General features: G+C 42.0%; 1 protein-coding gene across 3 annotated transcripts; it reads left to right on the top strand.

The window, feature by feature from the left end:
- Positions 1-1,869: 1,869 nt before the first annotated feature.
- LOC147684138 (cytochrome P450 2J4-like) lies at positions 1,870-91,251 on the top strand. Of its 3 annotated transcripts, none has more exons than XM_086944953.1 (10): positions 1,870-2,040; positions 10,632-10,794; positions 20,942-21,095; positions 28,275-28,276; positions 28,894-29,048; positions 41,160-41,336; positions 45,580-45,721; positions 55,669-55,856; positions 64,399-64,540; positions 91,073-91,251. In XM_086944953.1, the coding sequence occupies exons 1-10, from the start codon at positions 1,870-1,872 to the stop codon at positions 91,249-91,251; spliced, it is 1,473 nt and encodes a 490-aa protein (XP_086801079.1). The 3 variants fall into 3 exon arrangements, with proteins under 3 accessions (XP_086801079.1, XP_086801078.1, XP_086801077.1); XM_086944952.1 differs by lacking the exon at positions 28,275-28,276 and adding an exon at positions 25,826-25,827; XM_086944951.1 differs by lacking the exon at positions 28,275-28,276 and having other exon boundaries at positions 20,942-21,091; positions 28,888-29,048.
- Positions 91,252-121,896: the final 30,645 nt, after the last annotated feature.

The following is a 121,896-nucleotide window of genomic DNA, read 5'->3' as shown; positions in this document are numbered from 1 at the left end:
AGAGAGAGAAGAGAGAGAGAAGGGAGAGAGAGAGGAGAGAGAGTACTGAGAGTGAGAGGCAGTGGAGAGACAGTGAAAATAGAGACAGTGGCGAGAGAGAGACAGTGGAGAGAGAGAGACAGTGGAGAGAGAGTGGAAAGAGAGTAGAGAGAGAATGGAGAGAGAGTAGAGAGAGTGAGAGAGTGGAGAGACAGTGGAGAGAGAGAGACAGTGGAAGGAGAGACAGTAGGGGGAGAGACAGTGGAGAGAGAGACAGTGGAGATAGAGTGGACAGAGTTGAGAGAGAGAATGGAGAGAGAGAGATAGAATGGAGAGAGAGTAGAGACTGACTGACTCAGAGTCTGAATACTGACTGATGGAGATACTGACTGGCTGAGAAACTAACAGAGAGAGAGAGACTGACTGACTGACTGACTGACAGACTGACAGAAAGATAGAGAGACTGACAGAGAGAGACCGAATGACTGACAGACTGACAGAGAGAGAGAGAGACTGACTGACAAACAGACTGACTGACTGAGAGAGACTGAATGACAGAGAGAGACTGACTGAAAGAGAGAGAGAGAGAGCGAGACTGTGATGGAATTGGGGTCACAGTGAGTATGAAGCTATGCAATGCCTCTTAAGGTTGCTATTGTCTACTAATAAAAATGTATTATCAAAATGTGCTCCTTGTAGTTACATCTGCTTTTGAAATACTGCATTGTCGCTTTGTCTAATGTTTTAAAACGGAAACGAGAAGGAGCAGTGGATGCACTTTTGTCAAAACTGAATGATGAGTGGGCCCGATGTTGTATATCATGACAGGAGTCTGCATCAGGAAACCCACCTAAAATTGGGCAAACTTCCCTGGCGTACTGATGGCAGGGACCCGGTGATGAATGGACCACAACTTATGATAGCCTTCTGGCAGACTAAGCCCAACCTTTAACTCCACCATCCAGTGTTACTTATAACGGCTGTATTGGTGACAGTGGCGTAACAATCGCCCCGCATCCCCTGCAGTATGGCGGGTCACTGGCCTGAGAGCTCTAGACTGGCACGGAGGATGGGAGGGGGGCCCCCTCTTTTGTAGTTTGCAGGGGGCCCCCTCAAATTTCGTTACGCCACTGCCTCCCTGGCAAGTTCATATTCTGCCCGGGGCCACACAAATCCTACCACAGACCCTGGGACCAGCTGTGTGCATAGGATCAAAAATCTCCAGACATCATGTACAGAAAGAGAATACAATTGGTGTCATGTTATTTTTCACGTCCACGTGCGTGTGAGCGGCTTAATTCGCCGACTCAGAAAGTTCTCAAGAACTTTTGATTGACTTTTACTGAACTGAGAGTTTTCACAAAGGGAGGAAAATTTATACCAAAGCTGCTGGGCAAAAACTAGATTGTCAGCCAGACAAATGCATACGAACTCCCAAAATGAAGAGCTGCCAATGACACATGGTAATTACATCGGGGCTGCAATTATTAGTAAAAGTGCATGCCAGTGTGCCAAGGAAAAGTACACGAGACACATTGCTCAAGAAGAAAATATAGGGCACGATTTAATGTACACAGCTTTTCTGACTGATTTACTGCTTACAGCCGGCTCTCATAGGCTGCCCTGGAGGAATAGAGGAGGATGAACTGAAAGTGGGACAAAGAGGCACTAGAGTGGTTTGAGGAGAGGTTGGGGTGAGGTGGGGCGACCAATACTTTCAGGAGTCATCACAGAACAGGTGAGCCGGAAGTTCAGTGAAAAGAGAGACAGTGAGGGAAAGAAAAAGGACGAGGAAGAAATCAACGCTACCAAAAAGAAACAGCAGAGAGAGGTGGAATAGAAGGGAAAGATCAGTCTGTTTTGAACACCAGGTGAAAGAAGGAGGGCACCATGCTGTCCCTCAGCGCAGTGTTACTGGCTCTGGTGGTGGCTGTAATCACCGCACAGTATTTCAAGCTTCAGTGGTCGAGGAGAAGGTACCCTCCTGGGCCGACCCCGCTCCCCATCATCGGCAACCTGTGGACACTGGGATTTGAGCTTCGCCATGAGACCCTCACAAAGGTAAGACCAGCTGGGAATGGCAGGTGTGGGGTATTTAACTCCTTAGCTGCATCGAACGTTCAGCACCCAGTGCTGAACTTTCAAATAACAAGCGGTCTCCCGTCGGCCAACGGTCGTTCGCAGCACTGGGGAGGTAGCGTTGCTGTCGGCCATTGGCCAACGGCAGCGCTTAAGGGGTTAAGGGTGTTGCCAGGGTAGAGCTCTAGCCTCAGGGCGACCGCACCGCACTGGCTGCTGTTGTGGGAGGACACAGCCGAAGCACTGTGACTGAAGGCTGGTGGTTGGAGTTCAGTATAACAGGCTGGTGTGCTGCATATTTCTTGGCCGAACTGAGGGTCAGATTTACGTCCCACCAATTTGCAAGTCGCAAGATAGGATTAGTACATGGGGTACACATTTTATGCGGTCACAAACGGTTCTAAAACTAATTTCCACCCACAAAAAACGTTAGTACATCTGGCCCTGAGACTCTGATGGTGAAGCCAGAGTGCTTTTGTCAATTCCCTCCCAATAGCAGCTGCCATTTCTCCAGATCTTCACTCGTACTATATGACTGCGAATGCAGGCAGCAATGGGACTCTGTAAAAAAGGAAACAATAACAGCCCTCTAGCGAACATCTCACTTGTGGAGGAGTTGCATCAGGACCAGGCTGGGCAGGGGCAGCATCATTGGGTCTTGGGGAGGCAGCTTAGGTTCAATGAGCAGGTCTACAGAGCAGTTCCAGCACCTGCTGAGGCTTTGCAGTTCTTTGAGATGAGTTAGGACCATTTATCAGCAAACAGGGCACTGTTCCTGCTTATCCTCTGTTTGAATCTACAGCATACTGCCTTCCTCAGGAGAATGGCTCAACGGGACGTATTTAAAAACAAGACAATTAAAAACAGCAATGTAAATCACAATTGGGAAGGGGAAAAAAGGGAAGAGAGACCACAACATAATAATAAGGTGAGAAAAACTATAATGTTGAAAGTAGTTGAGAAGCACTACAATTCATAATTATATCATGACCATAACACACAGGGTAAGCACTGGGCACGTAAGTAAGAGAGCGTGTGGGCGGCGCAGTGATACAGTGGTGTGAAGGACAGCGTGAACGGTGGAAAATAAAGTTAAAGTGGCCAAAATTGCAAGTTATGTACAGTGTTTATATATACACGAGATATTCAGGTAAATAGATTTACCACAACAATGCCTGAGTTCTAGGCTGGATAGTCAACGGCGTTTCAACCTGAATGATTGCAGGTCATCATCAGGACAATGGTCATGCAGTTTGGGGTTGTGCTCTGAGGGGAAGAGAAAGGACGGATAGATACGTAATTGAGTGGTCCCAGGAAGAGGGGACACAGGATTGGAAAGGTACAATAACTGAGCTTAGCAGAAATTACCCATCAAAGAGTGAAAGGATCCAGGGTTATTCAGGGTCAGCGGGGCATCAAATGAGCCTGTGGATGCTGCAGAAGAAGGAAACAGGCGGTGTATCTAGTAAACCGCAGGTGTGGGGAAAGGGAACAAGAAACTGGCATCTGTATTATTGATATATAATTACCAGAAAGCATCCTGGTGGGTACAATGGAAGTAAGAGGGAAGCCATGTGATTCTAGGTAGACCACAACCGGTAATTGGGCAATTAGGATGAATCTGAAAGGAAAAGGCAGGAGGAAGAAGTCAAAACAGTGCCACGGTACGGCCTGTTGTGTACGCAAAGGAGGCAAGGACGGGTAACATCCAACCCGGTTAGGGCAGTTGGGGCAGTGAAGTTGCAGTACTTACTCGTCAGGTAGAAAATCCGGTGGTCGGATGGCATGAGGGCCGCGTGGGTATAGTAGATGCTGTAGCGGAGGAATGAAGCCTCTGCGATGCGAGAGGGGCTGGAGCGAATAAAGCGTCCGGGGGCGCGGATTCGAATGTGGCGAGGGAGGAAGAAATGGAGCTAGGTCACGTGACAAGCATCACGTGAGGTGAACCACTTGACAGGGGAATGGAAAGAGTAGGGAAAGGGCCCCCTGGGGTCCACGGGGTGTCACTTTACGGAGATTGTGTGTTATGCGATCAGGGTTCAAGGCTGCATCACAATTATAATTGCACAAGTGAAAATGTTTCAAAAAATAAATGATAATAATAACAATGTGATTGCACAACAGTTATAGTGTCTCGTACTTAGTGAAGGACAAGTGAACATGATAGTAACGGGATGCATAAACAATTCAACAATTTAAAATGGGTGCAGCTTTAAGGTATGTACATAATAGCATGGAGCTTATCAATGCAGTGAGGGTTAAATTGTATACACGTTAATACTTCAAATCATACAATTACAGATGAAAGAGTCAGCAGTCAGGTGACAAAACAAAGGGTTATAAGCAAGAATCAATATCACAATGGATTGAAAAACGCGGTGCAGAGCGGGCAAGGTCAAATTGGTAATGTTGTGTATACAGAATCATAATTAGGGTACACGTAGGATGGCCTAACGGGAGTACAGGGAAACCAGTGGATAGGAAGGTATCACAATGGGTTCCAGTCTGGATGGTGGTAATGGGACTGAGTACAGAAAGTCACAGACAGGGGTGAGATGTTCATGGCCCTGTGATAATTGTGTTCCATTCATCAAGGGTGTTGAGACCATTCTCAATGGAATTGCGACGAGCGCTCCATCTGCATTCACATTTGTTCAATAACAGCTGCAGGTTGCCACCCCTGAGTGGAAGTTTGGGGTGGTCAATCACTAACCAGGTCAAGTCATTTTCAGAGTGTTTTATTCTCTCTGTAGTGGCTGACCAACGGAGCTGTTTTAACAGTCCTCTAATGCAGCTTTGGTGTTGGAGAATACGTTGTTCAACCATCTGGGTGGTTTGGCCTATGCATAAGAGGTTACACAGGCATCGTATTGTGTCATTGACATTAGATGTGCGGCAGTTGGTACAATTGTTACGTTTGTACGTCTGTCCTGCAGTAATGAATTCCTTTGTGTTGTAGGTGAAGTTACACGTCGTACAAGATTGCCATTTATAGTGACCGACGGTCGGGGTAGCCCACACAATGAGGTCACTGTTTGAGTTCTTCTTTCTGGTGTGGGCCAGGTGATTGCATGGACCAGTTTATCTGCTAAGTTGTTGCATCTTTTGTTGGAAAACTGGGGAGGTTCTCTAAAGGGTTCATGTGTACGCTATATTGACCAGTTTCTTTTTATGACCTTGCTGACCAAGTTGCTGGAAGGGCTGTATGTAGAGACAAATGGGATGTGTGAGTTAGTCTGTTTGGGTGTGGGAGAGAGTAGGATTTCCCTGTGGCAGTACCATGCCCTTTTCGATGCACGGATACAATCCGTTTAGGGTAGCCTCTGGTGATCAATTTTTGTAAAAGGATAGCCGCTTCTTTAAAGTAATCCTTGCACCATCTACAGTTTCTGTGGATCCGGAGAAATTGACTGTAGGGCAAGCCATCCCTGAGGCCTTTGGGGTGATAACTTGAGTACATAAGGAGAGTGTTGCGCTCTGTTGATTTGCGGTAAAGTGCAGTCCCAATGATTCCATTCTCCGCATGCAGGGTGAGGTCGAGGAAGGAAAGATCATTAGTCCTGACATCAGATGTAAATTTGAGGTGGTTTTGGCAATTATTGAGCCAAATTTTGCTAATTTTTCATGTGTGCCAGAGTAAGAGGATATTGTCAATGTAGCATCGCCATAGGTTGATGTTGATGAGAAAAGGTTTGTGTATGGAGAGAAAGAGGGTGGTTTCAAGTTGATGGACATAGAGGATAGCAAAATTGGGGCCAAAACAAGCCCCCATGGCTACACCTTTTATTTGTAGAAAGAATATATCTTTGTACAGAAAGTAGTTTTTTGCAAGAGCAATGAAAAGTAGATCAATGATGAAATCCGTGGGGATGCAAACTGGTCTGGGGCGCGAGACAAGAATATGTGAGATTACTGAGAGGCCTTCATTGTGGGGTATGTTGGTGTATAATGCCTCGATATCTAAGCCTATCATGAGGTCATTGTTAATGTCAAAAGGAGTGTCTTCAATGATGTTGATGAGATGTGTACTGTCTCTCACAAAGGTGTCTGTAAGTTGGACAAATTCTTTGAGAAAATGATCGATGTATTTACCTAGGGGTTCCAGGATGGATCCACAACCAGATACTATCGGTCTTTCAGGTGGGTTGGTTTTGTTTTTGTGAACCTTGGGTAGAAAATACATAACAGGCGTGCAGGGGTATGAATTGTTAAGGTAAGTGTGTTCTTTCTTCGCGATGATGGAATAATCTAGGGTCTGTGTGGTGATAGATTGTATTTGCTGCCGGATTTCATAGATGGAGTTTTATGTTAAGGGACGATAGTGAGGTGTTTTCCAACTGCGTAGGATCTTGTTGTCATAATTCTCTATTTCCATGATCACTATACCGCCACCCTTGTCTGCGGGTTTGATAACTGAGTGTTGCTTCTCACGTAGATGATCTAAGGCCTGTTTCTCTTTATTGGATATGTTATATGGGACAAATTCTGAACGGGATTGTAATTCCTTCACTTAGTGTAAAACGTATCTCTCAAAAGCCAGTATTTCTGGCGGCATCATCGATGTGGGAGGAAGAAAGGTCGAAGCAGGGTGGAACTGTCTTTCATACGGGATATCAGAGTTAGGTTTGTCAGAAAAGAATTGTTTGAGGCCGATGCGTCAGAAAAAATGAAGTAGATCCTCTTGCAATTTAAAGACTTTGCTGTGTTTTGTAGGGACAAAGGAAAAGCCCTTGCTGAGATTTGAAATCTCCTCATATGAAAGAGTATGCCTAGAAAGATTGAAAATAAGAATGGGAGAGCCGTTGGTTATTTCGTGTTCGGTTAGCCTGTTCAAGATGTTTTCAGTGACGGGCCGTAGATCTGTGCCTGGCTGCTGATGTCCAATATCCACGGTAGGGTATTCGATGACCTCAGTATTGGCTGTGGTATGGACCACCATGGCTTATTGTATGGCAGTGGGAGGAGAAATCATTGCGGGCCCAATTGGTAGAATTTGCAACGTGTTTGTCGCTCGCCCACGTACTGGTATTGGTGGTTGGGTCTTCTCTGACCACAACCATGGTTCCCTCCTACAAAAAGGTTGGGTATTAAGGGTAGAGGTTGTGGTCTGTTCTGTGGTCGGTCAGTGCTTCGACCTTCTCCAGAGTCTGAGTCCTCTATTGATGCATTGGAAGAGTCAGAGAAGGTGATGGGTTTATTGTTCCTGTATCTGCCCAAACTCCTATTACCCATTTTGATACCTTCCTAGCCACTGGCTTCCATGTACTCCCATTAGGCCATCCTACACGTACCCTAATTATGATACTGTATACACAACATTACCAATTTGACCTAGCCCGCTCTGCACTGCGTTATGAATCCATTGTGATATTGTTGTGGTCAATCTATTTACCTGAATATATTGTGTATATATAAACACAGTACATAACTTGCAATTTTGATCACTGCGCCACCCACACTCTCTCTCACTTGCATGCCCAGTGCTTACCCTGTGTGTTATGGTCATGATATAATTATGTATTGTAGTGCTTCTCAGCTACTTTCAAAATTAAATTTTTTCTCACCCTACCATTACGTTGTGGTCTCTCTTCCCTTTTTTCCCCTCCCCAATTGTGATTTACATTGCTGTTTTCAATTGTCTTGTTTTTAAATTTGTCCGGTTGAGACATTGTTTTTTGCTATAAACTGCGCCTAGTCTCATCTGTGTTAATGGGCCTCACTCCTGTTATTGTGCCTTCCTCAGGAGGGCAACCCCAAATGCCATACCATATCTAAATCTTTCATCTTTGTGGGTCAAAAGAGGATCTCTAGCTAAAAGGGACAGCACATATAAAGAATTAGAGTAAATTTGTGACAGGCCTGTCAGGCTCCGCCTCTGTCTCTTCGGAGCTGTGCTGAAAGACCCACATCTTCCCCCGAAGAACTACCCCAATGTCTGGATGAGAACACAGACCACCACGGCAGTTTCACCGGGGAGGGAAAGGAAGGGGACAGCGGGGAGGGAGATCTGCAATGACAAAGAACAAGCTATTAGAATAAATCCCCCCGTACCCACCTTTCTCTAACACTCCTCTTAATTAAACACAAGGCATTTACTACGTACACTTCCTCATACCTGTAAAGGAAAATAACGAGGACTAGTGCGAGGAGAAGAGACTCGAGGTGGTACCAGGGATTCTGCTTAACTGTATAAGAAACAAAAGAACGTGCATGAAACCCTGCTTCAAATAATATCTACGCTATATGCTCATAACACTCCACACATACCATCTCATGGATGCACACACAGCAGTAACATAATCCCTCGAACTTGATACCCCTCACTCGTTTCTCCTGCTTGGAAGAGAGATAAACAGGGTTGTGGAAAAAACATATAAAGCAAACAGGGTTAATTCTTTCTTAACGTTGTCTGCATAATAGAAGCGGGTATGCCTCTATTTCTGTGTTAAATAGTCAATATGTCTAGTAAATCCGGCTATCGATATAGCCTCAGGGCAACGCAGCACAACTGCACCTTGCAATGAAAAAAGAAGCAATCCCCGGTTCGTCTGAAGAGCTCAAACAGTACCAACTCTCTCAGCCGAGAGAAACACTGGGAGTCCGTAACACACGTTAACTGCATGTTCGAGAGTCTGGAGCTCACGAAGAGCCGTCTGAATGATCCAGGGCACAAGGGAACAAAGATCCGAGGGCTTACCGCATCCACAGCTTACCGCCTACACCTCAGGAATATTCTGAATTATCGGCGCCGCCGATGATTCTAGCGCAATCTTTATTTCCGGGTTTACGACGGGTTCGGCGTCTCTTGCGTGACGCGATTCTCGGCATGCCAGGAATTGTAGTTGTAATCCTGAACCTCGGAGGTCTGCTATTGTTCGGCGGTGCTCAGCAAACGGAGAGGGTGTTGTGGCTCCCTGCCTCTTTGGGGCGAGGTTTGACAAGGCCAACACACCAACTTGTGTTTGTACTGCCCTTTAACGTTTGAAAGGAACCAACCAAATCCATATCCATTCTTCTTGGCATTCTTCTTGGCACATATTTGAGATCCATGGCACCCAGAATCCCACAACTCTACCACAGTCTCTAATTCATTATGATATTGCCATGTTGACTGAGATAGGGCTCGGCCAATGAGTAGCTGTTGATATGCTACATGTGGTGTTGGAAATATTGGAAAACTGGTTGTTGGGTCCAGGCTCATGCAAATGGTCATTCCTTGCTTTGTGTGCTGTTGCCTCAAGGCCTGAGCACGTCTGCGTGGATCTGCTTCCCTTTCATCAAAGGGTTTTCTGATTTGAAGAAAATACACAACAATTTAATCTACAGAGGTGTGTGGAGAGAGCAGGAGAGGATGGAGCAGCAGAGGGACCTGCAGAGGACAAAAGGAAATAGCTACCAATAGTATTCAACGCTGTAACCCACAAGTTAAAATTGTACAGACACATCATGGCTCCCTGCAGGAGCAGGGCCAGGCAGGCCCTAGTGGGCACCCGGCATTTCCCTTGTGGGCCGAAGGGGTGGGGGCTGGTTCTATGCCAGTGGGGGCCGGTTTTGCAGGAGTGATGCAATATATCCCTCCCCTGTAACAAAAGAGGATGATTTTGGGTGAACCTCATCTCCAGTCAAGTCAAGTAATCAGACGGGAGGCAAACTCAGCATTCATGCTGGGAACCTGCCAGGAAAGTCAAGAGATGTGTTCCCAGCTCAGAGAAACTAATTCTGTTGGAAAATAGAGCAACGTGGAGAAGGGCAGCACAGAGTACTGTAATCGAATGTTCAGTGCAAAAGCCTATGGTTTCTAAGAAACAAAGGGGCTTATTTAGAAGCCCCTGCGCCGCCGGAGCTTTACTTTCAATGAAGGAAAAAGTGACTTACTGGCGATGCAAGTGGATTGTAAATAAGCACCTACTGTGCTTATTCACATGGGGATTGCCCCACAGGGCTGTTGCTTTTAATGGTATTCCAGAGGCGCAATGCCCTGCTCCATATTTACAATATGGCGTTAACCACCTCTTTTTGTGGCTTAAGGCTGCTTTGTAAATATACTACTCTTTCATACAGTTTTATGCGTGAATGGGGTGTGGAGCAGGTGTAGCTGTGGTTGTTCCACCACAACACCCATTCCTTTTTTACACTTCCCCAGATTTACATGGAGGTGTAAATCTGAGGCAACAGCAAAAACGAACGCAATGCAAGAGCAGGCGTTAGAATGGAGCATGATTTCCAGCTAACTATAAGTTTAGGATTTTGTCTTAAGTTAGTTCTGTGAATCGGGCCCATGGTAAGTGACTTCACTGACAACATCACAAATGACATTTCAAATTAAACACTTGTGCTCCAAATATCAAGGTTGGTAGTTTTAAATCCACTTCCATGTCTCAGTAATCTTCTACCAGACACTCTATGTCCTTTTATTTAACTTTTGCATGTTGGCATATTCTACCTTTGTGACTTTTTCTGTCTTTCTCATCCTCTGTCTTTACAGTTTTTGTGTTTTTCCCTCTTGCTCTCAGGAAATGTGCAATGAGGAAAAATACTCTGTTACATATAGTGCTTTTGTTTTCCATCCCCAGCTTGCCAAGACCTATGGTAAAACTTTCACTTTGTGGTTGGGAGAGTCACCCGCGATAGTACTGAATGGATGTCATGCAATAAGAAATACATTAGTTACACACTCGGAGGAAATGGCTGGACGTCCTGCAACACCCATTTTTGAAAGACTATCAAGAGGAAGGGGTAAGTAGCTAGTCTGTGAGAATGAGTAGGTTTCTCATCAAATACAGGCGACTACAAGATAAGAAAGTGTTGAAAAAATGGCATAAAAAATATTGGATGAGATACAATGACTGGAAGCATGACATCAGTACTGAACTAGTAACTGTGAATGTAATATCTGCTAAAACCTATTTTAATAATGGTAAGGGAATATCACTGAGTATGTCAGCCTAGATATTGAACGCATAAATGCGAGTTTAATCACTTTGAAAGCCTTTATAAGAAAACAGATATATAAAGGAGATTGCATTTAAATATCTTTTTAGTTGAATACAGCCTGGTTTGTTGTATCCCTGAGTCCTTAGGTCACAAATAGCCTTACAATTATTTCTAAATCATTAGTGTATGTGCCATCTTTATACATGACATTGTTATTATCTATCTATCTATCTATCTATCTATCTATCTATCTATCTATCTATCTATCTATCTATCTATCTATCTATCTATCTATCTATCTATCTATCTATCTATCTATCTATCTATCTATCTATCTATCTATCTGTCTATCTGTCTATCTATCTGTCTATCTATCTGTCTATCTGTCTATCTATCTGTCTATCTATCTATCTATCTATCTATCTATCTATCTATCTATCTATCTATCTATCTATCTAGAAAGTGGGGCCCAAAACTCATTTTTCCCATGGAATTTACATTGGTAAAATTGAACAGTGATACAGAAAAAACAGCTCAGCTGAATTACCCAAAAAATTGTCAGAAAGCGAAATACTTATCCGGAAAGCATGTTTTTTGTGATTTAGTGTAAATACCTCCAGTAGTTTTTGAGAGTGAGGTTTAAAAACTAGATATCTGTTGTTGCAGGACTCTCTCGGGGTTCCCAGAGGATTACCGTGTCACAACCTGCGTTCTGGTTGACTTGTCATGAGAGACACCAGCGGGGCTGAGTGAGGTGGCTGGATGACTGCAATAAACAAAAACATTGTGCCTGCCATTAAAGGATTAGGGGTCTCAGTCCAGAGTCACAAAAATAAAATAACAAATTAGATAAGGAGTCTAGGTGGGGATACATTGACCCTCTAGCCCTTATGGTGACCTCCCAGAGAGACCCTCTCTCCAGGACCACAAAATGGAGAAAAAAAACCTTTGTGGGTTCATCTTGGTCTCAGTTATACATACATGACAAAAGGGAAAGCTTTACCACACAGTACTTACTATGCTTTAACATTAACACTCAATATTCCTCATGCAATGCCTTTATCACACATTGCCTTTACTATGCAACCCTTTACCATACATATGCCTTTATCACACACACCTTTACAACGAAAATGTGAGGATATAGCAGGTTTGTTAAACTGCCAACTTGTCCTCAAAGAAGACACACTCCACTTTCTTTCCGAGTTCTTTGTTTGCAAAGTATAAACTGGCATTTATTTTCAGCAAAAATTCTTGTTGAATGCATTTCAGGCCTCCTGGCCCTTGTTCACAGGCTTAGACAAAACAGAGCACCAGCATTTCCAGGCACTTTTCTCCACACACTGATTGCTTTTATTTCACCTCCAGTGGGGCCTTACATGTGAGTTAACTTTCCTGTGTGCATGATGGAACTTGTAGTGCCTCAGTGCAATTAATACCCTCCAGTGGGTTTGCTTAATTTTCATCTGTTTTTAATAATTATTCTTATCCCTCCAGGGGGCATCAAATCAAGTTGCTCAGTTTAAAATACTATCTGCTATTTCAGCTGCTAGGCATTGAGCAGTTCTGTGCCCCTGTGGCTCCAGTATATATTACTGTATCGGTGCAGCCTTCATGGCAGGTCTGTCGTCATATCTAGTGCCAAAACTTGTCCTCAAAGAAGACGCACTCCACAGCAGATAACTCTTTCCAACTTCTTTATTTACAAAGCATAAACTGGCAGTTTAGGGCCTCCTAGCCCTTTGTTCACAGGCTTAGACAACATGGAGCACCAGCATTCCCAGGCATATTTTTTACACATGCAGATTGCTTGTATTTCCCTCCAGTGGGGCCTCACAGCTGAGTTCACTTTCCAGCAAGCAAGATGGAACTTGTAGTGCCTCAGTACAATTAACAACCTCCAGTGGGTGTGCTTTGTTTTCATCTGTTTTTTCATAATTATTCTAAGCCCTTGACTTGACTATATCTTGTTGGTGATGTTTGACAAATCTTCACAAAATTTTCCAAAAGAAGTGTGCCAGTGATTCTTGTTCCACACAAGAAGATTTGGGGTGATCCGTCTAGCGATGGCCAAAAAATAGTAGAGGTCAAAAAAAGTGTTTTTCCTATTTGTTATTCCCGTAGGAGCTTCAAACGTGACAGCAACCCGAACTGCTGGACGGAATTCACCAAATTTGGCAGGAAGGTAGATTTTGTTTCACAGATCACGCTTTCAGTTATGCGGTGTAATCCCAGCTGATTTGCGACAATTTCGAGATTAATCATGAATGTGCGTGCCAAAAGAAATGCCATGATTGACTGGCCGCAACTTGAGCATTGACTTCAGGCCACCATTTATATCATTGGTTTTATACAGGAACAACAGTCCCTACCAGAGAAGGGATTGGTAGAGGAAATCTTTATATGGAGATGCAATGATATCTATATGTTGCTGTCCAAATAGACAAAATCCTTTCATGTAAAGAATAGAAAAAACACAACATACAATTGGGAACATGAACAACATAAAAAAAGAGAACTCCCGCCATTGGTGAGGCATGCCCCAAAGAATACATCTGTTAGGCCAGCATAAATTACATTAGGGTACTTAGGCACATCACAATAATTAATATGTGTTTGTGTCTGAGTACAAGAGGTCGACGATGTTTGATCCATTTAAAATAATTCTGAGATCATCTTCAGGACAAGGCAAATAGTGCCTGAGAAAAGATGCCTGTTAGGGTCTCAAAGAGGGGGAAAAAGAAAAAGGAAAATGAGAGATTGACAAGGAGATATAGTAATTAGAGAAAAAAAGGGGGTACATGGTAATAAAATGTCAAACTAGTTACGTGTTAAGTATTGGAAAGTGAGTTGATAAGGGCATGCAATATCGTTGAGAAGATCAAACAGTGGTGAAGAAGCATGTAGATAAACATACACAAGAAGGGAGCTAAACTGCAGCAAGTGCGGAGATAAATATGTTATTTACCAAGCAGTTGCGGCAAGACTCCTATGTAAAACAGGAGAGTTCCATTATAGGCGTTTTGGCACATGTGGACACAGTTGCAAATTCAATCAATGTAAGAATGTGCTTTGTTTGCAAAGAACCACATGAATTGGGTGCCTCTGAAGGAAAATGCGGGAGAAATGAGCACATGGTAAAGGGATAAGCATTCAAGGTTGCTTATGAACTGTACGGGTACATACCCATATTATGAAAACGTGCTGTAAGATTATTAAGGAACCTGGGAAAGGATCCGCAGTCCATGTACGGATGAAGGCAAACCTGCTGGTTACCTTGCGCCCAATGAATTTCTGTTCCTCAATATGAAATCACCCAGAGCGCCTATTAATCACACCCTTCCCAAACTTCAAGAGAACATTGAGACCCCTCCTGGACAGCCCATTATCTTTGTATGTGGCTCCCTTTTGGAACCACTTGAACGTTATGTGGACTTCTTTATAAAAGACTACGTACCTAAAACTCATTGTTACGTCAGGGATTGCATGGATCTCATGAATGAAGTTGAACACTATCTTTTTGACCCAGAAGCAGACATCCTGTGCACCCTGGATGTCGAAGCACTCTATACTAATATTTCAAAATGGAAGGCTTGGCGGTAATTGAGAATATACTTAACAATTGAGCACACACTGTCTCCACCTGTTTCATTCTACAGCTACTAACACTAAGCCTTATTCGCAACTTTTTTTGCTTCAATGCCAAAGCCTACCAGCAGGTCAAGGGAACATCAATGGGAGCTATTTTTGCCCCACATTTCGCAATACTGTTGAGAACCAGTTTCTCAACGGTATGAATCTCTTTTGGGAGACAGCCATATAGGGGAGAAAAAAGTAGACGGAGGACGTAATGGACTGTTGGCATTGCGAGGAGTCATTGGGCTGTCGTTGATAAAGAATTTTAAACACATTTTTTGAAAAAAAGCGTAATAACTCAGATCTAGAGACCAAGAAAATCCTGACCCCCATCAACCCATATTAAGACAACATATCCACCTGGAAATGCTATATTGATGATACTTACTTCATTTGGCATGGCGACCAGCTTTCTTTGATGTCGTTTATAGAATGGCTCAATATCAACGGCCATGGACTCATAAGGCAAAATAAATCAACCTCACTGTGTAGGAGATCCACTGAAAGAAACACCATGTTACTCATTGGTAGCAACCACCCACATGCCTTATGGGATTCACTCCCATTCTCACAGTTTCTCCATATTAAGTGAAACTGCTCATTTAAAAAGGATTATTTTCAAGACGCCCATGTCTTGGCTGACAAACATATGCCTATAGGATACCTACGCAAACTAGTACGCAAATCAATCAAAAGAACCTGATACTGCCAACAAGATATTCTCCTTTCACATAAAGCAAAGAAGCACAATCATAATCGTCTCTTGAACTTGATCAAGTAGTTTTTTGCAGTCGAGAATAGAACTTGTCTCTTTAATTTGTTTTCCAGGTCATAAATTCCTTCTGTTATTTTCTGGACCTGTTCCACAGCTGTATCAATCCCAAGCACCATCCAGTGCCTGGAGCTGGTAGTACCAATATAACCAAAGTTATTCAAATATTTGTCATTGTCAGTAGAGACACAGGGGATATTCCTTACCTGCAATCCAACTGGAATGATGTCTGCTTTGACGTATTCAGTGAACCTATGAATCATTAATTGCAGTCTAACCAGGTTTTTTTTTTGCCTCTCTCCAGTTGTTCGGCTAGTGATGTACTAGATGCCTTTGGAGCTTCTGTCTTGCCAGAAAACAGGAGCGGTCCCTCCAACATCTTTTCAATGTAGTTATCTGAATGTAGTGGCGCATGGTTGGTCATGATGTTGTGTCAAAGAGGCGGGGAGGAGAGAGTATCAGGAAGAGAGAGAAAAAAGTAGAAAAAGAAGAACCCACTGGAAGGAGTAATTAATAGGTTTTAGGCCCTTACAATGCAGCAATTGCACTAAACATGTTTTACAATAACAAGGGAAACCAATATATGGTGAGGGAACTTGAGTACAAAGTTTTATACTGGAACAATGGTCCCTATCAGTGAAGGGATTGGTAGAGGAAATCTTTATATAGAAATACAATGATATTTATATAATATCATTTGGGCTTGCTTTTCATGTAGTGGTAGATTGTAGGGACTACAAGTGGGTTTGTGTTCAAGTTTATGCACCAGTTTCTCAAAAGTATGAATCTCTGTTGAGAGACAGCCATATGGGGGAGAAAAAAATAGATGATAATGCACTGTTGGCATTGCTAGGAGTCATTGGGCTGTCGATGAAAAAGAATTGCTAACAGATTTTTTGAAAAAAGTGTAATAACTCAGTTTTCAATACTTGTCACGCGACTAGTTTAAACTGTCAACCAATATTCTTAATATCGGCATGCCTTGCGCACATTTGAATGCATGCTATTTATTTTTTTTCAATTCAGCATGGCAAAAATTAACTTGTTTCCGCCCCTGAAAACATTTTATATCCATGAAAATCCCCCCTATTTTTCCAATTACTATATCTCATTGTCAATCCCTATTCCCCCCTCCTCTTTGAGACCCTATCAGGCATCTTTTCTCGGCCACTATTTGCCTTGGCCTGAAGATGATTCCAGAATTGTTCTAAAGGGATTGAAACATTGTCGGCCTCTTGTACTCTGACACAAACACATATTAATTAATATGATGTGCCTAAGTACCCTAATATAATTTATGCTGGCCTAACTGATGTATTTTTTCTGCCACGCCTCACCATTTGCCTGAGTTCTCTTTTCTTTTAATGCTATAAATGTTCCCACTTGTATGTTGTGTTTTTTCTATTCTTTACATTAACTGATTTTGTGCAGTTGAACAGCAACATATAGACATCGTTGTAAAGATTCTCCTCTAGTAATCCTCTCACTGATAGGGACACCATTGTTCCTGTCTAAAACTTTGTACCCAAGGTCCCGCATCATATATTGGATTTCCTTGTTATTGTAAAACACATTTATCTCATAAGTGCAGTCCCTGGGTTTCAAACCAAATGATAAAATGTGTGCATGTGCCCTAACCCCATTAGAGGAATATCAGGGTGTTTGAGGAACCCCTTATGAATAAAATATGTTGAAAAAAAAGATTTATTTTTACACTTGCAATATTCATGAATCTGCCTCAACCATCAGTGTGGTCCCCCAACGTCACGACAAATTTGCAAATATACGTTGTGATGAATATACAAATGTCACTGAAAAAAATGAAAAAAATATGTTTATATACCCACCCTCTGTTCCATTTAGGCCCTCATACACCCACTTAGCTACCCACTTGGAGGCTAATGCGCCCACTGACAGACCACACATAGACTCATGCACCCACTCACAGAACCACTCAGAGATTCATATACCTACTCACAGACTCAGTCCGACAGTCATGCACCCACCCACAGACCCACTCAGATTCACACACCCACTCACAGACCCACTCAGAGCTAACACACATCTACTCACAGATGTACTCACTCATGCGCTAACTCAGAGAACCACTCATACTCACATGCACTCACTCAGAGACCCATACAGACACTGACACAGTCAGTCACAGACCCCTTGATATTCTAATGCAGTCATTCACAGACCCACTCAGACACTCATATATTCACTCAGACACCAATTGATATACTCATGTGTCCACTCATAGACCCGTTCAGAGACTGAAACACCCACTCACAGACCCTCTCAGGACTTATGCACTCACTCACATACCCCCACAGGCACTCACAAACCCACTCACAGAGCAATACAAGGATTCACACACCCACTCAAACACTCATACAGGCATTAACAGACCCACTCACCGACCCACACCGGTACTCACAGAGCCACTCACAAACAAACACAGGCACTCATTCACCCACCCACAAAGGTATTCACACACCCACTCACAGCCTACACAGTCACTTAAACACCCATTCTCTCTCCCACATCCACATACACAAGCACTCACAGACCAACTCATAAATCCACACAGATACTACCGCACCTACTCTCAAAGGTGACAGGTTACTGTTAGGATTAAAAATGCAAACAAATGTTGAAATTCATTGAAATATTCAAAGGTTGAAGGAATGTTATAGTTAGGAAATAGAAATGCAGAAGCTGTGAAATAGAATTTTTTAAAAAAGCTTGGAATATTTACTGAAAAACCAAAGGTTAAAGGGACGTTATAGTTAGGCTCATATTTTGCTTGTACAAAACCAGTGAAATTCAGCAGTTATAGTTACCTGAGCTAACTATAACTCACCCCCGCAATGCACTGCTATTGACCTCATATATTACATCACTCATGACATGGCTGTGACATCACTCATGACATCTCAAACTACATCACTGATGATATCATCCAGTGAGTATAGGGCAGGCGTCTCCACCTTTTCTGTAGTGAGATCTACTTCTGATCAGTGAAAATCGTAGTGAGCTACTAAAAGTTAAGCTACTGGCGCATTTTTAGGAGACACCTCCCACGCCCTGATAACGATACTGCACCTTGGTGTGCATCCGGCAAGACAAGGAAACACTTCCCACATAGGATCACAAACCAAAGAAAACACTTAAAATCAACCACCCTACACATGCCATAGCTTTCTAACCATGCAGGTAAGTGCTTCAGTTTCACGCATTAGTAAGCGCTACAAAAATGCTGCAACAGAAGGCCTCCCCTTTTTTTCATTTTCAAATAAAGTTAAACAAAGGGAGAAAAGTTATGTTACAAATGAATCACATGATTTCCTTTCATATCTGTGTCTTTGCAGACTATTGGAACAACAACAAATGGCCAATATTTGGAAAGGGGGCAACCTCACTTTCATTGTAAAGCACTTCACTCAGTTTATAATACATGCTTCAACTCTGCAAAGTCCATTTTCAGAAAATGCATAGTTCTCCACTGTTCAGCAACATACTGTCTGCTAAGCCTTGCACATGTGCCGTTTTGAGGGCAATTTGCAGGGAGTTCCGTATACGAGTAATCTACCTTATGGCAAATAAAGTCAAGACATTCCTTCAGCTTCACAGTGGACGTTTTCCTGGAGTAAATGTTTTGTTGGCTACCTGGCCTTCATGTCTTTGCCTTTTGTCCATTATCTCTGAATTTCAGGCTTCCTGCTGTATCCACAGGCAAGTTAGACAAGTAAATATTGATCTCTTTCTGTGCCTGAAATATGCAATATTTCATGTACCTTCAACAAGCCATACTTCTAGCACGAATGATACAATTTCACCCCTGCTCTCTTTTGTAGACTTTTCTCTCAGCTGTGGCCTACCAATGGCTCAACCTGCCTGTGAAAGGGCAGAGCTCCAGCTTTTGGGATTCTTTTGTTCGTAGACCCTGTCCATCCATGCATCCTTAAGACTTGGACTGTGAAGGCTTAAGGCCATCACTGAGACTTCTTTCTGGGCTGGTGTCAGGAAATGTCACTTTCTGTCTTTAATTTGGGCAAATGTTTGGTGTTGTAATTTTTTTAGAGTAAATTTGTCATGGGCTTATCACTGGCCACACTCTGTGTAGAGCATGCCTTGAGATAGCCATGCAGGGAGCGTCCACAAACCCCCCGGCAGGTGGGTATTCTACTTTTCACCTTGTTGTTCCCTGCATTTCATTACATTTCTCTTGCTGGTGGAATTGATTATAGGTCCACCCTCTTTATGAGATGGAGCTGGTAGGAAGGACATTTTTAGAGACTTCCAACATCATTTCAGCCTTGGGATGGTGGATATCATTTCACTGATATAAATACTGAGCTAAGGAAGGGAGATTGAAAGTAATGAAGATTACTTTTTTTAATTTTTTTTTATTTTTGTGTCCTCATATATGCCACCAGAAAATACTTACTCTGAATAGGCGCTCTTCAGGCCACTAACACAAACCTTCCTTTCCAACCCTCGTGTTTGTGGATAGCCCATGAAGATTGCCCAGAGGTAGGGTTGTTACCCGTCCAACTTCCTGTCGTGATGATGCTTGCTACACAGGAAGGACAGGACCACAAGACCTCTGGCATAATCATTGGACTATTAGTTTATTTTTCACTCCAAGCATTCAAGGCCGACCATATATTTACAGACCTTTCTCCCCCGCATAATGTATCAAGTTTACTCACCACCATGATGTTTTTAAGGCAGTCTGCAAATGTCGGAGGGAGTACCGACTTCCACACTTTACAGATCTCTCTTCTAGCGATCACTATTACATAGAAGATAAACTGTGATGAATTGCTATCAAAAACATAATTAGATGGGAGACCCAAAAAAACCAATCTGGGGGTACATAGAATTGGAAGTGCAAGTACATCCTCCAAAAACTTACACACCTGTCCCCAGAAATTACATATATTAGGACATTCAAAAAACATGTGAATATCATTTGCATCCTGAAACTTACATCTGGGACAAGAATATTTAACAACAGACATCTTAGAGAGTTTCGCAGGAGTCCAATAAACCCTATACATAGTGTATAAATGGTTTCGTCTTAAATTAGAAGGTTTGATTATTTTCTGAGACATAGAGAAAGAATCTGTCCACAGTTTCATTAAATTTTCTGAAATCTGGAGCGTTGATATAAATACTGAGCTAAGGAAGGGAGATTGAAAGTAATGAAGATTACTGGTAAATAATTCAAACACTCACACATCTCATATGGGAGACAGCTGTTTGTTGCCTTACACAGCATATTAATTTTCAATTCGATTTATCACACATCGTATTTACTACCGTCTCACTTTTGATTCCATAATGACTGACTATTATGCCACTAGAAGTGAGTGGCATCATATCTTTTAAAATACCTTAACTTGTGCTTTCAATGGCACAAGGTTTACATCACACTACAATGCATTAAAGTGTTATAATGTTTGTAGGTGGAAGCGCATCATATGAAAAAATGCACTTTAAAGAAACATTAACCTGAGTTATTCCTCTCAGGTATTGTTTTTACATCTGGCCAGACATGGAAGCAGCAAAGACGCTTTAGCCTGTTGACTTTGCGGAACCTGGGTCTCGGGAAGAAAAGTCTTGAAGAACGGATACAGGAAGATGCACAAACTCTGGTGGAGACTTTTGCTTCAAATAAAGGTAAGTAGTTTTGTTAAAGCTCTAAGTTGTCCATTTTTACATATTTTTTTCACAACATATTTTATTGAGTTTCGTACCATAAGAAAACCCAAGAGGTCATACATATATCCATAAAGCGTAATAAGACGCATCTTGGCATTATGCATTAAAAGCAGAACCATTCAAACTTTAAACCTGCTGCGATGTAGTATGTCTATGTCTCTCCGATAACATTCTAAGAAGCGTTCCAGATATCCTGGTATCACAGTACTTAGGAAAATGCCTCCCTCACATATATGACCATGCTTCTTTGTATATATTTTGGGCGGTCAGCTCTGGAGGCTTCAGTGTGATCCCTATAAAGTTTGCCTATCTTTTGCCAGATCTTCTTGTGTTTCAATTATTCTGTCTAGTCTGAGTTTTAGAAGTGAATTTGTGTTGAACCTACTTGCACAAATCATACCAATTCTGGATTGCTGGCAACAGCACTGTAGGATATTAAGAATGGTGAAAGTTTCCCTACAAGTCTTCTGTTCATTAACATTTTTGGGGCAGTAGGAATTATTTTGCATATCATTCATCTTCAAATACTTTTTTCTGACATCATTTAGCTGATGTGAACTATTCACAACTATCAGAAATAGCTGAACATTTTTAGAATCTCCATTTTGCATAATTTTCAGCTGTATAGTGAATGGATCTTTTGACATCTTCTTTTAAAGCAACAGCTTCTGGGGCTGGGCAGGGGCGGCTCCTCCGTCATGGAGGGGGAGTGTCACCCCACCGCTGAGTGCCAGCAGATTGAAAAATAAGAAAAACAAAATCATAATAAAACACATTTTATCATCATTTTATTTTTAATATGATCTGCTGGCTACCAGCGAGACGAATCCTTGGGCTAGGCTGGGCCAGCCTGTATAAGCATCTGCAGCAGGGAGGAGTGGTGGGCACAGTGAGACCGCATGTTGGTTTGACATGGCGGGTTGAATTGGTGTCTTAGGATGCCCAAATGGACAGGAGAACTTACATTTCTCTAACCCGATCTGTGCTGCACAGCCGAGTGGCAGTGGTGGCTGTCAATTACTGGGAGTGGTGGGGCAGTCAAATGGCAGGTGGGTGCCAGTGCACAACATTACATCAACAACATTAGCAATAAGCATTATATTATTGTAACTAAAATTTTAATGTAATGCATGTCAGTGATTTTTTGCACATACAGTATGCTACATTACATACATTTAAAATGTTTTAAAAAACAAAAGAAAAGAAAACTCATCTTGCGGCATGTGCGCTCCCGTCCGGTGTCCTTCACTCCTCCAGTGCAGGCTCCCCTAACCAATCCTGGCGCTGCTCTTAACCACCATGAGAGAAGCGCCAGGATTGCATGGAGAAGCTTCCTCAGTACTCAAAAGAGCACTGGAGGCCTCTGCTTGGTCTCAACTCAGGTGCCCAAGACAGCTGGGTTTTAGATGTTTAAAGTGCACATGGCTGGCTGGCCGTCGCAAGACAACTGGCCAAAGCAACATGCACACCTTAAACACAAGTGCCCTGCCCATTACTACTTTCTGCTGCTGCCAGTCATCAACTGCCTGCTCCCATCCTGATGCTTGGCTTGGAATGGGGTTATTGAAACATAAAACTGTATTACCATTTTATTATTCATCTCTGGGGCATGGGGGGCTTTTCAGTAGGAGAGGTGACTCTCCTCCTTAATGGAGAAGCTGCCCCTGCCGGGTGGAGGACACACAGGCTCCCAGGCCTTCTCTGAGTGGCAAACCAGGCTGCTCAGACCAATAATAGTGCTTCTCTTATGCTGGGTAATAGTATTCCCAGCATGCGAGCTGTGTCGGGATTGGCATCTAGGAGCCTGCGCAGTGTGCAGCAGCCTACGGGAACTGAGCATTAGAAGAGGAGCAAGATTGCGTCTGGAATGCTTGCTTTTTATTACTCAGTTTTGGAGGGCAAGTGCTTTAGCCTTAGAAAGTTTGTGGCATTTCCGATTCATGCCTCAGTACATTTCTTTGCACTTTATAGGCATTATCGTATTGATTTTTTCAACTTAATCTATTTGGTCATTATGATCAAATTCTGAACGTTGCAATAAACATAGCACATTAAAAATAAAGTTATTATACAAGAGATAGGCTATATTTTACTACTAAATAGGCAGCCACAAGTGCAGTTATCTTTCAGGCATTAGGATCATGATTTGAATAGTGTGGCAGGTGCAGTGGCTCCAGGTCAAAAAGTTGTCAGAACTACTCTAAACACTTAGGGGCACATTTACAAGCCCCCTGTGCCACCAGTGTGTCACTTTTTGTGACGTACTGGTAGCGCAGGGGGGCCTTCCATATTTACAAGTACAGGAAAAACCACCTTGCGTGACTTTTCCTCTCCTTGTGTAAATACAGCCCCTTCACACTCAGCACTTTGCGTTAAAGGGGCGTTCCATGGGTGTTGGTGTGGGTGTTCCCACGCAACACCCATGGAACAAGAGACCCTAGAGGTGGCGTAGCGAGGCACAACGAGGAGAAATGTTTTCCTTTCTCCTCGTTTTTTCCTCTTTCAATGCATGCTGCATTCTACAGCATACATTGAAAGAGGAAAATTCCTTTAGTGATTGTTTCTGTGCAGGAAGGTGCCTCTTCCTGCACAAAAACAATCTCCCCACGACGCAGGTATCCTTGCACCATAGTACAAGGGTGCCTGCGTCTGCGTATGGCACAAAGATGCAACATATTCTTGTAAACATGTCACATCCCTGTGCTTCAGAAGTGCCGCAGCGTGGTGCAGCCAAAGAGTTTGCCACACTCTGGCACTTCCTTGTAGATCGGCCCCCTACTATTTCTATATTTTACTACAATACAGGCAGTCAGTATTGCATTTACCTTGCAGTTAAAAGGGGCTTGGTTTAAATGGTGCAGCAGGTGCAGTGGCACCGGAGTCCAACGTTTTCATAGCTCACCTAAACACCAAATATTGCAATATTTTACCACTAAACAGGCAGTCACAAGAGCAGTTACTTTACAGGCAATAGGGTCATGATTTGAATGGTGCAGGAGGTGCAGTGGTACTTGGGCCAAATGTTGTCATAACTCATCTAAATACCAAATATTGCTATATTTGACTACTAAACAGGCAGTCACAAATGCAGTTTTCTTGCAGGCACTAGGTCCATGATTTGAATGGTGCATTTTAACCAGTTTCCTGTTGTTGGGAATGGCCCTTTTTGCAGGGTTATCCCCAAACTTTTTGCTTCTTCCTCCCTTATTTTTCCTGACCTGTGGTTGTTGGCATTAGGACTCTGGGCACTTTTCCACTGCTGATCAGTGCTTAAGTAAATATGCTCTCTGTGTAAATTGTTATTGTAATTGGTTATCCATGATTGCCATATTTGTCTCACCAAGAAGTCCCTAGTAAAGTGCACTGAGTGTGCCAGGGCTGGTGATACAAATGCTACTGGTGGGCCTGCAGCACTGATTGTGCCACCCACATGAGTAGCCCTAAAATGGTATCTCAGACCGGCCACCACGGTGCGTGTGTGCAGTCTGTGAACTGCCAAGTCCACCTGGTCAGTGTCCCCACTGACCAGGCCTAACTCTTCCCTTTCTGTGCACATTGGACACCCCTATGGAAGACCCAAGTACCCCCCTGGGCAGGGTGGAGTGTATGTGAAAGGTAGAGCATGTACTAGTGTGAGTGACATGCTCTGGTAGTGAATTACAGCCATTTTCGTTTTCACTATTGTAAGGCTATCTTGCCCATAGGCTATAATGGGGAATGCTGTGTACAGTGGTTTCCTGCATATCTTCCCATAGGAGCAAGAAAGGACATAAATGTCTGGTATCCCTGAACTCAGAATTTAATAACACATCTTTTAGGAAAGGTGGTTTTTAAATCCTGTGTTTGAGAACAACACTTTTAGAAAGTGGCTGTTCTCTTGTCTGACCTTTCTGTGTGTCTTGGCCTGTTTGTGAACTGACTGTCTGGTTTGAGAGTGGCGGGGGCTGGGGAGCCCCAAGGAGGCTGGCTGGGTCAGCCCTAAGCTGAATGACTGCATCTGCATCTTGAGTGGTGGGAGGGGATAGCACCTGGGCCTGAATAGGGCTGTGCCTGCCTACCACAATGCTGGCTCCACCTCCTGCTGGGCGGGAGACGACCCTGCCCCTCTCCCTGAAAGGAAAGGAGAAGCCAGGAAAACAAAGTGCTCAAGGCACACCCTGAACTGGTTCAGACGGGGTTCAGAGCCCTCCTGCACAAAGAGAACAAATACTTTTAGGGGTATAAGTACAGGACCCCTGACTACAGAAAATTAGATCATCCTGGAATCAAGAAGGAACCTCTGCCAAGGAGAAATCTGAAACTGAAGAAGGAAGACTGTCCTGCTGTTGCTCTGCTGGACTGACCTGCTGTTGCTTTGCTGCCAAGGAGAGGGGAAGGACTTTGCTTTGTGATGTGTCCCCTTGCTTGAAGGAATCTCCAAGGGCCTGAGAAGAGCTAGCTCCCTGTTAAGAAGTCCCAGGAACAAAAGGACTTCACCCCCAGCTTCCCTGAACTCTGCTGAGAGAGTTCTGTCCTTCCTAGAGTGCTAGGGCCAGTTGTGGTGCCTCTGGAAGTTGTACCTGTGTTGTGAAGCTGGAAACCAAGCTTTTAAGGAACTTTATGCAAGTTTTATCGAATCCTCCGGCAGAGCGAGAAAATTCCAGCCGCTACAAAGACCGAGATCGTCGCAGCGCCTGTCGCCGCTGCCTGAAGACGTTGCATCCTTCGTTTGCGGGAAGATTTCCGTCGCTGCGGACATCGTCGCAGAGCCTGTCGCTGCTGGGTGAGATCACCGCATCACGTCGCTGTGAGAATCGTCGCAGAGCCATCGCATCGAGAAACTGTGAGTGAAAGATCGCCGCTGAGCCGCGCATCGTCGACCCGGAGATCGTCACAGTCCCTTAAGATCGTTGCATCGTGCCTTTGCGAGCATTTTCCTACGGAACTTCCACACCGGAATCCATACAAGGTATCGCCTCCCTCCCCATACAGACCGGATTCATCGCAACACGCCCGCTAAGTCCAGCGGGTTTGTCACATCACCTCACCAAGGTCTCAGGAGTGACGCATCGCTGGTTTTCCACCGCACCAGCTTCTGTTTTGGAACTTTTGTCACATTGAAAGGTACTGTTGGCAAAACGTGACGCAAACTGTGGATTATTTTAACGCTAACCCTAAGAACTCTTTTGCAACCATATTCTTGAACTGTGTATGTTGGATTTTTGTTGTTTTGGTCTTGTGTAGTTTAGATTAAATACCTTTTTTTCTAAACTGTTGTGGAGTCAGTTTGTGGTGTTTTCACTGTGTTACTGTGAGTGTTGGTGCAAATACTTTGGTAATTATTTTCTTCTTTGCCACAGTTACATGGGTGAAACCACATGTTATCTAGATTCAGCCTATGCATTGCATTCTATCCCACCATTCTCCCATCTCATCCCGTCCTCTCATGCCCCCTCTCGCTCACCTGATTCCCTTCCTATCCCACTGCTTACCTCTCCAGCCCCTATTTCATAGGTACTCACAAGGGCCCTAAAGTATGGTCTGTGGTGTGACAGAGGGCTGCAATGATGCCAGCACGGTGGGCGCTGGTAGGCAGGGGGGTGGAAGGTGCTCATAATGAAATAGGGCATGCAGCAGGACCTGGGGCCAATATTTTTTAATTAAATCTAGAGGCCGCCACCATGAGGCACGTGGCAGGCCCGCTGGGGGGGGGGGGGCATTACTTTATGAAGAATAGCAAAAATAAAGTGCTGCAAAAATGCTGCAAATCTTCGAAACTTGTGCCACAGAATTTCCCTTATTTGTGCTGCAAAATTTGCTAATCTATGCCTTAACACCTTGACAGGCATCCAGTGCAAATGCCATAGCATATAATACTATGAGTTTGTGCCAGTAAGTGAGATTATCATCCTTAAACATCCACCAGAATCGTAGAATGTTCGCATGACAAATCTGATTATCTTTAGGCTGTGTTTGTGGGCATTACAAGGGTCCGGGAGAGAGGGTGGCCATCGGAGGAGCTTGGTGAATGCCCTTGCATATTAATGGGTATTTGCCACTTTTTTGTGCAGGAAGCAGGAGTTATTATAAAACCTTTTTCAGGATGGGAATCAGTGGAAACACCCACAATATTGGTGAGGCTGCAAGGAAGTGATTTAGGAAACAATTAAATATCTAGGGGGAAATCAAAATAATAAAGATAGCATATGAAAATGCCCTTTAGAATGACAGACGCCTGTTAATATTTTTAATGTGTTGTATGTTAATAGCTACACTGGTGAGCATGGTCATTGATTTATGAAAATGCCTGGGGTAGTGGAAGTGACATCACATATCCCTTGATCCTAATGGCATCACATTAAATGACCTCATATGATCATTGACCTTCTTTCAGGAAGGAATGTCACATGACACTAACAGTACAACAACTGAGATTGTTAATTTCCATATTAACTTCTTTATTACGATAACATGATGCAAATAAATGTCTATTTGGGCTTATCACCTATTTTAAGATGCTTACTTGATCTTTGAAAGTTCTGAGGCATAATACATGCCTTGAATTGTAGTGCGCAAATGAAACAAGTATGCAAAACCTCTTCTAGGGGGTTTCTCCCCCACAAGACAATTTTGAAAAGAATGTTGTGAAATACTGCATTTTAAAGCATAAGTTCCACATAAGTTTGCTAAAATGCCATATGCGCTAACAGAGCACTTACTAAATAATTAAGGGGCATATTATCAAGGTAATATAAACAAAACAGGGGAGGAGAGGGTCCTAGGGACAGTTTAATGACCCAACAATACTACTATCCCTACAAACAATTAAACCAACAAAGAGTAGCAAGAAGTCAAATCATGAGCAATCAAAGCTAATTACTATGGGTGAAGGAGAAGCTAAACTCATATTGTGTGCTGATAAAGTCACGCATAGGGTATCCCTTCCTAGTGAAAAGATTCCCATCAGTCACCACTCGAATCCACCCTTCATCATCTGGGATCCTTCACACCATGAAGGTAGAGTAAAATACCCACTGTGGACTGGCAGATGGATGAGAGAGGGCACAGGGATATAGGCGGTAGAGTACGTAGACACACATATATGGGTGAACATCATCACTATAGATTGTAACAATGTGCAACACATTTTTACAGACAGAAGTCGTATGTATACCCTCTGTCTGATTAACAATAAAATATAAACTAAATACACAAGGGGTAGGCCATCATTGTTGACAGCATACATAATATACCTAGATTTAAACAATTTTTACTAACCACGCCGGCCACCAAAGCTCCTGCACCAGCTAAGTGTGCTCTGCATTTTATGATACTAGTAACAAATATTAACATATTTTTCACTCTTGGTGCAATTAAAATCAAGCACAAACTAAGCAATGCAGAGCTTCCCTCGTATTATTGGCTCTGTGTTTGCCACCTTTGAGGCCAGGGTTTGCAAAGGTAGTTCCAGGGATCACAAGAATAAGCCAGGGTTCACAGCTGCTACTCCAGGTGACCTCTAAATGACTTCCATGCATGCACGCACTCCATGAAAATACTGTCAGTCAAATATTCCAAGCAGTACTTATGGAATTCTTCAAGAATTGATATATTTACTGATAACGTAGGCATTAGACCACATGAGTTAAATTCTGACCTATAGTCCAAAGGTTTTGTGAATCAGTTCCTACTTCATGTCTAGGCCTCTATCCCTAATACACATGTAATCACTAGTCACATTCTGTAAACCTTGACTTTCCATCCTGTGTTCTCAGGGATAGCCGTGGATCCTGCACCTATCCTCGTCCATTCAGCTGCCAATGTGATCTCTTCTGTTGTTTTTGGGCATCGCTTCTCTAGCGACGACAAAACCTTCCACCAGTTCATTGAAGGAACTAATTACACAGCAAGATTTCTAGGTTCCTTGTGGGCCAGGGTGAGTACCTTTTGCCTGTAATAAATGTTTTACACCTCAATGTAGTTGCTGTACTTATATCATCTGCTGCAAACCTTGACCCAAGGGATTGAACAAGCAGGTGAAATATATCACAAAAAGTGATATTTATTCTTTCTAAACTGCTTTATCTTTGTTCTGTGGTTGTGGCTTAGCAAGAGAGCCACGGGCCTTAATGCAAACAAGGTAAAGCACCACCAGTGGAGTGCATTGTCCAGGGCCCCAGTGCCACTGAATCTGTTTCACTAACAGCCGCAATGTTTCTCACCTCCTTCAGTAACTCTGTTTACTGTCTGGATGTCTGGAGCTCCTCTAGGAACTTCATCTCCAAAGGAGTGATCCAGCGGTTTACCAACAACAGATAGTCTACTACCATATACTCACCTGGGCCCATCAAACACACAATTGAGTAAAAACGCTGGGTGTCGAGTTTTATGAGTTTCACAATCATTTATGATTAGTCTACATACTTTATTTATCCTTAATTAACCCTTCACAGATCAAAAAGTTATTTCCTCTGGTCGATGAACCATTAGTTGAACTAGTTGATGGTGAAAAAGACATAAGACTAACATACTTATACTATAAAATTTGAAATCCCCACAGGCTCCTTTAGTGTTTTAAATCTTTATCTTAATCTTTTGAGCATGATAACCACTTCAAAGGTACAATACATTCGCCTTTCGCTCATTGGAGAGAAAATTCAATTAATTAAACATCATATATTTATCCAAATTCACGCAATGATCAATACATAGAAAGGGGGAGGACAGAGAGAGAAGATCATTCAAATAACGAGAAAGATATTTTACCAAGAATGGTGTGAAAACCAACCCCCTGGCCAAAAGGCAGGTGAGGGTCCCCTTAGATAGATTCAGGAAACAAAGTCTTAGAGACAGGAATCAGGACAGGATAGTTACTTCTCTAATCTGTCTCTTTAGGAGGGATTTTTCTTTTCAGGAAAGTAATTACTTGATGATATTTTTCATCAAGTCATCTGAGGGTGCTCCTGTTTTAGGATGTCTTGGGTACTCCTCACTTGGCCAATCAACTGTAATCTTACATTCTGTCCATGAATAAGCAGGCACCACATACATCAAACAAACCATCCAAATCCTTCAACAAAACCGTCAAAACTTTCAGAAATCTTTCCACCTGTTTGTACCATTCAACGGGCTTTTCTCTTAAAACAAGGGAAATCATTAGTAAATTCCAAAATATCCTGTCTGCTTAATGGAACATAAACAAATCCACCTTCTGGTACTTCTCTCATCTGACACAATCTTTCTGCCTTTCCTGATTCTTTTAATAAGTATTCGGATGATGTTTGACTTGCTTGTGCTTCCTCCTTTTTCCTTGTCCGACTAGTTCTCCACCTGTCTTGGTCTCGCCATTTTTATAAAAAGGTCAATATTTCCTTTATCTGTATTCATATTTTCGGAATCTTTGTCAGTAATTTCTGCTCTGTATGGTTTCTGCAGTAATTTTGATCTCCCTATTTCCACTCCAATCTCTGAAGCCATCTCTGTAATACTTCTACATATAAACAACAATTCTTCCTCATTGTAATGATTCAATCAGTCTATTCCCACATTTCCAGCCATCATTACTTCCAACCCCACTTTCAGTTAGTAAACATCTAAAATCTTTGGTACTGAACTTCGTCTTTCTATTCCCTGTGCTTATTCCCTGTGCTCACCTTTCCAAATCTTCTGGATTGACCGCAGTCGCACTTCTAGTTCTCATGGGTACCACTGACTCCTTTTCTCTCAAGATTTCTGGTGTAACTCTTCTTGGAGTTTCAATACAGGTTGCCTTATAGGATGGTCCATTAATGAAATGACAGAATCGCATTCACTAATTTGATCATCAGCCACTACTATCTCTTTTCTGGAATTACTTAAAGGAATAGTTTGCGGTTTTGTGCAACTCACTTTATCTCCATGTAATAGAATAACCGGACCTACGGCCACTGGTACTGTTAAAGCCTCAGAACCTAGATTCAATTGATTTATTTTCTGAACTAAATCATCTCTATTTTTATTCAGTGCCTCTCTTTCTTTCTCATGAAGTACCGTATTTACTGAGGTGTCATGCAAAATTTGAGGAACCAAGGGTGTTCCTAATACTGGTGCACTAGGGGTGAATCTATTGGGTCCCTTTTGGTACAAGGAGGATTATTAGTTAACATATTAACATGTCCTCTATCAACTCATCTTCTAATTCAACATATCCTGTCACATTCAGCTGATTTGTTTTCTCCTTACACTTACTTCCAGACGGTTCCTCATCCGTTAATACTGGATATAACCCCTCTGATACCATAGCTCTTCTCCATTGTTTCATCTGACCCTTCGTGTCTCCTGCGAATATCTATGGAAAAACCCTTTATATCTCCCACCTCTGCACTTCTCTCGTTCATATGACTCAGTCTCCCATGCTTCTAAAGCCTCATGCTGAGTCAATCTAGGTCTCGGTTCTAAGTCATTCATTTTCATCCTCAGATTCTGAAGGATTTTCTCATTAAACGTACCATGCTCAGGAAAAGCTAGCCCCCCATCATCTTTTGTGTATTCTATCCAATTTTCTAACCACACACAAGTATGATATCCTCTTTCCATCATCTTTAAGGAAGCAGGTGTTTTCGGTCGTGGAATAGGAATTCCCTGTCTAGTCAACACTGGCTTGTCTTTCTTAAAGAAATTCTTTATTCTTTTTATCAATGACATTATTCTCTTTTCTCAATACATTCTGGATGAACGATATATAAAATTGTATTCTGCAAACCCTGAAAATGTTCTATCTACTCGACTCACACAAGCAGTCAAATCAGAATTAAGCATACTAATTTTTCTTTCAACCAATCCTACTGCGGCTTCTACGTTTTCAACCAATCAGACTCAGGATCATGCTGTTTGTTTAACCATTACTAGTGCGGTATTTTGTGACGTCAGTATTACTCCTCGCTACTGACCCCTCCTTTACAAAGCTGCCTCTGTCTCACGCCCACTGTTCTGACCTATCCCAGCTCGGCTTTCTGTGACATTAGTATAACTCATTCCTACTGACCCCGCCTTTACAAGGGCTGCTTCTTTCACACACCCTTTGTTTCAACCAATCCCAGTACGGCTATCTGTGACGTCAGCACAACTCCGGCAACTGACCCTTCCTTCACGAGGTAATACAAAAAACGTACATCTTAATGCTTTTTATTGAATCCTTCATTATAATGACATAAAAACATTCGCTACTCTCTCAGTTCCACTAAACAAAGGATAGATTCCAACTTATTCTGGGGTCTCAGAATTGCTCTTCTTTTACTGCAAGTAAAAACCTCTATTTACCCTTCATTCAACCTCGGAAGAACCTATTACTTCTTCAGTGTTACCCTTACTAGGAGATATAAGACAAAAGTTTCACCAGCGAACTATCTGATATGAGTCGCACTCAACTTTTATACTAAAATAGTCCGTATTTTAACACTGCCAGCCATGCCTAGCTTCTCAGTGTTATTCCAACAGATAAGTAACCTCACTGCAGTGTGGTTTCTGTCCCACCCGCTGCGCTATTTAATTTCCCGGGAATTTCTGGACAATATGAAACAAGACACTAACTCTTTGTTAAACATAAATCATAAATCAATATTTATCACCAAACTAGTTAATAATAACCATAGCTCTTCTACCAGAAACTGATCCAGCGGTTTACCAACAACAGATACTCAACTACCATATACTCACCTGGGCCCATCAAACACACAATTGAGTACAACTGCTGGGTGTCGAGTTTTATGAGTTTCACAATCACTTATGATTAGTCTACATACTTTATTTATCCTTAATTAACCCTTCACAGATCAAAAAAGTTCTTTCCTCTGGTCGATGAACCATTAGTTGAACTAGTTGATGGTGAAAAAGACATAAGACTAACATACTTATACTATAAAATTTGAAATCCCCACAGGCTCCTTTAGTGTTTTAAATCTTTATCTTAATCTTTTGAGCATGATAACCACTTCAAAGGTGCAACACATTCGCCTTTCGCTCATTGGAGAGAAAATTCAATTAATTAAACATCATATATTTATCCAAATTCACGCAATGATCAATACATAGAAAGGGGGAGGACAGAGAGAGAAGATCATTCAAATAACGAGAAAGATATTTTACCAAGAATGGTGTGAAAACCAACCCCCTGGCCAAAAGGCAGGTGAGGGTCCCCTTAGATAGATTCAGGAAACAAAGTCTTAGAGACAGGAATCAGGACAGGATAGTTACTTCTCTAATCTGTCTCTTTAGGAGGGATTTTTCTTTTCAGGAAAGTAATTACTTGATGATATTTTTCATCACGTCATCTGAGGGTGCTCCTGTTTTAGGATGTCTTGGGTACTCCTCACTTGGCCAATCAACTGTAATCTTACATTCTGTCTATGAATAAGCAGGCACCACATACATCAAACAAACCATCCAAATCCTTCAACAAAACCGTCAAAACTTTCAGAAATCTTTCCACCTGTTTGTACCATTCAACGGGCTTTTCTCTTAACTCAGGGAAATCATTAGTAAATTCCAAAATATCCTGTCTGCTTAATGGAACATGAACAAATCCACCTTCTGGTACTTCTCTCATCTGACACAATCTTTCTGCCTTTCCTGATTCTTTTAATAAGTATTCGGATGATGTTTGACTTGCTTGTGCTTCCTCCTTTTTCCTTGTCCGACTAGTTCTCCACCTGTCTTGGTCTCGCCATTTTTATAAAAAGGTCAATATTTCCTTTATCTGTATTCATATTTTCGGAATCTTTGTCAGTAATTTCTGCTCTGTATGGTTTCTGCAGTAATTTTGATCTCCCTATATCCACTCCAATCTCTGAAGCCATCTCTGTAATACTTCTACATATAAACAACAATTCTTCCTCATTGTAATGATTCAATCAGACTATTCCCACATTTCCAGCCATCATTACTTCCAACCCCACTTTCAGTTAGTAAACATCTAAAATCTTTGGTACTGAACTTCGTCTTTCTATTCCCTGTGCTTATTCCCTGTGCTCACCTTTCCAAATCTTCTGGATTGACCGCAGTCGCACTTCTAGTTCTCATGGGTACCACTGACTCCTTTTCTCTCAAGATTTCTGGTGTAACTCTTCTTGGAGTTTCAATACAGGTTGCCTTATAGGATGGTCCATTAATGAAATGACAGAATCGCATTCACTAATTTGATCATCAGCCACTACTATCTCTTTTCTGGAATTACTTAAAGGAATAGTTTGCGGTTTTGTGCAACTCACTTTATCTCCATGTAATAGAATAACCGGACCTACGGCCACTGGTACTGTTAAAGCCTCAGAACCTAGATTCAATTGATTTATTTTCTGAACTAAATCATCTCTATTTTTATTCAGTGCCTCTCTTTCTTTCTCATGAAGTACCGTATTTACTGAGGTGTCATGCAAAATTTGAGGAACCAAGGGTGTTCCTAATACTGGTGCACTTGGGGTGAATCTATTGGGTCCCTTTTGGTACAAGGAGGATTTTTAGTTAACATATTAACATGTCCTCTATCAACTCATCTTCTAATTCAACATATCCTGTCACATTCAGCTGATTTGTTTTCTCCTTACACTTACTTCCAGACGGTTCCTCATCCGTTAATACTGGATATAACCCCTCTGATACCATAGCTCTTCTCCATTGTTTCATCTGACCCTTCGTGTCTCCTGCGAATATCTATGGAAAAACCCTTTATATCTCCCACCTCTGCACTTCTCTCGTTCATATGACTCAGTCTCCCATGCTTCTAAAGCCTCATGCTGAGTCAATCTAGGTCTCGGTTCTAAGTCATTCATTTTCATCCTCAGATTCTGAAGGATTTTCTCATTAAACGTACCATGCTCAGGAAAAACTAGCCCTCCATCATCTTTTCTGTATTCTATCCAATTTTCTAACCACACACAAGTATGATATCCTCTTTCCATCATCTTAAAGGAATCAGGGGTTTTCAGTCGTGGAATAGGAATTCCCTCTCTAGTCAACACTGGCTTGTCTTTCTTAAAGAAATTCTTTATTCTTTTTATCAATGACATTATTCTCTTTTCCCCATACATTCTGGATGAACGATAAATAAAATTGTATTCTGCAAACCCTGAAAATGTTCTATCTACTCGACTCACACAAGCAGTTAGATCAGAATTAAGCATACAAATTTTTCTTTCAACCAATCCTAGTGCGGCTTCTACCTTTTCAACCAATCAGACTCAGGATCATGCTGTTTGTTTAACTAATACTAGTGCGGTCTTTTGTGACGTCAGTATTACTCCTCACTACTGACCCCTCCTTTACAAAGCTGCCTCTGTCTCACGCCCACTGTTTCGACCTATCCCAGCTCGGCTCTCTGTGACATTAGTATAACTCATTCCTACTGACCCCTCCTTTACAAGGGCTGCTCCTTTCACACACCCTTTGTTTCAACCAATCCCAGCACGCCTATCTGTGATGTCAGCACAACTCCGGCAACTGACCCTCCCTTCACACGATGATACAAAAAACATATTGCTTAATACTTTTCATTGAATCCTTCATTAATAATGACATATAAACATTCGCTACTCTGTCTGTTCCACTAAACAAAGGATAGATTCCAACTTATTTTGGGGTCTCAGAATTGCTCTTCTTTTACTGCGAGTAAAAAACCTCTATTTACCCTTTAGGCCTCTGGGTCTGTGCCTAGGCATATGCTCATGTGCCCTCTGCACAATGAAAAAGGTGTTCGTAGCAGAGGATAAAAGAAGTACAAGCAAATTGTGTTTTGAATTGAAACGTTTTTATTGTTTCATATGTACATAATAATACAAACTTACATAGGTTTGCAAGGATCCAAACCTACCAGCACTCAACCCTCGAGCATCAATCATTCCCTGTTTTAAACCAATAATATCAAAAGAGACACTGTAAACGTCCAATCCAATTTTGCGACGGGAAATTTATGCCAACCATTTCCACATTAATACATCTATTGGTGTTCTATTTTGTTTTACTGTGTTCAAACTCGTAAGGTTAAATTTAGGCTTAACTTGGCTTTCCAAATAGAAATATTCTGACATTTTACATCACTACATTTTCCCACACAGTTACCACTGTGCAGACTCCCAATCTAACAAGTGAAAGAACAAACAAGGAGGACAATCATACAGCACACTGTCCTCAATGTGCAAAGGTGGGTATGTCCCAGTGATGTTTGTAGTAGTGAAGGAGGCAACAAAGTAAAAATCACTGGTTTAATGGTAGATTATAGAAATCAAGACCTCAGCAGTCCTGACCCAGATGATACCACAACTAGTTGACCAGATTCCCTCAAAGAATTCCAGATTTGAGCCAAAGCAGAATGTTTTATAAAAGAAAGGAGGGTACAGAAAATGAGAAAGAATACATAACAACGATGTTCAAACTGACTTAAGACATACCCTGCATGTAGACACTGGATAAGGATGCTACCTGTAAAATACATGGTTAGATTGTTTTTTGTAAGCCCATGCTTCTGAAAGTCAGATGCCTTCTTACACAGGTGTTGCTGTTGGTGGGTGATTTTCTGTGTGTCTGCAGGTATTGCAAGATAGGTGTTAGCATGGAGATCATGTCCACATTAGACTTCCACGCAATAGTCACTGCTCGTAGTACTGATGGAAACTGCAAAAGTTAGGTATTGTTACATGGGTTTTAAATAATCATGTCATACCCCAGTCTACTTGGGTTGTATGTTCCCCATTGTCATCACTATTTTCAAATTAGGCTGGTGCCATGTACTCTGCTATTTTACTTTATTTTGCATGCCCTCCTGAGTGTTTAATTTAAAAGGTATGCTCTGCACTTTAGCTTGGTGTATGCAAGGTAAACAAGTCTGTTTAATGAAGTACACATGCCTGGTATTTTTTGTTAACACAACATGCACTGCTTAGCAAAGTCCTCCATCTCCTGCTGTCCTTGTTTCCTGCCGGGGTGTCTGGTATATTATTTTTGTATGTATAACGACTGCTGACTAATTATACTCTGCTGAGCAATTAGAGGCCTCCTGTTCCTGCTCTGCTAATGTCATGCCAGAGGATCAGTTTTTTGTGTCAGTTGTCTCTTCTGATGCTAATAATTAACCTCAGGGAGAAGTGGTGAAAGATTTTCACTTCCGCATAAGTCCTGGGAATTCAGGTGAGTAGACTGAGGTATGGCAATTCCTAACCCACACTGGGAAAACTCTGCCTGGTCTGTGCCAGTGTGCAGTCAGTCTATTATATATGAAAGACAAAGATAATAAGCAATTAAGACCCCCCAGTAAAGTTGTGCATCCCTCCATGAGGCAGAGGGCGAAAGGGTATATATGGTGGACAAAGATACAATGCTACAAGTCGGCCTAGTATTCCTATTACACACATGCAACTCTGAGCTGACTTGGCCAGATAGACGACTACATGAGGACAAGCTGTTGAATCATTGTGGGTGACTGTGTTGTGCACAAGGAAGGAACCATGAACAAACAGAGAATGCTAATCAGGGACCTAAGGCAAATACAGTTAACCAGAGAGAGTGTATAGGAGAATCTACCATATAAAGACTGAAACAGTCAATCCATCATGAGTGCAATGCAATAGAACTATAAATGCAGCATCACTGCTCACAGAGAGTAAAATGATCGAGCTCTAGACACAATGTAATACTGGCATTTTTGCTGCCTCAGCCGGCCCACAAGGAAACATAGCAACAAGTAACAAACATAAATTAATAGCACATGCCTTAACTTAGGGAAGACGTACCTCAAGACAGCAAAATTCCCATCTGGCTTTAGGAGAGCAGGATGGGCTTTGGACAGAGACAACGGCCAACAAGAAGATAACAAGAGAGCTATTGTCAGCAAAGGAAAGAAAGTGAAACACATACTCAAGGAAATGAGTGGTAGCCTGAGGAAGTCAGATGACACAATAGACTCACTGAGTAGACTGTTTCTCCGAACGTCTAAATAAGAATAGACTTAGCTGAAAGAAGAATCTTGGATGAACAAGGTACTCAACTTCGGTAATGCCTATTGTGCTAAAAACTATATCTTAACCACAGATTCCTCACCCAGACCAGATGTGGAAACATTTTATAGCAATTTTCTTGCGCTACATCAGATGAATTTGTGCAGCTCTGCTTCGGTTCAATCCCACGCCAGATGTGACATGGGTCCTCTATATCTAGACCAACTTCATGGGCTGATGTTGGTTTCTTTCTGATCTCTGGATCTGTAGCCAACATAATACAGAATACCAGAGTCAAGATGGGTATTTTGGAAGGGAGGGCTGATCTAGCAAACTTAAGAAGGCAGAAAATGCAGAAAAGTAACCCTTAACTGTTGCCACAGCAAGGCCTTGTTGGGCCAATTAGAGATAAAACAACGAAACATAGACAACTTTGCATTCAAGGGCTGGTGTTACAGGAGGAACAACAAACCCGAAACCTTTCTCAGCATTGTGCAAAAGCCAATCCAATCCAAAAGTTCTTTATTTTCGGCCATCAAGGCCATAAAAGATGCAATAAAAACATTAAAATCATCCAATCATTACATTGTTACAAGGCAGTATTTTACAAGAAAATATTCACAACCCGTAAAAGCTGTAGATTACATTATATAAGTAAGATCTGTATTTACAGTGTAGTATGCACTGGTAAATCATCCTACAGTTAAAAATTAACTAAGCAATAATTTTCGCCTTGTCAACCACATAGCTAGCAAATACTTTGAGACAGCAAATACGGTACAGCTTGAAGTGCTGGTCTTTAGGATTCAAAAGCAGTTTTGGTAGAAGACATTTGGCTATCAAGATGACACCAACCACTTTGGGAGGAGATTAAAAGCCAGCATCTGTCACAGTTTAACTCCCCGACAGTCTCCACGCATGCAGGTGTAGATTCTGCAGGCTCAGGTGCAGGACCTGGCATTTCAGAATTGTTACTTAAAATCCAACTGTACCAATAAAGAGGGGTTTCAATAAAGAAAAATAGAAACCAAGCAGGAATCTCTTACTGCTCCCAATTTAAAGTTATGACTTACTGCATTTGATGAACTAACCCAATGTTATCCTATGGGAGAGAAAGGCCTTGCAGTAGTGAAAAACAAATTTAAGAGTGTTTCAATACCAGGACATAAAAATATTAAAAGTACATGTTTAATTTTTAAATAAACAGCATTTTGCCATAAGTGCTGTGTCGAGCTAAGCCTATGGGTGACATACATGTATTAAAAAGGAAGGATTAGTACTTGCAGAAGCTTTGTTTTGCCCGGTTGAAATGGTAGTTTACAACTTCACGGACAGGCAAGTGGGAGGTACAATACATGATGCAGGCCCACTAGAGTTACAGCGAACAAATGTTAGACGGAATGCTGATAATGCAAACATTCTCCTCCAGTCAAAAGATCTGGGTTAAATCCCTTGTTCTATTGCCCACTATGCCACCCCAGTTTGGACCCAGCCATATGCAAATCAGTCTTGAGCCTGTGCCTCATGGGAACAGTCCAGACCAAACAGCAAGGCCAGGTCCTCCCTGGACCGGAAACAAGCATCCTGGGACTGGTTTCAGGGTTTGTCACCCTTCTTCAGCCAGGCTAGCTTGAATCCAGTGGCACAGTGAGCAAGGGAACCATGTCTGGGCATACCTATCTCACTTAGGGCGAAAATGTTACAGCAAACAAATGATGAACGGAATGCTGACAATGCAAGCATTCTTCCCCAGTCAAAAGATCTGGGTTAAATTCATCATACTTTTGCCCTCTATGCCACCCCAGTTTGGACCCAGCCATATGCAAACAGTCTTGACCCTGTGCCCCATAGGAACATCCAGACTGAACTGCCAGACCAGGTACTCCCTGGACCGGAAACATGCATCCTGGGACTGGTTTCAGGGTATGTCACCCTTGTTCAGCCAGGCTAGCTTGGATTCAGTGTCACAGTGAGCAAGGGGCCCACGTCTGGGCATACCCATGCCTCTTAGGGCAAAAATGTTACAGCAAGCAAATGATGAACAGAATGCTGACAATGCAAACATTCTTCCCCAGTCAAAAGATCTGGGTTAAATTCATCATACTTTTGCCCTCTACGCCACCCCAGTTTGGACCCAGCCATATGCAAACAGTCTTGACCCTGTGCCCCATAGGAACATCCAGACTGAACTGCCAGACCAGGTACTCCCTGGACCGGAAACATGCATCCTGGGACTGGTTTCAGGGTATGTCACCCTTGTTCAGCCAGGCTAGCTTGGATTCAGTGTCACAGTGAGCAAGGGGCCCACGTCTGGGCATACCCATGCCTCTTAGGGCAAAAATGTTACAGCAAACAAATGATGAACGGAATGCTGACAATGCAAGCATTCTTCCCCAGTCAAAAGATCTGGGTTAAATTCATCATACTTTTGCCCTCTACGCCACCACAGTTTGGACCCAGCCATATGCAAATCAGTCTTGACCCTGTGCCTCATAGGAACAGTCCAGACCGAACTGCCAGGCCAGGTCTTCCCTGGACCGGAATCAAGCATCCTGGGACCCGTTTCATGTTATGTCACCCTTCTTAAGCCAGGCTAGCTTGATTCCAGAGGCACAGCGAGCAAGGGACACACGTCTGGGCATACCCATCCCACTTAGGGCAAAAAGTGTTGCAGCAAACAAATGATGGATGGAATGCTGACGATGCACACATTTCCACTAGTAGCATTTAATTTAACACCGTGGGTACATGCAGTATCACTTTACTAGGGACCTACAAATAAATTAAATGTGCATTTGGGTGTAAGCCAATTTCACCATGTTTAAAGGAGAGGGCGCAAGTATTTTAGCACTGGTTAGCAGTAGTGAAGTGTGCAGAGTCCTAAGGCCAACAAAAACAAATTCAGCAAAAACAGGAGGAGTAAGGCAAAAGGTTTGGGGGAAGACCTCCGTAAGGCTGACAGGTCTAACAGTTCTCAAACTATCGTGCCAAATAATGTGCAAGTTCACACACCCATACAACTGTCTCTGACTTGACATCTTAATTGAGAGATAGAACTGAGCATGTTTTTTCGTTATTTCTTTTTCCAGCTCTTTGATGCTTTCCCGTGGCTTATGGAGCACCTTCCAGGACCTCAACAGACTGTGTTTAGGCTTAACAATTTTCAAAGCCGATTTGTGGAGGAAGAGATTGAAAGTCACAGGAAGAATGGACTTTCTGAGGAGCCTCAAGACTTCATTGATTTCTACCTGACTCAGCTACTTGAAGTAAGTATTGGTGCCTTCACTGGAGTGGATCCTCTTCTGGTCCATACAGGAGGTTTTATCATGGAGATGGAAGAGTAACCTTGAACATTCCATGTGTGGCCCAACATACAAATAATACTCAGTGCACAACTATACAATGCATTCCCTTCCTAGATGCTTTTGGGTCTGCACAATTTATGTTGCATAACTTTGGACTAAAGCTTGCTGATAGTATTGTACCTCTGAAGCCAACTGAGACTCAGTCTCTCTCTGTAATGTTTTTGGGACTCATCTTCAGTTGTGTTTGCAAAGTCATGGCTGGTCTTCCGATTTAACTCCACAGCAGGAGATCCTGTTAGTGAACATGGAAGTCACCCCTCTCGTTCTTCATGGTCACCTATGCTTAAGTCTAGATCTAAGAGCTCCTGAGGGTTTTAATTAAGATTGCTGCTTTGCTGGTCTTTCACTTTGATCTTTTAAATGCAGATACATTCTTGGTAATTCTAATTTGTGGCAGTCACCTAATACATTTTATTCTCCATTGACCCCAGTGGCTGAGGTCCAAATGTGTACTTAACACTATCTTCTGATGTATGATCTAAACCAATGCTGGATCATAGGGGTTTATGCTCAAATGTCAGGCTTCTATGCTTTTGCTTGGCTTTCCCATTGCCAAATTTCTGTTTTCTCTTGGGTCTTGGGAGTGAAGGAACACTTCTCATATTCAGATACTTCAATAGTTACAATTGGGCCAAGGAACTTAGATCCCACTGCACAGCTTGCCTAAGTGTGAGTTGTTCTCAATTACTTTCACAGGAATCTATATATAGACAAATTCTCAATTTACTTGTAGCTATCAGCATGTGATGGACTGATGCTGAATGTGTAAAGTCACCAGGTACCCTGGAAGTGAACATGGAAGTCACCCCTCTCGTTCTTCATGGTCACCTATGCTTAAGTCTAGATCTAAGAGCTCCTGAGGGTTTTAATTAAGATTGCTGCTTTGCTGGTCTTTCACTTTGATCTTTTAAATGCAGATACATTCTTGGTAATTCTAATTTGTGGCAGTCACCTAATACATTTTATTCTCCATTGACCCCAGTGGCTGAGGTCCAAATGTGTACTTAACACTATCTTCTGATGTATGATCTAAACCAATGCTGGATCATAGGGGTTTATGCTCAAATGTCAGGCTTCTATGCTTTTGCTTGGCTTTCCCATTGCCAAATTTCTGTTTTCTCTTGGGTCTTGGGAGTGAAGGAACACTTCTCATATTCAGATACTTCAATAGTTACAATTGGGCCAAGGAACTTAGATCCCACTGCACAGCTTGCCTAAGTATGAGTTGTTCTCAATTACTTTCACAGGAATCTATATATAGACAAATTCTCAATTTACTTGTAGCTATCAGCATGTGATGGACTGATGCTGAATGTGTAAAGTCACCAGGTACCCTGGAAACACTTTCCCATTGGATGGTTGCCATAGGACATTTTGATTTTGTTGGGCATCTAGTTACTGGATTGCATCTTTTCTAATTTGGGGAGGACTTTCTCTATTGCTATTCACTTTGCAATGCCCATGGGACAATAATGTATGGTTATCTATGATGTTGAGGAAATTAGCATTGATTTTTTTAATGGACCGACCTCTGTGTTTTATAGTGGTTATTTATGTGGTTTGTCTGTTTGTGCTGCTGCCGTCTGGTTAATCATGTCTTCCAGAATGCAGTCTGCCTCCGGGTACCATTTCACATTGCTTATTTAAAACATTCCTTGGTGTAACATGTGTTGCAGTTGCTTAGATTTCCAATTCTCCAAAGTGCAAACGTAGTGCAAAAAGAGTATTTGCTTTCTTTTTGTAGCAGTGCAACTGTATGTAATTTGGATTTGTATCTTTTCACTTACACTGCAAATTGTATTTACTTTAGTATATTTTTAAACCATAGAGGGACAGATTTATATCTTGGTAGTATGGATACTTAATCTTAATGGCAACAGAGTATCAATACCGCCAAGGCTGTGATCCGCTCACCCCTTGTTAATGTGGAGGTGCCTGTGGTTTAATTACGGCAGAGAATACTCTGCCTTAGCCTTGATTAAATCCCTCTGATGGCCCATCGGATTAAGGGCCATTGGAGGTTGACCTCTAATTCTACTCACCTAATTTAGATGGAGGTAAAACAGATTTAATTGCCCGACAATGCCACAGAAACGTTGAAGGTAAGGGGCAATGAAAAAAACTACAAAATGCTCCCCTCACCAATATAGAGACTTCCATGGCAAGGGGAGCTTTGTCTTTTTATTTACAAAAAAGAAAATACTGTACTGTGTTGGAATTTTCTTTTGGAAAATAAAAAACAAAGCAGTTTGCCAGACAGCTCCGTCATGCTTGATGCAGATGTGCCTCAAACTGCATGAAGCATTAACAGCGACCACAGTGGGAGGCAGTGCTGTCAAGGCGTTGGAGTACATTTCTCCATCTCCTTCAGTGCCATACCTCTGTCTGCCAAAATATAAATTGGCCCGACGTTTGACGTCTAAGGTTCTCCTGATACACGAGGAATATATACCCTATGAGTTTGTGAAAAAAGAAAGGGCTAACATAGAAAATCAACCGTAAAAAGCCAGCTGTTTATAGTTTTTTACAAAAATGTTAATGCATGGCTCCCTGCCGGAGTGATCTGATAACACTGATAGACTGTGTCCTATTTTGTAAAATGTATAACTGGCCAGAGCTTCCACTCCATACTCCATTACGGCATGCCACGCATTGGCTTGTGCTTGTGCTGAGGAAAGTGAGGACGGACTCCTATTGAGAGCCAGAGAGGTCGGACACCGGACGCCGGAGGTGCCCGCTGCCGTTTGAGTGGAGCATAGCGAGAGCGGGTGGGAGAGCCTGCACTACTAAGGCTCTAACAAGGACCCCGAGCAGCATCCGCAGCCCCCATGGAGCCCTGCTCTTCTTCACTGAGATTGTGTCATCCCATGTCAGCGCCAGCCGCACCACAGTGGTCCCGGCGTTGTCTTTGCGCCGCGGCAGTATGAGGAGAGAGCAGAGAAGCGAGCAGAGAGTCGACCCAGGAGCAGGGGTGGGGGCGCAGAATATCAGAAAGGGACTCGGTCCTCCTGACCACACCCGGCTCCTGCAAATCCCGTAACTCCAGCAACCCCCGCAAACGTATAACACTTGCTGGGCTGACGACGACCAGGGCGAGTGCTGATGCCATTAGACGGCAGAAGAGGAGAGTGGTGAAGCCGGAGCAGGAAAAGAGAGTTACCTGCGGCAGTGTAATAGCTGTAGCAGGAGGCAACTACGGAGGACTCACAGCGACCCACAGCGAACCACAGTGGCATTAGAGGTAAACCGGTTTGGCTCTCTAGCCACCCTGCTTCTTTCCCCCTTTTCCCCAATCCTCCTCCTAATAACCTGACCTTCGTTCCTGCCCTACCGGCACATTCAGCGGCAAGGAGAGGTCTGGGTAGGGGGTAAAGATAATTTACGGTGTATTGTATACATTTCAAAGGAAGGGAGACGGCAACAAGAGACGCTGACCAGTAGCCTCTTTTGAATGGCTTTGTTTTTTTCCTGGAATTCCTATAAGAGAATTGACCAATCTTCTTTAAATCCCTACTAACTCTCCTTAGTCAAAACAGAATGGAATACTTCGGCTTACAACAGACATTAATCAGGTAATCCGTTGTCAAGTTAAAATTGAAGTAATAGTACAGTCCAACCAGTAGCTTCTACTACTTGTCATCTGTCTTTTTCCTCCTAATGGCTTATAATAAATTGCGTTCACGTACGATACATATGAAAAGACTGGACTCACAGCAAACATCATGAAAACGCCCAGGCAAGGCAGCCTATATTGAATTCCTGTCAGAGAATGCTAAAATCTGAACATTTTTCACAAAAACATTTAATATTAGCAAATGCTGTATCAAGTTTGCACCCCAATTCACAAGGAGGTCATTGGTGACCTATGGAGAACCCAGAGGGCTGCATGGTAGATACTAGTTCAAGAATGTAAAATACCTTGTGATCCTAAAGCCAAAGGTTACTATGATCAATAATCAGAATTTAATTACAATTTAGTATGCAAAGAAAAGTGATATATAAACATGAAAGAAAGAGCAAGTTTAGAGCAGGATTAGGTTAGGTTACTCTATAATGTGGTTAGGATTTAAGCAATGGAATGTGAAGTAGAAAGTTGTACACCATCTTTCACTATCATGAACTTGTCTCTTACCACCCGATCCAGGGCTCTGATGATGTCTCCACCATGTTTGACCAGGATAACCTGATACACATTGTAATAGAGCTGTTTGGGGCCAGTATTGAACCCACCACAGCCACCATAAACTGGCTGCTCCTGTACATGATGACTAAACCAGATATCCAAGGTGAGCGAATAAAAAGGTAAAATATGGTCTTAAACTCTTATGGTGTTTGATGTAAAACAAATCATAAATTCAAATACATCTGTACAATGCTTGGAACCCAGCTTTAGATCATGGAGTGAAGGCTTACAACAGCTCATTACAATATTTTCCCAAAGCCACTTCCTGTGTTCATTTAATCACTCAAATCTCGATATCCAAATCCACCACCTGGCGCTATTTAAAGAAACCAAAATCCAAGATGGCCGCCGTGGCACCCATATCCACAGTGACTGTTTTTGCTTGGGATTTGTCCAAATGTAACTAAATGCATCCAAATATGCAGGCGCAGCTGGCACAGGTAACAATGGTAGGTCAGGGCGGGGAGAAGTGGACATGTGACGGGATAGGGAAAGTAAAATAAAAATAAAAATAACACCACTTGCCTTAATTACGGATGACATTACAAACATGATTATGCAGATGAAGGCACAGTGACATTGCAGAAATCGGGATGCTTGCAAAAGCAGAGGATTACAGTCTGCAATTATGAAAAATATCAATTATGATATAACAATGTAATGATTGGAGTCAGGAGCAGTTACCAATATGAGCTGAGTGACGAGTCAAATGTGCAGAGGATTCTCATTTAATACAATTGAAGATAAAGTTTTGATTATACATTCTGGAACAAATAATTAGTCCCAAAAAATAGCTGTCTTGGGATTTGTAGAATACATGTAGGGTCTCATTACGATGTCAGTCGGAAAGCATTCCAACCAACTCATGGCAGAATCCTTTGCGACCGACTTGTGTTCAGGGGGTCCGACCGACTGATTACAATGGTTCCAAACACTGTTCGCTCTGACTCGATTTGACTTCTTTTAGAGCCTGTTTTCTGACCGACAACAAAGGCTCCCATTGAAAAAAGGGGTGGTTGCAGAAAACCTTTCCCTGTGGTGGGCACCTCATGGTGCGTGCAATACTGTTTATGGTTGGAAAGAGGGGTCCCATGGGTACCCCAAGAGCCCCAACCAGAGACCCCACGTTAAGGGGGGCCTGCTTCAGCCCACAAGTCAGTTTCTGACAGCCACTCCATGTCGGACAGATCGATAGGGAAAGGCTGTCCGAATCTGACATCATAATACATTGGTTGGAAACAGGGTCCGTAGACGTGTATGATTGGGCTCCGACCAACTCGGAGTCTTGGAATGCCAGTCGCAACCGAGTCGGACAGACCGACCGGTTATCAACTATCGTAATCGATTCGTTGGAAATGTTTCTGAGTCAGTTGGAAACATGGGTTCCGACTTGAAATGGGAAAATGCAACTGCTGTTCGGAGCCTTTCCGACCAACATTGTAATGAGGCCGTTAGTTGAGAACATGGGCCATAACTCAGTAATGCAAGGACTATGCCAGAGTCAGAGGGGCAGCATGAGCACAACCTAGTGGCACAGCTTTGTAGTCAAGACAGTTTTGAATTCACTTAGGCTCTGTCATTCATGACAAGAACTTTGATCTTCCACTATCACTCCCCATTAGTACAGTGCCTTATTTAACTATTCATTGGCAACAGGAAAACTATCCTCTCAGTTAATCAAAGCCTTCTGAGGCAGTTTATAGGAAAATGGATTGATGTCTTACATAAGAATGATGAAGCGCAGGTATTTTTACTGTGTCAGCTACTGCCATCCTTGATGGTCCTAGATGGGATGCAGATCCAAGTATCGTGTAACAATTATTTTGCTCGACATATCAGCGAATGTCAATCATGCCATAATCACAACATATTTATTTATCCTTCAATGTAAAAGTAGGTAATTAAAGAGCACAAACAATTCTCAAAGATAGAGAATGAGTAATTCAACAGAATAACACTGGGCCCCTTTGTATTGGTTACTTCAGCCCTGCTCAGCAGTTATCATATTTAGATATTTGCATGACAAATGAAAGATACATGAAGCTCAGTCCATCAAAATATAGTTGATGGGAAAAACACAGAGACAGAGAGAGAGAGAGAGAGAGAGAAGAGAGAGAGAGAGAGAGAGAGAGAGAGAGAGAGAGAGAGAGAGAGAGAGAATAATAAAATAAAATAAATATCCATCCTGTACTGGAGGCTGTCCTATTTTTTTATCCAACCTACCCACCTTAGGGAACCCACTCACAATATCCACTAAAATACTACAAGGGTACTAATCATTTTAACTAACCTTTAAAACCTTTCTCTTCACTCAAAATAATCCTGCTGATCTTTGCTGTGTTTTGAGTGTAAGCTATATGTTCTATCTTGACTACAAAAGGCCACACAGTGGTAGTAGATGCCTCTCACCACAAAAGATGTACTAACATGTTATAATACAGGTTGTCCCATGGAACTGTTTTTTGGATTATTATTCCATTTATGCCCTTCTTATTGGACATATAGCTCAATTAAGTCCAATCATAAGTTTCTAGTAAGTGTGAGCGGGAAATCCGTTACGCTCGCGGATTTTGCGGATTTTTGGGAAATCCGCGAATTTTGCGGATTTCCCGCAAAATCCGCAAAAAAAAAATCCGCGAACGTAACAGGTTCAAAAGTTGAACCCCCACTCATGCAACTATTTTACAATGGCGCCAGCAAGCTGCCAGCGCCGTTGTAAAATAGTTGCAAAGTTAGCTTGCACAGGAACCACTAGATAAAACGAAGCAGGTGCTGCTTTATTTTATCTAAGTGCTTCCTGTGCAAGCTAACTTTGTAACTATTTTACAACGGCGCTGGCAGCTTGCTGGCACCATTGTAAAATAGTTACAGCTCACACAGGACTCAAGGGACCCCTGCGCCCTTCGGGACGATTGCATAGTAACACACACATGGACGCTCAAACTAGTTGATGCTCAAATTCAGTGACTCATTCATTAGCCCAAAAACAATCGTGAGCGTCGTCGAGGCTGGACAGGTGTGCCTTCTTCCCAAATCTACCGTGGAAAATCAGCTGTGATGCTGGATAGGCTTTGCATCCTTGACTTTCACGAGCGCAATACCCGTGCTGTTCCTGTGACCAGGAGCTTCTTTCTCTTCATCTGCTGAACTGATCTTTCTCTGACCTTTTATTCACACAAGACGAGGCACATACCCTACTGGGCACATTGTGTTCGCACAGGTTTCTGCAAGTTCACACGCGTTTTGTACAATTTCGCAATTTGCAAAATTGTACAAAACCCTCGCGAACTTGCAGAAACCCGTGTGAACATAAAAAAAAAAATCCGCTAATTCGCGGGAATTCGCGGATTTTGCGGATTGCGAGTTCGCAAATCCACAAAATTCGCGAACGCGAGATTCGTAAAATTCGCCCATGCTTAGTTTCTAGTGAAGTCTGTGGATGTCATGAGACTACAGTTCAGTGTATACTGGGAGTAGTGTTTCTGTATTTACCAATCCTGGTGTCAATTTTCTCTCTGTCCTAGAATTCCTGATTCATATGTGTCAGTAAAGTCCTAGTTTTCAGGATCAGCAATTATTTACTAGTTCAAATATCTATCTTAAAGCATTCATTGACTGTTGCAATAACTTGTGTGCTCCTCGACAACTCACAGCTTACCCCTGTGCTAATCTGTGATCTATGGGCCTGATTACGACTTTGCCAAAGTCGTGCATGGTCCGCCCACCAAATTAGTAGTTCAACTCGTGTCTGGCAGGCAACTCTTTTGCCAGTCCCATGGTGTTGCCCTGAAAAATGGGCACCACAATGGGAACGCAAAAGAGTTCCAGCACGAAAAGGACTTTTAAGTTCATGCCGTGCTGGAACGTGAGGTGTATGCAAACAGGGGGGCACATGATGTGGCCCCCTGAATGATTCACTTTCGAAAGGAACACAGACTGAGCGGCTGCCCGTCTCTTACTGCGGCTACTGACAGACGCAGTCTGCTTAACAAAGTTTACCATGGCAACACCAACTACAAGGTGTCTGCCTTCACCTCAGGGATCTATTCCTCTGGTGTGACCGGTTCAAACTCTGCATGCCGGCACACCATTATAAACTAAGGACATTTACTATCAATTAACGTCCAAGTCAATTGGCCATAATTAATACGGGGTACACCCTCGCTCCGGCTTCCCACTGGTTGCCTAATTCTTCATGCTTACAAATTTATGTCCTGCTCAACGTCTCAAATCGGTGAGATCGGAACATTGTTGACTTTATACAACAATTCACTCCTTTTATTGTTTAAATTACACTCAGCAGTTTCTCTCCTTGTTGTCAATGCAATGTATATAGTTTAAAAGTCACCCTTACTCGCCACATCACGCTTGCTGTCACTTTTTTGTGACCACTTGCACTATTATCTAGGTAAATAAGTTGCAATATTGTTGACAAATGAATACTGCATGTTGAAAAAGCCCTTTTGTGTCCCTGCCTACATTTAAATAGCTGCCCACCATTGCTCCGCCCGGCATTAACTGCTTCTATACGCCTTTTATAGTACAGGCATATATATATTTTTTTTATGAACATTTTTATTATGAAAAAAAATGACACATTTTAGTTGTGGTGATAGTGTCCCTAGTATGTGCTTTGATAAATGCCGAGAGGTAGACATCATCTTCATAGGAAGTGGCTTTGAGAGAGATGAGCATCACGGTGAGATCTGCAGGTAGGGCCTCGAAGGATGACCATTGCTAAACTCTATAGGAAAGATTGGGCACAAGATAAAAAACAGGCTTGGTGTTGTTGGTGTACTGTTTGATCTTCTGTATCTTCTCACTCACTGGAGAAGAGATTGATGGCTTTCCACTTTTCTGTGGTGTGAGAAATAGGTGAGTATGGCTGGGGGTGTATGCAGTGGCTAAGGGTCTTGAAAAGCATTCTACTTGTGGTGGAGGCTACATTAATGGTATTGGTATAATACTTTGCTGTGGTGATGTGCTGAGTGACATCAGTATCATGAAGTCATCAGGAGTTTTGTCTTTCATCCAATTTTTCATGTTTGTGTTTGGATAGTTTATTGTGTTGGCAAGGTTCTTAGAGTACAAGAGCACATTATTCTGTTAATTGGGGCATGAAGGTTCACAAAGGTTTCCAAACAAATGTTAAAGTTGTTTAGTTGGGTGTTCGTGTCTTTTAGTCTTTGAAGAATCTGCAGGTTGGGTCTTCACCTTTGGGTTTACCTTGTTGTGTGTGTATGACACTAAGCAAGGCACTAGGGATGGTCTGTCCAGTACAAGCGTGCCAGTGATTTTCATATGTGGGTACGAGAGCCGATCAAAGATATGTGGATGACAAATCTTGCCCTGTCCAGGGGTATGGGTGCTTTATATTGGACTGTTGGTAAAGACAAGGTCGAGGATGTGCCCTCTGGCATGCGCTGGTTGATTGACATGCTGTACCAAGTTGAGAATATTGATGAGGTTGAGAAGGGTGTCACTTATTCTTTCGAGCATGTGTTTTCAGATGGCTTGAAGTCACCTTAGAGGGTGGTGTGGGCATGTAAGATGGAGATGGTGTGAGTAGATATGAGAATTCATCATAGAAGTCTATATTCTCCCTGGAAGACCATTAGATGAGATAAAAGGCAGCATACTTAGTTGCAGAGAGTGGGAAATTGCATATCAGCACCTGCATGGAGTTATGTGTAAGTTGCTTGCCTAGTGTGCAGGACCAGGAGCACTTATGGATGGCCTGTGAGAAGAAGGACCTCTATGAAGTGTGAGAATGTATGGCTGAACCGTTTTTCTGTGATTCAGATGACATCAAGTTTGTGATAGGTGATGAGGTCTGCGATGACTAGTGCATGTAATACTGCAGAATGAGCATTACCAAGCATGAGTTGGAATATGTGTTCCGTAGTGTGAGGGCTTGTGGCAGTTAGTGGTTTGTGTAGTGGATTGTGTATGTTTTGTGTGAATCAGCCAAGGCCCAAAGTTTCTCAAAAGCCCACAGTACTGTTGCGGAATGCTTGGATTGCCAAAAATATGTAGGCTGTGTAGTTTTCATTTCATCTCTTTCAACAAGCAACACATTTTTCTTGCCCGTTTACGTCACTCTTCCTGTTTCTTTAGCATCTCTTTGTCACTTTTTGTCTGTCTTTCTCATCCTCCAAATTTGCCCATTTGATTCCTTTCTCTGTCTTGTACTGGATCAATGTCTGTTGACACAAACTAGTGCCAATGAGTCCCTCCTGAAACCACCAGCTAAAATTAAACACTGGTGTGAATGTTGTTTGTGTGCTTGGACTGTCTTGGCCTGGGTGTGATTGTGGGCATTGGAAATATAAGGATTTGGCTGATGAAAATATGGTTTTGGGAGAAATGAGTGATGTCATTTCATGGGTAGATTATTGAAGGGGAATAAAATCATCTTACCTGGCTTCTACTTTTGAATATGGTTTTGGTGGGAAACCAGTGATGTCACTTCCTATGTATGTGGATGACAAGAAATGCAGTGGTAACACATCATGTGCAGATTGATGATGGGAAATGCAGTGATGTCACTTCCTGTGAAGATGGATAACGGGAAATTATGTTCTCTTGCCTGGCTCTATCTTTTATAGATGGTTTTGAGTGAAACCAGTGATGTAAATTCATGTACAGATGGATGATTGGACATTATGTCCTCTTGCCTGACTTCTTCTTTTAAATATGGTTTTGGCAGAAAATCAGGGATGTCACTTCCTGTGCAGATGAATGAAGTGCTCTTCTCCAAATACTTCTATTAAAGAGGGTGTTGGCAGGAAACCAGTTATGACACTTCCTGTTTATATAAATGATGTGAAATGCAGTCACTTCTTGTGGAAATGGATGATGGGAAATAAAGCTCTTTTGCTTGTTTTCTTCTTTTAAAGATGGTTTTGGTAGAAACCAGTGCTCTCATTTCCTGTGTAGATGGACGATGAAAATTAAGTTACCTCTCTGGCTTAGGGCTTGATTACGGGTTTGGAGGTCTTTCAGCCTGACTGCCATAGCGGCAGGCCCAGGTAGGCCGATATGTCGACGGTCTTCCGCCCACAGTATTACGATGCTACCATTGTGCTGGCGATCTTGCGGTGGCAGTCTTCCTACAGAAGGGGACCGCCTTGCTAGGATTCTCATTTATTTTTAGGTTTTATGCCTCTGTGCAAATACATATGTATGTATTTTCATGAAATAAGTCTATAAGTCTGTAAATACACACATTTGTATTACACCTATAGAAAACTACCCTTCTCCTACAGCACGAGTCCACAGCCATTGCAACAGTGGACAAATGGACAATTAACTTACGTGTGATTCAGGTGCCAATTTTGTAGGTTTACCTCGTGTCTGCAGCAAAGGGGGACCTGGATGGGAGGCATCATGACAGAAAGAAGAGTGGAAATAGGGGACAAGGTATGTTTTTTCTTAAAATGTTGCATTTCCACCAGGTCAAGTGTGGAGGACTTCCCGACACAGTTGGCATGGCGGTATGGCACATCGTAATTTCATGGGTGGGAACAGGGTCTGTACTCACTCCATCAGCCACTGTCGCCTGTGACCGCCTTCATGGCGGGAAGAGAAATCCTGGAGTAGACAGTAGTCTTTAGTCAACACTGTAATTCAGCTGTCGGGCTGCCTAGTCGGCAGGCGGTGAACCTGACGGCACCGTGACCGCGGTCCCAAGACCACCAAAGTCCTAATCAGGACCTAATTTTCAAAGTAAAGTAAATAAGAGGAGAGGTGAAGTTTTTGGGGGGGGAACCAGTGATGTCACTTTATGTGTAGATGGATGATGGGAAATGAAATCCCCTTGCCTAGCTTCCTCTGTTAAATCTTTTTTTAAAGATGTCACTTCCTGTGCAGATGGATGATGGGAAATGAAGTCCTCTTACCTGGCTTCTGTTCAGAAAATTGAAATGTTATTTCCTTTCTAGATGGACGATGGGAAGAAAGTGATCTCTGTGACTTAATTTTTAAAGCAAAGTAAATATGAAAGCTGAAGCATCGATAAACATTTACAATTATTTCTACATATCATGCCACACCTAAAGGACCTCCACGGGCTCCCCATTCAGAAACAAGCATATTTCAAACTCCTCATTCACACTGTCAAGGCACTACATAAGACTGGCCTAGTATATCACAACCATCCAATCTGCTTCACAAACCTACCAAACACCTCTGCTCTTCTGACCCATACTTGCAGAAATCACACACTGAAAACTAGACCTGGAGGTTGAGCCTTCTCCTGAATCATTCCTAAAGCATGGAACGATCTCCCACTGCACAGAAGAGCCTCCTCCTCACTTCTTGAATTCCAAAAGAAGCTGGATACCTGACTTTTTGATTTGTGCAACAAGTTCTAGTGTTGTGTAGTTCCTATAAAACCTATATAGGATCTGCTCATTTAGACAACATACGCTGCAGGCTTGATGTCTAGACTGATTCCACCCCCACCTGGAATGTTGGCCTTTATACCAGCTAGCTCACAGTGCCTCTAGAAACTCCTCATAACAAGGACAGAATGGTTCTTGGCAACTACCTAATACGACCACCCTGATCACTCAGGACCGTGGAAACAGTGTACTACTTTTCGCTCAGTCACTCGTGCTCACTACATCTCAGAAAATGACACAGAATAAAGGGTATGGACGTTTTCAATAATTGTTTATTGACCAGTCGCCATTCTTGTGTAAAATTGATGTGTTGTAATGATCATTAGACACTAGCAGATATAAATGACTTAAAGCACTAAGAAGGATGGTAGATTTCTACCATTCTGAGATGATCATGAATACAGGCAACTATATAGAATATATGACAATAAAATGCTTACTTCTACGATGCTAGAACTAGATGTACCTAAGTGTACCTAGCATGTATGCAGGTGTTAAGTCATGAATCCCTCGAGGATAAAGTCAACCCCCATTACCTGAAGTGAAAAACTGTGAGACCCTGTCCTGGTCTCAGTTTGGACACCCAGCAAGGGATGTCAGAGCACTGAGAGCTGGAGTATCTGCATGCAGGGTGCTTCAGAGTCTCACGTTAGTGCATCGGCATGAAAGTCCTGATCTCTGTTTGTTTCAGCGGGATATGATGTTTTTATACCCAAAGGTCTCCCCGGGGGTTTTACCTTGCTGTGCCAGTGTCGGACCTAGGATGACATCAGGAATGAACTTTATACATAGTTTTTTTGCACAGGATGAGCCCGGCTGAGTTTCCAAGAATCCTCATGCATAATGTATGATGCTGCTACTGTGGGAATCCCGTGTTCTGTTTGCAGTGTCATATCTAGGTAAAAGGTCAGTCTCCAAGAACCATTATGTGTGTAATGTAGAGGAGAATATTGGTTATGTTACGTGAGCCTATATTGGGGTACCTATATGGAATATTACACTACGTGTGCTTAGACTTACACCTGCTCATCGCCCCTATCCCCTTCCGGGTGATAATGTGCTCTATAATCCACATAACATGAAATACATTTGATTTCCACTGTATTCTTAATTAGCTATCCACTTTAATCTTCATTCAAAAGTCATACATAATGTTCGTGTACAACTATATTTCTTTTCTTGAAATTTGTTTGAAAAAAGTTCAGACTCCCATAGTACAACTAATTGCACCGGAAATTACTTGTACTATTAGAGTCTAAACTTTTTTACCTGTTGAATACAGTTTAAGGTCATAATCACATTCTCACTGGCCATTGGTATTAGGTTAGTTACCTGTTATAATTATAAGTGTGAAGGTGGTCTTGAAAGATCACCAGTATGCACTTGCATTGAATTGCTTCCAACTGCACTGAATTGGATTTTGATTTCAAACCCCCCAAATCTTGTCTAGACAAAGTAAGTCTATAATTGTTATTTACTATGCTGGCCAAATACAATTTTTCATTATACCTGAGGGTATTCATGAAATGTTATTTGTTTATTGTCACTTAGTCTGATTTGTCATTGAATCTCAAGAAGGGCAATGTTTCAGCTTTTATTGAAAACCAAGACAAATTGATTATTTTGTGAAAATATTTCTCCCCAGAAAAAGTGCAGAAGGAGTTGGACGATGTCCTCGGTGATTCTCAGGTCATCCAATATGAAGACCGGAAGAGGCTTCCGTATACCAATGCTGTGATTCATGAGATCCAGCGCTACTGCAACATTCAGGGGATCGGCCTTTTAAGACAGGTTGTAAAGGAGGTCTCACTGCTGGAATATACCATTGGAAAGGTAGGATGTTGGCGATTGAGGCTGTGAAGTAGGCATTGCAGGGTCTTCATCTAACTATGGACATTACCTCACCAAATGTCAGGGCAAGCGGATGTTACATCAAGCACCTTAACCTAAGATACCATTACAGCACTGCCCTTGGTCCCCCCATTAACATCCCGATATTTGCTGTTGAGCGGTTAGTTTAATAGCACGGAGTGGACACTGCAGCTGTTAGAAATCCATGTTTGCTTCTTTTCCTGGTGCTGGCTTCTTGTCTTTTGAGAGATGGAGTAGAAAGAGCAGTGCCTAGAAGTACCAAAGATTAAAATAGGTGCTATCCGATATGACACCTGGCTACCCCATGCATTTGACAAGGTATAGATACACTAGCTGCATGAGACACAATGGTATTGATTGTATGTGTTAGGTTGTCAAGACAAATAATCCATACAAGCAGAAGAAGATATTCACTTTAATGATACATAGCAGCACAAATCTTCCCATTGGTAACTGCTCCAATCTGCACCAGCCAACTGAAATTGAGCTTGGAAAACTCATCAAGAGATGCACTTAAAAAATTCCATTCTTAAAGGGACCCTAAGGAAATCTACCAAGACACAGCCAATAGCACACCTCCCATCCCTACAATTGCAGAAAAACCCTTAGAGTAAAGACTTTAAATGAAGGTACAAATAATAGTTAAATAAATAACTTGAACTGAGGAACCAAGGATGTACAAATGACAACAGGATACTCAAGACAGATCATAATCCCTCAAACACATGAGATATGCCCCTTATCACTTCCAATTGTGACAACAGGTAAGAGAAAGTATATTGAAAGACCGGTTGATTCCTCAGAATCTACTGCCCATTCCCTTTGCACTGCTCCATCCAAAGACCAGTCTGCCAAACCCTCTCTGGAGTTGGAAGATCAAGAGAAACCCAACCACTTGGTAGGGTTGGATTGACAAACACCCTCCTCCGCACTTTCAGCTTTTACCCTTGCAGCGCTGCTTTTACTCCAATATTTGTAATTTTCCACCAAAATGGCATGCCTAAAGATCTTAACAATCTGTGTGCTGCAGTAAACCTTTGAGGAACTTCTTCTGAGGCTTGGAGGTGAAAATATACCCCCTAAAGCTTTTCAGGTCATCATATCTGTGCTTTCCTCAGTCTTGAGTTTCCTTTACTCTTCGGTATAAACCACTCACACAAGAAATCCCATCACACACACTTGTCTTCACTAGAATCCAATTATTGGCAATATATTAGAAGAGTCCCTATTCCTGATTAACACAAACGGGAATACATCTGTGGTGGAATGATTGATGAGTGTTGTGGTGGCTCCATAACCTGTTACAAGATCATTTGTGAGACACTCAAACAAGGCGACAATGCCAATGGAATGATTTCTTTCAATAAACGATTCAACGTCTCCACCATTCCATTCCCTTGAGGGTTATACAAGCTACAGAATGATGCTTGAAGTCAAAAGAAGACAAAAAGGTCTTCATGGAGTGAGATTTAATTTGTATGTCACTGTCTGTCACCAAATATTCAGGAGACCTTCTCTCTGGAATACATCTTTCAAGAAGCTAATGGCAATACCAGTGTTGTGCTTGCTCATGAACTTACATTCTATCAACTTGGAATGATAATTAACTATTACTAGAGCATACATCTTCTTGCAATTTATAAATTTGAGGAGAGGAGTTGGCCTAAGAGATAGGGCGATCGACCTCGAATCTGGGGAACCGGGTTCCCGTCTCGGCAATGACGCTGAACATCTTATGATTCTGGGCAAATGCCTTAATCTACCCTTGCCTAACAATAATTAATATGTCCTCATGTAACACAACTGGTGCTATGTAAAGAGCTCTGATACCCATACCTTCGGGTCAAGTTTGCCTTTATAAAACTCCATTAAAAAAAAAAAAATAATTCCCAACTTCTCCCAAGGCAATTTTAAGGTAGTCAACCACTGGAGACAACGAGGTACTATAGGTGTGTAATTAATTATCAGACACAATCTGCACAGCCAGCTATAAACACCTTCATGTTCCTATCTATTCTAAGCCACCAATAGTCAGTACGAAGCCTTTTATTTGTTCCTGTCAAAACGAACATGCCCAATATGTGCAAACTGTATTAGTCATATACCTAACTCAGCTTGACGAATCAGTACATTAATTCTCAGGACCAGCCCTCCTTCATCTTTGGAACAGGGATTTAGATCACTCTCCACATATATCTCCCTGGGCCAAACCTGACCAATGAACTTCTTCAATAATGTTTGACAGTTGTCCTCATCAGGACAACTTTCCCTTTCTTCTTGAGAGATAATATCCTTGAATAGCAAAAGTCTATGAATTAACTCTACTATACTACACATTCCATATTTGCAATCACATTATCATCTGAAACTGTTTCTAATAGACACCTTGGCAAGAAATACACTCTAAAATTCTTTCCTAAGGGAATGTGTCTACCAGAGAAATAGATTTATACATTTTAGAAAGAATCCTGAATGGTCTCATATCTGCTTGGCAAACATTCTAAAGAGTGTGATCCATGTCTAAAGTGAGGTCTCCTCCACACAAACATGTTGAAAAATGATTTGGGACCTAAACACAAACCAGAGTCTTTCTTTCTTCTAATGGTTTTGTAGTTTCGTTCAGCCTTTTACAAATATCTGAAGGTGAATGCTATAGTATTTTTTTTTACTGTTTGCCATCTGACTCTGAATCTCCTCCACACCAATTGCACTGGCATCTATATCAAAGATATGTCAACCTAATAAGCATGTAATGCAGGACTATTCACAATTTATCATTGCAGGTTTTTAAAAGTATAATTTTCATCCTTCCCCAAGAATTTCTATCACTACTTCGCAGTAATTTCCTTGAAGGTGCTCTTTATAATGTTAAATACTCCGCAAAACCTGAATGATATTTGCAGAGGCCTAGTAAAGATCTTAGCTGGGCTTTGTTTTTAGTGTCTGAGCTATATATTATAGTCTCAACCAAATCTGTGTTTGGTCTGATACCTTCAGCTGAAATGCGATTCCCTGATTATTCCTCATCTTGTAACAAAATTTGACATTTTTCTTCTTAAAGTGTAATACCATGATCTTGTAAAGTATCTAATACTGTGCAACACTTACTAAAGGCTCTGCTTACTATCAGTATAAATGAGGATGTCATTGTTGTAGGCCAACACGTTGATTCCTCCTAAGGTTTAATATACATTTTTGGAGAAAACTGAGGCTGCTGAGGCCAGGCCAAACAACATACAAAGGAATCTACCTGATTCAAATGGGGTACTGAATGATGTCAGACAGAAAGATTACTCACTGAGAATAGCCTGGTGGTAGGCAACTCTCGGATCTTAGGGGCAAACACTTTTGCTTCACCTAGTTTAGCTAACATTTTCTGGATCTTAGAAAAGGGGAAACAGTCTACTAGGATGTTACTATTTAGAGACCTCAGATCCACACACAAAGCCTTATATCACAGTTTTCTTCTTTGCCACAACAATAGGAGAGATCCAATGAGAGGATTGAACTGGCTCAATCACCTTTTCACTGCACAGGTTATGCAGATGTTCTTTTATATGACTCTAAATAATAAGCAAAATGTTCAGCAAACTATGACTAACAGGAATAGCTCTTGGTTTGAGAAGAATTTTGTGTTCATAACCATTCACTTTTCCAGGTTTACCCTGAAATATTGATTTATAGGTGTCAAAAACAAGCTTCAAATATAAAGTTTGAGGGGCATTGTGTCAACATGTGAGATTGAGCAAGCCATACCAGGTCTCAAAACAATACAAATCACCCCTTGGTCCCTCCATAGTGGTATGTACTGACCTCTCTTTGCTACACACATCATGGTGTGTATAACTCTATCCTTATAACTAACACATTCTTTAAAAATAACCCACCAAATCAATTTCAAAACCTCCAAATGCTACAGTAAGAATGCCAGGGGCAACAAGTGTATTTGTTTCCATTCCTTCTCATTCAACTTGTCAGTCACTTATGACAGGATATCCTGAATCTACATGGACATCAATTTCCACATCACCAATTGTTATATTGCAAACTTGATCCATCTCCTTGTCCAACTGTCCTACAAAGTTGGCCATCCTGATAAACAACATTATCTTGCCACTCTGTAAATATGTAAATATATAATGAGACTTTTCTGTGGTGTCCCATTACTCTTTACCAAATACAATCCTCTGCATATTTTTACATGCTCGACAAAAATATCAATCGTCTTGTCTACTAAGTGACAATGATTTGTGACCACAACATGTAGCAAGTTACCTGCGCACTAGCACCAGTCATTACACATTTCTTGCTTTCATAATTTGAATTTCAAAATGCTTAGCTTTGAACACAAGGGCATTCACAGTTCTGCTTCTTGCACCTTTGAACTTCCTTGGATGCTATTATGGAACAGTTCCTCTTGCAATTTCCAATATCTGTTCCAAACTTAGATTCCTGGGGCACAATAGTCTATCTTGTGTTCTTCAATTAAAACAGCTAACTACAGTCTAATCCCTTAAGTAATTATCCAGTATTCTGTTTTAAAGAGGGGAAGCAAGAATTCTCAGCTTTGCTAAGAATCCTTCAATTGACTCATGTTGAACTGGTGTGTTTAAAATCTGTCTCTCCACTATTATACTAGGGTTATCCTTGATGTGTTATTTAAATCTGTTCACTGCTTCCTCAAACTCACCCCAAAACATTTGGGCTGGGGGAACTAGCACAGTTACATGATCAAACATTCTTTGACCCTCTGTTCTAAAACAGTTAGTTATAAAGCAGATATTTTTTCCCTGAAGGGTCAAATGTAGTGCCATCAATGGCAACCATATTCCTGTCAAAGGTCTTGTACCATTGTTTCTACATTAATGCCTGCATGTCTAGTTCTGCTAAAAAAGTGGATGAACGATTTTCATTATGCTTTATGGAATACTCAGAATGAGATGTAGTTTATTTAATAGTGATGACTCTGTACAATACTTTAAACAAGTTTAGATGGATGGTAATGCGTTATCACAAAATAAATGCTTTATACCAACTTGGAAAACATTAAGTCTGTGTGTAAGATCTGGTTACTGAAGGAATGCTGTTGAAAAAGAAATTAAGGAGAGGTCCATCTATCAGGCACCCACTAGCTTTTTCTACAACAAAGTTGCTTTAGGAGAATCAGTAAATACAACGCTCACTCTTAGCTTTGAACAGAGTCAGGAGATGGAGGCGATCCCTAAGAAGAACGCAACCAAACCAGCCAATAATGTGTCCAATTTGTTTCTTTCACCAGCCGCGGTTCGTGCAAGTAACAGCGGTGGGGCGGTGTAAGGGGAATTCCAAGGGACGATGCAGACGGAAAATTAAATAAATAATTAATTTTCCATCTGCATCATCCCTCAAAATTCCCCCTTACATGGCCCCACCGACCCCACTGCTGTTACCTGCTCAGACCACAGCTGTCTTTCACTTACTTTAGCAACAGCTAGTGGTAGAGCTGGCGAAGTAGGAGCTAGCACAGCCACACTTCCTGGCCCATGGGTCTGTCAGGGCTGGACACAGAATCCAAAGCAGCATGAGGAAAGACGCTGTTATGCTTCCATACATGCTGAATGCTTCATAGGGGAGGTGAATATTGTTCAAAACAGCAGCACAGGAAAAGGCACCATATACCACAACAAAACACTGCACTCTCTCTGGCATTCTCCTACTAAATCGACCAGCTGGCAAAACAAATTGACGATGGCCACACCCTTGTTTGACTCACAAAAACTGGGATATATGGGGAACTCAAAAGGATTTGATAAATAGGACTTAATAGGGATTTCCCACGTTAAAGAACTTTAGTGTGCTGGGGGTGAAGCCCTTTGATACTCCTCAAACTCAATACGCTCTGGCAAATTCCGAATATTATCGTTACCTTCAAATCAGACGCTCTCTGCAAACAGCTATTCCTGAGGACTCTGCCATGCCAGACACCTCCCCACTAGAGGACAGACTATTAGATGGCCACCTGCCTGACAAGGCCATCTCCTTAACGTATCAAAAACGTATTATTAAGATCGGCAACCCTCTACAAAAATTGCGAGACAAATGAACTCAGGACTGAATAGAATTAGATGATGAAACCAGGCAAGAGGCGGTCTCCTCTTCTAAGACGGTTGCAATCCCAGTGAGACTCAGGCTGGTGCAATTAAAGATCCTCCACAGAATTTATATAACTGGTCCTGAACTGGTACACATGGGTGGGTTGACAGACGGCTCTTGTAGTACGGGTTGCGCACATATGGGCACATTTATACACATACTATGGCACTGTGAGCAAATCAAAGAATACTGGTGCAAAATCCATACTGTTATGAGTGAAGTGTTGGGGGTAGAACATGGACCAGAAGCACCCCGGTGCCTCCTTAATATCTGGAAACCAACTGACCTCAACTCCCACACTACGAAATGGGTCACGCTTGGTTGCATGATTGCCAAGAGAAATATCGCACAGCTCTGGGCAGCCCTGCACCCGCCCACAGTCAAAGCCTGGAAACAAGATCTAGACTGGTGTATGCTGAGGGAGAAAACAGTCTATGTGGCTCGGGGTTGTCCCCGCAAATGGTCCAAGGTTTGGGCCCCCTGGAACGAATACAGGCGAGATATATGTGTGCCACCCTGCGATGCCAATGATGATGATCCCCCATCCCCGTGAATTCCAATGAACGTTTTTGCTGTATTGTGTATAACCTGATTTTACTGTAACCCCAACTGATTCTGTGTTTTGTACCTTCATGTCGAGACTGTTTAATTAAAAGATTTACCCAAAAAAAAATACCACTGCACTCTCAGTAGAGAATGTGATTTAAATCCATATCTGGCTGTCAAAAGCATGTGAGGGGAGTGCGCACTCCATATTTGAAGGCCCAGGCAATCCTTCAAGCTCAACATATACATGGATTTTGTTGGACCTCAGCATAATAACAGTAGGGAAAGGCTGATAAACAAAAGGCAGCTCACCTTTAACCACAAATGAAGGAATGTTAAACTGTTTTTGATACTGCGTAAGGTGTCCAGTGGGTGCTACTCTTCTGAATCATCCAATCCTTGTATCCAAAATTAGTTTAGGTTGGGAGAAAACAAAACCAGGTAGGCTGCTAAAGATAGTGTTATTGATAAATAAATAGAAGAACAGCACACAAAGTCCCTTTGGCTACTGCTCATGGCTCCACCAGGCAACTGAAATCGAGTTTGGAATCCTCACCAAGAGATGCACATAAAATATTCTACTCTGGAAAGGACTCTAATGAAATCTACAATGAGATAGCCCATATCAGTAGGGTTTAGGGTCTCATGTGCATGCACACTAGCATTGAGGGGCGGCGAGTTAACCCAACACTACATGGTTTATCTGTGTTGCATAGCACAGATGAGAAGAGATGCTTCCATACTTGATGTAGATCTAGAACCGTGATTCTACAGCTGTGGCATTTTGTGCTAAATTTTATATGACTACCTACGTACCACATAATCCACTATTTGCTGGATAATTTCCAGCTTTTCCCCAAAAAATGTTTTCTAGCTTATATGTTCAAAATTTACATAAAAAGAATGCCATGCATGGTGTCCAGTAGTGTCAGACCCTTTCAAGCATAATTTTGGATTACAATACTTGACTACTTATCCACCATCTACTTTGTTATTTGCAGGTTTTTGAAGAAAACCTTTCTAGCTTAATCCCGTCAAAGCATATGAAAAAGACAGCAGTTCATGGTGCTCAGTAGTGGAAGACCATTTTTAAAGGTTAACTGTTCCCCTTTAAGGTGACTGCTTCTATTTAGGTATAACAATTGGTACTAATGAGATGTAACATTTTCAGTGTTAGTGTGTGTCAAATTCAAAAATTGAAAAATAATACTTCCAAAAATGTGCATATTATGATGCATAATTTAGAATTTCATGCTTGACTCTACTGCATTATTATGCTCTTCCATTGCCTCATAATTCTAGTTTCCCTGTGACGTACCAATTTTGTTCCATCTAAGTTCTCTCAAAGTTTAATTATGACGAAAGCTTCAAGGTATCAATTAGAGAGGTAGTTACATGTACATCAGTGTTTCAGTTCCTAGAGTTACACAATCAATGCACTGACTTTTACTCTTTTTACAATTTCCCAGATGTACACTAATGACTACTGATGGGTCTGGGTTTCAGTAAGGGAAGTTATTACTCAACAGAGCTGCTCATATTGCCAAATATGTCTATGGAAGGCAGTGCACTTCTACTACCCTGCTTCCACCTTAGGTCATGTAGGTGGACCAGATAGTTAAAGGAACCTTATTGATAAGTTGTTGATCCAGTTGTGGCCTTTCAGGAAGTGACAGAGTAGTTATGAAAGAAAAGAGATCATGGTGGTTTCACATGGTTACATGAAGAACACATCTGTCTGCTAAGACATCTTGTATGAACAAAATTTTGGACAATATTTTAATGATCATCATTATGATACTTGGTCTGAATTTATTTCTTGCAGGGTACCATTATTATACCTAATCTACCTTCTGCTATGTGTGATCCTGAATTCTGGAAGACACCCAATCAGTTCAATCCAGCAAATTTCCTGGATGAAGAGGGACACTTTGTGACCACGAAAGCCTTCTTACCCTTTTCTGTAGGTATGTAATTCCAAAACAAAAACACCCAGTTCAAAATTCCTCCTATAGGCAGCCACTACTGATTCCTGTTATCTTCTGTTCCATAAATCAGTGATCTGTAATTATTTTTAGAGTAATCAATAGAGGTTGTGTAGATATTGTTAAGGTGAATTTTTCATAAAGGAATGCGTTTGTTGATTTGCTTACAACCTGTGGCACAAATTGACAGATTAGTGCAAAATTTGGAACTTGCTTGGTATGTCTAACTCAGTTTCTAACCTCATATTTTGAGCAGATTGGCCTACAGGGTGAAGTAAAAGTAGCTTTTTCTATCATAAATTACATAGAAATGTTTCCTCTACTTCACTGAATTACACAAAGCGTGACAGAATATTTTTGTGCTATGGTGTAACTCCATGTAGTCGGTCTTGAGATATTTTTGCTACTAAAAGGTGCCTGATGGGATTTCAAGTGTTACTCTTATGTATATCTTGACCGTTAATCTACAGATTATGCACAGATCTTATTCAAGGAGAAACAGAGGTTATAAAGGTAAACAAATGTGGCTGTCCTAAAACTTTTTCTGTTGACCTCTTCTATATGTGCTGATCCAGAGAGGATTCACACAGGGATTCAGATATTCTGGAGATCTGATTGCCTCCCATGTCTGAAAGTTCTATTGAGGCATTAGTACACAATGTAAGGGAACAAGGGGCATACACAAATCCTGCAGTGTAGGTAAAAAATCTGTAGGAGAAACTTGCCATTCTTATCATTACAAAATGCATTTGAAAATCAGAAGTGCTTAAAGTGAAATGTGAATGAACAAGGATGAGGAAATTTAGACATCACTAACGTACTGTGGTGAGTGAGGCATCAAAGTCACAGGTGTGAGAGAGAAAGAAAGGCAAAGTGAGAGAGAGCAAGATATATAAGACAGGGTAACATGGCCTTAAATCTGTAAAAGAAAAGACAGATCCTTCCATGAGTTTAAAGTTAATGTTGATATATTTTACTTTCCTGCACAAAAACAATCCCTAAAGGCATTTTTCATTTTTTTTATGAGTGCTGTCAGTAGAGTCAACAGATTATATTACATCCTTAAGGTACTTAGACAACTAAAAATGGATATGTGACAACTTTTTGTTGAAAAAAGGGCAAGCGCCTCGTAATGAGTCTAAGAAAGCAAGGGTGCCAGAGACGTTTTGCGAGGTCAGAGAGGTGTTTTACCACATTGAAGAGCATCTAAAGACAGTTTTGAGCTATATTCCCTGTAGACTGCGCGCGCAGCCTTTCTAATTTGAGTGCTCAGACACTCTCAGGAAGTGTGCTCATTGCTCCCAGACTTAATAGAGATAGAAGGGAGGTGTAAAAAATCCCCTTTTCTCTTTTCATGGCTGATGCCTCTGGAGGCTGTTGGGAGCAGTTTTTGAGGTTGGCCACAGGTTGTGTGAAATTAACCATATGATTTTGCTTCACACAGCAAAGAGAGGGTGAGAATGTAGAATTACTGCCAGAGCTGCTGACTTTGGAACTGGGAAAAACAGCTTCCAGTGTGATGGTCAGGTAAAATGGTCCAATACTTTTTGGTCCAGGTTGCTATATAAAATTTCAACAACAAAAAAAATCTTTCACAACGTTCTCCGTTCTGTTTAAAAACTCACTTTTAATAAATCCTTCAGCACACAGTCTGATGTGCTAAGGTCAGGGCAAGTAGAATTATGCTGCATGGGTGTGCAAAATTATGCGGTAAGGTAGACAAAATTGTGTGGCAACAATAGACAAATTACGCTGAATAATGTAGTAAATTTTTTGTTTGTATTACTTCATTGTTATGTTATTTTTACACAGGATAAAACTGTCTATTCACAGGTTTTGCCTAATTTCTACCTGTTTATCAACCAAATGCAGAAATATTCAACTGAAAAATGACCAGCTAACATTTGCTATTTTGTGATCGTATTACTATATCATTTTGGCATGTTCACACGTGCTATCACTGTCTGCGCAAATGTTGCACCTCATTAGTACCAATGTAACACCCACATACAACAATTAGCAACAGAAAGGTGACTGGTTAACCTTTGCGAAAGGTCTTCCACTTAGTACCTTTTGATACATTCAAGCTAGAAACAATTTTTGGGGTTTTAAATCTGAAGATTATGCAGTATCTGGTGGATTATGTGGCACATGTGGCAAATCCATAGTTATGCGGAAAGGGTCAGAAAGGTGCATAATTCCGGGTATGTAACTGTTACCACAGATTTTTTACCACGCATACCATTACCACGCATACTTTTACAACGCAGGTCATTTTACAACGATTACCTTTACAACGCATTACACTACAACGCACATACTATTACAACGCATACCATTACAACGTAAGTATAATTATAGGTAAGTTTAGCTTTTTTTAAAAACATTTTTTAGTGGTATTTGGTTATGGGGTACAGGGGTATTTTTAGGTTTTAGGGCTGGGTTTGGGTTTTGGGGTACAGGGGTATTTTTAGGTTTTAGGGCTGGGTTTGGGTTTTGGGGTACAGGTGTATTTTTAGGTTTTAGGGCTGGGTTTGGGTTTTGGGGTACAGGGGTATTTTTAGGTTTTAAGGCTGGGTTTGGGTTTTGGGGTACAGGGGTATTTTTAGGTTTTAGGGCTGGGTTTGGGTTTTGGGGTACAGGGGTATTTTTAGGTTTTAGGGCTGGGTTTGGGTTTTGGGGTACAGGGGTATTTTTAGGTTTTAGGGCTGGGTATGGGTTTTGGGGTACAGGGGTATTTTTAGGTTTTAGGGCTGGGTTTGGGTTTTGAGGTACAGGGGTATTTTTAGGTTTTAGGGCTGGGTTTGGGTTTTGGGGTACAGGGGTATATTTAGGTTTTAGGGCTGGGTTTGGGTTTTGGGGTACAGGGGTATTTTTAGGTTTAGGGCTGGGTTTGGGTTTTGGGGTACAGGGGTATTTTTAGGTTTTAGGGCTGGGTTTGGGTTTTGGGGTACAGGGGTATTTTTAGGTTTTAGGGCTGGGTTTGGGTTTTGGGGTACAGGGGTATTTTTAGGTTTTAGGGCCGGGTTTGGGTTTTGGGGTACAGGGGTATTTTTAGGTTTTAGGGCTGGGTTTGGGTTTTGAGTTACAGGGGTATTTTTAGGTTTTAGGGCTGGCTTTGGGGTACAGGGGTACAGGGGGATTTTTAACATATATTTACAAATATTAAAATTAATTTTAAAAATAAAATTATTTAATAATTAAATAATAAATAATTAAATTAAATAATACAAAAATAATTATTTACATTATATATTGATATTATATACTTACCTATACTTACGTTGTAATGGTATGCGTTGTAATAGTATCTGCGTTGTAGTGTATTGCGTTGTAAAGGTTTCCGTTGTAAAATGACCTGCGTTGTAAAAAATGCATGGTAATGTTATGCGTGCTAAAAGTACGCTTGGTAACATCATATATCCATAATTCCGTGGCCCTGACCACAAGGGTGTGACGGTTCTATCAAGCATAGGATTTGTACTGGAAGGGGACCCTTTGAGTGCCAAAAATATAATTTACAACTTGTCCCACTGTGTGTATGCAGCACAGTGTAACAAACATACAAAGTTTGAAAAACATGGCGACTTTTAAAATTTGCTCCACTGTTATGCCTGACTCAGAGAGCGGTATGTATTTGACTGTCTAACCACTGGCAATCACACGGGGTAGCATTCCAAACCATTGTTCTTTTGGCCAGCAGACCAAGTCAGTTTGGACCCAGCCATATGTAAATCAGTCTTGACTCTGCTTCAATAAGAACAGTCAGGCCCAAACTGCCATGACATTTTTTTCCTGAACCAGAACACAAGCAGCCAAAGACTGCCCTGATTTTGCTAAGAACTCTGTGAAGTGTCCCCAAGGGTTTAGCTCCATGTGGTCTTTTCCTATGAGAGGGTTGGGGAAGAGTCATTCAAACAGAGAATAAAACCGGTCCCAGGCATGCACTGGTAAAACTCAAAACAGAGGCTCAAAACAGAGGCGACAGCGGAGCAGAGGCCAAACATTCATTCAGTGGGTTGTGCGGGACCTTGTCATATGGTAGAAAAGAGGACACAGAGACTGGGTGAAAGCTGATGGGTGAGGTGAAAAGGCAGCAGAAATGAAGTAAAACAGAAGGGTGAGATTAAACAGAGGTGGATAGAATGAGGTTGGATGGCGGAGGTCAACTGTGGAGGCAAGATATTAAGGAGAGAAAGAATTGAGGGGTGAGGTTGCGATGTGAAGTAAAGAGAATAAAGGAAGAGGAGAGGTAACGTTGGAAAATGAACAAGCAGATAGTAAAGTCAGAATGGAAAGATGGGAGAGTAGAGAAAAGGAGGAAAGATAAGTATGGGGATTGGAAAGAAAGAAAAGATAATAGATAGGAAAGGAGAAAAAGAATAGAAAGAGGGAGAGGAAACAAGATATGGGAGTGCGAATGAAAGGGATGATGTGAGTGAAGAGAGAAAAGGAGGCACATATGGAGAGGATGAGCTATGGAAGTGAGACAGAGAAAGGAACCAATGAATAAGCAAGATATGGAGGGAAAAGAAGGAAAGGGGTGTTAAATGTAGAAAGGAAAGAAAAAGGAGGGAAAGGAATAAGGAAGAAAAGGACAATAAAACAACGAAAAAGAAGATAGGTAGACCAAGACGTGACAAACAAGGTCGAAGACAAGAAGAGAAATGAGTAAGCCTGGGTAGTGAACTTCGCTCCGCTTGCAGAATATGCTGAGTTTTCCTCACTCCGTGTTACGCGGAGCTCACAGATTTCTGAAAAACTCTGCTCCGCATATGCGGAGTGGAGCTTTTTTCCTAGCTTGTGTTCTTCAAAGTCAAGTTGGCAAGCGCAAGCGAGGAAAATCTAACTCCCGGCAAAATGTTTCCTTGTTCACAATCCTCAACATCAAGTTGGCGAGCCTGAGTGTTTAAAATGGTGAGATTTCTCAACACATGGGGGTCAGGGTTCTCATTGCGAGTGGTCGCGTATGCTTGTGACCGTGCCCGTTGAGAAAGCTGCCGACTGAGTAAAAATCTACTCGAGCTTAAGAAAGGACAACAGCCGTTTGCTGTGATTGTCAGTGCTGGATGCTTGTCCGTACTGTGCAATGAATTGCGAACTGCACCATGCAAAGCATATGATGCCGTTCGCAATGATTGCACAGTACGGACAAGCATCCAGCACTGAAAATCACAGCGAACTGCATTTTGCTATCGCACTCCACCACCAACTCCACCCAGGGTTAGACATCAGGTGGGTGAGAGAGAAGCATATTCAAGAAGTAGATTTATAGAGTAGGATTGGAATGAGAGCGAACAGGGAGATTAGAAGGATTCTGTGGGAGAGATAATTTTAGAAAGTAGATTGGAGAGAGGAGAAAGGATGAGGGAGAAGTGGAGCAGAGTAGAAATAAAAAAAAGAAAAGTGGGGATGGTAAGGAGGAGCAAGGAGAGAAGAAAAAAACTAAGACAAGGGAGGAAGGAGATAGGGACAAGCATGAGAGATTGAATGGCAGTGGATAGGGATAAGAAAAGGTGCAAGGAGGAGATAAGTGCGACATGGAGGAATCAAATAAAGAGGAACTGTATCAGGGTAAAAGATGCTATGGCATCCATCACCAGAGGTGTGAGGCGCCCACTGAGGCCTTGTAATGGGTGTCTCTTAATACCAACCCAGAGATTCTTCTAAAAAGAAATGAGATAACAAACAATCCAAAAATATTAATCAGAATGCATCAGCATCAATGGGGGGGTCTCCCCGTTTGGAGCTCTCTGGTAGAAAATACAACTTTAGGAACCATGATTACATAAAAAAGCCTGACAGGTATCAGGATACTGATACACATTCCTGTTGTCCCTTTCAGGGTTCATCCAAAAACTCGGAGCGGGAAGGATTGTCAGAACGCAGATCAGAAGAGCGAGTAAAGCCAAGTGAGACACATTGCACTTCAGACTACATTATCAAACAAGAAGATAAACCCAAATCTAAACCTCGGTTTAAAAAGAAGAAAGAAGCTGGTCTTAAAAAAAGAAATGACCAGGATACTGAGGACTCGATTATTGAACAGGGAATGGGCTTTGACTATGCTAGACAGCGCAGCAGAAGTAACAATAGCTAGCGAGAACCTGATTGAATTTCTGGTGACAGCAGGGTTGAATGAACATTTCAGAGTGGAAACACCTGATACAAGGGTAAGTGTCCCACATTGTTTACAGGAAATAATACTCCAAATGGAGGGGGACATACCCAGGAAAGTGAAAGGTGTATTTTGGGAGAACCTAACATATGGATGCAATATCCTGTTGGAGGGAAAATTGGCCACCTGAGTTTGTTAAGAAATGCCTCAAAGGAGAAGACGTAATATTACCAGCCTTTTCTGACCTCATTCCAGAGTCACAAAAATATACATATGTGCAGGAGTGGGCAGTAACACTAGCTCCCGCATTAAACCACAATGCTGTAGGGGATACTGTGTCACCTCACCATGAAATCCCAGTCAAAACTACTCCTAAACCACAGAGGAGTACACAATAAAACATGACACAAAGAAACAAGTCAGGGATATCGCAGATCAACTTGAATACCAAGGTGCGATTGAAAATTGCACCTCTCCCATGAATGATCCTTTGTTTCCCGTAATGAAACACAATATTTCATTCTCTTTAGTTTTACACTACAGTCATTTGAACACAAGCACAAAAACATTTGCCACACAGAAGGCACACAGTGCTGCATTAATGTATAACATTGCTCAGAAGAAATACAAAACAACACTAGATATCTCAAATGGATTCTTTTTCCAAAATATAGTGCCTGCAAGTAGAGATTTGACAGCATTTTCCACCCTAGGCTCTCAATGAAAATTTTGTAGACTGTCCCAAGGGTATAACAGTAGTACTGAGTTGATCTCAGCCAGGGTATCAGAGTTACTTCATAATTGTGATGAGGAGGCATTGTCCTATGTAGATGATGTATATCTGATGGACAATGAATTATTGGATCAGTTGCCCAGGGTGAACAACATAAGTCTGTGGTTCGTCGCTGAGTGCTACAAGTTTAACTTTAAAAAATCAAAATTTGCCCACCTCAATGTCCTATTTTTGGGATATGAGTTACCAAGTGACGGGGAAGTGCCCGGAAGACAATTTGATGTCTAACAATTCCTAAAAATAAGATCTACTGTTTATAAAGTGAACTTGGATTGCTTTCATTTTGTGTTTCTTTCTTAATCAGCTGAATTCAGTATTCTGAATGATTTACACTTGTTCCTTTGGTTAAGCCTGACTGCTCAAAGCCACAGCTTCCCAGGGTTGAGCTAAGGTTCTACAAGCAATTTAGAAAAGGGGGGTGGTGATGAACAGAGTGTCTGAATTGAGCAGACCACTCTTACCCAGTCCAAAGATCAGGGCTTGATCCATCACCGTTATTTATCTCACTGCCCCACCCCGGCTCAGAACCTGGCTATATGCAAATCAGTCTGTCCCTGGCCCAGTGCATCATGGGAACAGGGCAGACTAAACTACCAAGCCAATTCTTCACCAGAAAGGAGACAAGCTACCGGGGACCGGTTTCTGGCATTTCAGCCGTCTTCGGCCCGGCTTGCTTGAATCCTGATGGAGCAGTGAGAAAGGGACTCATGTCTGAGTATACCCTGCCACACCTATAGTGGCCAAAAACGATTTAGAAAAGGGGGGTGGTGATGAACAGAGTGTCTGAATTGAGCAGACCACTCTTACCCAGTCCAAAGATCAGGGCTTGATCCATCACCGTTATTTATCTCACTGCCCCACCCCGGCTCAGAACCTGGCTATATGCAAATCAGTCTGTCCCTGGCCCAGTGCATCATGGGAACAGGGCAGACTAAACTACCAAGCCAATTCTTCACCAGAAAGGAGACAAGCTACCGGGGACCGGTTTCTGGCATTTCAGCCGTCTTCGGCCCGGCTTGCTTGAATCCTGATGGAGCAGTGAGAAAGGGACTCATGTCTGAGTATACCCTGCCACACCTATAGTGGCCAAAAACGATTTAGAAAAGGGGGGTGGTGATGAACAGAGTGTCTGAATTGAGCAGACCACTCTTACCCAGTCCAAAGATCAGGGCTTGATCCATCACCGTTATTTATCTCACTGCCCCACCCCAGCTCAGAACCTGGCTATATGCAAATCAGTCTGTCCCTGGCCCAGTGCATCATGGGAACAGGGCAGACTAAACTACCAAGCCAATTCTTCACCAGAAGGGAGACAAGCTACCGGGGACCGGTTTCTGGCATTTCAGCCGTCTTCGGCCCGGCTTGCTTGAATCCTGATGGAGCAGTGAGAAAGGGACTCATGTCTGAGTATACCCTGCCACACCTATAGTGGCCAAAAACGATTTAGAAAAGGGGGGTGGTGATGAACAGAGTGTCTGAATTGAGCAGACCACTCTTACCCAGTCCAAAGATCAGGGCTTGATCCATCACCGTTATTTATCTCACTGCCCCACCCCGGCTCAGAACCTGGCTATATGCAAATCAGTCTGTCCCTGGCCCAGTGCATCATGGGAACAGGGCAGACTAAACTACCAAGCCAATTCTTCACCAGAAAGGAGACAAGCTACCGGGGACCGGTTTCTGGCATTTCAGCCGTCTTCGGCCCGGCTTGCTTGAATCCTGATGGAGCAGTGAGAAAGGGACTCATGTCTGAGTATACCCTGCCACACCTATAGTGGCCAAAAACGATTTAGAAAAGGGGGGTGGTGATGAACAGAGTGTCTGAATTGAGCAGACCACTCTTACCCAGTCCAAAGATCAGGGCTTGATCCATCACCGTTATTTATCTCACTGCCCCACCCCGGCTCAGAACCTGGCTATATGCAAATCAGTCTGTCCCTGGCCCAGTGCATCATGGGAACAGGGCAGACTAAACTACCAAGCCAATTCTTCACCAGAAAGGAGACAAGCTACCGGGGACCAGTTTCTGGCATTTCAGCCGTCTTCGGCCCGGCTTGCTTGAATCCTGATGGAGCAGTGAGAAAGGGACTCATGTCTGAGTATACCCTGCAAGTTACGGTGGGTTGTTGGGCCCACCAAATCGGGCACTGTGCACTTAGCGCTCCGCGCTTTAATTATACTTCGCACACTTTAAATGTTTAGTTGCTTGTTTTATTCTTGTTCTATTGCAAGCTTATTTGTATTACTCATGTATTATTATCATTTTTCATAATACAAGCGTATTTCAACATTTTATCATTTTTACATACATAACAAATACTTCAGTGCTTTGATATCAATTCAATTACCACACTATACAGTATATACATATTTTACACGTGAGCCCAATGCATTTCGGCGCCGCGATGGTGCCTTCATCAGGGGCGTGTCTGGAAATCAAACATATGAAATGATGTCAGAATCTTAATAGGTGTTCATGGGGTGCGTGTGTCTAAATTCTATCGTTAGGTCATACCTGATGGTTCAAACAATTTATATGCGTCTCAATCCTTTTGTTCAGTGTTCGTCACTGTGGGTGATAATAAATCAAAGTTGATTGTCAACTAATGGCCGCATAAGGGTTTAATAAACTATATCCTGAAGGAACTAATGGGAACATACCTGTATGTGTCGTTATGTGATCGCTGAAAAGAGAAATTCATATGTGTCAGGGTAAAACTAATCCTATTTAACAAGTAGATCTCTCTGATGCTCTAGGTCATGAGACCCTTACCTTGTCTTCACCAAAATCAGATCACTATCTGGTGAAAGAAAACTCAATTACTAATCTGCTTAGGAGCAGTGCGGCGGTATTTTCTAAATACTCGAGATAAACATGTTGCAGGCATACCTGGTTCGCCAAATGTTTCCGCCTTGTATGGGGTTTCGTGTGATGGGCGTTATGCTACGCGGAGTGCCGGTAGAACGCCATATGTAGCTCCGTTTGCTTCGCCGCGGAGCGGAGTTGAGGACATTAAGGAAGGACTGCACCAAAAAGGACGTGGGAGTCCTGTTGATCGATGTGGGCGCCATATTTGAACCTGTCTTTTGCCAGGAAACTCAATGTTCACTGCTATATCGGCAATCTAACACTCTAAATTCATGGTAATTTATTCGATCGCCACGGGTGGACAATCTGTAGAGCCTGTTATTAGAATGTGCACTAGCCTGTTGGAAGAAATTACGATACCAGCAGATTCCTGATGTGTGTTATAATGGGTCTCTGACAGAATGTGATCGATGAGCTGTCAACGAGCAATCGCTATATTAAGAAATTATATTCGTAACAGAGATATGCTAAAACAGACTGACCCAATTCGTATTGTTATATTTACTATGGAGTTATGGGTGAATAAAAGGGAGTGCTCCTTGCGCACACCATTTACTTGAGTATACCCTGCCACACCTATAGTGGCCAAAAACGATTTAGAAAAGGGGGGTGGTGATGAACAGAGTGTCTGAATTGAGCAGACCAGTCTTACCCAGTCCAAAGATCAGGGCTTGATCCATCACCGTTATTTATATCACTGCCCCACCCCGGCTCAGAACCTGGCTATATGCAAATCAGTCTGTCCCTGGCCCAGTGCATCATGGGAACAGGGCAGACTAAACTACCAAGCCAATTCTTCACCAGAAAGGAGACAAGCTACCGGGGACCGGTTTCTGGCATTTCAGCCGTCTTCGGCCCGGCTTACTTGAATCCTGATGGAGCAGTGAGAAAGGGACTCATGTCTGAGTATACCCTGCCACACCTATAGTGGCCAAAAACGATTTAGCAAACCGGGCCGAAGACGGCTGTAATGCCAGAAACCGGTCCCCGGGAGCTTGTTTCCTTCCCAGTGTAAGAATTGGCTTCTGTAGTTTGGTTTGTCCTGTTCCCATCATGCACTGGGACAGGAACAGACTAATTTGCATACAGCCAGGTTCTGAAACTGGGATGGTGCAGTGAGCTAAAAAACGGTGTTGGATCTAGCCCTGATCTTTTGACTGGGTGAGAGCTTTCTGCTTAATTCAGAGACTCTGTCCCTCACCACCCCTTTTTGTAAATATAAGGTTCTACAAGCAAGCCTGACTAGACCCAAGACAGGTTTGTGATCTTAATACAGGGCAAGGGCACACCACAACATATGTATAATAAACCCCTTTCCTTGCAGTCGAGAGGTACCACTGTGGAGATTGTCAGTAGCTTCCCTGCTAAATGTAATACATTCCCCGACATGAAAGAGAAAATAAGGAGGTATTTTGAACACAATAAAAATGCAGCCAGTATGAGGTGCATAGAATTTGATGGAATGCATGAAGTAATACACTTCATGAATAACTGGCAAGGATATCCATGAGGAAAAGATAAATAGAAATTTCCGCAGCAAAAAACAAATTGAATGTGAAAAATAAACACCAGCACAGGGATGTAGAAACAAAAGAACAGTACATGGCACGAAAAAAAAATCCTGAAAAAAATGAGAGACAGAGGCAACTGATACAAGGTATACAATTTCAACAGTTACTACACAGAGAGTGAGACAGAGTGGGTAAACTTTTATTCTGGCTGTTGAGAAAGGGACACCGCTACAACTATTACAGCAATAAGAAATAAGCATGGCACAATAGTGAACACACACAGCAGTATAAATGAGGCATTCTTTGCATTTTATAAACAACTATACAAACAAACACCCTTGTCAGGACACAGATGTAACATAACCAATATTGTACACATGAGGATTGCCATGATTGATGCAAGTGCAGAAAAGCCAACTGGACTACAGGAAATAAAAACTGACATAAAAGAACTAAACACTGCCAAGACTCAGGGGGGGAAATATCCTCCCAGAATACTGATATACTGGACACATGTGGGTATCTTGGTGCAAAGACTGTTAATGGTATACCAGGAAGTTATGGAAAGGGGAGAGCTGCCTAAGTCAATGTATTAGGCTGTATTAGTAGTACTTTGAAACTTGAGATGGATCCATAAAACTGTATGTCTTAAAGACCACTTCTATTCTTAGCATGGACAAGATACTGGGTAAGGTCCATGTGTTGTGGCTAAATGGAATGATCCAGTGCCTGGACCACATGGACCAGAATGGCTTCACACCAGGAGGAGAACTGCACTGAACAGCACATGCTTGGCTAGTGTTATATGAGAGCCAGAAAGCAGTGAGAAAGAAATATCAAAAGTGCTGTTGGACACTTTACTTTACTTTAGCTTTATTTCAATTTAAGATGATAAAACATGAAAGCATAAATTCCTCATACTGATAACTGGAAATGCCATCCAATAAAAGCGCTTTGGCAACCAGGAAAAATGCTGGCACTATAACATCCAATAATACAGCAAAACACATAACAATTAAGCAAACATAAATGTAAAGTGCATACTGGAAATTAAAAACACATTACCATTAATAGGATAAAAACAGAAGTGAAGGCCGGGGGCACACAGTACAAAACATAAATCAGTTACATTAAAGATTGCCTAAGCTGTAAACTGTGTTTAAGGAAGGTGAACCCACCAAGGCAAACCTTGGGGTTTGGGAGGGTCTATAAATAAAGAAGGGTCAGGATGTGTCAGGAAAGTTAGGTAGCTCTCAACAAGTTAGTAACAGAAACATCGTAGCAATTATTAGAACATTGGTTATTACCTAATTGACTCCTAAGCTGCCACAAACTAAACAACCTGCACCTAACAAATAACATAAACAAATTAATTACAACATTCACCAAATTAATCACCAATTTACTGATTAATAATAAACAAGTATTTCATAATTAATGAATTATAGCTTAATTAACATCCCACCCTATACCCCACTCACCAAGAATATCACTTAAAAAATAATTGCACAATTTATATAATTATCAATCAACTAATTAATACTAAACAATGAATTAATAAATAATGATAGTTAACTATTACCTAATTAAATTCCCACCCTATACGCCTACAAACAAAACAGCCCACACCTAAAATATCTCCTGAAAATATACCTGCAAAATTTTAATTAAATAATAAATATTGATTACAAAATAACTATTAATTAATAATACTTAATCAACTTCCAACCCTGTAGCCCTGCAAACCTCATAACCCACCGCAAAACTATAAATTACTATTATTAATAAATACATTTGAAAAAAATGAAAATTAAAAACTATAATTCAAAATTATTAACAACAATTATACAAATAATATATAACATATACAATTAAAATATGTGCTAAAACACATAGGGGCTGATTCTGATGCGGTTAGGAATGGCTCCAACTCTGTCAGAGCCACCCTAACAGCATTGGGCTTGCCCGTTCGGATTCTTTTCTGATGACGCCATTCCGATGGGCTAGGTTGGAAAGGAATCTGACTCAGTTTTCCGGATGGCGTCTGACGGGCTCTAAGAGCCCGTTCGCCATCCGGAATCCCTTCATTACTCCCCCCGCCGGCACTATCCAGCCGAGAGAGTACAATGGCAGTTTCCCACTGCCTTTCTGTGCAGGCCTTTTCGACACAGAAAGGCATTGCAAAACTGTCTTTGGGGGCCCCCAAAGGGGCCCCCATGGGTACAAGGCCGCCGACTGGATGTTGATTCCTGCTCCAGGTGGCAGGCACATTGAGACACCTGCCACGGCGTGTAGGTATGAACTGCACCTCTGCACTTAACTATGCAAGCATGCATACCATTCGGAATGATGCTCCCATTGTTAATTATACGATTGCGACCGAACAGGGTTTGATTGCATCCTACTTGCAGGTCTGGAACCGATGACAAGAGGTCGTTTGGCTCCTGTTCCTGGCCGATGTCGCAGTAACGCTTTCCTTCACAGGTAAACCTAACTACTGCCACTCAATGTGGGGGTACACAACGTCCTCCCTGGAAACCCAGGCCCCAGCCCTGACAGGAAATCCAAAGGAGGGATATAAGATATGGGCCGATTGGGTCAACCAAGTCGTAGAACAGTGCACTCAGAAAGCTAAGCCAATAATCCACCTTGCCAGGAAAAAGGCTGCATGGTTCAATCTCCACCTAATTTCACTGAAAAAAACATGTACAAAAATCGAACGTAAATGGAGGAAAGACTTTGACCCCACCACTAAAGGTCAATATAACTGGCCAATAGACACTACCACAATGAACTCATAAAAGCCCAAGCCAAATATTTTGAGGATAAAATTAACTCAGCCCATAATTCCTCCAGGGAGTTATTTAAGGTTGAGCGATCCCTAATGTCTACGGGTCAGAATAAGGCCCAGCAAACATCCTCTAAAGAGAGATGTGACAAGCTTGCAAGCTTTTTTGAAAACAAAGTAGAAACAATATATAACTCCCTGCAAGGGAACATGGATGTAAACACAACAGTCTATCAATCAGGAATCTGCGCTCTTTTGGTAATGACAGTAGGGCCACATTTAGACCATTTCCTGGCACTTAGTGTGGAAGCCTTGACATCGATCTTATGGAACATCAAGTCCGGATCCCTGCAAGACCCAGATCCTCAACATATCCTCCTGCAGGGAGACTAAACTACAATGACCAGTCCAGCAGAACTTCCATCGCTCTCCCTCACACACGGGATAATGCCCCAAAACTGGAAACATGCCAATAGTTTTACCACTGCTGAAGAAACCTCAACTTGACCCCGCAGAACCCTGGAATTATCGACCAATCTCACTCTTAACCCTGTTAGGTAAAATAGAAGAAAAGCATGTCAATCAGACCTTGTCCAAGTTCCTGGAAGACATTGAGGTGTTTCACCACACCCAGATGGGTTTCAGACCACGACATAGTACAGAGTCTGCCCTGCTGGTGATCACGGAGGAACTCAAGGGTATCCTAGATCAGGGGTGTACAGCGGCAGTCCTGCTTCTCTGTCTTAGCCCAGCCTTTGACACTGTTGATCACAACACCCTGATCCTCAGGTTAAAAGAGGCTGCCATTACAGACATTGCACTGAAATGGTTGCCTAATTCATAGAAGACAGATCCTTCCAGATAATGGAAGGTGAGCATCCGCCCAGAGTCCCACATTATTTAATCTATACATGCTACCTCTGGCTAAGATAGTGCAGAAATGTGGGTTATCTATTGTATCATATGCAGATGATACCCAGCTGGTACTATCAGTGATGGGGTCCCATTATCCCAGCACACCCAACTGTCCCCCTGCATAAAAGAAGTAGTGGAATGGATGAACAGGTGCAGCCTAAAACTGAACGGAGAAAAAAACAGAACTAATTTTCCTGGGAAATAAGTCAGTGCCCAGAAACATCATCTTTTGGCCTCCAGAACTAGGCAAACCACTGGTCCAAAAAAACTCCATTAAAAACTTGGAAATGGGGTTGGACCACAGTCTTTCTATGGAGACACCAGCCAAAAAACTGGCAGCCACCTGTTTTGGAATGCTACGCTCGATCTGGAAAATTTGACTTCTTATCCCAGAACTGGCATGGAGAACCGTGGTTCAGGCATTGGTGATATCACGGCTGGACTACGGCAACTCTCTCTTTCTGGGCTCCCCTAAATATGTATTGAAAAGACTTCAGGTGGTTCAGAATGCCACAGCCAGGAAACTCCTAGGCACCCCCAGACAAGATTCAGTGAAAGCCGCTTTAAAAACACTGCATTGGTTTCCAATTCAAGCCAGAATCAAATTTAAAATCATTATGTATTGCCCACAAAGCTATGAACAAGGGTTTTGCCCTACTAAGAAATGTTGTAGCTCCTTATATTCCGGGTCGATCTCAAAGGAATTGGCACAATAAGTGCTGCAATCCCAGTGGTAGCATCTATTGTACAGGCCCTAGGTATATGGTACACTACTTTACTAGGCACTTATAAGTAACTTAAACATGCCACACGGGTATAAGATAATTTTACAATGATTTAGGCAATGAACACAAGCACTTTAGCACTGGTTAGCAGGCCTAATGCCAGCAAAATCAAATTTAGAAAAATAGGATGGTGAAGGCAATATGTTTAGGGGAAAACCACCTTAAGGTTGACAGATCTAACAGCATGTAATCTAAGTGAGGCAATAGACAATTGGGCAATCCGAACAAATGAGTGCAAACATGCAGAATTGTTATATGGGGAGAATCTACTGGTCTCCTTGACAAACCCAGAAGAATACTTAGCAGTACTACTGAATGAATTAGATGCATCCAGGAAGCAGTCTGGACTGAGGGGCAAAAACTGAAATCAATACTATTTCAAACTGGAGCATGTTAGAAAATGTGGATTATTAGATGGTGTCGTTGTGCGACCACACTGTGTAATAATTCAGTTCAGTTCAGTATTTATTGAGGATTTGGATCTCCAATGAGGTCCACATAACATATATGGAGTGGTGTGGCTCAGTGGAGTGGTGTGGCTCACTGGTTAGAGGCGGCAGACCCAAGAGCAGAGAACGGGCCGGGACCAGGGTTCGATTCCCGACGCGGCAGGGTCTTGGACCAGGATCAGCGGACTCGATAATTCTCGCATCGGTGCCTACTCCAACCAGAGATCACACTCGGCAACTCTGGGCATTAGCTTGCCTCATCTCCACAACGGCCCCTCACAAACGCCGGGGATGCCTGGTTTCACCTTGGAGACTCCCAGGAGGGACTATCTCACAGGGAAAGCCAGGACCGGTTCCCCAGCGGTCTATAGCGCTACGAGGCCTGCGGTGCGGGTAGAAGTGCGCTTTACAAGACACACACAATATATACACAATTATTACATAATAAATATAGTAAAATATAAGCTCAGTTCCTTTCTTAGTCCATCGTAAATGTATCAAAACCCTTTATGACCAGTTCCAAGTTCTCCCTCATATGGCAAAATAAGAATGACCACAAGCAAAGGAATGTAATCAATTGCCCCAAATGCGCGAGATGTAAGTAAAGGTAATCATCATTAAGACATACCAGCAAATAACAATTCCACTAATAAGTCCTTTACCAGAACAAATAGCTCAAGTTTGAATCCATACTATACGATAGCAGTTTAAAAATAGATCCAATTTTAGATAAAGTGCATCACGTAGCAGCTACAAATTTACTAATTAAAACAGAAAAATATTTTTTTAAAAACACCTTACATATTTAAACAATCAATACATTTTCCTTAAACAACAAAACATGAAAGCAAAATATATCCTACTTTTTGTACAAAAACTTATTTAAATAGCAGTATTTACATGTGCAAGTATTTGAATATTATTTGATAATGTGCAATAGCATCTTCTTGATAGGATCAAGTTTATATAAAGTGCCTCATGTAGAAGCAGAAGTCATAACCAAAGAAATACTAGAGAAGAACTAGCACATTTATAACTAACAATGCTTTTGTCCTTAGTAGCAAAGGGTTAGAAGCACAATATATTCCAGTTTTGTACAGGGAACGGCTGAATAGCAGCCATAACATGTGCAAAGATACAATCCAAAAATAGTGCTAAAACTCCATTAACTTAAAAAAAATACAAAGGCCGAAAACTTAAAGGCATGATTATGGAGAGAGCCATGTATCTAAAAAGAAAGCTTGCCTAAGTAAGATGTAATGAGGGCTAACATATATTCATAAACTCCTTTAAAAAATGTGATAGTTTTACACATACTGTTTCATTCTTTGGATAAAAAAGAAATTCACTGGCTGATGTTACATTTTTTATACAGTTTTGTATCAACATTGGTCAAAGCCAACTATGACGTAACAAAACCAATGCTGGGCAAACAAACAAAATATGATCAAGATTCTGAGTGCCCAAATTACATAGGTTGCAATTCTTTCAATTTTTCATGGAGTAGGACCAATTTTAGGTCATATACAGGCAAGAGATTCATGCGGCATAAAGTAGGCCAACATCAACTACCATGTTCTAAGTTCCAAGATAAGTATTTCTGAGGAATTTGCAGAGTGTTTAACATGGCTGTTATCTTTAGCATTTCTTTTGAGCTACAAAATTTGTCATCTCTATGGTAGCTACACATACGACTTGTGATTTTTAAAAAAGATTTAAGTTCTAGAAGTAAGAGGGAAATCACTGACTCCTGTGCACAGAAAACATCCAGTGCCAAGGAAAAGTCACGGCAAAAGGAATATTTATCTATGGTTCCTCCAAAAATTTCTTGACACAGGAAACATCTTAGTGTGTATGAATCACTATTCTTTAACTGATATCCCCAACATAATATCCCGGCTAAACCTTGAGTAAAAGAACTTATCAAGCCAAATTCCAATCAGATAGCAGATATTGGGACAAGTGTATTAAAATTACATAATTTGCATAACGTCTGGGCTTCATTCTTATCTAGGAAACTCCAGTCCTTTACTGGGATAGATTCAATAGCATATAGCAAAGTAGGAGGGATTTCTGCTTTTAAAACAGTAAGCAGGTGTAAAAAGAGTCTCTTTGGTTGGCCAAGGATCAGCAGGTGTAGTTCAGTCTTTGGTGCCGCCGGTCTCTCTGCCAGGTCAAGGGCACAGCAGGGAAGCCTTTCTTCAGTCCTCTCCAGTACAGATGTGACCTGTGGTCTGGGTGCCAGGGCACCACTACACTTTTATGCCTACAACTTTCTATCAGGGATGCAGTGACTGCTGGAAAATGGACTACTAGTTAATGGGCTCCCACCTGATGATGACTTTCTGCAGAGTGTGGCATCTAGCTATTCCAGAGTGCAATATTCTGCCCACTCCCAAGATGGCAAACCCCTTCTCTTCGTGTGTGTGGAGCTTGTTAGCACACCATAGAGGCATGGCTACCTGAGGGCTACATGTCCATGGGAAAACTGACTTGGCAGGTGCTTCCCTCTCTTTGTCCCCGATGCCACCCTGCCTACCAAAACAAAATAGCAGGCCTTCTCATGTATGTCTACCATTTGCCTGTAAAAGGTGGCTTCCCCTTCGAAGCTCACATTTGGGCTCACATCCTGTATGAGTTTTCTCCTAGGGAGAGGTAACACCACTTCCAACGGCAGACTCCTATTGTGTCCTTCGTAGGAGTCCTTCGCAAATCTCCCCAGCGTGCCTTGTGAGCCACAACCGTAAATAACTATTGGAAAACTTGAGCAACAGAGTGGCCACTTTCTAAAGTTACCATTTACTCAAAAGTTACATTACATTCAACTTGGACATCAAGTTGGGTTTAATGTAATGATTTTTTGGATATCTTGAAGAGCCGAATATAGCAGTCCCATTCAGAAGTTAGCACAGCTGAGTTGTCAGCTTTTAACCCTGTACTGGTCAATAGGGCTACTCGTTAACAAAACAAACTTCCCTTTTCCTATGTTATAGATGAAAAAGATCAATGGCTTCAAAGCCCCAACGACTACACCGCTAGGGTTGGATACAACTACAAACTTTTTTTCAAGGTCTAATCTTACCAGGGTACCAAATTTACATAGCAATTTGTATACAGTGCCCCATGGTTCACAACAACACAAATTCAAAGGAATGTAATTTTAACCTATTTTATTGGTCAGCAAATTGTTACATCACAAATAGTTCACACAATATATTAAAAACAAATTATTCCTTTATTTAAAATACACATTATACATAATAAACCTAAGAAAAAACTGTTGACGCGGCGTTTCGGTTTTCACAAAATGATCGTCACCTTCTTCAGGACAATGTTTTTCAAGATATTAAAAAATAATTCTGGATTGGTACTGATATGGGCCTTTAACAATTGTCTTCAACTGTTCAATAAAACCTTCATTAGACTGGGTCTAAAAGTACAGTTCAATACTTTATATTTTTTGTGGAATAAAGATGTCTTAATTCAAGGCTGGCTCTACTGACTCTTATTTAATCCGTCCTCATTCCTCACTTTCATGAACTCAAACAAAAACCTTTTGTTCTGGTCCATCCTCCCACTTTCTTTCAATTGTGGTAATTATCCTCACTTTTTGGACCATGAGCTGAGGCAGAAGTGTGCAGTTGTCTGTCTTGATCGCCTTCCAAACTGGATCCAGTTTGGAAGACTATCAAGGCCGACCAGAGTAATGTAAATAAGTAAAACACATTTGATTTCCTCTGTCACTTTTGTTCTCATCTACTTTAATTGTGGTTTTCATTGTATGCATTTTTTCTTGATGTTGTGGTGCTGATAAATTATTGTAACTGTGTTTCATGTTGAATGTTATATCTTGTTAACTTTTCTATGTGCATATGAAGAGAATTGCCACTTTTCATATTTGATAATATGCTGCCAAAAGTATAATTCATAATGTTTTGGAATAAGTACTGCACTTTTTTACAGTTGCTACCCTTCATATGCGTTGTTTTTGTATTGTAAAATTTAGTTTGATGCATCTTTTTTTCTAAGTTGAGCTCATAGTGAAGTAGTTATTGCCGGCACAATCCCTTGTACATATGTTCCCCATGATCAGAGAAGAATTTAGGAATATCTAAAAAGCCTTCAGATGTTAGAAGTGTACTAGCCCCTTAAAAAGTTTCCAAACCATCATTGAGTCCCTGTTAAACCACGTTCAAAATAGGTTCCACACGCAGGCCGAAAAGCAATATAAATTCTGCTGTGAATGGCATGCACACTAAGATGCACGCATTCCCCAGGCCAGAGGGAGAACCTTCGAAGCCAACCTAATAGAACTCACAAGGACACTCCTTTAGACCCAGTGGGTAGGGCACAAGAAGATTAAAAGACAGGCACTATTAGAACATTCAGACCAAGTGGGTATGGCAGGAGAAGACTAAAAGACACCCACTATTAGAACTATGGGCCAGCTTCAAGGTGGCCCGACCTACAATTCGGGCCCAGAATCAGCAAGCCAGGCATTTGCTCCACCCTAAATATACACAGGTACAGAGGTGTCCTGATGCCTACCATCCCTGCTGTTCGTGCACTGGGTTACACCAATCTGGGTTGAGGGGTTCGAAGAGTCCAACACTGGGCAACAAACAACTAGATCTAGGGCTGGGAGTTTGACCAACCTGCTAACCCAAGAGACTCCAGCCTCACCCCAGTTCGGCCCTATGGTTTCTTAATGCTCGGCCCCCCATCTACCACATTCAAAACATCAAGCCTCAGCAACCCTAGGCAGCGCCACCCTTAGTGGGGGTAGGGAAAGGGATTACCGACTGACCCCAAAAGACTAGCGAGAGACATTGGGGGGGAATTTGCCCTCCGTAAGAGCAGATTGGACTAAGGAGGGAAAATTATGTGAATGGTCCTAGCCTAAGGAGGGTCCTTTGAGCCAGATGACATGGCTATGGCAGAGGATTGCATCAGATATGGAAAAGGAAATTCCGGCTGGCATTTCACCTACATGCAGCAATACCATGTAAAGTGGTCGAGAAAAGAAGGGAAACAAGAGTAGAAAGAGGTTGGAATTGGACCAGGACGCCTCGGCGGTCTACCTGAACAGGGAGTAGGTGATCCTGGTCAGAACAGCTGTAGCCACAATGGCCTGGAAGGCAGCAACACCAATGAAGGTGACACCGCAGAAGTTCAGGAAGGATCTATCAAGTAGCAACAGGGTTTGAGGAAGTTGTGCAGAGAACCTCTAGCCCAGGACCAAGTCACATCCTGCCCTACCATCACATACCCCTTCAAGCATCAGGGCCAACGCAGGTCAGCCCGAGCTTGTCGGGCGAAATCAACACCTCCCTTCTCACATGTCCTGTGCTATTGGTGGCGAGACGATCTGATGAGGAGACCACTGCTATGATATTTATAAATACACAGGGGGAAAAAGGTCCTCCACATAGGGGTCCCCCCCTGCAATACACCGATTTTTCCAGTCAAAAAGAGCAAGTGAGGAACCTAGTGCAGGACCTGCGATCCCTTAATGACATTGTGGTCCTAGAGTTCGCTGTAGTACGGGAACCTTCTCTCATACTAACTAACATACCCACATGTGCCCACTACTTTTCTGTGATAGATATAAAAAATTTGTTCTTTAGCATTCTGCTGACTCCAACAGTCTGTGGTGACTGCATTTACATTCCAAGGGGTTCAGCTGCTACATGGGAGACTACCTCAGGGGTAGTGTAGGTCTCCCAGTATCTTCAACAGGATACTGAGGAAGGACCTCGCCAACGTTCAGTCCAGAAGCATTCTTATACAGTATGCTGACAGCATCTTGGTATGCGGTCCCTCTATGGGCCTGTGCTGCCAAGAGAGGGAGCTGGAAGAGTGTCATAGATATGCAGTACAACTTCCTTAAAGGCTTCACCCTGCTGTGCCTTGCCGATGGACCAGGGAACTAGAGGCACATTGGGATCAACTGCAGAATCAGCTCCTTCATAGGAGATCAAAAGCGACATCAGTTGGCACATTTACATCCTCACTACTTCTTTTTCAGGAGTATTGCAGGAGTATCACTTCGTCTTCTTCCACTTGGACTTCAACTTATCCGAGGACTTCGACCATGAAGATGACTTCTTGCGGGAAATACCTCTAGAGCTGACCCAAACCATCAACTTGGAGCGAGAATGGGATTGTGTAATTTCAAACGGGATTTACAGCTTTGCAGTCCTACATAACAGTCAGGTTCATAAGAGTGCACTCTTCACACAACTTGTAACCTAACCAAATTAACAAAACACACCTTGGTGGTTTGAAGTCTGTCATTTTAGGATGGTGCATCATTCCTTGGCACACTGTATTTATTTTTTGGGGGTCATCAAAAGTAGTAGAGCTCCATATCTGTTCGAAGGCGAGGAAAGAAAGCAACTAACGCAGCATGCAGGGGTGGCACTAATGTGCTGCTTTGCTCCATTGCTTCAGAGGCAAATCGAAGCCTACGCAGGGCCACACAGGGCTACCTTTGGAAATTTTACAATTCATTCTGGTGCCTGCAGAATATTCTAAAGGTAAGGGCTCTGCTTTTAGAAGTATCTATCACAAATGTTAGTCACAGAATGAGAATTTTGTGGCAGGGTAACCCACAGTGGTTCGAGAGTGTGTCTCAGCGCCCGTCGCTTCACTTAGCTCTAGATAGGTGGTGTTAGAAATGGGATATCTGGTTGGCTAGGGCATGAGCCTAAGCCAGCCAGAAATCACCACTCTAGTCAGGGCAAGGGAGTTACACACTGAAGATAACCCCTGCTCACCTCCTTGGTAACTTGGCATGAGGAGCCAGGCTTATCTCAGAGGCAATGTGTAAAGCATGTACGCAACACACACACAAAGCAGCAACACACTTGGCACACTACAAAAGAAACTCCACACAAGGTTATATAAAAAATAGCCTTTGTATTATCATAAACAAATTAGAATCATAATCACACATATACCCTGTGCCAATTGGCACCAGGTAATAATTTACAGGGGATTATATACAAGACAGGCCAATTGGGCCACTGTCAGAACCATCACCACAGATAGTAAAGATAGCACAACCAGTAAAAAAATGTATAGCGTACGAATCACTCCTGAAGCAGTATCTCGGCGCTGGGGGCCATTGGGAAGATTAAGCGAGCTATTGCCCAGAGTCGCATGGTGCTGGGCAGACGACTGCCGCCAAAACAGGGGATCGAACTGTGATCCCCAGCATCCAGCATCAGTTGCTCTGGCCATGGTGCCACACCTCCCCCCAGTAACTGCTGGTAAGATAATGAACTCAACATTATATCACATTAGCACTAAGCAGTAAGCATTAACACATTATGCATAAATCAGCAGTGCACCGCTGTACACTGACAAGGTGCATACATCACCCTATGGCCTTGTGCCCCCTACCAGTACACCCATAAAGTGCACACAGCACCTTAGTGTAATCACTAAACTGACCCCAGGCCAACTTGCCTTTCACTGGAACTTAAATGACCTCAGTACAGAAAGTCAGGGCGTAATTTGGGCCATCCCGATTGCCCCCTGTTTGCCTTGGCAGTGAGAATACAGTGCGCAGATGCGCTAGGGCAGGGGGTGCAACTCACCCCTTCCTCAACAAAAGAAATGCCCCCCAAATGTTGCAGCTGCCTGCGCTCTTGCAGGGCAGCTGGGATCAGCATAAAGAAGAATTGGCACCACTGTGCCATGAAAGCCCCATGTCGGGACTCAGGGAACCAACCTTGCTCCCAAAAGGAAATCAGCACTGGCACCTTGGTGCCCCAGGAAGCCCCAACGCAGCTCCAGGCACCGAAAATGTGCCTCTGGGAGCCCCACTCACTGGGGCTCTTCTGTGCCTCTCTCTGCACCAATACGGCGTAAGTAAAGCCTCACTCACCGGGGCTGCTCTGCTGGACTCCTCCGGTCTCTTGGATGTGGATGACAGACACGGACACGGCCTAATGGGAGCCCCACTCACCAGTGTTCTCCCTCAATGCGCTCGGCCTCCTCCTGTCTCCTACAACGCATCGGGGGCAGGCACCATCAATGTGCCTCGGTCTCTCCCCTCTGCAGCGGCCATACTTCAGCCACACGCAGGGCTCTCTCTTGCTCACGGAAGCCCTGTTCTTCCACAGGCTACAGCTTCCACTTCAGTTTCTCGGCCCCACCCACAGCCAGGCTGCTTGCCTGGCTTCCGGGTCAGCCATCCTGCTTGCTCAGTGGCTCATCTTCTCTACGGGTTGCATTGGTGATTTCGGGCAAATGCGGGGTGGGCTCCCGCCTAAAAGGTACCAATGCGGCGTGGCTCCCACCAATAAGCACAACATGCGGGGTGGGCTCCCGCCGATAAGCACAAAATGCGCAGTAGACTCCCTCTGTCTCCCAGCAACCCGGGGGATTCCTATGCCGGGATTCCCTAAATGTTCACGCAGCACAGAGCTGCAGATCACAACCAAATGCTCCTTTCTTCCTGGTGATAGCTATAGCACTCACAAGGCTCTAAGAGTCCTTAAAGTTCAAGGGGCATAGCTGGGCCCAGGCAGGCCAGCACACAGGGCCCTCCAGCAAGAAGCCAGTCCCTTTTGGCGGTTTCCCCTGGGGCCCAGGAGCAGCAAGCCCGACATCAAAAGGAAGCACAAAAGCGCAGCATTTTCATGGGGTCACAGCCCCAATATTTATACACCATTTACTTTGTCTGCCCTGGCACAGGGCTTGGGGGAATCAACCTGAACTGGTTCCGGGGGCTTTTGGAGCATATTGTTGACACAGCTCCTCTTCCACTTTGTCAGGTGGGGGCTCGTCATCAGACACACCACAGGGAGCGGAGCCAGTATTCACCTAGGCAGGCACAGACCTATTCAGGGTCAGGGGACTACTCATCCCACTACTCCAAATGCAGATCCCCTATTCAGCCTAGCGCTGACTCACCCTGTCCTCCCTGAAGCCACATACACCTCACCAGCCCCTGTCACTCCAAAGCCAGACATGCAATCAACATCAGGCAGGCAGACACATAGCACACAGAAATGCCAACTTCTAGAAGTGGCAATTTTAAAATAATTATAATAAATCTGCTCACATTGCGCAGTATTTATTATTACTATTCCAACCATGCCAGACTTGACCTCGCTACTCCTCTCATATCAGGAATTACATCTGAAACACTTATCAGGGAATCCCCAATGCATTCCTATGTGAGGGCAGCCTCACAGTAGGGAGAAACCAAAATGGCTGTTTGTCACTACCAGGGCATGTCACACACTTAAGGTACATGCCCTACCGTTCACCTACAATGCACCCTGCCCATGGGGCTAGCTAGGGTCTACCCTAGGGGTGACTGACATTCAGGAAAAAGGGGGATCACAGACAGGGCACACACTTTAATTGCCACGTCACAGCAGCAGTAACACTGGATGCACAGGCCCTGCAATGGCAGAGGCCTGAGACAGGTTTGAAAGGCTAGTTTGGTGGGTGGTGCAATCAGGGCTGCAAGCCCACCAGTAGCATTGACATTTCCACTTTAAAAGGGACTGACAGGTAAATTAAATGTGCCAAACAGGTGTAGACCAATCTTACCATATTTACCACAGAGAGCACACTCACTTTACAATGGACAGCAGTGCTAAAGTACCCAGAGTCCTAGATCCACCAACACCATGTCAGAAAAAAGGCTAGGAGAAAGGCAAAGAGTTCAGGGATGACCCTGCAAAAAGGGTCAAGTCCAGCAGGTGGGGATGAATAGGGCCTCCCCAGGGGCCAATTACCTTAACAATGTCACGTCACGGTTATGTTTCTTTTGTTGCCCTGGAGTACTGGATCTTCATAGGCACTTGGCTCCAAATGGGCCATTTCAGCTCAAAATATTTTGGTTCTTCTGGGATATATAGCTTCCTGTGCGCTGATGGCTGATAACTGGGACTAACGGATGATTTCCAAAGATCTCTTGAACCAATGGAAACAGTCAGAAATGCCTTTCAATGTTGAGTTCCACTTGGCTATGTGAGACTACAGGTAGGTTCTAAAGCACAACTTGCTGCACAATTCAAAATCCAGGTTTCCCCCACAACTGCATATAGGTGGGAAGGTGTAGGGTGCTAATTTGCAGTATTTGGGCCCTGTATTGGACATTTAAAATTAAGCTGCTTTTAGATCTTTAGAATGTGAACATTTTACATAATAATTTCTTGCACTGCTTTCATGTTGTCCTTCATCCCATAATGTTAGGTAGATTGCTTATTCAATATTACACTGAAGAATAATTAATTTACTCACTTTTTGTGTTTTAATAGGAAATCGAATGTGCCTGGGGGAACAGCTGGCCAGGACTGAGCTCTTCATCTTCTTCACCAGTCTACTAAAGGCCTTCACCTTCAGGATCCCAGAGGGGGTGAAGGATATCAACATGGACTACATGTTAGGGTCTTTACTGCAGCCACGCACATATAAGATCTGTGCCATACCCCGCTAAGACGTGGGGTATCCTGAAGAGTGCAGGAATTCCCATAATGCAGGAAGAGTTTATGAAAACTAGTATGTCTCAAATATGTCAAAGTCTTCTGCAACAATTTTTAGCTGAACAGGTTACATGCACTTGGCCACTTTTTTTCTGATGTTTACTCCTTTTTCTCATAGATTAGATATATAAAGGTTCCTTGATGAGAGAAATATACACGTGTCTAGATCTGGAAAATGGTAAATACATTCAGTCACGCACCAGACTGTAGAGCAGTGAATGAGCATCCATCGCAAGTCAAGCATGTAACTATCCAAAAAGTGCCTCTTGCAACTCTGAGTCTGAAGCAGGAACACTTTTCAGAGTGCAGTGCTGGTCTTTTAGCATCAATCAATCACATCACAAGGCTTCTGAAAATCTTGGAGCTTATACAAGATATTTAGCATATCTGAGCAACCTCTTCTGCAGCATGGTCTAAGGCATCATATCCATTTTCGTGTGAAAGCAAGGCCTAGTGGTGCATTGTTTACTCTTTCTACACACCCACAATTATATAGTTATATTTCAGGTTTATATTAACAAGAACACAGCCCAAGGGCACTGGAGCACATTGCATGAACACCCAATTATATTGAACCAGCTCAGAGCCATGTTATTATAAATAGAGGAGATTACATGAATTGTCCAAAACCAAGGAATGTTGCACCTATACTGGGACTCAAGCCTGGTACCCCAGATCCAAAGTCAGAAACTCTGCATATGAGGCCACATTCATATTTCTCGCTTTATTCGTCAAAGTCGTACATTAGTGGTATGGCCATGTTTTATCGCATATAGTGAGCATGTTCTCTGCTGAAATGGCTTTGAGAAGTAAAAAAAACAGAAACATCATATACTGGAAGGTTGACCTGGAGTCTTGCATGGGAATACTTCCAAGGGTTCCTTTTAAAACTGGACTTAAGGAAATTGATCAACTACGTTGCACTGGAGCACCACTAGGCTAATCAATTTAACGCCTTCCACGCAGGGCTAATTCCCCCGCGGTGTGGGGGGGAAGGGCGCTGCGGTGCTTGTGACAAGCCCAGCTCGTCATGCTGCACAGTGGAGCTGTGCTCATGATGAGCTGGACTCGTCACAAGTCTGCCCACTCCAATAGAATGCCCGCACAGGTGGGGAATTAGTCGCGTGTGGGCCAGCCGCGGCAGTTGTGACAAGCTCAGCTTGTCATGGGCACAGCTCCACTGTGCCTCATGACGAGCTGAGCTTGTCATAAGCATTGAAGGGGTTAAATATTACTTACATATAGACCAGAACTTTCACGACCCACCAAAAAGCAACTTGTGGCTCATAAATGGGCCTCCTCCCAGAATCTAGGAAATGCAGAACTAAACATTCAACTTATCTTTAACTAAACTTGCATTTGTTCAAGTTTCAGTCTTATACCTCATTTATGAAAGATTCATGAAACTGCTTCGAGGTTCTCATCTTTTTCCATCTGGTCAGTCCCAAAGACTACATTACTGTTGTCTTAAAATTCTAAAGTACCAGATAGGTTGTCCAGTATGATATACAGACACCATACTTGCTAGTCTGAATGGCCTGCTCTTACAATTATACAAAACCTGAGGTTAGGAAAGTCATTAACTGTTTGCGTGTGCATCTGGCTCCACCCTTTGATAAGCATTTGTTAGATCCAAAGTAGAGAAGACAGGTACCCCTGCCAAATATGAAAGCAACTCATGATTGTTAGTCACATACCTATTCACCCACACATTCTCATTTAAACTCCTTCAACTTATGCATCATCTCTGTCAGTTCCCTTAAGGATTTAGGAGAAATCATGATGGGGCAGGCCAATTGAATGTTTTCGTATCTCAGTATATTGTTTCTGGCATTGGTCTTTGAATATTTCTTGCTACGCCATTATGTTTGAAACTGATATTGGTGCACCATTAGCTTTAAAAATTAAATGGAGCTTGAAACTCAGAAACCTAACCATATAATGACTGAACACCTTCCTAAATTTGCTACATACCGGTGCTTGTTTTATTTTATCATCCATATCTACCATTCCTACACAATATGAAGGAGGACTGGCCATAAGGTTTCTCTTTAGGCCAGTCTCGTCCCATGCCTAAACAGTTGCACCATTCTTCACACCAAAACTTGTATCCCTTCTTCATCTCCACATAAATGAATGTTGAATCAGCTCAGAAATACCCTTAAATCTAACTTGTCTCAGTATAGCGTGAGGGATTTACATCTACTGACCACAATTTCCTTCCATCCCATACATTTCTTTGCGTCTTCTCAGTAGTAATGGACAAGGCTCCGATACTGATAACAATGCATGGGAGACATACACCAGATCGACTCAGGCTTGCCAGGTTTTGCAGGTCCTTTGTGAAAAACCTATATGACGGACTACATTTCCATTTAAGCCAGGTGGCTCGAGCACTTTATTAAAAGTATGAAACAATGGGCCATATTACCAAGAACGGCAATAACATTATCGCTGTTTTAGCAGCAGGAAAATGCAGCTAAAGTGGCGATAAGGGGCTTGATAATATGCCCTTGTGAATTCTCTTAGAAGCCCAGGTTCACACCAGAACTCCAGCAAAAGACAAGAGCACTGGTTTGAAGTTTTTGTTTTTTAAGAAAGAATGATGGGCAAAATGCTATAGAAATCTACTTGTACTACAAAGAACTCCATTTTCCTGAACCTGCTCAATAATAATTTGTTGAACAAATAAGCGTACCCACAACTGTGGTTTCATATAACCCTGTCTAAGCATTTCATAAGTGGTTTTACAAAGAAGATTGCAATTGGGAGAACAGTGTATTCAAGGAATCATAAATTACAAATTTACTTGGTGCACTTTGCACTGGCAGATCAGCATTACATAACTATAGCATGTACATTTTTGCATAAGGTGAGAGCAAATAAAATAAAATGCATTCACTCAGCTCGAACCAAGCTGGGATCTACAAAACCTCTGACATCCAGGCAGGAATCAGAGATTGTTATCAATGTCTTATGTGAGCATATCTCAAGGTGAATTGACTGTCCTCGAGCTGCGGTTCTTAACTTGTGGTCCAGTGACCCTTGGGAGTCCACAACGCCTTCTCCGCGGGTCCACAACAGCTTAGAAAATTTAAAATATTGAAAAATTCATTAAGTGTATATAAATAAAAAAAACATGTTAAATTGAAATTTGTAAAACATTTGGTAAATTTGCAGGACTTTGAGATTGGAGGCTAAAAATTAAGTTGGTATGCTCCTTGATTGGTGGGGCCAGTGTAAGTACATCAAACAAAATACAGTATGGACGATGGGTGGCCTCAGTTGAGCTTAGAAAAACCTCAACCTTGCCATTGAATTTTACATTTTGATTTGTTGTATATTTGGTTATAATAAAATAAAAAATTTCTTCATTTGTGTATTTGTTTAATGAATGCTTGTTTTTGTATATTTGAGTATTAGTTTGCAGACCAAATCATCAATATTAGGTCCCTGCTTCCACTAATGCCGTATTGGGGTCTCAAAAATGATTCAGTCAGGGTGTCTGAATTCCAGTAGAAGGCAAAAGGAGGACTTTTCTAACTCTTCTGCAAAGGGCTGGAGCTATAAAGATGGTTCGGCAAATTTCAATCCCAGTAAGTACAAGGCATTATCTCTCAGGGTGATGAAGATTCTCACTTGAGAAAATCAGAACCTGTGAGTTGTGGCAGACAACAGTAACATAGAAAAACAAGCATTAGTAATGCATCGGTTTTGCCTATGTAATGAATAAAAAGCCATTTTCATCAATCATTGTCCGACAGAAGAAAAGGGCTCCATGACAGATGACACGGGAGGGGAGAGTATGTGGTGCAATAGGCAGAGCTGCTGACTCATGAGCTGGGGATCCCAGTTTGAGTCTTGGCGGCACCGCGCTACATCTTGTGATTCTATGCAAATCATTTATTCTCTACATTTGATAAATTGTTATATAAATATGCTTTACGAGAAAGAAGCAAAACGTTGTGAAAAAATAGTTCCACTAAAGTGGATTTTAACAGTATTTGGACGACGGGAAACAGATATGAGAAGCAGACAAGGAACAAGCATTGGTAAGCACAGGAAAATATGCAATATCCAAAGGACATGGAGGAAAAGTAAGTGGCACGCACAGGAACCAACGAGAAGCCAGAAAAGAGAGGAGGCGGGATGTAAGTCCCTTTTAAGTTTCTAATTAAAACAATAGATTTCTCAAGCACAACGCAAGCCCTTCACAGGCAAAACTTACAATGCAGCAAGTCATACACCTGGCGGGGCCCAATGGGGAGCACCTTAAGGCCTAGTGTGTGGAAGCCCTTACCTGCATCTCTAAAAGCATTATTGGAGTTTGCAGTCTAGTGCCATCGAGAGCATGTGAAAACATAACAAAGCTCTAATCCATTCACTGCTAGAGAAACCGATCCACAGCATTTCAAATAAGTATTCTGAAGCATCCTGAAATTAAAAGCATGTTTATTTTACACCACCATACAGTGTGGTGCACCCACTTTGTAGAGGCACATAAAGGACTGTCAGAGCCTCCCAGAGGAGACTGGAGACCGAGAGTCCAGGAGGTCTTTAATCGAGGCCAAGCCATGCCTCTGTAGCTAGATTGAATGTATTGGATATTGGTTTAGCGGAGAGCATGTCTGAAATAGCTAAATACATGTCTGTAGGTGTTACTCAAGCCAAAGAAATTAAATAGCTTCCATTCTGACAGTTTCCTGGTGTGTCATGGTACAAGCTTTGGGAAGTGGAGTCCTAGAAAGAGTTGTGGAGCTAATGCTGTGGCTCTGACTGAAAGAACACCTTTGCAGGACATTTAAGGCAGAAAATGTCACCACAAAGAGAACTGTAGATGGCTGGCATGGTAGATCTCCAGGGACATCTTAAGGATTTTGGGGCCCCTTTTCTGAACAGATTTGAATTTATTATCCTATTTCAGCTCTTTGATGCCCTCTTTGGCCAGTCATTGGCAGTTCACAGGAACACTACTTATGCCACCAGCATTAGGAACACATTGAAATTATGTTTTGCCTGAAGCCACCACCATGCACATGTTTTGTTTGGGCGAAAGCTTCGTGTTATCTAATAGTACATTCCAAAAACAGAATTAGTCAACAGTCAGATAATTATCTGTTTAATACCACCCCTTTCAATCATACCAATTATAAGTTTGCCTAGTGGCGTTGGAGCACTGGGCCAATCATAGCTTTTCTCCTGAGATGAATCTTTTTAGGTACCTGAAGTAAACATCAATCAAACAGTTCAATTTACAGTGTAGTCCATTTTTGCCACACAGTGAGGACCAAGAATCAGCAAATAGGGTTAAGTAAAATGTTATTACAAATTTAGGGTCATACTAATGTATATAAATCTCAATAATATATTGTAAAAATAAAGAATTACAAGTGGTGATCCAAATCGTAGAGCAAAGTTAAGTCTTAGTAGCTTACGGCATACAAGACATTCAGTCACAACAATGCAGAAAATATAAAACAGAATCTGATGATCTGTGCCAAAGTTTTGATTCTCCTGTCTATATATGAATAAATCTAAATTCACCTAAACTAGTCCTAAACTAAGCTGTAAATATTTGGGGAACCCCACATTAATTCAAGTACAACAGAAAGATGTCAGCATGGTGGAAACCTGCGTAGAATTCTCAAAATCAGGAAATTGCATAACATGAAGCCACACAATGAGAATATAACAGAGAGATCTGTACACCTCGGAGCCTAAAGGGAATCTCCATCTCTTGACTCACAGTGTGAATCCTAATTAATCCACATAACCTTTATAATCCACATCACTGACTCCAGGAACTTTCCACCTTCGAACAGTAGGAATTGGCATCATAGCTTGATCCTCCTTCCCATAATTTAAACATCAGGACAACCTTGAATGTCTCCCAGCTCTGTATCTGACATTGCTAAGTGTCCCTTCTTATAGTCTGTTAGTACCAAGCCTACTTATCAAATGTTCTCCTCCCGAGCCTCACTATCTCTAACACACAATGTGCCTTTCACTAGCTATGAGATCATGTGAATGCACCTGCAAAGAAAGAACATTGCAGCACAAGCAAACATTTAATGTTCAAGGGTAAACATTGAAAGGCAAACGTTTACTTGCTTAGGGCCTTTGGTTAAGCTAACTTTATAAACTATTCTAATGTAATGTAATGTATGTGTAATGTATGTGTTCTTGTAAAGCGCACTGCTGCCATGAGGCGTTGTGGCGCTGTAGACCGCTGGGGAACCCGTCCTGGCTATCCCTGTGAGATGGTCCCTACTGGGTATCTCCAAGGTGAAACCAGGGCATCCCTGGCGAATGTGGGGGGCCGTTGTAGAGATGAGGCAAGCTAATGCCCAGAGTTGCCGAGTGTGATCCCTGGTTAGAGTAGGCACCGAGGCGAGAATTATCGAGTCCGCTGACCCTGGTCCACGACCCTGCCGCGTCGGGAATTGAACCCTGGTCCCGGGCCGTTCTCTGCTTCCGGGTCTGCCGCCTCTAACCAGTGAGCCACACAACTCCACTACCAGTGAGCCACACCACTCCACGCTTCAAATACATGATCAGATGTGTACATACAATTATAGAATAAATGTCAGACGTTAATAAAGTAAGACATGATTACATGGGAAGTGCATTTTAGGTAAAGGCAGTATAACTCAAAATACACAAATGTAGATGGGACTGAGAAGTTAACTACAATTCTTAACGTTCTTTCAAAAAAGCGTGGAGGAGCCCCAGGGATGAAGTCTCAAAACAGCCAATGTATTCTTCTTCGTATAAGGAAATAGGACAACAGCCAATGCATTTCGTTCCTGTTATAGGAACTTCATCAGGGAGAGAAAAGTATTGAATGGACCAAATTCAATTCAGTGAGTCCAGATGATATTGAGTCAAATCTGATAAGAACAAGTACAAATGCAGTATCTAAAGTGCGTCTGTGCAGAATTCCATAAGGTGTAAAAAAGTTACTCCAGGTTTTTCAACTCAACATTCCTATATAAATATGAGCAGAGCTCATCCCACATCAAAAATCCAACAAAGTTCCACTTGTGCGTATAGTGTAACTAAATAAAGAACAAACTTCAAAAACAACGATGGACCACATTATTCAAAGACAGTCAGTTCAATAGTAGGGACAATGTATGTCCAAGATTCGAACAATGACAGGGTGGGTGTCCAGAGAGGAATTCACTCAATTTGCAGATATTCATATGAGTCTGAACTTGTAAAGAAGGCTGATAGAAGAATCCAATGATATTGGTTATCGGTATAAGAAGGCCAACTTCCAATGTAAATAAGGCTATTTTAAGCCACAAATCTTCAAGTCGAGTCAGCCTGCACTGGAGACAGCACCCGTACCCACAATAAGGAAAGAGCCTTCTTATACAGATAACCTTCAATTTTAATGTAGTACTTCTAAATGCTTTATACTAGCTCCTTTGTTAAAGCCGGACTGTTCAAAGCCACAGCTACACAAACAACAGGTTTCGGAGTTTGCTACATGGTGAAGTCGCACAACCACACCATATAATAAACCTAATTTCCTCACACATATGAATTGAAAGATAGTGGTATTCTAATAAGAAATTCTGTACTTAGTAAGTAAAGCAGGACAACAGTATAAAATCCACTTCAGTGCACAGATTTGAGGGTAAAGGAAGTAGTGTTGAATGTATAATGAGTGGAAGCAGGTGAAACGACATAACAATGTGCCCAGAATTTTTAGTGTACGGATGTTCACATCCACTAACTTTAACAGATCCTCTTCCTTTAACCGCATGCGCGCTAGCGGGTTTTCCCGCTGTGCGCTGATTTTTGAAAATCGCGGCTTTTGTGACAAAGCCAGCTCGTCATCCGTGGAGCGCAGGTAATGCCCATGACGAGCTGGCTTTGTCATCCGCGTCAAAGGGGTTAAAATAGTTCACCTCCACTGAAATCTATTGGATCAGCATTTCAGCATATCTTTATCACTCTCCAAGATGGCACTCCATTGATTGCAGGACCATCATCATTAGATCAAACATTCAACCTTCAAGAATGGTTCGTCTAGTGACTCCAATGGAATAACACTCTTGCCAATCACTCTCTCAAGAATAGTTCATATCCACTGACTTCAATGGAACACCTGTGACTCAAATCTGTGAACACTCTGGAAGGAGAGCCTGCACGGCAAGAGGCATAGATGATAGCGTTAAACTACATCTTCAGTGTCCTTGGACCAAAAATAAGGGGTTAAAGGAGCAATGAGCACACATTGAAAAGGGCGATCCCTGCACTGTGGTATATTTGGACATGTTTATAGTTAAAAAGTGGTGAGAAGCAAAATCGAAGGTCCTCGGCCCAGTACTGTTTTGCAAATATTCAAACAGAAAGTTCAATTTTAGACATAATTTAGTATCTTCTTGTTATGTTTATAATGTTACCTTTTACCTAGTTCCTAGCTGCTTAGCCAGTGTTAGTGTTCTGTGTGGAATGTTGGTGTGATGGACTTGAGTGGAATGCTTGTGTTCCTGGTGTGAGTGTGGACGATTGGAAGATGGGCTGAGCAGCAGGCAGGCTGCTCCTGGTGGGGCTGCTAAAACTGATGTTAAGCACTGAATAAACATCTTACAAAGACACTATTCCGCTACCTCTACTTCATCATACGCATGGAACTTTACTTGTTACATTTTGGCGACGATCTGGAGACTAACTCACATTCTACAAGTGGTTTCAAGAAAGTTAAAGATGACATGCCAAGGATGTCTTCAGGTTAAAAGGAAACTACAGAAACTACAAGCGCAGAGAGCACATGGGAACATGTAGTGGTTCACTAATGACCACCCAGACAGCACAAGTAGATTTCCATGAGGACGTGGCCCAAAAGAGTCAAGAGAGACAGCGCAAAGTTGTTTTTTAAAAAATAGTGACATGTCAAAATAGTTTTAGATCTGGAAAGAACCTACCACAGACACCGCAAGTACATTTCCAGGAGGAATTGTGGACACAGAAGGCAAAAGATCCACAAGAAACAAATGAAATGGAACATCTCAACAAGAGAACCTGGAGCAATATGCCTTACAGCCCCACCAGTGTCCCTCACACTGGACAGCCCCAGCCCAGGCGTGTTCTGCACACAAACATAACATCTATTGGACTTCAAAGAAACAAGAATTGTGTGCTACTTCAGGCTCAACAGAATACAGATAGCCTCACAATTTGCCTGATAGGAGTTCCAGTTTTAATGCTGTTCACATTGACATTTTCATGGACATTGGATTTTTGTGCAAATTAAGACCAGTCTTGTGTACTCTCGCAACAACATACTGGGAGACGTTTATCTCAGCTAGTCAGTCAATCTACGATGGGAAGTTGTTTCAAAGGAAGGTCTGGCAGATTTTGGCAGAGGTACAGACTGAAAAGGAAGTTTAATCCAGTCTAACTGGCTTCACCTCTGAACACATAGAAATAACAGGCTATGCGAGCACACAGCGTTAAGTAAACTGTGACTATACAATGATCAGTGGAGTCATATACATGGAGTAATCATTTTTGAGTACCGTAAGAGCGGTAACCCTGTTGGTCAAAATTACAAATGAACAGCATATCGGTGTGGGGGCTAACATTTCATTTTGGATGTTAGTCTAGCGTGAGTATTTTTTTTTTCCATTAACCTTGTCCTTTCATCTAAAAACTGACCGTTTCTTTGTGTGGGGTGTGTGCGAGGCTTAGATTTTGAATCCCTGTGTGCACACCTCCACGAGGATCATCGTACTCCATACGATGATGATTCTATGTTCTCATCTGTTCACGCAATGCGGCACTTTTTGGTGCATAGACTAACCCTGGGTGTAGTTCGCATAGTAGCGCTACGTGTAGCTACGCGAAGTGCACTTTGCACTACGTGAGCTATGCGTAGCTACGCGAACTGCATAGTGCACTCTGCAATATGCTGTTCACACTGATTGCACAGTCCTGGATGCTTGTCCGTACTGTGCAAACGGCATCTTGCACAGTGCAAGCGGTCATTTTCTACTGCTCGAGTAGTTTTCTACTCGAGCGGCACCTTTCTCAACGCGGACTGGTAATTTCTCATCGCGAGCGGTCGCGAGCATACACAACCACTCGCAATGAGAAACCTGACCACCCCACGTTGGGAATCTCGCCGGAATGTCATTTTGCTCGCTCGCGGTCGCCAACTTGACGTTGAGGACCGCAAGCAAGCAAAAAATGACAGCTACGCTATGCTACATGTGTGTACTATGTGCAATTCGCGTAGTGCGAAGTAGCGCAAACTTCGCAAACTACCCGAGCGTGGTGTACTACTTCGCCCAGGGTTACTTGTGTGGCTGGTATTAGTGATTGTTAATGTATAAAAAAATTCATAAACAGCTGTTGTTGTGCACATACCTTAATTAGGCAGATAGCGCCACAATGTGGCAGATGGTCATAAGTGCGAATGCTGACAAGTAAGTGCCAGTGATGAGCACTGGAAACCACCGGCTCAAATTATGCACAGGGGGATTACCCTGTTTGTTGAAATAAATAAATGGAATAAAGGTACCTGAAAAAATAAACAAAGCTCTGCTTGGTGTGTCACCAAGGGAGTAGAGGAGCGTAAGCAAGTTAGAGAAAAGAACATTTAAAATCAGCAAGTAAGACGGCACAGTGGTCGGAAATAAGCACACGTAACAGGCAGCAATAGAGAATACGACTGCTTATGAGGCTGAAACATCAGAGAGGAGACTTGTGTTGCAACATGGCGGCTCTCCTAGCTGTGCTACTTGTTCTGGCGGTGACTGTCCTTGCTGCTTAGTATTTCAAGCTTCAGTGGTCGAGAAGTCAATATTGCCCAGGACCGACTCTGTTCCCAATCATTGACAACCTATGGACCATCATATTTGAGCTTCGCCATGAGACAATTATGCAGGTACCGTAACTTCTTTTAAGGGATGCTGCTGCCCTTAATGAGTTAAATATGATCACAGCTGAGTGCACTACTGATGTTTCATCCAGGTAGACACTAGGCAATCTTTAATTCTAGAGAATGTTTCTATGACATGCAAGCAAAAGCCAAGTATTCCCGCTAAAACAGACATCTTCAAACTGGGGGGTGCCCCCCACTGGGAGTGTTGAGGGGGCTTAACTGATCTCAGGGGGCACTAGGCACAGGGGAGCATTATGCTGAAAACAGTGCTGTCATTTAGTTAAAAAGCAGAGTTACAGTGAAACACTCTGTAATGGGCCACCAGTAACATATTTTACTACTCTTTTCCTAGCTGAGAGTGGGTGTCATATGGGAAGGGGCTCAAAATAACCCTCAAAGACCCACCACCATTTCTGATAAATGATCATAATGTGGATATTGTTTCATTTTAGGGAGATCAGGCTGCCCATAGCATATTGGCAACTATGTATTTAAGTGCATTGTTAAAAAGGGATAACTGAACATAACTAAAAGTATGAATTGTTAAATTTGTTTAGAGCTGCCTATTTTATAGAATAATTGTGAACTGGGGGTCTGGTAAAATTTGTTTTGCATGACAGGGGGAGGCTAGCATTATAAAGTTTGAAGACCACTGCTCTCAAACCTCCCTTCTTCCTTCTGAACAGATTAAGTATATGATTGATGTTAGGAACATAACAAGCATGTTGCAAAACCAATTGGAAACAGACGGAGGTGTGGCATGCAATTAGGCTTTTCACCTACCTTTAAAAGGACTGACCACTGACTTGCATGAAGTGTGTTTTTACTATTCTAAATCAGTATTCTTTTGAATACTGAGAGAAGCTGGTCAGCTTAATTTGTAAAAAAGAATAAGTGCCAAGGCTCTAGTCAGGAGGCCCCTGCAGATTTCACCAACCATTGCCACTGCCAGCATTGCTCACGACAGTACCTACTCAAGTACTACCCAGCACAGTGCTACAAGTGTCGCAATTCAGACTGTTCCAGGGCCCAATCCTATAAAAATAGCTTGGGCTGCAAGTATTCTTGCTTTTAATGCATACTGAATTAATAAACAATTGCTGTTCTGCTCATCTCTAAATTATACAAACAGCGCCACCATGTGGCAGCTGTCATAAGTGATGGTGTCAACAATTATGTGTCGACAATTAAGTGCTGGTGCTAAGCACTGGAAACCACAGGCTCAAATTAGGCACTGACTTACGACCTAGGTGAATGTTTCTGTACTAAGACTTTTGAAAAAACCCTCTTTGCAATGCTTAAAAATAGAAGGGCCCCCAAGTGTACAGTGTCCTTATATTCTCACTTGCTCGCACACAGAAGAAAGTGTTGTGGTTTTTATGAACAGTAATGATTTTGCTACTGCTCCAGTTCCCTCAGTGTTGTTTGCTTGCCTTTTAAAATGCAAATAAGGATGAAAAAATATCTGCCTCAGTAAATTATAGCATAAAAGTTTGCACTTTGTGCGTAAGACAATGCAATAAAAAGGGATCTGTGAGAAGAGGTTCATCACATTCATGTACTTTAGTTCATCTTGGAAACTTAGCGACTGATTATGATGGTGATGAGCCCGCCACCAGCAGCCTGCTGGTGGCAGGTTCACCGTCATCATAAGGCCATTCTCCGCCCGCCAGATAAGGATGGCGGGCAGTGTGCTGGCAGACGTAAAGCCCTTCGGCAATGGGTTTGGCACAGGCAATCATTATGATTGCCTGTCGGACCCACCCCTTATCCACAAAATGGTGGCGGTGCCTGGCAGACACCGTCCCCCACATTTGGATGCTGCATCCCTTCCAGTCTGTGTATGGCAGTTCAACTGCCATTCAAAGGCTGGCAGGGATGTACTTTGGGGGCCCGTTACGGCCCCCCTGTGTAGACGCACTCTTGTTTTGCACTTGGGGGGGCACCTATGGGGCCACCCTAAATTTCCCTACACCATGTGGCAGGCACCGCATGGTGGCTGCCACCTAGTGCAGAGAAAAGCTAAACCTACATTTTACCATTGCTGTGGATGCTGCAGCCAGCAGTTCCTGCCGCAATAGTAAACATGCACAATGCGACCGCCGCAGTGGTGGTTGTATTGTAATAGTATATGCCGGACTGCCGCCATATAGGCGCCCAGTCCCAATCTCCGGGACGATGGCAGATGGACTGAAGTCCATCCACCATCGTAATCAGGCCCCTAATTACTGCATGTGGTTAAAAAGTCACCGTCAAATGCTGCTCACCTCCACAGTTATTATCCTTCCCCATTCGCTGGCACAAACTTTAGGAGTCTGAGGAAAGCAAAATGCAATTTTGACATGTGGGTGACCACTTTATATTTAACAATAATTCCTTTGTAGACAATTTGTTACAATCTGGCATGCTTGTGTGGGGCCACACGGGTTGTAGTAAAAAGAAGCGGACAGAGTGGCATTAATTCATAAGCAGCCCTGGGACTTGGGGCTAGTACTGAGCCCTGATTTGCTCTCTGCTCTTTCCCACAGACATGGTACTTTTTTTTATTAACAGTGTTGCACCGCACCCCAATTATGTCACCTCACAGGAACGTGAGTGCATATTTGCATAGGGGAACTGGATACCACTTGCAAAATCTTGGTAAAGAAGAGGGTGTCTCTCAGGGTTTTAGTGTTCTTAGCATTACCACTTCAGGACAATCTCAGATTCTATTAATATATTCCTCTACTCACTTAATCATAATTGCAGTCATTCATTTCATGACATACTTTTTCATTCCTGTACCTATTCATTCACTCCTGTGCATTCATGCAGTTTTTCCTGTACTCTCACTCACTCCATGATGCACACAGGCGCTCCTGTACATTGAAGCATTCGTTCCTGAATCTAGTGCTCCATTCATTAACTGTTGCACTCTTCTGTTCGTTCACTAATTGTTTCTTGCACACATTCACTCACTGCTGCACTCAGTCACTGTTGTTGAGTCATGGCAGCTCACTCCTTCCTGTTCTGCCTTATTCGGTGCAGTATTCATTCACTCATGTGCACCTATTGATGCATGTGCTTACTCAGTCTTCCACATACACACACATGTAGTCATGAACTCAGGGATCCTCTCCAATGACTGCGAGGATGAATGAAAATCATCAATAACTTTGCACACTCCCCATACAGGCACTCACTTACCCTTCCGATCATTGACTCATTTTCACATCCACTCAAACACCAACTAAAAATACCAGCCAATGCAGAAAAACGATTTAAATGAGAAGACAAACCACTGAGCACTCCTGTATTTCTTTAGTGGTCACATACACCTAGAATGAAACTAACCTATTGGTTAACACACTTTTTCTGGGCTGCCTGCCTCTCTTTAAAGATGTTCAGCATACTTGTATTTAAAAAATACAAATATAAAAATATATCAGGAATCATAAGTTTAGAACATAACGATGGCAATATTATATTAATTCACAGCATGTGTACCAATAATTCGGTATACTTACCTGGTGATTAGGATACAAATTATCTAAATCCAGAACATTTCTTTCATTCCAACAATAATTGCAGAACTGTTACTTCACAGCCTGCTGTAATCTCTTCCTTCAAACAAATAGGACAGAGTACAGATTTTTAGGTTCATTGAATTAATTGTTAGAAACGTTCTGCTTTTGGTCACAAGATGGCAGTGTTGATCCTTCATTATACACCATAGACTATCTTTGTGTCAGAAACAATTACGAGTTCCAGATAAGATAAGGATATCAGCTTCAGTAAAGCTGCAACTATCGTTAAAGTAATTATCAGAGAAGCAAACCCTGCTTTCTTTCAAAGGTGCAGTCAAGAGTCCCTGCCACACTATATCAGGAAGGGCAGCGATTAGAGCGTCCTACTTCAGCAGATCAAAGAGCAACAACAGTTGGTAAGCACAGATGTCTGTTTGTAGTCTGTTTTTTTTAAAAATAATTTTTATTGAAGATAAAGAACACATGAATAGCAATGTACATTAGTCAATTCTGATATAGAAATGAGTATAAAAGTATAGATAAATAGTAACCGTAAATTAGATGAAGTATAGATATTATAAAAGACAATGAAGTCTGCTCTGGAGGGCAGATTGGCATAAAAAATGGTAGATATGCCACAAAAAGGGGAACAAAGCAAAGGCAAAATATTAGGAACCCCAGCAGGAAGCAACCCTTACCCGAGGAGCAGCTAACCCCACATACAGAAACCTAATCTCTGGTGTCTAGTGGTTATCCACCCCGGGAGTTGATTGCCTTAAACAAGCTTTTGCAATGCAATCGGTCTTGCCTTTGGGACCTTATATTGTCCAAAGCTCTGTTTTTAATATAAAATCAGGGCCTTCGGTGGTCATCTCATTGAAAATACAAGATTTAAAAAACATATTGTTGTCTACGGGTGCTCGTGGAAGACAATTTCTTTGGATTGGAATCTAGAGAATGCTAAGAGATTCTGGTATTTTACTGACCTCTGCTGGTCGTTTTCTTTCAAGAAAGTTAAATAGCAGCAGTTGCCAGAAAAATTAAAAAAAGAAAGTCCCCAAGCAGAATGCAAATCTTGTATTTTACTGACCTCTACTGGTTGTTTTCTATCAAGACAGTTAAATAGAGGCAATTGAACAGAAGCGAAACTAGACAAGTCCTAGGGCTGATCCCCAGAGGCCACAAAGTACATACACTTATACGTATATAGAAAAGTTTATAAGTATATACTAAAGTATATGTTAGAATTGGGGGTCTCTCGTTGGCACAGGTAGGTACTTAACTGATGGAGCGGTAATTTCTTCTGGTAATTTCTCAATGCAAAACCTTCATGCTACCTCTAATTTACCGCTCAAAAGGTGTTGGGCCCTTCACACTATGTATTACCTTCAGGAGACTTTTAATAATCATGAACAGTCATAAATGCATTTATTATTTTAAGCCAATAAAGAGAGTTGTTCAGTATTTAAAGGGTTTTATTTTCTAGTCAAAAGTTAAGTTTTTCTCTGACCCTTTATTCATTAGTAAAATATCAATCAGGTTACAGAATTTGGAAAACAGGAAAAATAGCATTAATACAGAACATTTTACAGTCTGCATGTAAGCATTACATATAGGATAGAAAATGTGGCGCAAAATGTCATTCAAAATTCTTAAGGAGTTTCTAAGAAAAAATAGTCTTGCAAGGCTAATCAAAAATCAAATAGTTTGCAAAAATCTCCCATAAAGAGAAATAAATGCATAAAACAAATAAATCTTTTCAGACCTAATTAATTAGTCAAAGCATAACTTGAAGTTTAGCATCTAATTCTATTTAATCAGCTGTTCTTCTGCATCTGTCTGTGTCTAAAGAGCAAGCAGGGAGTGAGATAGCCCCTCCTTCACCAGACCTCAAAGGAATGTGGCCTAAAGTGCAAAAATATGACGTGGAAGCAAGAAACCTCCCCCTGACACTCCTCGGACGCACCTCCCCTTCAGCAATCTCCCGGGACGGTTCTCGTACCTAACCCATAGGATGTCTGGCCTAATCTGTTCCTTCTCTCAAGAGCTCACACACCCCCCAATGAGCCTAGAAGCCAGCTGAGCTGAGAAAGCCAGCCCCTCCTCCGGAGAGGTAGTATTTATACACAAAATTTTGGCAGACTACACAAAATGTTGCATTTCAGGAAAACCTGTACGTTGATTGGTCTGTCATGATGGCATGAGTTTGCACTTTCCTGACGCATTCAAAAAAACCTGACTATATCAGTTTTAACAAAAGAAGCATACATGAATAACTACATTTATAAACATTTGCAACATTTACTAGGGAAAATGTGTCTATAGTTCCCCTTCCTTCCTGCCAAAGCTCAGCAGGACGGATACTTTATCAAACTGGTACATTGGCACAATCACAAGAATGTACAGTTCAAGGTGTCTTTGACTTCTTCGTGGTTTGAGTCAAGCTGCCACAGTCTGCGCATGCTCTCTTCTCTTTCAAAGCAAGCCATAGCCTGGTTTCACAGGCAGCCATTTAATGGTAGGCCCCAAAATAAAACAAACAAAAAGATAATATTAATGTCATGTATAAATGTTTACCTAGCCAAGCTACTAGTGTAAAGCAGCTTTTCTATTATTTATGACAACATGCAAAAATGTGCAATGTGCAACAAAGAAAAAGAGGTGTTATTAACTGAAAATATTTATCAAAATATGCAACAAGTCAAAGTCTTTTAAGACAGGAATAGTGGATTTAGGGATGAGCTGGGAAGAGAGAAACATATTCTATTAATCTTCAAAGCTAAAAAGGCCACTTTTCTCTACATTGCAAAAACACATGTTAATTCAGCAAAAGCATTTCAGACTAAATAGGCCTCACTTTCATATTTTTCATGTGCCATGGTTTTAACTTGCACCAAAAGGTGCGTGGCAATTTAAATGCAGTCTGTCTGAAGCACAAAAAATAAAACAATGCCTGACTGCAGATGAAATCTGCTCCATCAATCCACCCTTCTGATGATTCAAATCATAATAAATTGATTTATAATTCATCACACATATTTCATTTTCAAAAGTGACATTTTTTTTATTTTTTTTTTTATTGCAAAAGCTGAGCATATAACAATTTTACTTCTATTTCTAAGGCAAACACAAGTCTGTCTTTAATCAGATCATATATAGCCAAGCTCAATTGTTTTAGTGCAGAGTTCTGTAAGTAGCTTCTTGGAACAGTTCGTCTTCTTTAAAATAAGTAACTAAAATAATAAAAAAGGAATTCAACAGGACAGTTTCAGCATTTCTTTTCTCTTTGTCATCAGCTTGCCTTCAGAATGGCTCATACAGTGTGGCATTCTCTACCTTTTCAATGCAAATTAGACTACTTAGGTGCTGAGAAATTCTGACAGAGCACCATCAATCCTTTGCACTTTTTCAACCAATGCCTTTCACTTTCATCAGATTCAGATGTTTCACCACAGCATCTCTCAGATCAAAGCCGTTGCACCATCCATTATGCAGATCTTGTGTAGCAGCTGCAATCTGGTGAGAAACTGCACACTGTACATCAACCAGACCTACACAGCAATGGCTAGTGTTCACATCATTGTTTTCCACAAGTGCATTTGCATATGCATTTTCAAGCCACGTTGGTGTTGGTGAGACACCGTCTTTTGCAAAAGGTAACTCAGTGCTGCCATTGTGTTGCTTTATTATGCTTGACACTTCAGGCTGATAGCTACAATCCATTCCATGTCCAATCTGTTGTTCTGCACTCATTATATTTAAGACCACCTTATGATCTGATTTCAGAGAAACTGGCAATCTATACCTGGGCATCAGTGTTTGCAATAACACATTTGCCACTATGCAGTTGTCACTTTTCCCAAAAACAGTTCTGATACAACCCTGTAGTGCTGCTTCAAAAACATTTTCTTGAGCCTCTTTTAATTCAACTGTGAAGATTCCATAGAATGTACATGCTAACAGAACACAAATTTGTGCAACTGAATAAGCATTTCTCTCTCCCATGACAACAGTGACTCTCATTTGAGCAGATATACTGCATGTTATGGTAAGGGCAATCAATTGCGAATTTTGGGCTGAGGTAACTACTGAAAGCCATGAAGCTTTGACACCATATTGCATAAGGAGCACAGCATGTGCTGCTTTTAATGTGTCACCTTTCAAACATGGGCCATCTACAAAATGGACATTGTTGGGCTGACTCGGACATTCATCATTAAAGTCTGATTTTGGCTTTATGCATATTTTCATGATATTTAGACACTCATATCCAGTTTCATCACAATCCAATTCATTTGCTGACATTTCTGTGAAGTTAGGGTCAAAGGTCATTGGGCAATACATCACAGAGCTTTGAACACAGTCATCTTTTTGAATAGGCAATGAGAGAGTGCAGCCCTCCCTCTCACTGCAAATTGGTGTATTTTATTTCAAATAAACTTTCATTCCTAGTGCTGGGGCGCAACATTCTTTCTCTTTCAACTCTAGGAATGCTTTTGTGCAATTGTTGTCCAATGGAAGCGGATCAGACACATCCTCATGTGTCAGCCTCAGTAAAGGCTTAGCCACTAGGGAAAGGTTTAGTAACCACTCTCTACAGCAGCTAACCATTCCCAAAAATGTCCTGACTTCTTTCTTTATTTGAGGTGGATTTATCTTGGAAATTATTTCCACCCTTTCTGGTGACACCTTTCTACCTCCCTTTCCAATTTTGTGTCCCAGGTATTCATCTTCTTTTTGACAGTACTCCTGACTATTCTCCTGCAATGGCCCTGTGACATGAGCTTGGCAAAAATCAACAAAAATAAGCCATTCTTCAGCACATAGAATGTGAAAAAATATATTGGCTGGATTCGGTACCACAGGACAACATGAAAAAAATATGCTTTTAATCTCCTGCACTATTCTGTTCTTTTCATTTATTTTCTGTGAACCTGTGATCAGAAAGTTACACAAACTTCCAATCAATTCCATCAAAAATCCTTTTATTGGTAAAATTTCTGCAACTGATGGTGTTCCTGAATACATGTCATTTGGTTCTAATTTTAATAAGACATGTTCTGCACATTTTATTAATTTGGCATCCTTCTCTGCGAACTCTCTTATTTCTGTGTTTATTATTTTTTCAAAATCAGAAGGTAATTTTTCAACTGTCTTTTCTGAAAATAATGCTACAGCTGTTTCTTGTTGGGCCATTTTAAAATGTACCTCCTCATCAGGAATCTGAAAATTAACATTATCTGATGTACAGTAATCTGTGCTGCTTAATTTGCAAAACAATTGTTTTTCTGCTAGGCCTGAATCACAGACAACAGTTTTGCAGTTTTCCTCAAATGGGCCTAATTTTGGTTCAAATTCTTCTAAAACTGGGTTTGTAATTTCTTTGTTTAAAACTCCTGCAACTAAATCTGGACTTTCCTCTGCCTTCCCAATGCACTTGGTAAATTCCGAATTGTGAGGGTTAAAACTCTCATTTTCAAACACAGCAACCTGTTGGACTGGGTTCTGATTTTGTCTCTGGAAATAATTCATATTTGCTCTGGACAACTTATTTAAATTAATGTTAGCATTTTCCATATTTTGTGGGACCATCTTTGCTTGGAAAATTCCTGCCATAGGTACCTGTTTCTGAACTGACATTTGCATTTGCTTAGCTGGTATATTTTGCATCTGCATTTCTCCATGTTTTTGTGCATCATGTTTAAATGTATATTTCTTCTTCCAATGCTCAAATCTGCTATAAAGATGGCAAAAGGACACATTTTCCAGCAGTACAACATCCATACCTGAATTTTCACAAACCAAAACACCTTTACTTCCATCCTGTGTTCTTTTAATCCGTACCCAATCAACATCCTTTGCTAGCACTCCACCCTTCAGGAAAATAATCACTGCTATGTTTTCCTCCATATCAACAGAAAATGATGGTGCATTCATGCAAACCCTTTTCATTGCCGCTTCACTTGGCCTTTGAATAACTTTAGATTCAAACCACAATTCATTCTGCATGGCAATGTAAAAGAACATTTCCAAATTAATGCACAGCTCTTTTAAAATCTCAACAAATCCATCAACTTATTGGTACCACAGCATCATTCTGTCTCTCAATTGTGGGATTGTGTTCAGAAATGCTGCAAGTTCACTTGTATTCTGTGGCATAGGAACATACACTTCTCCCACCTTTACTCTCAATGAGTAAGCAAAAGCTTCTCCCTCATTCTGCTTATTATTTTTCTCAAATAAATCTGGTGGCTTCTTTTCCTTTTCCAGTTTCCTTGCTAGGTCTGGTGGTTTCTTTTTCTTCTCATGTTTTCTTGCCCATTTGTCTCCTAATTTCTCAAACCCATTGCATTTAAAAATATATTTTATTTCTGCAAGGTGCAATTGCATTCCTGAAGAACACATTTTCTCATTTGCGTCATCATCCATATATACCCTAAAACTTTTCTGAGATGGAAAATTTCCTGAACCATCAGTTTCATATTTTTGAGCCAAATTTGTCAGGCCATTATGTGTAGTTAATGCACATGAAACTGTTTCCTTACTCAGGGAAATTAATTATTTTTCCTCACACTTGTTCACATTTTCATTATTTAAACAGCATGGACTGTTATTTTCTACATGTTCAAGTGCTGAATTTAAAACACTACGCTGTCTCTCTTTTTCAGGGCCTGTGTTAATATGTTCTCCCATATTTTCTATCTTTTTAATCACTGCTGCTTCCTCTAAGCAGGTTTGAAAAATCACATTTTCAATTACATGTATTTTATCCTGAGCTGTAGATGTTGTAAAGGCCATTTTTCCCTCACCTTTCAGTGCTTGGGGTAATTTCTGTTCAATAATCGGTGTATTCTGAGTTTCTGAAATAAACCCTGCCACAATCACTCCTTCTGCAGCTCTTTGAACCTTTTCAGTAGGGACCATATTAATTGGGACAGTCATAATTTTTCTATGCATTATCTGTGCATCTGCAGTTAGCAATTGTTGGACTGAATCAGGCACATTTGAAGCAGTAACACATGGAGGTATCACTGTCAGTGCTGAATCAACAGGTAATGGGTCAATATAAAATGTTTGCACAGTTTTCTCAATCTGTGTTTTTCTCTGTTCAACAGAAGCAGTAGCCACTGTAGTGCTTACTGGTACACTATTTTCAGTATTTTTAATGGGAACCACATAAAGTGGTGGACACTCAGTTAACAATGCATCCATTATTTTATCCCCTGAATCATTATTTATTTGAAGCTCTCTATCATCATTAATTCTCTTCTCATGTATCTGGTGCTTTACCTTTTTATCCTCACTTGCTTTCTCTCTTGCTACCTTTTCCCATATGCTTAAGGCCTCAAATTGTGCAGCTTTAGATGGTGTCTTTATTTCACATAACACTTCCCTTAATTTGTCAATAATTTGTAATTCAAAAGTACCATCTTTTGGAAACCTCAAAACACCCTCTTTTTCAGTAATCTTGCACCATTGGTGAACCCACATACATGTATTTTGTCCCAAATTTGTAGACATAAAATGCACAGGTGTTCCTTCAGGAGCATCACCAATAAAAAACGAGTTTTTCACTTTACCTCCTAACAGCTTCTTTAAACCTTCAAACATTTTCATTTTTTTTTTTTGCAATAGTTCAATGCAATTTCTTTTTTCCAAAGCTGTCAGTCTCAATTTTAGTCAGTTTTACTCCTACTACTGACCCTCCACAAAATCTTACTGCAAATATTTCTCAATCAATAACTCTGTTAGTAACAACATAAATACATTCGCTACTCTGTCTATTGTGCTAAATAAAGGATAGATTTATATTCACTGCGAGTAACACATTCCGCTTACCCTTCACAAAGTAAGACCTTCCGTTTACTCTTCAAACACTACAGGTAAATCCCTTCCGCTTACCTTTCACTCAAGCTCAGAAGAACCTGCTACTCCTTTAGTGTGACCCTTTCTAGGTGATATCAGACCAAAGTTTCACCAGTGAACTCTTTGCTACAATCACTCACACAGAAAATAGTCCCTAATTTAACACTGCCAGCCCTACCCAGCTTCTCAGTGTTATTCCAACCGACGAGTAACCTCAGTACAGTGTGGCTTCCATTTACCACCCGCTATTCCTTCCCGGGATTCCACAGGTGTGCATACCTGCGTGTTCAGACAACATAGAGCAAGACACTAACTTAACATAAAGAGTTAAAACATGTAATCAATAACCAAAAATTATGTCCTATGAAATTACCAATATAATCAATAACACCATCAATTCAAAATGAGCAAAATGTCACCAACATTAAAAATCCTTACTATTTTCAACACTTCAAAAATACATGCTAGCATATTAACAACATTTCACAACCCTATTCATACTCACACCACTTCTTGCATCACCTTCCAGTACTGCTTTGCCAGTCTTCAGGTTCTGAGCATTGGAGTCAGGAATCAGGACTTGGACATTTATCTAACTTGGGCAATTATTTTATTTCCCTTCTTAAGGTCAATGATCCATTAGTTGAGTAGTTGATGGTGAAATCAATAATCATTAATCACCAAACTAATCAATAATGACCATCCTCTGATTACCAAAAACTGATGGAGCGGTAATTTCTTCTGGTAATTTCTCAATGCAAAATCTTCATGCTACCTCTAATTTACCGCTCAAAAGGTGTTGGGCCCTTCACACTATGTATTACCTTCAGGAGACTTTTAATAATCATGAACAGTCATAAATGCATTTATTATTTTAAGCCAATAAAGAGAGTTGTTCAGTATTTAAAGGGTTTTATTTTCTAGTCAAAAGTTAAGTTTTTCTCTGACCCTTTATTCATTAGTAAAATATCAATCAGGTTACAGAATTTGGAAAACAGGAAAAATAGCATTAATACAGAACATTTTACAGTCTGCATGTAAGCATTACATATAGGATAGAAAATGTGGCACAAAATGTCATTCAAAATTCTTAAGGAGTTTCTAAGAAAAAATAGTCTTGCAAGGCTAATCAAAAATCAAATAGTTTGCAAAAATCTCCCATAAAGAGAAATAAATGCATAAAACAAATAAATCTTTTCAGACCTAATTAATTAGTCAAAGCATAACTTGAAGTTTAGCATCTAATTCTATTTAATCAGCTGTTCTTCTGCATCTGTCTGTGTCTAAAGAGCAAGCAGGGAGTGAGATAGCCCCTCCTTCACCAGACCTCAAAGGAATGTGGCCTGAAGTGCAAAAATATGACGTAGAAGCAAGAAACCTCCCCCTGACACTCCTCGGACGCACCTCCCCTTCAGCAATTTCCCGGGACGGTTCTCGTACCTAACCCATAGGATGTCTGGCCTAATCTGTTCCTTCTCTCAAGAGCTCACACACCCCCCTAATGAGCCTAGAAGCCAGCTGAGCTGAGAAAGCCAGCCCCTCCTCCGGAGAGGAAGTATTTATACACAAAATGTTGGCAGACTACACAAAATGTTGCATTTCAGGAAAACCTGTACGTTGATTGGTCTGTCATGATGGCATGAGTTTGCACTTTCCTGACGCATTCAAAAAAACCTGACTATATCAGTTTTAACAAAAGAAGCATACATGAATAACTACATTTATAAACATTTGCAACATTTACTAGGGAAAATGTGTCTATAGTTCCCCTTCCTTCCTGCCAAAGCTCAGCAGGACGGATACTTTATCAAACTGGTACATTGGCACAATCACAAGAATGTACAGTTCAAGGTGTCTTTGACTTCTTCGTGGTTTGAGTCAAGCTGCCACAGTCTGCGCATGCTCTCTTCTCTTTCAAAGCAAGCCATAGCCTGGTTTCACAGGCAGCCATTTAATGGTAGGCCCCAAAATAAAACAAACAAAAAGATAATATTAATGTCATGTATAAATGTTTACCTAGCCAAGCTACTAGTGTAAAGCAGCTTTTCTATTATTTATGACAACATGCAAAAATGTGCAATGTGCAACAAAGAAAAAGAGGTGTTATTAACTGAAAATATTTATCAAAATATGCAACAAGTCAAAGTCTTTTAAGACAGGAATAGTGGATTTAGGGATGAGCTGGGAAGAGAGAAACATATTCTATTAATCTTCAAAGCTAAAAAGGCCACTTTTCTCTACATTGCAAAAACACATGTTAATTCAGCAAAAGCATTTCAGACTAAATAGGCCTCACTTTCATATTTTTCATGTGCCATGGTTTTAACTTGCACCAAAAGGTGCGTGGCAATTTAAATGCAGTCTGTCTGAAGCACAAAAAATAAAACAATGCCTGACTGCAGATGAAATCTGCTCCATCACTTGTGACAAGCAGGGACCCTCTCCTCTAGTCAGGGCAAGGGAATTACCCCTTAAGAATAACCCCTGCTCACCCTCTAGGTTGCGTGGCGCGAGCAGTCAAGGCTAAACTCAGGAGTGTTTAAGTCAGTTAAGCATTTGTAATCCTTCACAATAAATATACTGATTCCCCCACAAACGGACACCAGGCTGTGAATTGTATCAAAAATACGTATTCTTTATGTGAAAATATATATATGTAGGCAATTGTGTTACAAGACCTTTTATAACGTTTCTAGATTGGGGCCAGGAGGTATAAAAACAATGGCAAGTGTTCTTCTTAGCTTCAAATTACTTTAGGTTGCTTCCATTTAGTCCTTATTATCTCAGAACAGTTCTTCCACACTTTGGCCACTATTTTCAAGCACTGGGGCGCGGGCCGTACAGGCTGTGTGCTTTGTAGCGCTTCTCTGCGCTTTGTACGGGCAGGGAAGCGAAGTCCTGCCGACTCCCACGCTTGGTCCGCCACGTACGGCGCTGTCGATTTCACAGGCGGGGTACCAGGCCTACTGTTCTAGTGCGCTTCGCACTCCGAGGCGAAGGGAGGCTTTGCAGGCGGGGTAAGCACCTCACGCTGTCGGCGGTCAAGGTGGGCAGATAGGAGCGTACTGGAGCAAGGTGAAGCGCACAGTTGTCATGGGGAAAGAAAACGTTGCGGGCCCCGAGCCCGTTGTGTGCAGTCTCGTACCTTGGAAGTGCGCGACGTCCGTTCTTTGTTCAGTCTTCTTGGCAGGCGGATGTCAGTGGGCTTCGAAGTACAGACGTACCTTGGGGTCTGTGGACGGCGGGTGGCTTCCAGACGGCGGGGCGCGGCACAGGGCCTCCGGTACAGGCTGTACAGGTGTCGAGTTCCTTGGTGGTGCGGCGAGGCCTCTTCCAGAGGTCGGAAGGCACAGCGGGGTGGCCGGGTGCGTTTGCAGCGCACGGGCGGCCGTCCAGGCTTTAGAGTGCGCTCGTTCGACCAGGATTCCGGCGGGAGGGGGGAGAAAGCACTCCAGGCACTCCAGTGACGAGCGAGGTGACAGAGGAGCAGGCGGCCTGACCCGAGGGGCAGAGGGCGGCTCTAGCAGAGCGAGGCTCTCAACTGGTAGAAGGCAGGCAAGCTCCCGGGGTGTCACGGCCCTAGGAGGGGGCGAGGGGGCGCAGTCTTGACTCCGGCGGGAGGAAACACACGGCTCTGTTTGCAGATGAGCCAAGGCACAAGGAACCCACTAGTCCTGGGGTTCAATTCGGGGGGCAAGCTCAGTCAAGCCCTTGGAGATAGTTTAGAGCACAATTTAGCAAAGTCCTTCTTGGTCTTCTCCTCTCCTTCCTCAGCAAGGCACCACTGCAGGCCAGTCCTTCAGCTTTTTTTTGGGTCCTTCTAGTTGGGCAGAGGTTTGTTGTGGTAAAACTGGATCTGATTTCTTGGGAGCAGGGCTCCTATACTTGTACTCAGTTTATTTTGTCTTTTCAGGCCTGGGGGGCCTCTGCATAATCCCTTTCAGTCTTGGAGCACTCTGTTGTGCTGTTCCTGGTTTCTCCTTTCAGTGTGAGGGGCAGGGCCATCAGACGCTCCGCAGGAGGTGGAGCCAGCATTGAGATGGCAAGTACAGTCAGGAGCACTCTAATGACAGCCCTCCCTCTTCCTGGGCCAGGTGTCGGGCAGAGTCATCAGTCGCTCCCTAGGAGGTGGAGCCAGCATTGTGGTGGCAGAGCACAGCCCTATTCAGAGTCAAGGGGCACTCCCACCACCCACTCTGGTGTAATCCCTCCATTTACCACCGGTCATCCTCAGCCCTGTCACTCACTCAGCCCAGTCAGCAGATACACATCCTGGCAGAGGCGTGCTGAAATGGTTAGGCAAGCAAAGGCTAACTTTCTAAAAGTAGCATTTGCAAACACAGGATATTAAAATAAACTTTACTAAAAGAAGTATTTTAGTTCAGGCATACTAAACTTGACTAATCCCTGGGATCTAGTGGGTTTCCATACCCACAGGGGGCAGATCCGCCTACAAGTCATCGATCTGCCGCAGGAGGTGCAGAAAACAAAAGAATACATTCTCTTTCAGGGCAGCGACATTTGCCTAAGGAGTTGCTCTCTCACATACATGTAATAAAAATCCCTGACGTTTAGTTGGTTATCACACCCACAAGGGCAGATCGGCCAACAAAATGGCTGGAAAACAAAAGAACAAATGCCCCCTTCACAGGAGCGACCCTTGTCTAACGAGCCTAAGTCCAGTGGTTTTTAGTGCCCCACATTGGGGACAGAGTGGCCTAAAAAGTGGCTAATCTGCACCCTGTGGTGACGGAAAACAAAGGACATACATTTCACATTTGTGGGAGAGACACTTGCTGAAGGGGGCACTCCGCCCAAACCACAAACAATCCCTGCTGGTCTAGTGGTTGTATTCCTGCTGCACAGTTGTGGGCCCACCAATGATCCCATGCAGAAATTCATGCAAGACATACATGGGAGGAAAGGAACATTATTTTCTTTTCACTGTTGTGTCACTTTGCACTTGATGTCACTACGCAAGCAAGAGGACCTACCCAAAATAGTCTTCCTTGCTTGATGCGCTGGAAGTCATTTGTGCCTTGTGTGTGCTCTGACATCATGATCTCACCAGGGGAGAAGTCAGAATGGCAGCGCTTCCCCTGTGGATGGGTGCTAGGACGCGCTAGACACATCGGGCCCGATTCACGGAACTAACTTAAGACAAAATCCTAAAATTACTACTTTTGGTATTCATAGAAGTTAGGATTTTGTCTTAAGTTTGTCTTAAAACAGACTTAAGACAGACTTAAGACAGACTTAAGTTAGGATTTTGTCTTAAGTCTGTCTTAAGTCTGTTTTACGATAAAATCCTAACTTCTGTGAATACCAAAAGTAGTAAGTTTAGGATTTTGTCTTAAGTTGGTTCTGTGAATCGGGCCCATCCCTAGCACCTGAGATGCAGTGCTAAGGATTTTCTTCCCTTTTTATTTTAGGGCAAAGCTTTTGATTTCCTTGGTGGTGAATCCTGCTTGTGGTTTCAGCCTTGATAGATCTGCACTTTGTGTAGTTATTTGCATGTGTTTGAAATGGGAGATTTTTTTTAATGCTTACTTTAAAAGAGTATCAATGGCCTGCTGAAATTATTTTGGTGTTGTAGTAATTGTATCATATTTAGCTTATGTTTTATTGTGTTTCAAATGTATGTTGGTATTTGTGAAAAGTCTACGATGTGTTGCCTTGTGTATATTTTATTTCTATTTTTCCTTGCTAGTGGGATACCTTAGGTTCTTACTGTTTGTGTGCACAGTAATTACAGTTGATCATTAGTCTAGATGTCTGTGGTAAGTGAGAGGTGTTTTGATATCTTTTTATAGGAGAAAGTTCTTTGCGTGGTTTGAAATGATAGTTTCTATCCAGATCTTCATATTTCAAAATTCATATTTACTGTTTGATCTAGCCATGGTTTGTTGGGTTCTAATTTGATACAGTGGGGTCTATTATTGACAGTTTTTTGTGACAGCTTTGTTAGTATGCATCATGTCTGCCCACATGCTGACTGCCCAGTTGGTTCTTGGTTTGCTTTTTGAATCAGTCTCCAAACATGGCTCCTGGGCTGACTCTGCATCTGAGGCACCGGAACAAGTGCAAGACATAGAAGAATGCGATTGACTGCGGGCCCTGTCGGTTGCGCCTCTTCAGGCTCTAGGGGATATAGTAGTGGGGCTCCCAGTGTTGAGATCGAACAATTTCCTATCCTGGAATATAGCAGGGTTGGCAATAAGCTTTAGGATCCTCGGTGGGTATGTTATGTCAAGCAGTTTATGGTAATTAGCCTCCAGGAAACGTGGTCGGTGGATTGCGACCTATTCCTGGATGGCTACAAGGCCTTTTTAAAATATTTTTTTTTTAAAAGAAAGAAGTACAAGATTCTGCCAATGAATTTTCTGTCCGACAATAATCATCTGATGACGCAGCCACTATTATGGCTGATTAAGTGCCTCATTTAGAGAGGGGCATTGAAATACCTACTGAGCAGCTGTATTGCAGCTAGAGGCCAAAAGGCTTCTGTTATAAATAAAGATCAACAGTACAGCAAAATTAGCCTCTTTTATTTGGCATCACCATTCCAGTCAACTATCGCCTCATAGTGATCACCTGCTCATGACAGATGACAGCTCTCACAAACATTCCAAGGTGAGTCCCAGGAAGGGGCGAGTCGGAATGTACCACCATGATGAAAAGATACGTTATTCAAGAAAGATGGATGTGAGAATATAACACATCATCCCCCTTCACGAAAGATGACAGAATATAAAGTTACAGAAGCACTAACAAAACTTTACATGATAGAAAAACGTGAGATGTTAAACAATATATACTACAAGGAAAAACTAGGGGGAGAATAGGGTAGGAAAAAGGAGAAAGAAAAGAGAGAGGTTGCAGACAACAGTTAAGGGATAAAAGAAAATAGGAATAAAATCACCAAAAGATGCAATACTTTTGCCATGCAGGAAAGGGTCTAATACGCCTCAAGTGTCTTCTAACATCGACACTATGTGGGTTTATAATATAGATGAAATGGAGAGACCATTTTTGAGTTATTGAGACATATTTTGATACTCTGTCCATTCTCCAAGTCTGCTCCTTGTCTAATGTGACCACATTGGGTCCTAGTTGAGTAATTTTATAAGGTCAGGAAAATTTACTATTCTGTCCTTTGTGGACCCCTAGCAATTTTATCTTACCCAATCTCCTACTGTCAATAAGGGTCTCTTGAAACAGTGGAGGTGGTTGAACACACTTTCTACATTTCTTTATGAGAACACATGAAGCCTGGACAAAGCACTACGCTACGCTCGCGTAGTTTGCGCTATTTCGTACTACGCAAATTGAAAATAGCACAGTGCAAACACGCATAGCGCAGCGCAGCGGTCATTTTTTGCTTTCATTCATCAACAATTATGTCTCCCAATTTTTCTCTACTTACTATCAGTCACACTTCGCTCACCAACACTCGTAACTCCCCATACACACAATTTATCGCCAACCCTCACCATCCTGTACAATCTCTGAATCAAAAGTCTCATCGCATGGCTTCACATACCTGCCACTGCTTTAAAAACAGTCCGTCCTCACCTCACCAACGTCACTCATCACATGATACTTCCACCCTTCTTTTAACTACCTAGGACTAGTAATCTCCAGAGTAACAAGTAATTGGTGAGCGAAAGTGTGACTGATAGTAAGTAGAGAAAAATTGGGAGACATAATTGTTGATGAATGAAAGTGTGATTGATAGTTCAGAAAGGGCGGGCAAAGTCGAATAAGTGCATGGTAAACTATGCAACGCTAACGGTCAAAGGTCAAATGGGAGTTAGTATTAGAGCCATTTTGCATAGAGGAATACTAATGGAGAAATATGAATAGCAGTTATATGAAAATGAACACTGTAAAATTAAGATTAACAATATAAGATGCAATGTAACAATGAATAATTGAAAGTAAATAGCACAATAATCTATACTACTATTATAAAGCGAGAACTGGGAACCTTTGAGGTGGGTAAACTCCAGAAGTACACCATCAATCACAACACCCAATACAGCGTTGTAAAGGGGAGGTCCAGGAGATGGACATAGGCTATACATTTCTACAACATATACATTACGAAGGGCAAACAACATTCGGGAGAAAGTAGTTCCTTGTGGGCGTTGTTCTCATAGGCGTGTGAAACTAATGTGGGCGGTAACATTGGTAGAGGGGCATGTCCCAAAATACATCACATTCACTCAGTTACAGCAAACACAGCCCCCTTCATGCACTCAAGCAAACACAAACAGCTTCAGCAAGCACACACAAGGAAACAAAGCACCTTCAAGCACTCAGGC

This window comes from Lissotriton vulgaris, chromosome 11, assembly GCF_964263255.1.
Source record: "Lissotriton vulgaris chromosome 11, aLisVul1.2, whole genome shotgun sequence".
Taxonomy (NCBI): Eukaryota; Metazoa; Chordata; class Amphibia; order Caudata; family Salamandridae; genus Lissotriton; species Lissotriton vulgaris.
Note: the sequence above shows the minus strand (reverse complement) of the source record. Positions and strands in the feature narration are given on the sequence as shown.

Excerpts from the sequence above, each read along its gene's own strand:
- LOC147684138 (XM_086944951.1), top strand. The coding sequence starts at position 1,870 with ATGCTGTCCCTCAGCGCAGTGTTACTGGCTCTGGTGGTGGCTGTAATC. Across the intron at positions 41,337-45,579 it reads ACCTGACTCAGCTACTTGAA|GGCTCTGATGATGTCTCCAC; the intron begins GTAAGTATTGGT and ends CACCCGATCCAG. Across the intron at positions 55,857-64,398 it reads TGGAATATACCATTGGAAAG|GGTACCATTATTATACCTAA; the intron begins GTAGGATGTTGG and ends TATTTCTTGCAG.